Source organism: Bolinopsis microptera, chromosome 12, assembly GCF_026151205.1.
Source record: "Bolinopsis microptera isolate Bmic1 chromosome 12, MBARI_Bmic_1.0, whole genome shotgun sequence".
Classification (NCBI taxonomy): domain Eukaryota; kingdom Metazoa; phylum Ctenophora; class Tentaculata; order Lobata; family Bolinopsidae; genus Bolinopsis; species Bolinopsis microptera.
Window position 1 is genome coordinate 4681232 of NC_087083.1, and position 103301 is coordinate 4784532.

At 38.3% G+C, this 103301-nt stretch overlaps 5 protein-coding genes across 8 annotated transcripts; 2 read left to right on the forward strand and 3 right to left on the reverse strand.

Annotated features, from left to right (window-relative positions):
* The first annotated feature begins 7093 nt into the window (after positions 1–7093).
* On the forward strand, positions 7094–96703 carry LOC134824109 (proprotein convertase subtilisin/kexin type 5-like). Its single transcript, XM_063835835.1, has 36 exons — positions 7094–7119; positions 74809–74949; positions 75251–75354; positions 77242–77347; positions 77487–77577; positions 77702–77815; positions 77974–78076; positions 78415–78526; positions 79110–79190; positions 79318–79496; positions 79855–79981; positions 81591–81713; positions 82000–82131; positions 82436–82551; positions 82793–82928; positions 83147–83278; positions 83442–83525; positions 87362–87421; positions 87605–87697; positions 87890–87949; positions 88137–88268; positions 88445–88555; positions 88831–88947; positions 89188–89319; positions 89455–89515; positions 89799–89952; positions 90607–90694; positions 92121–92376; positions 93500–93582; positions 93805–93912; positions 94122–94246; positions 94448–94517; positions 94710–94832; positions 95003–95091; positions 95396–95487; positions 95943–96703. The coding sequence occupies exons 2-36, from the start codon at positions 74832–74834 to the stop codon at positions 96106–96108; spliced, it is 3978 nt and encodes a 1325-aa protein (XP_063691905.1). The 5' UTR covers positions 7094–7119; positions 74809–74831; the 3' UTR covers positions 96109–96703.
* Positions 21853–24243, reverse strand: LOC134824529 (uncharacterized). The gene has a single exon (XM_063836436.1). The coding sequence runs from the start codon at positions 24241–24243 to the stop codon at positions 21853–21855; it is 2391 nt and encodes a 796-aa protein (XP_063692506.1).
* LOC134824531 (uncharacterized) lies at positions 55773–57176 on the reverse strand. The gene has a single exon (XM_063836438.1). The coding sequence runs from the start codon at positions 57174–57176 to the stop codon at positions 55773–55775; it is 1404 nt and encodes a 467-aa protein (XP_063692508.1).
* On the forward strand, positions 58150–62631 carry LOC134824036 (annexin A7-like). 4 transcript variants are annotated; one of them, XM_063835712.1, is made up of 9 exons: positions 58157–58257; positions 59052–59085; positions 59371–59435; positions 59776–59898; positions 60306–60332; positions 61012–61210; positions 61431–61571; positions 61769–61909; positions 62040–62631. In XM_063835712.1, the coding sequence occupies exons 1-9, from the start codon at positions 58255–58257 to the stop codon at positions 62120–62122; spliced, it is 816 nt and encodes a 271-aa protein (XP_063691782.1). In that variant the 5' UTR covers positions 58157–58254; the 3' UTR covers positions 62123–62631. The 4 variants fall into 4 exon arrangements, with proteins under 4 accessions (XP_063691783.1, XP_063691782.1, XP_063691784.1 ...); XM_063835710.1 differs by lacking the exon at positions 58157–58257 and adding an exon at positions 58577–58723; XM_063835713.1 differs by lacking the exon at positions 59776–59898 and having other exon boundaries at positions 58150–58257.
* A 95-nt stretch (positions 96704–96798) lies between the features above and the next one.
* On the reverse strand, positions 96799–100892 carry LOC134824110 (uncharacterized). The gene is made up of 7 exons (XM_063835837.1): positions 100720–100892; positions 100080–100184; positions 99628–99804; positions 99011–99176; positions 98674–98797; positions 98436–98546; positions 96799–98260 (listed from the first exon to the last, which is right to left on the reverse strand). The coding sequence occupies exons 1-7, from the start codon at positions 100838–100840 to the stop codon at positions 98228–98230; spliced, it is 837 nt and encodes a 278-aa protein (XP_063691907.1). The 5' UTR covers positions 100841–100892; the 3' UTR covers positions 96799–98227.
* Positions 100893–103301: the final 2409 nt, after the last annotated feature.

Below are 103301 nucleotides of genomic sequence, written 5' to 3' on the forward strand. Positions count from 1 at the left end.
GACCACCCAGGCCGGGATGATCACGCGCTAGTTGACATGAGATCTGATTCTCCCGGGAAAATTGGGCGAGATGACCGGTGTCCTGTCAGAGGTCACGGATACAAGGATACAAAAATATAAATATTTTATTGTACAATTACAATAGTCGTATAAACTTGACAAATTCGCCTACCATCACGTGACCCTCGTCAACGAGCAAGTGAAAAATGTGTTCACAGCATTTATATTATACGGTAACTACACCATAGATTGACAAGCTAAGCGTACAGAAAAACGTCCAACTCCGGACTATCATAAAACTCCGGTATAATAGCGTTTTTGACGGAGCAATTTAATGGCCTGGAGTAGGAAACTTTGTTGACCGGAATAAATTGATCCGAAAGGCGAAAGATACATATGAGAGGCCATCATAAGATGGTACCAAAATATCTCTGGGCAATTCCACCGTGACGGACACCACGATTATGCCATTTTTAAAAGTTCAAACGAATGTTGTGCTCAGGATGTTGCTTCTTTATCAGCTTAAACTATTTATTAGTCCACATTTAACCTTTCTATAGGTTGTGTGAAAATTTCAGACCCCTACCATTATTACTTTCTGAGATAGCACCCCTGTGACGGACACGACTTAAATATGACACTTTTTTTGGGTGTCTACTCAGAAGGTACCCGAATCTATCTCAAAACGTTATCTATTATCTCTAATTTGGACATGCAGTGATAGAAAAAGGTTTAGGGATTTCTGAGATACCATTTTTTTGGAGATTGCTCAGTTTTTGTTTGCGTGGCGCCATTTTCAAATTGTGACGGACGTGACTGTGACGGACACACGTTTTTTTTTCAATTTCTCCAAATCTTCTATTTGACACTTTTATCTTGTTCAGTGACCTTGATTCTGTATTTATGCCAATTTTTAGGCCGCTAGTACTTCCACGAGGTCTGCAATAGCCAAAATCGTCCATTTTGGGCATACGCTAGGGTATCAATCTAGGGGCAGCAATTATTTCTCTACTTGAACAAATTTATAACTCTGGTAAAACATTCATCTCTGTTCAACACATCACACTGTTGAGACCATCTCCCAAAAGTTTCATTACTTTAGTGTTTAAAATGTGGAAGATATTGAATTTTTACTTCAAAAATATGCGAAAATAGGGTAAAGTCCATTTTTTGTGCCTTTTACCCCTGAAAAAGGTTAAGGCAAATAAAATGGCAAAACTCAGTAAATTCAATTATTGAATTGCATATGATGTTATTTGATAGTCTAGTCAACATAGTCAAACCTTATTTGACTTAAATTTGTCCTGGTTTTAGTCAAAATAATGGAAATATGGATAAAAATGGCTAAAAGTGAGCCGTACGCCCATATATGGGCATATACAAAATTATACACAACTCAGTCATTTTCTGTCCAATTTTCGATTTGACAACACCGTTTTGTTAAGGACGGTATCAGCTTTAACAAAACTGCATTTAAAGTCTGTTAAAAGATCTTTTGGAGCATTTTCAAAAAAATGTGACGGACGCGACAAGTTGGGACCCCCCTTCCAAAATTTTTTTCTTAAAAGATACAAGCCTGATAATTTTTACGGTACTCCCTTACCTTCAGAAGAGATAGGTTACAGTGGTTTTTTGAATATAAATAGCACTATGTGGCTCTGAAAAAACCTTTTTTGCTTAATTTTGTGACGGACGCGACACCATCTTTGTGGAAATTTTTTAGAAAAAGTATTTGAGTAACGGTTTTGAAACTTTGCATAGCTCTCATTCTTATGCCTATGCTTAAGTGTATGGAATTTCATAGAGAAATATTGCTGCATACCCAAACTATGGCCCTTTGAAAATTTGAATGATTTTTGTCATTTCCGAGTAGTGTTCCTTTGAATGAGAAAAATCAAAAGTAAATGCAATATGAAATAAAAATCTTTTGTTGACCTGTAAGGTTAAGAGTCTAATGAACATATTTTAACCAAAATTAGGTGCCTATCTTAACATTTTTCATTTTCACCAAGTGGAACCTTACCGTGGAATTGCCCCTCTGTGAAAAGTCCTTTTTACTTTTTTAAGCGTCAAAAGTCGGTGCACTTACTTTATCCATCGAAAAAAGGCATCCCCTGGTGGCTCGTAAAGTATCGATTTTAGCTGTCTAGTAGCCATCTTCTGTGCTCTCTGGCAGTCTAAGAAGAAACATTATATACGACTCTATACAAATAATCTTATTATAAAACAGGATCATACATAGTTAATAGAACTCCATTAAGAAAACATCTTAACTACGTAATCTGTGCCTAGTACAACAGTTTCCAACACTTCCTACAGCTAGCAATATCCCTTATTTCATTTAAATCACTCAAATTTCTAAGTTCTAAGTTTCTATATTTAAGGTCATCAACAAGCATATTTGATATAAGTTTGTATTAGGTCTACCAACACGCCCTTTAAATTTACCACTACTATTTAACACAAATTTCTCTTTGTGATGAAAAAGTTTAAAGAAGCTTTACAACTTAACTCAAACTAATGCTTCTGTCTGTCTGCTGAATTTGAGTTTATTTCTAAATGATTCGCAGCTTTCGGTAGCTCCATGTTCAGCCCACCATGCCTGAAAAAATTTGGTTCACAATAACTTTGGTTCCCATAAATATTATGGTTACCATAATATAAGTCACAAATTTTGTTAATTTCAAGTCAACAACAATATTAGTCGTATTTTTAAGACCATTTTTCCATATCATTTAATTTTTTTAAATTTATTCAGCTAGCTTTTTTGACTCAAATATTTTCGATCTGGGAAATTATTTAAAGACGAGTCAACATTACATACATCAATTACATAGCATCACATACATTTACCTATAACACGCAGTAGCGACTTGTATAAATTTAACGATACTTAAATTCGTTAAATCATATATCATGTATATGCTCTGCTGAAATTTTAGTCTCCTTTAAAATAAGTCCGCCCATGAAATTTAGTTTACAACAATTTTAGGCAATTGTTTGACTTAATTTATGGTATAATAGATTTTTCGTTCCTGAGGAAAGGGAATTTCGGCGGATATAGTAACACCATAAAACAGAGGCACATATTAGGTGCGATGGGTGCGGGATCGCACAATTTACCGTTTTCTGCACATTTCCGCATAATTTATTGTTTTCCACACACTTCCGCGCATTTTGTAATTTTCTGCATATTTCCGCATAATCTAGCATTTTCCGCGTAATTTCGCATAATTTTGAAATTTTCGCGTTAAGATTTTCGAGTGTAAAAACCAAAATATGTTAAAAGTCGGGCCCTTTTAGGACCGTGACTCAGGCCCTTTTAGGACCGTGACTCAGGCCCTTTCGGGACCGTGACCCAGGCCCTTTTGGAACTCATACCTAGGCCACGTGACGCAGTTACCACGTGACCCAGGCCCTTTCGGGACCCTGACCCAGGCCCTTTCGGGACCCTGACCCAGGCCCTTTCGGGACCGTGACCCAGGCCCTTTTGGAACTCATACCTAGGCCACGTGACCCAGTTACCACGTGACCCAGGCCCTTTCGGGACCCTGACCCAGGCCCTTTTGGAACTCATGCCTAGGCCACGTGACCCGGTTACCACGTGACCCAGGCCCTTTCGGTACCATGACCCAGGCCCTTTCGGGACCGTGACCCAGGCCCTTTCGGGACCGTGACCCAGGCCGTTATGGAACCCTAGTCGTTACCGTACTTCGATCATACCTGCAGCCCTTTTTATCGGGTAATGAGCTCTATTCGTTGTAGCGTTGGTTTTATAGTGGGCTTAATGGATCTTGGATCAAATGGTTTACAAGTACTGACGATCGTGTCACATATTTGCGATCACGCATGGGATCTGATCGACTCTATCAAGACTTCAAGAGGCGTCTTCAAATAACTGTCTCCTGATCTCTACCAGATCAAGTCACTGTTCTCAGATAACTAAATCTCAATATAGGTTCAATCATGGTCTTAGTAAAGAACTACACCCTCAGTAACACATAAACAGACCTATTTTTGATAAGAGCGGCGGTTATACGTTTAGAATTTCCAAAGTCCTTCAGAAAATGCAAAAGAAAACCGCACAATTCTCGCACAAATTTCGAAAAAATCGTCGCACATTTGCCGCATAATTGGTAAAAATTTACCGCACCTTACCGCACATTTCACCTTTATAGTCGGGTGCGGTACCGCATAATTTCGATTTTTTTACCGCACCTAATATGTGCCTCTGCCATAAAATATTGGTTTATGTAAATTGAGTTTACGTTGTTTATCAATGATTCGAGGGCACTGCAACGAGAATTAGAACAATTAATCAAAAATTACTGCCTAAACATTTAATGAGCAAAACCTAACGAGCTTAACCTCTGTCACTCTTTTTCGGAGATTCAATATCATTTGACACAACTCTATGGATTAACTATATGATTTTTTAAAATAGGAAAACTAATCTGGTTGTATCCTAGCAGAACTGATTATTATATACGTTAAGAACAGTGTCAGCTGGAATATTCAAGTAAGGTCATTTGTGTGCTTTCTTTTACAACAGAAACAAGGAATTGAGGAGTGTTATAAAGTTGTTGTACTCTATAAGTGTATATTCACCTACAAGCATAACTGCTTGGCGTGATGAGGTACATCTTTGATTGGTCGAAGGTCTTTCAACAACACAGCATCATCACTTTCATAGTAGTCCCCGGCTTATGACGGGTTCATAGCGGTATTAAACATGTTTTTCTGGGCCCAAACATTCTACGCTCCTACTATGCTATTACTGGTCTCTTGACTAACTCCCAATCATCTGTCCATATGGTATTGTTTACTAAACTGACAAGGGTAATCATAACATAACATTGTGCTCACAGTGTCACTCCATTCCTGAAAAAAGCCCATTTTCTTCCAATAAGACAACAAATAGAGTATAAGATTGCTCTAACCGTGTTCAAATGTGTCAACAACGTAGCTCCAAATTATATCACCAAATGCATCAACATTAAGAGTCAACCTGTACGTGTACTACGGACTGAACAAGACTATTTCCTCCTAAATGTTCCTACTGTTTCAAATTATAGTAAAACTGAGAGAAGCTTTAGTTACTGTGGACCCTTTGTTTGAATCAGCTTCCTTAGCAATTGAGAACATTAACCGATATCGTCTTGTTTAAAAAGAGAATAAATACGCATCTCTTTGAAAAAGCATTCATATAAGTAGCATATAATAACTTTCTCATAAAACCCAAACTTCATAAAAATAAGTTCTAATGTACATATTCATGAGTCGCTTTAGATGGCTTGAACTGAATCTTTACTTAGCTGTCATTAGTTTAGTGCTCAGTGTCAACAAGAATTGTCATTATATTTTCCCTGTGATAATATTCAATTTCAAGTCAATATATCATAGTTATTGAATGCCTATATATATCCTGAAGTTAGGACTATGATTTGACCTGCCCATCCCCTAATTTTGGAAGTTTATATGCTCCTATCGTGAAAATGAGGTTAATTGAATGAAGGCTTTCATGTTATTCTGTATTATCACGTCATCTTACATCACATTATCAGGTCCAGTTTATCCATAATTAAGACACCAATTGAATAATGAATGTGAATTTGTTTAGGTAGAGAATAAAATTTAGGTCGAAAATTTTGATCCTTCCCCCCCCCCCCCCCCGCCCCCCTCTGGCCTTATTTCATTAAATCCATAACACCTGATCTTGAAGTTACTCACAAGGCGAGGAACATCCTAGCCTGTCCAGCATCTGGGAGGTCTACACAGGAAACAGTAGCTCATTTAGCTCTAGGTCACCAGGCTGTGACAGTAGTCTTGATGTCCATTGTCCAACCAGTTCTGCGATTTACAGGTAACATCTAGGTAAAGAATAAGATTAAGTTGAATGTGCTTATGATGGGACCCCGGAGGGCAAGATCAGGTTATAATAATATAACACCTTGAATTTTTAATGTACTATATACTATAATATCTGAAAGAATCTCTTCGAATATTTTTCTGTGACAAGTGGATCTTGAATCTTTGAATAGAGTTGGTGGTTACTGTCTGGTGACATTACACACTCACTTAATCTTCCTCTTGGTCCAAGGGATGTTTTAAGAAGGGCATTAATAACTTCCCTTACTGACATACTTACAACAAAATAGCTGCATTGCTTTGGACTTGTCAGTAGAATGCCTGAAGATCGGTTACCCAACTGTCTACTTGAATGACAACCCAAAAATAGGAAGAGATCAAGAGGCAGGTCTATAGGAAGAGCTTAAATGTAGTAGAAATGTTACCTACCCTCCGAAGATGTATAAGTAAAGTAATAAAACAGCTCGCGCAGACTAATCTTTTTGGATGGAGATCTCGCTAGAGTAACATGTTACTTGGTTCAATCCAATAACATATAAAATGAAAGAGTTTAAGAGTCCAAAATAGGAATTTAACAAAAATATATATTAAATTCATTCACTGCAACAATCACTCCATAAAATCATGTAGGAGTATTGATAAGATTGAGTTCCAGATCACCTATATATTGCTGTGGATACTAAAATCCTGACACCTCTATAACCCCTAAAAGAAACTATACATGTCATGGGTAATGGATATCATTAGTAGGTAGTTATTGCAAACAGAGTGCTACCAAGTGCCACGTCTTATGATTTTCTAGAAATCAGAAACAAAAAGTAAAACTCTAATCAAAATGCTGAGCAGGATGAAGCAAAGACTTGAAGAAGAACTAAGAGACAACCAGAATGGCTTCAGACCTGGCTGCTCTACAACTTCGCACATTCTTGTTCTGTGAAGAATTATATAGGGTCTAAAGGCCATGAGTGTGAAGGCCACTATGGTGTTTATAGATTTTTAATAAAGCCTTTGACAGTGTACATAAAGGTTTGCTTATTAAGACCAGCCATGACTTATGTTGATAGCCTACGAGCTGACACGGGTCTCAACGACACTGGAGAAATGGGCGGACTTATGGCGGATAGAGTTTTATGGAGACAGCGCATCAATACTCGGACGCTGAAGCCGCCTTAAGTCAAGTAAGTCAGAGTTATTAAGATACCTAAAGCAAATTTTTAATACTTTCAACACTACTATATAACAAATAATTTGAGGATGTAGACCGAGCCTTCGAGCCGCAATCAATGTCTGAGTAAAAGAATGATCACTGGGGGATGATGCGAAGGTGTCCAAAGGGATGTTGCTGCCGGCGATGATGCTCCAACTGAAGATGAGTAGATTATGAAATTCCACATCACAACACATACCAACATCCTCTCATAAAATGCCCCTCCCTAAAAGCTCCTGACATTGATTGCTGGCTTCTGGCTGGTCTCTTCCTTAAATTATTTGTTGTGTGTAAAGTGTAAACTTTATTTAACTAAACTACATGTATCTTTGTGTCAGTGGTCTATTGGATAGTCATTATATAATACAAGTTTCTTACCCAAATTCAAACAGATTTTGATATATATTTACCTTTCATAACTTGTATTATTGTATGACCATAACCAAATTATTTGATTGTTGTGGCTTATTTTACTCTAAATCCCTTTGTGGCAAGCTCGTCGACTACAATTTATATTTACTCTACCAGCTTTTCACAATGTCTCCTTACCTAGGAATCCCACAATTCCCTTTACCCAACCCTAGCCCACCCTCTAACCCATAAAGAAATTCCAAACAATACATATGCTTCATCAAACCATTAAATCCAATCAACAACATCCACCACTTCACCTACCCAACCATCCACCCTTAAAGCAACTTATTGTTTTATCATGTTTCAATCGAAATCAATTCTTCTTTATGGTATATCTAATGAAAAAACTAGTTACTAAATAGTTCTAAGTAATCAATGTTCCCTTTTTCCATTATAAATCAGACGTCCACCCATGATCTACTCATTTCAGGTGCAGCTTATTCGCCGGTGGTGGCAGCCCAGAGGGCACTCAGCACATCCCCCTGATCAATCCACAGTCATGAACAGAACTGCAACACCACCACTCGAAACCAGACGCTCGCCCAGAAACAACTCTCCTGCAGCATCTGCTAAGGCTAAGGCTACCTCACCTCATTCCCCTAAAGTGTCTAATCCTCTTCGCAGGAAGAGCCCCCTCACAAGCAAGGCCAATCAGAAGAACCCTGCAGCCAGCATCTCAGGACGACGAAGATCAAACAGCCTGCCAACTAAGTCAGCTGATAAGCAGGTCACTGTTTCCTCACCGGGACTATCAACATTACAGCCACCTACATCTCTTACCCTAAAAATTAGTCCTAGCCTCATAATAGACCCTGGCAGCCTAAGGGGTAGTCCTCACAGCCCTATGAGTCCTATGTACAAACCGTTCCCACCCTTCCATACTGAACAGGGACAAAAGGATTTCGCGGCGATTTTGGCCAAAAATCGCGATACCGCGAAATACATTTCGCGGTATATTAAACTATACATAAAATTTGTCGCGGAGAATGGGAAATTTCGCGGTTTCGTACATGCCGCGAAATCCTTTTGTCCCTGATACTGAAGAAGAAGAAAAAGATCAGCCAAGTCCGAAGCAACGTGCCATTAAAGGTAACTGTCCCTGTCGAGCAAGCTCTGAGGGCAAAGAATGGCTTCTCAAATGTTGCAGGTGCTCTCAGCATTGGCACGCCTCTTGCAGTAACCTTAAGGGAGCAAACCAGATTGGTCAGATTGATCTTGATGCCATCCTTCAGTACTGGGAATGTCCATGGTGCTTCACGTCAATCCATTCCAAGCCAAACAGCAGCACCTCAGCTAAATTGGATGAAGCTCTCAAGTCTAGTGTTGACTACAGTAAGAACATCCAAGCTGTATCTGATGCCATCTCAAGTGCTGTATCTTACAGCATGCCTACCGTGGAGATTTCATCGTTGGAAGCAAGACTTTCGCAACTGAGTGGAGAGATCCACTCCTTCCAGAAATCTAGGAATCATTCCACCTCTGCCTATGCTGCAGCAGTTATACAAGAGAGTAAACCATCAGTAGCTCTCCCTAAATGTGTAAGGGTGCCGTTAAAGGACTACCAAGTAGACATCTTGGATGAAGAACTGCTTGACGAGGTATCCAGATTTCTCACTGAGTGCAAAGAATCTGGTAAGTTTAACCAGATGAATGGAAGGTCAGTGCTCAAATACGGCGAAAGCTACACTTATTCCGGAGACTCAAATCCCCCGTCCTCACCAGCCATCCCACCAGTATTATCAGCAGCCATTGATAGAGTCACTTCTCAGTGTAAACTCACGCACAAGCCTAACTCTGTACTTATAAACTACTTCCCTCCAAGTGGTACAGAGGTAAGTATGTTACCCTTCCACTGTGACGACGAGCCAGAGATTCTTGCTGGCTCTGATATAGCAACAATTTCCATAGGAGAAGTTAGAAAAATAAGTTGTATGCCCATCCATGAAGGACAATCACCTACAAAAAATACAGAAATGTCCCTAGAATCGAACTCAGTCTACACCATGACACGTTTCTCACAGGCATGGTTCAAACACGGGATTAAACCCACCCAACAGACTCCGGTAAACCCGTCTATGGGCCGGTATTCCATTACCCTTAGAGCAATTGACAAAAAATTTAGGAGAAGCACCATCATACTTGGAGATTCGAACACCAAAACAATAAAGTTTGGTAGTGGTGCTGGAACAATGGGTCAATCATTCCCGGGTGAAAGAGTTAAGGCAAGCAAAGTTAGTTTGATTGACCCTTGTCACTGTATCGGATACAGCAACGCTGTTCTTGTTTGTGGTACAAATGACCTCCGAGCAGACAGCCTTAGAGGAGAAAATTCAATCCATCAGCTGGTTGACATTCTCCACATGAAAATCCAACAGATAAAAAAGCTCTCCCCTAGGATCAAAGTTTTTGTAGCAGCAGTCCTTCCAACCAGGCTACCTCAAATGAACGAGAATATCATGACCTTCAATCGGCTTGTTGGAGAAATGTTGAATGCCAACTTTAACCAGAGTGTGTGGCACCTTGGAGTTGGACACTTTTTAGATAGCAAGGGACTCCTTGCCACCAACCTGACCAGAGGTGGTGATGATATTCACTTAGGAGTTTATGGTATTACCAAATTTGTGAGGTGTGTGAAGCATTGGGTGTATGTGAGAGAGAGGCAAGAACGGACAAGACGTGGAAAACACAACCAGTCAGTGGGGTCTAATAACCCCACTTAGTAAAAATGATTATGAAAATTATTAAAGATGTGTGTGAGCCATGCAGTAGATCTATTAATATCGGACAACCTTTACTAGAGTGTGAAAACTGTAATAATGCCATTCATACGAAGTGTTTCAAATCAGCTAAATATTCATGCAAAAATGGACTATGGATGTGCTGCGAGTGTGCCAGTTCTGCAGAAGAACGGTACTGCCCATTTCCATCTGATGAGGAATCTATTGATTCTGATAGATTCTATGATAATAGAAACCAGGAGGATGCCTTAATTGCATCATATGCCCATGTACTTGAAAGTTGCCGTCGCTACTCTAAACTCGAGTTCTTAAATGCAATCAAGCAGCTCAATTCCTCAAAAAAATCTATGTTATCAACTTTATTCTACAATATAGATGGAAACGCATCTAACTTTGATAGCTTCCTAATTGAACTCAAAAGTATAGGGCACTCGTTTGATATGATTGGTCTTGCTGAAACCAATACTGATCCTGCACAGCAGGGTCTGTACCAAATTCCAGCATACACAGGATTCTATCAAGAAACATTGGCAGGTAAGAAAAAAGGCACCGGTGTTGCACTCTATGTATCTGACCATTTAAACACTGTGGTCTTAGAAAATGTATCACACTGTACTACAAATATTGAGAGTCTCTTTGTTGAAACCACAGATAACGCAGGCTGCAAAATTGTTCATGGAGTCATCTACCGACCCCCTAATGGCTGCTTTGATAGCTTTTGTGAAACCCTTGAATTACTTGCAAAGCAGCTAAATGGGAAAACTGTCAATTTGTTGGGAGACTTTAACTCAAACATACTTAATATATCTACCAGTTCCCAGCTCTTTGAGGATACTTTATACAGAAATGGCTTTTACCCGACTATCTCCATTGCAACACATTTTCGTCAAAACTGTAAAAGTTCCTGCATCGATAACATTTTAACAAATAAAATTGAGAATATAGTCTTATCAGGTGTTATTGAAGAACGGCTTGGTGAGCATGCCCCTATATTTACCTTCACTTCAGTAGAGACCCCTCGCAATACAGAGCCTCAGAAACATGTCCGCTATTATGATTACTCAAGTTCCAAATTAAAAAGCTTTGTATCTGAACTTGAGGTGAGGGTAAACCAGCTCACTCCTTCAACAAAATTTGATGAGTTCACGGCATGTTTTGACCAGACACTTGACAAACACTGCAAACTGGAGGTACCAAAAGTGACAAAAAGAACTCCCAAACTTAACCCATGGATTACAGACAGTATCATCCAGTCTGTAGAAAGAAAGCATGAACTGCGTAAGGAGTGGTCTGACACCGTTACTAATAAGAACCCTGGTGGTAATTTCTTGCTCTACCAAGTATTTAGTGATTATCGTAGGATGCTCAAAGCTATCATTAAAGCTGCCAAACGTTGGCATTACTGTAACGAAATCGTAAACAACTGTGAAAACAGCAAGAAAACCTGGCAAATTATTAACGAACTCAGGGGCAAAAAGAAGAGGCAAACCAAGCCCCCATTTATCATTGATAACCAAAGAATAGTTGATAGAAGAGCAATTGCTAATGGATTCAATGCTTGGTTTGTCTCTATTGCACCAAAGCTGAATGAGACACTGCATAATCTATCTGATGGCCTGCCTATATTACCCATGAAAACTTTCTATGACTTCCTGAACCCAAGAAATGAAAAAAATATTAGGCTAGAAGATTGCTCCTCGAACGAAATATTGAAAATCATAAGCGAGTTCGAAAATGGTAAAGCCAGTGACATTCCCATAAGTGTAGTAAAAAAGTCATCTCATGTAATTGCACCTGTATTATCGAATTACTTCAATATCCTTATGACCAAAGGTATATTTCCTGATGTCCTGAAAACTGGTAAAATAACACCTGTATATAAGAAAGGTAACCCAGAAGAAATTGAGAACTACCGTCCTATCTCCACACTGTCCGTCTTCGGTAAGATCTTTGAAAAGCTCATATATTCTAGAATATACGGATTTGTTAGCTCCCAGGGAGTTATATCGAAGACGCAGTTTGGATTTAGGAAATCTCACTCTACATCTCATGCAGTCAATTACTCTGTAAATTTGATTACGAAATCTCTTAAACTTAAGAATCATGTTTTAGGAATATTCATTGACCTAAGCAAAGCTTTTGACACTATCGATCTGGACATCCTAAACAAGCCCATATCTGATTCTGAACTTACTTCCGCAATCAAAAAGCTCAAAAAGGGTAAAAGTTGCTCAAATGACTTGATCTCAAACGAGATGCTTCAGAGCCTAACTCCGCTTTGTTTCCAAGTCATCCTCAAAACATTCAACCACTCTCTGGTCTCAGGCTACTATCCATGGCATACCAGTATTATCACTCCTATCTATAAATCAGGCAACCCCTTCAGCCCAGACAATTACAGAGCAATAGCAGTTGGCAGTTGTATGGGTAAGCTGTTCTCTAGCATCTTACTTGAACGTCTGTTACACTTCAAAAAGCTCTACTGTCCTGACCCAAAAGAACAGCTTGGATTTTCGAAAGGTGCCCAAACTAACGATCACGTTTTCACCCTCAAGACAGTAATTGACAAATACACAAAAGCTAAAAAGGCTCGTCTTTATGCATGCTTTGTTGATCTAAGAAAGGCCTTTGACACTGTATGTAGGGACCTCCTTCTGCACAAAATTACATGCCTTGGAATAACCGGTAACTTCTTCAACTGCCTAAGTGATATGTACAAAAACTCTATTGCCCATATAAAAATTTCCAAACTCTTGTCGCCTAAAATTGATATTGGCAAAGGAACGGAGCAAGGACACCCCCTATCACCAGACCTCTTTAAAATCTACATTAATGACTTTTCATCTCTCCTGAAATCTGTTGGTGACTATCCAGTTCTTGCTGACGTTCTGATATCACATCTGCTGTGGGCTGACGATCTTGTCCTTCTTGCTCTAAGTCCCGAGGCCTTGCAAGTCAATATCAACATTCTATTTGATTTCTGTAACTCCATGGGCCTTGAAGTAAATATTAAGAAAACTAAGATTGTAATATTCAGCCCTCCCAAACGAAAGCAGTCCTATGAAACATTCACACTGGGAGGTCAGCCCATCCAGCACACCGATAAATACTGCTATCTTGGCATAATATTCCACAGAAATGGATCGTTTACAGCAGCAAATACTGAGCTGAGGGCCAAGGCTCTCCGTGCTCTCTATGGCCTCAAAGGCAAAATAGTTAAGGATGCCCTCTCACACCGTGCCCTTAATATTCTATTTGACTCCTTAATAAAACCAATCCTGCTTTATGGCTGTCAAGTCTTATGCCCCCACTCAAAAACCATGAGATACCTTTCAAAAATAGATGACAAAGCCAACCCCCAGCATACCTTGAAGTACATTGCACAAGACCACTATGAAAAATTCCACCTAAAGTTTATCAAGTGGTCTTTGTCTGTACATTCAAAAGCATCAAATATAGGTTGCTGGGGCGAAAGCGGGCGCCACCCTCTATTCTTTGAAGCCTGCAAACTTGCAATAGATTACTATAGTCGCCTTGAAAACACTGAAAACGAACTACTCTGTGCTGCATTTCACGAACAAATCATGTTGGGATTTCCTTGGTATACCAACATCTCAAAGCTTCTCACCAAATACAACTTCACCCCCTCATCTTCCTCAAAATCTAAGCTCTCCACCCAAATCAGTCATAACATGAGGGAAGAATTCGTGAATACCTGGAAAGCTGCCAAGGCCTCCTCGCCAAAACTAGAATTCTATAACTTAATTAAACATGATTTCGAACCAGAGGCATACCTACGAATTATCAAAATACCGGATGTTCGAAAAAGTCTGACAAGGTTTCGTATCAGCTGCCACAACCTCTACATCGAAAGGGGCAGATATGAAACCCCCCTTGTACCAAGAGAAGAACGTTGGTGCACCTACTGCTTTTTCAGCAAAGGGCTAAAGCCTATTGAGGACGAAAGTCACGTATTGATTGACTGTTTGCTCTACTCCTCAGTTAGGGAAAAATTCAATTTCCATCCCCTAAACATTACTGACCTAGTCGGTTTGCTCTCCAACAAAACTCTAGATCCTACCACACTCACTGCCACAGCAAGAGCAATCCATTCAATTCTCTCTGTGAACGAAAATTATACAGCCTATTATAAGAGCCCAGATTTCCACTCAAATACTGGCAAGTGCATAATGCTATAGGACCTTAAAATAAGATTGAACCATACAAACTCGATTTATCTATTTTTCTAAAACTAGCATTATATAACATTTCTAAATTATCCCTACACACTTGTAAATAATTAGAATTGTGTAACTTAAATTATTTCAGAATTACAACTATTGTGTACTCAATAAAGTAATTATCACTTTTGTATCCTTGTTTCCTTGTATCCTTGTATCCTATCGACCATTCAACACTTCTTATAAAACTAGAGGGATGTGGAGTGAGAGGAGTTGCAAATAACCTCATTAAAAGCTACTTGACAAACAGGCAACAATACACCGAAGTTGTAGGAGAAAAATCAGATACCCTATCTATTCAATTTGGTGTCCCACAGGGTTCAATTCTTGGACCTCTCCTATTTCTTCTTTATATGAACGACATCACAAACAGTTCTAAACTAGGATCATTTGTTACCTTTGCTGATGATACCAATATATTTGTTGTCGGAAAAACAAAACGTGAGGCATATGAACGAGGAAATGAGCTTTTGTCATCATTAAAGTCTTATATGAGAGCGAATAAGTTACATATAAACATGTCTAAGTGCTGCTACATACACTTCAAACCCACCATGGCAGGTTCTAAGTTAGAGACTTTATCACATCCTGAAGTTGTATTAACTATAGACAACTTTCCAATCAAAAAGGTTTCATCCGCAAAATTTCTGGGTGTTATAATTGACGAGAACCTATCATGGGAAGATCACATCAAAGCACTTAAGCGAACTCTAAATCATTCCACATCCACTTTATGTAGACTTCGCTGCTCCCTTCCAGAATTTCTACACCAACAATTATATTATACTCTGTTCGAATCACATCTTTCCTACTGTATATCTGTATGGGGTGGGGCAGCGAAACAACGTATAAGCTCATTATTTACTGCTCAGAAGTACTGTCTCAGAGTACTATTTGGTGACAGGCTGGCGTACCTTGATAAGTTTAAGACTTGTGCACGTACTAGGCCTATAGGACACCAGAAACTTGACAAAAAAAATTTCATAAAAGAGCACACCAAACCGATATTTAAGCATAATAATATTCTAGCTATACAAAATCTCTATACATACCACAGTTACCTCGAGCTCTACAAGATAATGAAATTCCGTGCTCCAATATCCTTACATGAAGGTTACACGTGTTCCTCGAGGAAACCCTGCCTTCTAATCTGTCAGGCAGACCCACCTGACAATCACAACACTAGATCAACCAAAATTTTTAACATTTTAACCCCAAAATTCAGAATGACTGACTTTACTACTAGTGTAATGTGCTTGCGAGGTAAGCTAAAACGTGCGCTATTAACGAATCAACATAATCACGCCCTGCTTGATTGGACTGTCAAAGATTTTGACTGCGCAAATCTTATTTCCCAAACATTATAACTGGCTGGTCACACGCATCTCAATTAAAATTACCCTAGGCTACTGTTTTCCAAGTCTTGTCCTGTGAGTAAAGTATGTGTGAGAAAGTTTTAATAAAATTATTGTATATTTACTTTTGAATTTTAAAAATCTAATTTGAGAATGAAGTTTAAAGAAATTTTAATTAGCACTGTATAGTTTAAGATATTTATAGCTTATTATAACCATTGATACAAAGGCCATAATCTTTCGCCAGCTCTCCAATATCCACCTTGAAAGCTTGAAGCTGCATTTTATATCCTTGAACTACACAATATAAACCAAAGAATGTTTTAGTGTAGACTTTTTGTCACAACAAGACTGCAACCTATAATAACAACTATAAACAGAACCCCTAATGTCTGCTTACAATTTTTCTTCTAGTCCTAATCTGAGCCTTGTCTCTATAAACTTAACTGAACTAGCGTTTCGGTGTGTGCAAAAGCTTCCAGGCACGCGCATTCCTTGCCCCGTTAGTTACCTGTCCTTCCAAAACCAAACTAGCAGTCAAGGACAAAAAGTCATACACCAAATGGGCATTATATTTTATGAATTGTTTTACATCTTTTTATTCTGTAAAAATGTGCTAAAATTAAATTTCTTGTTTCATTGAAAATTTCTTGTTTCATTGAAATGGGGTCTTCGAAGTCCTGGTAGGATCGGGATTCGGGAGTACTGCAAAGAGACACCTCATACTTGTTCATCATCGTGATTGACTATATCATGACAGTGGCTATAGATGATGACTCAGACTCTGGGTTCACTCTTAAGCTTGCACAGGGTGTAGATGGATTTGTGCTGAAAATATCGCATATGTCAAATTCTCAGATGATGGTGCCCTTATCACTGATATAATTGAATGGGGCAAAACTACTCCTGGACAGGCTATAGGAAGCAGCAAAAAGTGTGGGGTTAGTCTTGAACAACTCTAAAACAAATCTCATGACTCTAAACACTACAGAGGAAAGTAGACTTTAAAGCTGTTCTGGAAACCAGCTGGAAAACGTACCTTGGGGGCATAGATATCAACAACTGAGAGAGACTTTAGAGAGACTTTTCAAGAGCAACTATGAAGATCCAAGAGCGTAGGATGCAACTAGCTTTGCCATATACACTGGCACCTTGAACTAGTTGCTAAGTGTGGGGTACTTAATATATAATAATATAATGAACCTAACCATGGTGTGCTGAGCAGGGGAAGAACAGTCATAACTTATGTTGATAGCCTAAGGGCTGATACGGGTTTGAGTAACACTGGAGAAATCACGGGACTTATGGAGGATAGAAATCTATCGAGACAGTGCATCAATACTCGGACGCTGAAGCCTAAATTAAGAGAAGTTTAAAAGTTCACAATCATAATTATTATTTAAAATTGCCTCTAATAGCTACTGATAATCAGCTTGATAGTCGTCTTCCAGCCAGTTTATCAGAAATAAATAAAATGCAGAACCTAACAAAAGGACTAAAATAACTCCAAGATATATTTCATGAAAATTACTAAATTTGCATTGGCGCTCGATTCCAAAGAATTTTTGTTAATGATGCGTTGACAAAATGCGCGGCGCGCAAAAATTATCATTTGAAATTGTTTGTTGTTCAAACATATTTCATAAAATAATCTGTAATATATAGTTCTAATAGTGTATAAAAAAGAATAATCTCAAAATATAACACTAAACAGAGCAAAAACGAGGATCGCGCAAAAATTATATCTATTTTGACAATTTCCGCGATTTTAAATAGGAACCATTTAAATATATGTAAACAAAATACGCAAACCATTAAAATCTTGATCCATAAATTTTTAATTGTAAAGTCCCCGGTCAATAGTTTGCAAAAATAATTTTATATACGAAAATATAAAGAATTTCAAAATTTATGGATCAATAAATTAACGGTTTGCGTATTTTGTTAATTATACTATATGTATAAACATGGTTCCTGTTTAAAATCCCGGAAATTGTCAAAATAGATATGATTTTTGCGCGATCTTCGTTTTTGCTCTGTTTAGTGTTATATTTTGAGATTATTCTTTTTTATACACTATTAGAACTATATTTTACAAATTATTTTATGAAATATGTTGAACAACAAACAATTTCAAATGATAATTTTTGCGCGCCGCGCATTTTGTCAACGCATCATTAACAAAAATTCTTTGGAATCGAGCGCCAATGCAAATTTAGTAATTTTCATGAAATATATCTTGGAGTTATTTTAGTCCTTTTGTTAGGTTCTGCATTTTATTTATTTCTGATAAACTGGCTGGAAGACGACTATCAAGCTGATTATCAGTAGCTATTAGAGGCAATTTTAAATAATAATTATGATTGTGAACTTTTAAACTTCTCTTAATTTAGGCTTCAGCGTCCGAGTATTGATGCACTGTCTCGATAGATTTCTATCCTCCATAAGTCCCGTGATTTCTCCAGTGTTACTCAAACCCGTATCAGCCCTTAGGCTATCAACATAAGTTATGACTGTTCTTCCCCTGCTCAGCACACCATGGTTAGGTTCATTATATTATTATATATTAAGTACCCCACACTTAGCAACTAGTTCAAGGTGCCAGTGTATATGGCAAAGCTAGTTGCATCCTACGCTCTTGGATCTTCATAGTTGCTCTTGAAAAGTCTCTCTAAAGTCTCTCTCAGTTGTTGATATCTATGCCCCCAAGGTACGTTTTCCAGCTGGTTTCCAGAACAGCTTTAAAGTCTACTTTCCTCTGTAGTGTTTAGAGTCATGAGATTTGTTTTAGAGTTGTTCAAGACTAACCCCACACTTTTTGCTGCTTCCTATAGCCTGTCCAGGAGTAGTTTTGCCCCATTCAATTATATCAGTGATAAGGGCAACATCATCTGAGAATTTGACATATATGCGATATTTTCAGCACAAATCCATCTACACCCTGTGCAGGCTTAAGAGTGAACCCAGAGTCTGAGTCATCATCTATAGCCACTCTCATGATATAGTCAATCACGATGATGAACAAGTATGAGGTGTCTCTTTGCAGTACTCCCGAATCCTGATCCTACCAGGACTTCGAAGACCCCTGTAATACCATCTGCAGTTGTGATTACTTGAGCCACTGTGTTTGTGTAGATCAATCGCACTATGTATTCTGGTATACCATTTGCTTTAAGTATCTTAATAAGCAAACCTTTATGTACACTGTCAAAGGCTTTATTAAAATCTATAAACATCATAGTGGCCTTCACACTCTTTAGACCCTATATAATTCTTCACAGAACAAGAATGTGCGAAGTTGTAGAGCAACCAGGTCTGAAGCCATTCTGGTTGTCTCTTAGTTTTTCTTCAAGTCTTTGCTTCATCCTGCTCAGCATTTTGATTAGAGTTTTACTTTTTGTTTCTGATTTCTAGAAAATCATAAGACGTGGCACTTGGTAGCACTCTGTTTGCAATAACTACCTACTAATGATATCCATTACCCATGACATGTATAGTTTCTTTTAGGGGTTATAGAGGTGTCAGGATTTTAGCATCCACAGCAATATAGGTGATCTGGAACTCAATCTTATCAATACTCCTACATGATTTTATGGAGTGATTGTTGCAGTGAATGAATTTAATATATATTTGTGTTAAATTCCTATTTTGGACTCTTAAACTCTTTAATTTTATATGTTATTGGATTGAACCAAGTAACATGTTACTCTAGCGAGATCTCCATCCAAAAAGATTAGTCTGCGCGAGCTGTTTTATTACTTTACTTATACATCTTCGGAGGGTAGGTAACATTTCTACTACATTTAAGCTCTTCCTATAGACCTGCCTCTTGATCTCTTCCTATTTTTGGGTTGTCATTCAAGTATTATAACCTGATCTTGCCCTCCGGGGTCCCATCATAAGCACATTCAACTTAATCTTATTCTTATTTCATTTCATTATTTCATTTCATTTACCTAGATGTTACCTGTAAATCGCAGAACTGGTTGGACAATGGACATCAAGACTACTGTCACAGCCTGGTGACCTAGAGCTAAATGAGCTACTGTTTCCTGTGTAGACCTCCCAGATGCTGGACAGGCTAGGATGTTCCTCGCCTTGTGAGTAACTTCAAGATCAGGTGTTATGGATTTAATGAAATAAGGCCAGAGGGGGGGGGGGGGGGGGGAAGGATAAAAATTTTCGACCTTAACTTTATTCTCTAAACAAATTCACATTCATTATTCAATTGGTGTCTTAATTATGGATATACTGGACCTGATAATGTGATGTAAGATGACGTGATAATACGGAATAACATGAAAGCCTTCATTCAATTAACCTCATTTTCACGATAGGAGCATATAAACTTCCAAAATTAGGGGATGGGCAGGTCAAATCAAACAGACTTTAAAAAGTCTAATCATAGTCCTTCAGGATATATATAGGCATATATATAGGCATTCAATAACTATGATATATTGACTTGAAATTGAATATTATCACAGGGAAAATATAATGACAATTCTTGTTGACACTGAGCACTAAACTAATGACAGCTAAGTAAAGATTCAGTTCAAGCCATCTAAAGCGACTCATGAATATGTACATTAGAACTTATTTTTATGAAGTTTGGGTTTTATGAGAAAGTTATTATATGCTACTTATATGAATGCTTTTTCAAAGAGATGCGTATTTATTCTCTTTTTAAACAAGACGATATCGGTTAATGTTCTCAATTGCTAAGGAAGCTGATTCCAAACAAAGGGTCCACAGTAACTAAAGCTTCTCTCAGTTTTACTATAATTTGAAACAGTAGGAACATTTAGGAGGAAATAGTCTTGTTCAGTCCGTAGTACACGTACAGGTTGACTCTTAATGTTGATGCATTTGGTGATATAATTTGGAGCTACGTTGTTGACACATTTGAACACGGTTAGAGCAATCTTATACTCTATTTGTTGTCTTATTGGAAGAAAATGGGCTTTTTTCAGGAATGGAGTGACACTGTGAGCACAATGTTATGTTATGATTACCCTTGTCAGTTTTAGTTTACAATGATATTTCAATTCCTTGTTTCTGTTGTAAAAGAAAGCACACAAATGACCTTACTTGAATATTCCAGCTGACACTGTTCTTAACGTATATAATAATCAGTTCTGCTAGGATACAACCAGATTAGTTTTCCTATTTTAAAAAATCATATAGTTAATCCATAGAGTTGTGTCAAATGATATTGAATCTCCGAAAAAGAGTGACAGAGGTTAAGCTCGTTAGGTTTTGCTCATTAAATGTTTAGGCAGTAATTTTTGATTAATTGTTCTAATTCTCGTTGCAGTGCCCTCGAATCATTGATAAACAACGTAAACTCAATTTACATAAACCAATATTTTCTGGTGTTACTATATCCGCCGAAATTCCCTTTCCTCAGGAACGAAAAATCTATTATACCATAAATTAAGTCAAACAATTGCCTAAAATTGTTGTAAACTAAATTTCATGGGAGGACTTATTTTAAAGGAGACTAAAATTTCAGCAGAGCATATAGGGGTCCGGACTCTAGGGCGTAAGACTCTAGGGCGTAAGACTCTAGGGCGGCGCCCTACAAAACAGGACTCTACGGCGTGAAAATATCTAAAGCGTGAAAAAAACAGGACTATAGGGCGTGAAATATAATTTTTATATTTTCGATCAAAATGAATCTAATTTCATTTTTAATAAGGATGTCCGTTGTCACAGGTTCACAGGGAGTATTTATCTCGACCTAAGATACAGCCAATGAAATGTAACACTGACTGAGCATAACGAAAGCGGATTAAACTTATTTCAAAACAATACTGTACTATTATAGTATGCATATTTGATATTATATAGAGTCCCGGTCCCAGAGAAAATACTACAATATAATCAAGGTACGATGTTGGATACCTGAGGTCTATATCTTTCGATAGCAACTCCATCTATGTATCTGCTTAGCTTCCATCACTGATCCTGGTACTTGAGATTCCAGGTGTGGCTTTAAACAATGTTTTAAGGGCCCAACACTCAGCTCACTCAGTTGATGGTAGAACAGTGGGTCTTTGTGCGATGTTATAGCAGGGACTCCACTTCTTGTTTTCTCTTGCTAACCAGATTGCATAGGAACATCTGAGAGCAACCAAAGCTGCCTCTTGGAACACTGCTTTCTTTACTCTCTTTGTAACACCAAAGTAGTTTAGTAGGGCTGGTAAGGTATGATGCCAGAAGCCTCTACACCCAACCTCTACCGTAAAAAGCTGAGCTTTCCACCCACTGCCATGCAGCCCAGGAATAAGCTCTCTGTTGTAACGTGCTTGTTTACGTTCTACTTGGTCACTAAAGTTACTCTCGTCACCAACTGTCAACTCTACTAATATGACCACCTTTCCTTTATCAGACCAGACTACAATATCGGGACGTTCTGCAGTTCCGTAGATGTGCTGGGGGAACTGTGCTGGGAGGTCATCTTCGTCCCAGATAATCTGCCAATCTTGGTCTTTCTCAAAAGGGCTCTCTCTTTTCATCTTCGTCTTCGGTTTTTGGTAACAGCTGCTAGATGACTTGAAGCCTGTCCAGTCCTGAACTTCAAGTTTAAAATCTTTGTTGTTGAACTTCTCGATTTGATCCAGTAGGGATTTCGCAATGACCCGCAGCACGTTGTCATGCCTCCAATTGTATCGTTTGTTGTTCAGCGAGAAGTTGCAAGCTACCAAAATGTGCTTGATGTTGCAGTGTCTCCATCCGCAAAGTGGACAGTGTCCTGTGTCAGCATAGTTCCACAGGCTCATGTTTGCTGGAGTATTTGCAACGTCATGGGTTGCATTGAGGTGGAACTTAAGAAGAGCAGGGCTCATCTTGTAGTTGTAAATAAGGTTGTTCCAACCTAGGTCTAGCTGCATGGTGTTTTCCCATGTTAAGAATTGTCCTTGAACTCCCTTGTCTATCAGTGTCAACAGGATATCCTGCTCTGAGATGTGGGATACCAGTTCTTTCAGTTTTTCCTTTTCACTGGCTACACTCCTCTTGGATCCCAAGCCCATCCTGCCTTGCACTGTTACCCCTACTAACTCTCTGAAGTAGAGATCTCTTTCTCTAGCACTCAGCTCATTAGTGTAACCCCACCGACTGCTCCCTTCTTGTTTCTTGGCCCTGTGCTCGTAGATCTCCTTAACTTTAGGATCCTTGCTGTTCTTTAGAGAGTAAACTTTGGACACCTGAAGGAACTTGTATAAGTCCGATAGTCTTTTAAGATTCAATCCAAAGCAATCCTTATTTCTGTAAAGCACACTGACAGTAATTGTCTTTGTTACACCTAGCCATTTCTTCAGATACTTCGTACATATTGCTTCAAGATCTTTGACAAAACTAACCGGGAGATTGTAGATCATCAGGTCCCAGGAGAGCTTGCTGGTTAGGAGGTTGTTGTAAATCCAGCATTTCATCACTCCATTAAGGCCTGATCCGTCCACTGCCTGAAACAGTGTAATCAGTTTGTCTTCTATCAGCTTCTTGGTATCTTTGAGGCCCAGATCCACATATATCCAATGGCCAAGAAACTTCATCGGTGTATTTCCAATAAACTGGATTTGAGCTCCATCTATGAAAATTTCAGGGTCATAGGACACATACCTTCCATCTATAACCTTCATCCCCAGGGATACGCATTTACTCGGCTTGGCTTTCATTTTCCTTGACCAAGTAAGAAATCTTTCCATCACATCTATTAGCTTCTTCATCTTTTCCAGCCTGGGAGACATCAGAGTTAGGTCGTCAGCAAAAGCACGGCTTGACGTGCTGCTAGAACTAAAAGACGGCTTGTAACCCAAGTCGCTTTGATTTTTCAGGAGATCCAATAGTAGGTTGAAAACTATTAAGAACAGTACAACCGATAGAGGGTCGCCCTGAAAAAGACCTAACATATAAAAGAACCAGTTTGTTTTCCAGTCCTTTGTCACCACTCTCACAATCAGCTCATCATAGTACTTAAACATATATTCTATGAGCCAGTTTGGGAACTTATAATGTCTTAGAGCATATATTATCAAGTTGTGGGGAACCCGGCCGTAGGCGTTCATTAGGTCCACCCAAACTGCAAAGATCTGTCGTCTATTAGATTTGGCATCCTTCAACTCTTCCATCAGAGCCTGAGTATGCTCGAGGCAACCTGGTGTCTTACGCAGGAATCCTTTCTGGATAGACGTGTCTATGTAGCTATTACTGACCATATACTCTAGCATTCTGTCCGCTAGTAATCCCATCTGCAACTTCCCACTAGTGTTTGTTTTAGTGATGTTTCTGAACTTACTAGGGTCATCTAAATCCTCAGTTTTTGCTATCAGAATGGCTTCACCTACTCGCCATTGCAGCGGGACTCTCTGGCTTTCCCATAGAGAATCCAGCAATTTGAATACTGCTTTCGCCATTCTGGGACATCTCTTATATACCAGATATGGGACTCCATTCGGACCAGGTGATGATTTATTTCTACGGCTTTTCAGCTTCGTTTGAAACTCATCCCAGTCCAATCTCTCCATCTCAAATGCAGTCTTTGGTACTGGGGCACAGTTCCACTTTAAAGACTTAGAACCGCCTGCCATAGTGATGGAGGTCACAAAGAAACTTAAACTACCAACAGCAGCAGAGAAGGGAGTATGGAAGGGAATTGATGAAGACCTGATTGTTTTGGTGAACAATGTAGCAGCAGAGGACGTGGAGTCCCGACTGGAGAAGGTAGAAAAGCTGGTATACAGCTATCTGGAAAGCAGATTCGGTGAAGAGGAAGCGAAGAAACCTCGTGTTCCCCAGAAGGAAAAGGAGAACAAGGAGACAAAAGTTATTCGCTTGGCCAAGAGAGAGGCTAAGAGAAACAAGAAAGATGCTAGGAGAAGCAATGATCAGAATATGTTGGCTCAAGCTAAGACTGAGTACCTGAGACTCGTGCGCTTACACAACAAAAGCCGTCGTAATGAGCTCAGGAAGAAGAAGAATAAGGAGAGCAAAAAGGAACAGTCACAGTTTAAACAAAACCCATTTCAATTTGGAAGGAAACTGCTGGACGGGGATAAGAAGAACAAACCCCCTAATTTCTCCAAGGAAGTGGCTGACAGATTCTTTAAGAATGAGTACTGTGATAAGGAGAGAAGTGCTCTATATGTAAAGCTTAAAGGACCCACTTTAAACGTAAACAATACTGATAGCTAGTGTCTTAGAGGTGGGAAGCGTGGGAAGCTGTCAGTCACCAACATTTTATTGTTAAATTATAAAAGCTCACCAACACACCCTGTACAGTAAAGAAAGATGTTTATAATCAAAACAATAACAATAAAAACATGATCTAGTGATCTATCCCATCATTAATTCATTATCATTCGTTTCCTACTACACTATGTCCGATCTTTCGTTTACTTTAATCAGAGGAAGAACGGCCAAGAGTAAGAACGCACTGCACCTAGGATTCCGGTACTCTCCAGATGGAAAATTAAGAAAAGATGGGTCACAGTTTTGGAGATGTGTGAAGAAAGCCGGATCCTGTAAGGGGTGAATCTGGACCAAGGGTTTGAGCCTCACGGAGACACCTGCAATTCCACACAACCACGAAGCTGACTTCATAGACGCAGAAAATTAGAAAAAAACAATATTTCACGCCCTAGAGTCCTGTTTTTTTCACGCCCAAGATTTTTCACGCCCTAGAGTCCTGTTTTGTAGGGCGCCGCCCTAGAGTCTTACGCCCTAGAGTCTTACGCCCTAGAGTCCCGGACCCGAGCATATACATGATATATGATTTAACGAATTTAAGTATCGTTAAATTTATACAAGTCGCTACTGCGTGTTATAGGTAAATGTATGTGATGCTATGTAATTGATGTATGTAATGTTGACTCGTCTTTAAATAATTTCCCAGATCGAAAATATTTTAGTCAAAAAAGCTAGCTGAATAAATTAAAAAAAATTAAATGATATGGAAAAATGGTCTTAAAAATACGACTAATATTGTTGTTGACTTGAAATTAACAAAATTTGTGACTTATATTATGGTAACCATAATATTTATGGGAACCAAAGTTATTGTGAACCAAATTTTTTCAGGCATGGTGGGCTGAACATGGAGCTACCGAAAGCTGCGAATCATTTAGAAATAAACTCAAATTCAGCAGACAGACAGAAGCATTAGTTTGAGTTAAGTTGTAAAGCTTCTTTAAACTTTTTCATCACAAAGAGAAATTTGTGTTAAATAGTAGTGGTAAATTTAAAGGGCGTGTTGGTAGACCTAATACAAACTTATATCAAATATGCTTGTTGATGACCTTAAATATAGAAACTTAGAACTTAGAAATTTGAGTGATTTAAATGAAATAAGGGATATTGCTAGCTGTAGGAAGTGTTGGAAACTGTTGTACTAGGCACAGATTACGTAGTTAAGATGTTTTCTTAATGGAGTTCTATTAACTATGTATGATCCTGTTTTATAATAAGATTATTTGTATAGAGTCGTATATAATGTTTCTTCTTAGACTGCCAGAGAGCACAGAAGATGGCTACTAGACAGCTAAAATCGATACTTTACGAGCCACCAGGGGATGCCTTTTTTCGATGGATAAAGTAAGTGCACCGACTTTTGACGCTTAAAAAAGTAAAAAGGACTTTTCACAGAGATATTTTGGTACCATCTTATGATGGCCTCTCATATGTATCTTTCGCCTTTCGGATCAATTTATTCCGGTCAACAAAGTTTCCTACTCCAGGCCATTAAATTGCTCCGTCAAAAACGCTATTATACCGGAGTTTTATGATAGTCCGGAGTTGGACGTTTTTCTGTACGCTTAGCTTGTCAATCTATGGTGTAGTTACCGTATAATATAAATGCTGTGAACACATTTTTCACTTGCTCGTTGACGAGGGTCACGTGATGGTAGGCGAATTTGTCAAGTTTATACGACTATTGTAATTGTACAATAAAATATTTATATTTTTGTATCCTTGTATCCGTGACCTCTGACAGGACACCGGTCATCTCGCCCAATTTTCCCGGGAGAATCAGATCTCATGTCAACTAGCGCGTGATCATCCCGGCCTGGGTGGTCCACTTGTAATGTTGTCAAACGGGAACCTCGGCCTCGCACATCTGGTAGTGAAGTACTGATTACAGCTGCAGGTCCTCCAAATTCACGAAGTCCAATAAGTCCTTGTATGAGCCATCAGTGTAAATCACGGTACTTTTCTAATCATAATCGCTTAGCTTGGCATCATTCAATGGACATTTGTTGTTCAAAAGAAGAAGAGTCAAAAATGAGAGTGAACGGTGACTGCTTATTGCATAAGCTCTTAAATCTGCTAACCGTACATAGCTCACGCAGCTGTCTACAGTTGCTGGGCTCGTTCCGGGTCAGAAATTTAAAGTTTACTGCGGCGTGGGGCTACATCGTCGTTCTGCTGTCGTGTACATTTAAGAATGTGGTGTGGAAAGAGTTCTGACTTTTCCTGGAGTAAAGATATATGTCGGCCGTCTTTGTCACGGAGAAGTCTTTAAAGCTTTAAAGCTCTGAGCTTGACCTATTAAAAGACAAAAGATACATTTGCACGTCACGAGTAATGTGACCTACTGAAAAAAAATCGGGCAATTTGAAAACTTATTCAAGTTCACACATGCACAATCAACCCCTCATTGGTGTGATCCTCTGATCCGGGAAATCGAGATGTCCTCTCACAAACAACAGTTATTAGTAACAAGCATAACACGATTTTCCAATCTATTAACGAAGTTTGAGCATTTAGGGTCAAAGCAGAGACTTGGGTCGATGTGAATCGGCTTAAAAATAACAAATTTGGGGTATCTTTATTTTACATCTTGGTCGAGACCTGTCACCAGCAATATGATTTCATGTTGCCTTATTCAGGCGGGCGAAACTCACGTTACATGCGATCTGATCATCTGACTCTCACGATCGAGATCGGTAGCTTTAACTCACCAGCTCCAACACGGTTTTTTAGACTTTTTTCGGTTTTTCGAGCTGCCCTTCTCCCCTGAGGCCACGATGAAAAACATACAATATATTATATCTTTATTCTTTATATGTTACATGCATTCCCCTGCAGTAGTGAAAAGTAAATTGTTTGTTTTATTTCAGTGTCGACAGCTCAAACTATGGTGGTATCTTATCGCTACAATGCTGCTAACTAGACTCTTGGATGAAGTTAAGTTGTTTTAGTCAGATGATCTACTTTTTGGCGTTTCCTACTGCCCTAGTTATAGTAGTTCAAGGTTTAACTGTAAATATGGTGTTAAGTAAGTTTCAATACTTCCCTGCCACCTTTTCAGACATTGCAGAGATGTGTGACCGCACAATTCTCAAACCGAAGAATCAAAAGGAGTTATTGATTTATCGGTATATAAAGTATGTATGCTTTATCAAACAAAGCCACTAGGTAAGCAAATTCAAATATTTTGACAGTTCATACTGCGGTTATACATTGCAGCCAATGCGCAGCAAACAAGAGCTTGCCACGAGCTTGCCACTGCTATAAGCATTCGTATTCGTAGCTTGTTTGAATCTCAAATTTATTCGAATTATCATAAGTAGCCGGAAGCCCGTCCTGCGGACGGAGTTCTTCAGCACAAAATCGATTCTCAAACATTTTAAATCTACCCTTTCTCATTTCTACTTCTTTTCCTTTCACAATTTTCATGTTTTTAAAAAACTTCTTACCCCTATCCATGTCACCTATGATTCATGCATTTCTAGCTTCTCGGACAGTGCTGTCTTTTCCCTCATTGGCAAATCCTGAAAGTTTTATGAAAAATATAGATCAGAGTTATGTTTGTTCTGCATTTCAGGTATTCGTGACACAGTTTACGTGTGATGACGTGGGCATCTCTCAACACACTTTGCAGCATGAGCGACGGTGCCCTGGCGGGATATCTGGAAATGTAGCCTTGAGCTCAGTTTATTTTTCTCCGTCACCTCACCCGGGGGAGGGGGGGGAGCCAATGACTTTGGGTACTTTGGGGACAAGTGCAGAATTTCGCCAGCAATTTAACCTTCAGTCCCTATGATTTTCGTCCCCATTGGTGCTCAAAAGTCTCCATCAGTAGTCATTGCCCCCCCCCCCCCCCCCCCTCATCCTGTGTCGGCTGTATGCAATTCTGATTGTACCACGGTTAAAAAATGCCAGTTAAATGTACCAACTCTCGTTTTATTTATTGTACCGACTCTCGCTCTTCGACCACGCTTTTCGTCTACTTGGCGTAGGGCGCGGTAAGATTTCATGTAATCACGCACACACGTATCGCGCGCGATGTAGAAATAAGTGCACATGGTCTTGTGGGTTCAAATGACCCCCGTAATCCATGTGGTGGGGCAGGAGGGTCAAGCACTGTTTTTTCTGAAATGAACCTCCTGATCCATGTGGTGGGGCAGGAGGGTCAAGCACTGTTTCTGAAATGAACCTCCTGATCCATGCGGTGGGGCAGGAGGGTCAAGCAATGTTCTTTTCAGGTTGACCCTCCTGCGCCATTAGTTTTAAAAAATTCTATCATTCAGATCTCGAAATATATGCCTGCGTTCCGCTAGAAACCGCCAATTTGAAATATTTACTTGTGTTTGAAGTCATATCTCAAGTTTGGCACATAGAAATTCGCCCAAACTTGCTCAGATTATCTGTCTAATAGCCATGTAACTATCTGGAAAGTTTTAAAAAATTCTATCATTTAGATCTCGAAATATGTGCCTGCGTTCCGCTAGAAACCGCCAATTTGAAATATTTACTTGTGTTTGAAGTCATATCTCAAGTTTGGCACATAGAAATTCGCCCAAACTTGCTCAGATTATCTGTCTTATAGCCATGTAACTATCTGGAAAGTTTTTAAAAATTCTATCATTCAGATCTCGAAATATATGCCTCCGTTCCGCTAGAAACCGCCAATTTGAAATATTTACTTGTGTTTGAAGTCATATCTCAAGTTTGGCACATATAAATTCGCCCAAACTCGCTCAGATTATCCGTCTTATAGCCCTGTAACTACCTGGAAAGTTTAAAGAAATTCTATCATTCAGATCTTGAGATAATCGACTTTCGTCAAATATTGTACCAAAACCGCCACTTTGAGATGTTTTCGTGTGTTTGAAGTCATATCTCAAGTTTGGCACATAGAAATTCGCCCAAACTTGCTCAGATTATCTGTCTTATAGCCATGTAACTATCTGGAAAGTTTTAAAAAATTCTATCATTCAGATCTCGAAATATATGCCTGCGTTCTGCTAGAAACCGCCAATTTGAAATATTTACTTGTGTTTGAAGTCATATCTCAAGTTTGGCACATAAAAATTCGCCCAAACTTGCTCAGATTATCCGTCTTATAGCCATGTAACTATCTGGAAAGTTTTAAAAATTCTATCATTTAGATCTCGAAATATATGCCTGCGTTCCGCTAGAAACCGCCAATTTGAAATATTTACTTGTGTTTGAAGTCATATCTCAAGTTTGGCACATAGAAATTCGCCCAAACTCGCTCAGATTATCCGTCTTATAGCCCTGTAACTATCTGGAAAGTTTAAAGAAATTCTATCATTCAGATCTCGAGATAATCGACTTTCGTCAAATATTGTACCAAAACCGCCACTTTGAGATGTTTTCGTGTGTTTGAAGTCATATCTCAAGTTTGGCACATAGAAATTCGCCCAAACTTGCTCAGATTATCCGTCTTATAGCCATGTAACTATCTGGAAAGTTTTAAAAAATTCTATCATTCAGATCTCGAAATATATGCCTGCGTTCCGCTAGAAACCGCCAATTTGAAATATTTACTTGTGTTTGAAGTCATATCTCAAGTTTGGCACATAGAAATTCGCCCAAACTCGCTCAGATTATCCGTCTTATAGCCCTGTAACTATCTGGAAAGTTTAAAGAAATTCTATCATTCAGATCTCGAGATAATCGACTTTCGTCAAATATTGTACCAAAACCGCCACTTTGAGATGTTTTCGTGTGTTTGAAGTCATATCTCAAGTTTGGCACATAGAAATTCGCCCAAACTTGCTCAGATTATCTGTCTTATAGCCATGTAACTATCAGGAAAGTTTTAAAAATTCTATCATTCAGATCTCGAAATATATGCCTGCGTTCCGCTAGAAACCGCCAAAATTTGAAATATTTACTTGTGTTTGAAGTCATATCTCAAGTTTGGCACATAGAAATTCGCCCAAACTTGCTCAGATTATCCGTCTTATAGCCCTGTAACTATCTGGAAAGTTTAAAGAAATTCTATCATTCAGATCTCGAGATAATCGACTTTCGTCAAATATTGTACCATGGTACAGTTTGGTACAGAAAGTCCAACTCTAATTAGGTATTTGTTTACATAAATTCCACGTTTTTATCAATAATCTAGCATGGTCCAAAACTGTTAAAGTTGTCATTATGCCACTCATTATCGAACCTGCTTTGGGCATCTAGAAGAGATCGGTTTAGCCTTGATTTGATTGAGTTACAGGATGTGTTCACAAAGTCAGGTTTATTCTGTGGATTATAGTCCTTGAATTGATTCCAAAGCCAAGAAGATTTATAAATAAAGTTATGGCTTGGCTTTGGTGGTATTAGACGGTCATCCCTCAGTCCAGACATGTTAAGTAAAGAGTAGAGAGATATGGGTACCCTATATTTCACTATTTTAAAAGTTCAGTTATAGTACGAAGTTTGTAAAGATTATGAACAGTAAGGAGTTTATGACTGTTAAATAAGGGTTATATAATCTTCAGAATAATTTTCATTTAGTTTGGATGCAATCGACTGAAAATATTTATTGAATTCATTAGCAATCATCCTACGATTTATTATTTTTTGATCGTTAAGGATAAAACATGGCTTTATTTCACGCCTGGATTTTCCACGAATAGTGTTTATGATTTCCCACGTTTTCTTACTATCACCAGAGCAGTCAGTTAATTTACCTGCATAATGATTCTTCTTGACACGGTCAATAAGTACCTTGAGATGCTTCCTGTAATCCTTATATTCAAGGTATCTTTTTGCTATACTCATACAAGCTATATTCATACAAGTGAGGCATTACGACCAGGGTCCTCACGGATACCCTGTCTTGGAGGTCGAGCCAATGCCCTGTGTTCGGTAATTGTGTCTACTGATATAGCCTTCATACTTTCCCTACTAACAGTCACTGTAACCCTATCACTCGGAAGGCCCCACGGCTCCTACATGGACGCACGGCCGGGAGCCCATGTAGGGATAAAAGTGACCGCAAGAAATCCATCACATCAGTCACAGATCCAAAGCTGGGAGAGAAAAAAAGGCGGAAAAAAAAAGGGGAAAAAAGAAAGAAAGGAAGAAAGGAAGGACTGAAAGAGGAAGCTTGAAACGAAAAGTTTTGAAACGAAAAGTTTTATTTTACATTCCTTTAATCATAAATAAAATAATCTAGCTTAAACCACGAATTAGTTAGCTAGAAGTAAACTTAAGGAAATATTTTTGGTGATTGTATATAATTATTTAAAAAACTTTATTTGGTTGTTAGTATTTTTATTATGGTAAGTGGTTGAATTTAGTGAGACAAGGTCAGTTTCTCTATTATCTTAGAAAAATTTCTACTTTACAGTAGGCAATGCTGAGTGGCAGGAATGAGGGACCAAAACGCTTGGGGCTAACAATGGCCCATTTACAAACCACTTCAGACATGGCAATGATGTCATTTATGCTTAATTCGTCTGAAACTGACCCTACTGCACTTCTAACATTCTATAAAAATCTCTTCTAAAATAGGTATAAAAATGCATAACACAAAACACACAAATAAAATGTTTATAATCCTTATATATAATAAATTTCTATAGAACTTTTAGATTTCTATAAAACTAATAAACCTATATAATATATATAATATTCATTTTGCACCCAGAGAAAGATGTGATCACAGAGGTAGTTTCGATATTATGTTCATGACAAGGTATGGGGCTGCTGCAAGCTATATTTTGCTAAGATATTACCGCTTTTTCAAGCTTAAGTAATCTAGGCAAGGTCAATTTTAAAGTTTTTCAATGAAACAAGAAATTTTCAATGAAACAAGAAATTTTCAATGAAACAAGAAATTTAATTTTTAGCACATTTTACAGAGTAAAGAGATGTAAAACAATTTATAAAAATATAATGCTCATTTGGTGTATGACTTATTGTCCTTGACTGTTAGTTTGATTTTGAAGGGACAGGCAACTAACGGGGCAGGGAATGTGCGTGCCTGAAAGCTTTTGCACACACCAAAACGCTAGTTCAGTTGAGTTTTTAGAGACAGGGCTCATATGAGGATCAGAAGAAAATTGTTAGCAGACGTTAGGGGTTCTGTTTGTGTTTGTTACTATGGGTTACAGTCTTGTTGTGACAGAAAGTCTACACTATATATATGCCTAAGTTTAAATTGTGTAGTTTGAGGATATAAGATGCAACTTTAAGATGGATATTGGAGAGCTGTTGAAAAATTATGGTCGTTGTATCAATGGTTATAATAAGCAAATATAAATATCTTAAACTATACAGTGCTAATTAAAAATTTCTTTATACTGCATTATCAAATTAAATGTTAAAAATTCAAAAATATACATTCATTTTATTTTATTAAAGACTTTCTCACACATACTTTACTCACAGAACAAGACTTGGAAAACACTAGACTAGGGGAATTTCGCTGACATGTGTGTGACCAGCAAGTAGTGATCTTTCGAAGACAATATTGTTGCAGTCAAAATCTTTGATTGTCCAATCAAGCGGGGCGTGGCTGTGTTGATTATTTAATAGTGCACGTTTAAGCTTTCCCCGCAAACACATCACACTCATGGTAAAGTCATCTATTCTAATTTTTGGAGTAATCATGTTAAAAATTTTGGTTGATCTTGTATTATGGTTATCAGGTGGGTCAGCCCACCTGAACGCTGTTTAAGGCTAAGTTCCAGTCATTTGGTTCTCCTTCCTTTTGAGTGTGAGTGATGGTGATTCTTAAGGATGATTTGAGGTGATTGGGCTTATAACAGGTGAATGTAGTTAGCATGAGATTTTGTCGTACTGTATTCCATATTGTCCCTGCTCTGTATATGTAGCTGTCTGATGGTTTAGGTGTGAGAATGAGTGTCTCTTTGCCAAGTTTGCCAGATGTTTCAAAGAGGGAGTATAGTGATATAGGGGTTCTATATTTCAAGACCTTGAAGATGTCATTAACACAATGGTAGAAGTACAGATTATGCACATTCATGATTTCATGAGTGTTGAAGAGAGGTTTTGTATGCTCCTTTCTGTAGAATTCCTTGCCCAGGATTTGCTCCCCATAGGGTCTGCATCGTGCACTAGTTTTAAATTTATCCAAGTATGCTTCTTTATCTCCAAACATTATGCGGGCACACATTTTCTGTGCTTTGAACAGAGGTTCAAGTTTTTTGTTAGATGCCCCTCCCCAGACAGTTATACCATATGCAAGATAGCTTTCAAACAGAGTGTGATATAGGTCTTTATGGAGTGATGTGGGAATGTTATCTTTAATTCTATTTAGCATGCCACAGCAGCTGGCTAGTTTTTTTTGCTAATTTCCTTCTATGTGCGTTCCAGTTTAGGTCTTCATCGATTGTTAGACCTAAGAATTTAGTTTCATGTACTCTCTCCAAGGGTATGCCATTGATATTGATTTCTTGATCAGAGGGTGTATCTTCATCATTGTTGGATCGAGAGTTTGAGAATTCAAGGTAACAGCTCTTGCCAGTGTTTATGTGAAGTTTATTGGCAAGCATGTAGCGGTGTACGGAATTTAGGACATCATTGGCTTTTTTGTATGCTAGGTTTTTACTTTTTGCAGCGACGAAGATATTTGTGTCATCAGCAAATAGAACAAATTTAGAGTTCTTTTCAGAGTTTGTAAGATCGTTTATGTAAATTAGGAACAGAAGGGGCCCTAAGCAGCTCCCTTGTGGCACTCCAAAAGGCACAGGTAGAGTATCAGATATTTCATTGAGCACACCAACATATTGTTTACGGTCGGAAAGATAACTTTCCAGGAGTTTGTGTGCCCGTCCTCTGATCCCGTATGTGTTTAATTTTTTGAGAAGTATTGAGTGATCTATTGTATCAAATGCTTTACTTAGGTCGATAAAGATTCCTAAAACATGATTACCGGCTTTGAGTGACTGCTGAATGTGGTGAATAGAGTAGTTGAGTGCATGTGATGTTGAATGACCCTTTCGGAACCCAAACTGGCTATCGTGCAGTATTCCCTGACTCGAGAGAAAACCATAAAGCCGTGAGTAGATAACCTTTTCAAAAACTTTACCGAAAATTGGGAGAGTGGAAATTGGACGATAATTTTGTAAGTGTTCTTCGTTATCTTTTTTGTAGATGGGGCTAATTTTACCTATCTTAAGGATGGCAGGAAAGCATCCTGTTGACATAAGGTTGTTGTATTGTATGGAAAGCACTGGGCTGAGAATGTGTGAGGCCTTTTTAATAACACTGATGGGGAAATCACTAGCTTTGCCATTTTGTAGCTCAGAAATGATATGAGATATTTCACTCTCAGTGCAGTCTGTTAAGTACATTGAATTTGGGTTAGTTTTTGGTAAAAATTCAACAAATGAAGGAAGTGGCTCAATTTTCATTTCCCCATCAACTTGTTCATTCAATTTTGACGCTATTGAGGCAAAGTACTCATTAAATTTGTAAGCTAGTTATCTACTTTTAGACTTTCTTTGAAGTTGAGGGTTATTCTGTAAATTTTATTAATGGTGCTGGTCGAGAGTTTGATCAAACTTACGTCCTCATCGCTGAGTTTATCCATGCAATCGGGTTGCGAGATGAACTTGGAGGCAAGATTGAAGCTACCATTTCCGTCAATGTGTAAGCAGTGGACACTTGCTTCCCGGTTCGAAGTTTATTTGCATTTAATTAAGGGTTTGGACAATGGAAACGAGCGTGATAATAAAGGGTAACAAAATTAAACTATGAAACAACACAATGAATAATTCGACAACCTCTACTTTAAATCCTAATTAACCAGACTCGTATCGCCCATAAACGCCCAGCGATCTAGTGCTGCAACATAAAACACGGATAGCACGGTCAACTCGCCTTGACCGTGCCTAATCTAGGTGCCCTGAAACAACCACTGTCGATTCTAAACCTCTAACGACACGTTCCATCCGGGCTCACCAGGCCCCAACCATAACTGGTCCTGGTCCCTTACACTAGTCCGGTATCAACCATGACCCTCTATCGAATAGGGTGAGAATGCAAACAAGGGGTATAATAAAGGTGCCCAAGGTACTTAACAGAACAATGAATAATCGAATATTTGCTCAACCAACGCTTAGTCACTTAGACTCATATTGCCTCAAATCCTATGCAACAAATTCCTAATTGCTCCGATTCATACTGCCTCAAATATTACGCAACCTACTTCCTGCCGTTAATCCTGCCCTTAACTTAGCTTTACCTATCTGAGTCAACCATTGCTGACTCTCGCTCTGCCAGAGCCCAGTGTTGTCAAGACATCCCCTGGTGTCGGACCAACCATTGTTGACCCCGGCCACAACCAAGCCTGATAATAGTAACTACGTAATGCTCCACTATTCTACGGCCGCCAATCTTATACTTACCACTATAACCATCTACCTAACTAAACGACCTAACCTTAACAGGTTCTAGCTACAGAACCTGCCCGGTATCAAAATGACCCCCCTCTCGATCGGGTAAACTGGCACTGAGCTATCTCCAAAAACTAACCCTATTTTCCTCCCGGGCTCTGATAGTCTAAACAATCTACCATTTCCCGGGAATTTGCAAACTGTCCTGTCGATAGCCACAACATAGTACCACTAGTATTCTGTAAACACTCCATAATTCAACCTCGTACTGACCCAAACATATGTTAAACTGACCTCTCTGCACTTAAACTGCAATAACTGCCGTATACTAATATATGCCCAAAATACTACCGTCACATACTGGACCCCACGACCGCCTTATTATAATTACTACACTACCTACATAGCACACAACATTACCCTGAATTTATCTCAATTAATCACTGCTTACACAACTATACAAAATCTGATCTTTCTTAGAACCCTACTATACTGGTACAATAATTTAATGGGAAATCTCAAATAATCACTGCTTACACAACTATACAAAATCTGATCTTTCTTAGAACCCTACTATACTGGTGCAATAATTTAATGGGAAATCTCGTAAAAATCTTGCCCGATCACAGCTCACCCTTCCAAAATTTAATCTTTTTCAGAACCCTATCATACTGCTGGCACACTAACTGAATGAAAAATCTCGTAAAAATCTAGCCCGAAAACTTTACTATACTGGTATAATAAAACACACTCTCGTCTTAACCCGAAATATCAAGGATAGCATTTAAAGCCCCTCTTATAATAATTTAATAGAGTTTCACTAAACTTAACAGCTTACTTCATCTGTCTATATTGTCCTTCGGCTCTTATTATCTCCGTTTAGTTCTCCGTTCCGAACATCCTCAGCGCTGGATTCGGTCCCGGGTTTCCGTTCGTTGTCCGACCCATGTTTCCCGGCTCTCTATCTCTATCCAGAATCCAAGATGATGTACAGCGTCTGATCTATAGATTTTGTGACTCATCCTGACTCTGTATCTCCTTCCAGCCTATCCGCATTCTCCCGTAACTCGTCCCCGACCACTCTCTGTTTCCATTTATCAGCTCTCGTCTCCGATCCGTCTATGTCTCCATTTATCAGCTCACGCCTCCGACTCGTCTGTGTCTCCATTTATCAGCTCTCTGTGTCTTCATTTATCATCTCTCGTCTCCGACCACTCTGTGTCTCCATTTATCAGCTCTCTGTGTCTCCATTTATCAGCTCTCGTCTCTGATCACTCTGTGTCTCCATTTATCAGCCTTCGTCTCCGACCCGTCTATGTCTCCATTTATCAGCTCTCGTCCCCGACCACTCTGTGTCTCCATTTCTCAGCTCTCGTCTCCGACCCGTCAATGTCTCCATTTATCAGCTCACGCCTCCGACTCGTCTGTGTCTCCGTTTATCAGCTCTCGTCTCCGATCCCTCTGTGTCTTCATTTATCAGCTCTCCTCTCCGACCGTACTGTGTCTTCATTTATCAGCTCTCGTCTCCGACCGTACTGTGTCTTCATTTATCAGTACTTGTCTCCTTACTGTGTCTTCATTTATCAGATCTCTTCTCCGACCCCTCTGTGTCTCCATTTATCAGTACTTGTCTCCGACCATACTGTGTCTCCATTTATCAGCTCTCCTCTCCGACCGTACTGTGTCTTCATTTATCAGCTGTCGTCTCCGACCGTACTGTGTCTTCATTTATCAGTACTTGTCTCCTTACTGTGTCTTCATTTATCAGATCTCTTCTCCGGCCCCTCTGTGTCTCCATTTATCAGTACTTGTCTCCGACCATACTGTGTCTCCATTTATCAGCTCTCCTCTCCGACCGTACTGTGTCTTCATTTATCAGCTCTCGTCTCCGACCGTACTGTGTCTTCATTTATCAGTACCTGTCTCCTTACTGTGTCTTCATTTATCAGATCTCGTCTCCGACTCGTCTGTATTTCCATTTATCAGCTCTCTGTGTCTCCATTTATCAGCTCTCTGTCTTCGATCGTACTGTGTCTCCACAAAATGATAAACTGATTACACACCTCACCATATCTCTCCTTTGGTATCATCACAGTATCAATACTAGACTCTGTGTCAAGAGAATCATGTGATTTTTTCTGCACTTGACACTCACTGAGACGCAATTGAATTGTTGTACCTTCTGGTTCTTTCACCAAGCTCCAGACGTTGATGTCTTCCTTCCTTACAGAATTTTCTTTCCATCCAGGTCCAATTACACTTGCTCTCTGCCACACATCGTTGGTATGATCTGCTGAGTTATACCTAATGACATCCTCACTCTTTAAAGTCTAATACCTTATTCCTCTTGACTACAACATCTACCCAGTCTTGATTCTCATCAGACGAGAAGCACTCTGAAATTCATCAGGCTCACTTGTGTCTCTATTTTCATCACCGACACTTTCTGACTTCACTTATTCACTACTGATCTCTACATTACCAGATTCTTCTATTGAAGTTTCAGTTTCACTCGAAACTTCCACTCCTTCTGCTGATGGTTCATTGCTTACTTCCTCTGATTCATTCGGACAGAATTCATCTTCACTGTCACTATCACTATCAACAATCTCCTCTTTCCTTACACTCTCTTCCCTACCAGTTTGTTCAATGGTATATTTCTCTGATTTCATATTTTCCCATAACATGATATCTGCCACATGATGACCTGATTTGGTCACTTTCAGTTGTTGCCGTACTCCGCCAATCATAATCTGATCATTCTCTATGTCTATTTTCTAATGATACCCCCCGTTGCTTCATGCTACATCTAGAAAACAAAAATGGTAATTCTCCTGGAACCACAAATATTTCTAACATGAAATCTCTGTTACACAACTTGACGGATCACAACTTTGATAGATTCAACCGCGCGTCCGTCTCCAAAACGAAAACTCAAGTTTCTCTCGACTTCGCTGACCTTTTTCTTCAACTCTTTAGGCATTGACTCTAAGAATGTGTTCAACTTCAACCAAACATCACCACACATATTACTGGTTGTCCCAGTGTCAATCAACACCTTGTTCAATGTCTCATTGACTAAAAGCACTGTCTCACAGTAGTCATCGTCAATTTTGTTTGATTCTTTACCATTCCTGCACGACTGATACATACACACTGAGCCCGAATCCTTCTTTCGAACATCATTAACATTGGGATTATGTTGACAATCTGCCCAGAAATGCTTATTCGAATCACAAATTGACCATCTTGCTACATCGCCTGTTTTGTGACTGATAGCATTTAACTCATCTTTGTAGTCTGAGTTATTCCTTTCTTTTGAATTGAGCTGTTTGTCTCTTTCCCATGGTCTGCTGTAATTTCTAGATCTCCCTCTGCCATTGGAGTAATTGTTATAACCGCCAGAAGAGAACGATTTCCTTCCTCCTTGTCCTCGATTATTGTATCCTTGATAGAATGTATATTCTCCATTATCACCACTGATGTCAGTATCCTTTTTCATCAAACTGACCCCTATGGTAATGCACATCCGATCCAGGTTTTACCTTAATCTTCACTGTGTCTAACTCCATTCTGGATCTACGACAGAAAACAGCGTCACCGAAACACCTCTTCAAACATTCCTCAATTGCTTTACTTGTCAACTCTTGAGTCCCCATTGCCGCTTTGATCAATATCTGTTGATCTTTGGTCAGGTTGGCCAACATACCATCATGATAAATTTCTTTCTTGTCATTAAACCACTCTCCGATCCGGTTCAATCGTCTCTTAAATTCAGCGATATATTCTGTCATTTGCATTTGTTCCGGTCTAACAAACTTTTCTAGATCATCAATACCTAGAAATATACTCTGAGTATATATAAATATACTCTAAGCGTGTTACAAAATCTCTTGCCTTGAAATCCTGGATTCTCAAGACATACACTGCAGCCTGCTTAGCAGCTGCTATCGAAGTTCCCAACTCCCAGATGCCGACTTCACGTTTCCACTTCAAGTAATCCATCCCCTCTGTCGACAAAGGTGGTTGGTCTCCTCCCATGCCTTATCAGTTCTTCTACCTGCTACCAATGATAAATTTCTTTCGTCCATAGCTTTCTGTACAAGAGGATCTTGCCCTCTTTGAAGACCTCCTCGGCCACCGTGTCCTTGCGTACAATCCATTGCAATATGACCCTGTCTCCCGCATCCATAACAAGTAGGGGGCTTTCTACATTCCTTTGCGAAATGTCCATGCTGTCCACAGGTGTAACAAGCACCGATGTCTCTTCTCGGCCGGTTCTCTTCCATCACTCGGTTTATCAGTGATAAAACTTTTTTGAAGGTGCATCAATTATTGGACCATGTTTGTGTTTTTTGATACAGCCTATTTATCACTCCCTCATCCATCTCTATAATGTCTATATCCTCTTCGATTTGGAACAAAAGTTCCTCCTCATTCTTCCCTGGTTTAGGGCTACGACTCGCCAGGATCCCATCCAACTTAACTGTCCTCTTTAGCGTGGCCTCAAAATCTTGCACTCGTGACTTGATTAACTCCATCCCGATTTCATCCTTTAATACCCCAGCTGTAAATACATCTAGCCTGATGGTCTTCTTGATCTCCTCCTCCTCCGGTGCATATGCTGCATCCGCCATGTCAGTGACTCTAGCTGCAAAATCCGAAATTGTCTCTTCCTCTTTCTGACGCATCTCAAGAAGTCTCTTCCTGCACCCGCCTTTGAATGCACATCACATAGCACCTCTGTCCTCCTCTCTAAACTCGCCTCTACATTTCTCTTCTCGTTCCGGGTTAATCGTAGAGTCTCCACTCTCCTCTGTGCCTTGGGGTCCAAGTACGTCATGATCATGTCCACCAAGTCTTCATCCAAGATGTCCGCAGCTTTGGCAAATATTTTAAACCCGCTCAGGAAGGTTCTAGAGCTGTCTTGCCCCAGCACGAACATCCGAGGTTTCATTAATGGGTATTTCTTACCCGCTGCTCTGTTCGCTTCTCTGATTCTCCTCTTTTCGGTCTCCTTCTCCTGCCTAGCTTCTAGCTTACCCTCTCTGAATCCATCTCTTCTTAGCTGTGCTCCCTGCTGCCTCAATTCATCATATTGAGTCCTTAACTCTTCGTTTGCTAGCTCAGCCTCCTGCCGCGCTCTCATCATTACCTCATTAGCTATCTTTATCTCGGCCAATTCCTCTCTCAGTGTCGCTTCCTTGACTCAAATTATTTGTTATATAGTAGTGTTGAAAGTATTAAAATGAAATACAAACACTGTCTCTCTCTTCAACAGTTCCTCTCTCGGTGCCGCTTCCTTGACTCAAATTATTTGTTATATAGTAGTGTTGAAAGTATTAAAATGAAATACAAACACTGTCTCTCTCTTCAACAGTTCCTCTCTCAGTGCCGCTTCCTTGACTCAAATTACTTGTTATATAGTAGTGTTGAAAGTATTAAAATAAAATACAAACACTGTCTCTCTCTTCAACAGTTCCTCTCTCAGTGCCGCTTCCTTGACTCAAATTATTTGTTATATAGTAGTGTTGAAAGTATTAAAATAAAATACAAACACTGTCTCTCTCTTCAACAGTTCCTCTCTCGGTGCCGCTTCCTTGACTCAAATTATTTGTTATATAGTAGTGCTGAAAGTATTAAAATAAAATACAAACACTGTCTCTCTCTTCAACACTGTACTACTTACGATGCAAATATTATCCCGCTCTTTAACAGTGTACGAATTAAAATGTAATAATTAAAATACCAAGTGTACAGGTCAAATGTAATAATTAAAGCTCTCGCTTATCAACTCTCTATTGCTCGGTTTTTACTCTAATTGATAAATCAGTGTCTCACACCGTCACTCCATGACATAATCTCAGTCAGTTCCTCATATTCAAATATTCGGACAGTCAATTCAACACTCTCTTCACAGAAAAGTAGTCCTAGTTTCTTTCATCATAGAAAATACCATGCCTCGGCACCCCTCAAATTTCAAAACCCCTTCAAAACGTTTCAAGTTTTCAAATAAATACACCGCTCTAATTCCCTACAAGTGACGTCACCACTCTTCGAATAACCTCTCCTCAACCTCCAATGCTAGCATCACCCGGGTCTTATTTATATAATATCTCTTCCTCTATCTCTTCCTCTATCTCTTCCTCTAACTCTTCCTCTATCTCTTCCTCTATCTCTTTCATGATATCACAATACGTAGCGCTACTAAAAGAAAACAAGTCTGACACACTACAGAACGGTTCAGCAGGCAGCCACTCCCACTGAGGCTCTGGTGGCTGAAAGTATGTCAAGTCTGCCGTCTTAAAACTTAAAATAAGACCCGGTTATCCATGAATCAACTCATCAAAACACTCTCTCGAACCAATCCCTCAACGGACGGACATATACTCCTCAAAATAACCCCTCCTAACCTGTGCCTCTCCGGAATCTAACCCCCTGTCCCCTCCATGATGAAAGAAACCCCAAAAATACCATTTAAACTCTTACACTTCACCGAGCATTCCTTTACAGCTTTACTGCTCTTGCACTGCACTAGTCTAACAACGGTAACTGACAACACTGTATAATATTACGTCTACGTACATATTTACAAATACTCCTAACCTCTGTCGACTCACTCTCACACACTGAATAGTCTCCATTACCTTAATTAAAATACAAAACAAACTATCCTATAATAAAATAGGATCCTACCGTTCGCGCCATTTGTAAGCAGTGGACACTTGCTTCCCGGTTCGAAGTTTATTTGCATTTAATTAAGGGTTTGGACAATGGAAACGAGCGTGATAATAAAGGGTAACAAAATTAAACTATGAAACAACACAATGAATAATTCGACAACCTCTACTTCAAATCCTAATTAACCAGACTCGTATCGCCCATAAACGCCCAGCGATCTAGTGCTGCAACATAAAACACGGATAGCACGGTCAACTCGCCTTGACCGTGCCTAATCTAGGTGCCCTGAAACAACCACTGTCGATTCTAAACCTCTAACGACACGTTCCATCCGGGCTCACCAGGCCCCAACCATAACTGGTCCTGGTCCCTTACACTAGTCCGGTATCAACCATGACCCTCTATCGAATAGGGTGAGAATGCAAACAAGGGGTATAATAAAGGTGCCCAAGGTACTTAACAGAACAATGAATAATCGAATATTTGCTCAACCAACGCTTAGTCACTTAGACTCATATTGCCTCAAATCCTATGCAACAAATTCCTAATTGCTCCGATTCATACTGCCTCAAATATTACGCAACCTACTTCCTGCCGTTAATCCTGCCCTTAACTTAGCTTTACCTATCTGAGTCAACCATTGCTGACTCTCGCTCTGCCAGAGCCCAGTGTTGTCAAGACATCCCCTGGTGTCGGACCAACCATTGTTGACCCCGGCCACAACCAAGCCTGATAATAGTAACTACGTAATGCTCCACTATTCTACGGCCGCCAATCTTATACTTACCACTATAACCATCTACCTAACTAAACGACCTAACCTTAACAGGTTCTAGCTACAGAACCTGCCCGGTATCAAAATGACCCCCCTCTCGATCGGGTAAACTGGCACTGAGCTATCTCCAAAAACTAACCCTATTTTCCTCCCGGGCTCTGATAGTCTAAACAATCTACCATTTCCCGGGAATTTGCAAACTGTCCTGTCGATAGCCACAACATAGTACCACTAGTATTCTGTAAACACTCCATAATTCAACCTCGTACTGACCCAAACATATGTTAAACTGACCTCTCTGCACTTAAACTGCAATAACTGCCGTATACTAATATATGCCCAAAATACTACCGTCACATACTGGACCCCACGACCGCCTTATTATAATTACTACACTACCTACATAGCACACAACATTACCCTGAATTTATCTCAATTAATCACTGCTTACAAATGCTGACTAGATTTCCACTGAGGTTTTGAAATCTGTCCCTTGGAACTTTCCCTAGGGGGCAGGAATGGAGCATATGATTCTCATCTTCGATGATTAGCTGGTTGGTGTTCAACTCGCAATAGTTACAGGTCCTTTCATCAAGTGGAGTTTTGTCGTACCTCCCCTTTTCAATTCTAAGGTGATGAGAACTGGACCGAATCTGTGTGGTTGCCCTTCTGTCCTGGAAAGACCTAGCGTGGTTTAGATATGGCTCCCATCCAAATTCTTTTTTGACTTCACTGTAGAATGATAGCTTTCTAGAATCTTTCACAAGAGAACCCCAGGAATCACGGAATAGTTTTCGCAGGTTCTCTGTCATCAATTCAGGGCTGCAGGAGTCCACGAGGAAGGTTGCGTTGAGCAACGATGATGAATTCCTGTCAGGAAGGTCGATGTTGTTGAATGACTTGATAACTGATTCGATGCCTACAAACCATGTGACAATTTGAGGTTAATCTGCTCAGTTTTAATTCAATAAAGTGAGACAGTAACACTAGTGGATGATAGAAACATAAACTTCAAACGAGGAATACAAATCAAGTCAGACAAAGCCTCCTGGAGTTTCTGCCATCCTGTAAATGGTATATAAGATTAACATCAGTCCTTTTTTAGTTTTTCTTTCTGTTTCTTTACGGTATCCGGCTTTATTAGGCGATCTTCACGGATACCAGAACATGTAGCAGGAGAACTTATTCGTTAGGCGTTGGCAGCTGTTTAGAAATGCTTAACTTCTTCTGTAGATCTTTATAAATCTTCTTTCTTCTGTGTATAAATGGCCATATGTGAATGATGATTAAATGAGATGGGTGTGATATGAGGATAGATTATGCAATCCTCTCAACTAACTTAAAAGCCAGTGGTAATGAACCAAAACAAACAAATCAATACCAGCTCCACAAAGAGTTATGCAGGCTAAAAGGCTGCCTCATAAAGGAGGACTTCAGAGGGAGGTTAAACAGGTGTCTCAACTGACTAATATATATCCCCTTTTCATTTTTTTTTTTTTTTTTTTTTTTTTTTTTTTTTTTTTTTTTTTTTCAGTTATCCTAAACACAGTTCAGGTTACTGACCGGGACTTCGGATTTTTATATTATCATTTTACAACAACCCAGGGGAACCAGGCTATTGGCCGGGACTTCGGTCTTTAAATTATTATTATTTTTTTTTTTTTTTTTTTTTTTTTTTTTTTTTTTGTAAACATTTTTATAAACATAGCAAAACTAGTCAAATAACTTAGTTTGCACTTTAAAAATCCCATGAAACTCACACGCACTGATTTTAAAAACTAATCTGCAAAAGTAAAAAATAAAGATTCTGACTCAAAACAAAAATGACATTAAAATGTATGAAAAAGCTAAAAATATAAACGATAAATCCATAAATAAAAAATAAATTCGATGTTCACTCTTTAAAAATACTAGTCCCTCTCAAAACACATACGCAGACTTTGAGAACTAGGCCCTCTCTTAGTCAAAACATCAGCAGGCATCGTCCTTGAGGGCATAAAGTTAACCGTTATTTCACCCTTCTCAACCATTTCCCTTAGTGATGCCATGGTAACTATCAGTCTTTTTTCAATGGGGTCCTTTGTCTTCTGTACAAGCTCTAGAAGTCCTTTATTGTCAATAAAACAGTCTATGGTCACATTTAAAGAATCTCCCAGTATTTGTTGTAGTGTTTGCTGAATAAAAATGGTGTGATCAGCCGCTTTCAGGAGTGCAAGGCTTTCAGCGGCTAAAGTACTGTAACAGACTCTGTCCAACTTTACAGATTTCCAACAGACAGGGTTTTTGACTCTACCATCTTTATCCGAAATAAGTATCAGATACCCACACTGACTACCATTGTTACTAAGATTTCCAAACGATGCATCACTGTATGTAAGTAGTCTTACTCCATTCTTTATGTTAGGCAGTTCTCTGAAGGTCAGTGGGGCATCTTCATCAGTTTTAAGCTTTTTGACTATCTTGTTGTGAAGCATTATGTCTGAGACGTTGGGATCTTTCAGATTATTGCTCAACTGACAAGCATCAAACGAAATATCTGGTCTGGTTTGGACAGATAACCAGATAAGTTGTCCAACACCTGATCTGTACTGTACATACTCTTCGTGAGTCAGAGCATGTGTTTTCTGGCTTCTTCTGTTACTTGATAGTCCTATGGTCTTTAAAGCACTGATATAATCTGACTGTCCAACAGTGATTTCATATGAGATTGGATCTTGTTCCACCTCAAGTCCAAGATATGTGAATCGCGATGCTTCCTGTGACTTAATCTCAAATCCATGCAGCACATCTTTGTGAATATTAGACTCAAAACCTTTGGTCCCTGCATAGATGAAGTCATCTACATGTACAGTCATTATTCCTGCAAGATCTTCTTTGTCAACTCTTGAAAAGAACAGAGCATCATCATATAAACATTTCCTTAAACCAGCTTGTTCACTGTGGTCTTTTACATTTCTGTACCACATCTTTGCAGCATCTGACAGTCCATAAACACATTTGTTCAGCTTCCACAGTATTCCTGGTTTATAGCATTCCTTTGGAGGGGTAAGATAAACTAGTCGCTCAATTGGTTTACCTTGTAGAAATGCTGAGGTTATATCAAGAGAATGAATAGGCCACTTCATTGATGCTGCTACTGTGAATAGAAGTCTTAGAGATTCTTTTCGACAAGTAGGACTGACTCTTTCGGTACTATCAAGAGGAATTTCCTCAAAACCTCGAGCTACCAAACGGGCCTTTTTCTTATGACCATTGTCATTTGTGACCCACCTTGTCGAAATGGGGACAAACTGATCATCTACTTCGTGAGCCTCAACCTCTTCATACACATTGTTTTGCTTCCATTTTTCGATTTCGTCAGTCTTCTGTGACTTATAGGGGTCAGTGTTTAACACTTCGATACTGACCTTCTTCTTCTCATACTTTGACTTAGCTTTGCAGAACTTCTGCTCCTTTGTAGACATTGATTCCTCTACATTAGTTTCGTTGCTTTGTGGTATATTATCTGTGCTTACAGTATTATTATCATCCTCTTCAGCAGGAGCAATATCGAAAGCGTTCAACAGAACATCATTTTTCAGCATTTGAGTTGCATTGTAAAATTCTTCAACAGTGGGATTAGGCTCATCTGGTGGATCGGTCCCACTTACTTCGGAAACATCTTTTGAGTACAGTTCATTTACATTGACAACATGAATCCGGTGGCATCGAACAATATACCCACCATGTCTTACAACTACAACTTTCTTGTCCACACCTATAACTGTTCCTGGTCCTCGCCATCGCTTATCATCATTTCTTTTGTAGTATACCATATCACCCGACTGTATCTCATCAGTGTACACTTCTCTAGTTTTTGATCTAATGGCTCGTCTGATCATCTCACTAGCTTCGCTTTCCATCATTCTTTTTCGAGCACTGTAGATGGCAGAGATGTTCTTGGCAACAGTTTCACTTGGACTCTCATCTTCAACAATCGTTGGACTAGCATAGGGATCATCAATAGAAGTGAGAGATGGATTTTTGCCAAAGATTAACTGATATGGCGAGAAACCATTTACATTTGCCAAAGTGTTCTTGGCATGACAGGCCCATGCTAAAGCAACTTCAACTGAGCATTTAGTATCTTCCATGATCTTTATCATACTGTTAGACAAAAGGGCATGGTGCCGTTCTACAAGGGCATTGCTCCAAGGTGCTTCAGCTCCAGTAGTGATGATATGAACGTTGAATTTCTCACAGAGGTCAACAAAACTTTTGTTAACATATTCCCCTCCATTGTCACTCATGAACTTCTTCGGTGGTCCAAAAGTGTTGATCCAGTGTGTAAAGACACTTTCCACAATGGTTTCCTTGTCTTTTGACCTGATAACTTTTGCAGCAGAGAATCTGGTTTTATGGTCAATCATGTGCTGGATGTAAATGTTTTTATTCTTGTCGTACACCTTAATATCCATGGCAACGGTATCATTGAAGTCTTTGGCTAAAGGCATACAGACTACTGGACGATTATTCGGTCGCTTGTATCTCTTGCACACATCACAGTTAGACGATACTGTGTCAATCTCTCGAGCAATTTCCTTGGTAAGCTGTCCTGCTGTTCTTAAGAGTGACTTTAACTTTTCAGGTGGGGGATGGGCGAATTGCTTATGTAGCTTAATCGCTATCTTTCTTTTGTCAGTACTTTCCATGGTCAGGTTTACAATTTCCTCTCCTGATTTACATAAGCAGACTTTTTGATGGATAGTATTCTTGCTCAGAGGGATGCTACAGTGTCCTGATTCATTGAAGATGATTTTCTGCTTTACACCAAAAGCCTTCACTGTGTCATCTCCAAAGTCCAATACCATTCTAGCATCTTTCATTGACTGTTTGCTAATCAGTAATGGAATCTGATCATCAACAACTTGTGCCACAATGTTCACCTGTTTGTCACATACAACGGCTGGGAATGTGCAGCATGTCCTTGACTTTGATGGTGCATTATCTCCAAATTTAAACGATACATGTTTCTCTTCATAGCACACCTTAATGAAATCTTCTGGAGACAGCGACTGAAGATAGACTTTCAACCATTCCTTTCCACAAACCGTTTTGTTGCATCCACTGTCAAGAACTGCTAACCCAAAGTTGTCACTGGTAAATTGGTCCATAACATTTGAGTTCTCTTCTTGGGCAGGAGCATTCATAAAGAGATTTACATTCTCACTCGTTACCTGATTTCCACTTTTGTTTATTCTGCGGCGTTCTGGACAATCTCTAGAAAAGTGGTAAATCGACTTGCAAACATTACAAGTAAAATGCCGCCCATATTTGTCTGTTGGGTTCATTTTTCTGTCACTTCTGACACCCGCAGCTACCTGATGTTGACTTTCCTGCTGTTGATTCTGTTGTCGGTATCCTCTGGCTCCTCTACCATTTCCTCTTCTAAAGCCATATCCCCGGTATCCTCTTCCCGAATAGCCACTTCTTCCTTGGCTGTAATATGCATGCTGCTCCATTTCCTGAGCATTCAGTACTTCATTTTCATTTTCGTATTCATCATACATATTAAACTGATTTTCAATACAGGAGTTACCAGTATAAAATGTAGAGTCTTCTTTAACTACACCAATCATTCTCTGGTGTGAACTTTCTGGATCTTTCATAGTTGTGATCTTCTTTATCGTTTCTTTCATGTTAGTGTATGTTAAGTCGCCACACATAGTAATGGCAACAGAATACTTGTAATCACTAACATTACAACTTCTAAGTAATTCATACGCTAGAACAGGTTGTGGAAGCTTAATATCATGCTCTTCCATTCGTTTTACAACTTTTTCGAATGACGAAATAAACTCCTTGACATCTTGGCTTCCTTCCGGACTTAACTTTCTGAACATGTCATAAGTCTTGAACTTTTCCTTAGCCAAATCTTCAAGATAAATTCCATCAAGGACCTCCAGGAGGCAGTCTAATCCCAATGTCTTTACTTCAGCACCTTCTACTGTGTCTGTTCTGCCATTTTGTAATACTTCAAGTGGAACTTCCACTGCGTCAGACTTAGCCTTCTGAGGTAACATAAAAACAATACATCCTGCTTGACGCTTTTCTTCGATCAATGTGGTTGCCGACCACAATTTCACTTCTTTCTTGAACAAAAGATAAGAATCTCCTAACTTAGGGATAGGTGGTCCACTACTGTTCACTTGATTTTCCGACATTTCCTGCTATCACTTTTAATTCAATAAAGTGAGACAGTAACACTAGTGGATGATAGAAACATAAACTTCAAACGAGGAATACAAATCAAGTCAGACAAAGCCTCCTGGAGTTTCTGCCATCCTGTAAATGGTATATAAGATTAACACTCAGTCATTGCAGCTTTGACATGTTGTGTTGAGGGAAGGCTCATAACTCTTTTGAAGTATTTAGTACTCGGTTTCAACATCTCAATTATAATTGGGTATGAGCCAGTTTCTCCCCAGGCTGTAGCATTGACTGCCCTTCTGTTAATACCAAGAAGGTATTTGAGGTGACGTAGGTGCACTTGCTCCAGTTGCTGTTTTGCGATGTGGGAGACTGCATGATCAAGGTTGTGAAACTTGCTGAAGCAAGAGAGGACCTTACTGACGGTGGGTAGAACTGGGGCCATACTTGACAACCGTATAGTAGAATAGGCTTGACAAGGGTGTCAAATAGTTTGTTAAGGCATTATGCGTCAATGTATCTCCGGTCTATGGTGCTTCTCAAGCTAAAGTAAGCTCCGAGTCCCTTACGGTAGAGAGAGAGTTAGTTGCCTGCCGAAATTTCCCTGTGCTGCTTATAATGATACCAAGATAGCAGTAGCTGTACTGGAGTAGCTGTACTGGAGACCATCTCTATATCTCTGTCATGAATGGAAGGACGCCAGTTTGGAATGTCTGGTCCTTTACCGTTGAAGACCATGAATTTGGTTTTGGAGATGTTGATTTCTAGACCCCATTCGATACAGTAGTCCCCAATGATCGAAAGCAATTTTTGGAGTGATTCAGGATCTAGGGCGAGGATTACTAGATCATCAGCCCACGCTAGGTGAGTCATTGATACATGTTTCGTATCCAAATATCAGAGATATTGGGCGGCGCGCGCTTCGCGCGCGAAAAGTGGCATGCAACGTATGTCAAGTGAGTCACTGAGATACCAGCGTGAGTTGGGCAGTTCACAACGGCTTCATTGAGGAGGTCAGAAAGCTTTTTAAAGTAGACTTTGAAAAACTCGGGGCTGAGTGGATGTCCTTGTTCAGTCCCTTTGTATGTAATGATTTTTTCAAGAATGCGTTTTTTTTTTCAGATCGTTCAAATTTAAATAAAAATAATTTAGAATTGACCAAAGATGAGTTTTTAGAATGTATTTATTTTCTTATTGATAAATCTTTTATTAATTTTAATGGTTGTATTTATAGACAAGTCATTGGGATACCTACAGGGACGAGTGCTGCTCCTAATATTATGGCTAATATTTACTTACATGTTTACTTACCTGAAAACCCCAGGCTTTAATGTTGTTAAACAACATAAACAACCGAATAGAGATTAGGCGGAATGACAGGCTGAGCGCGGCCCAGTAAATGTTTACGAGCACGAGTATTTTACATATTTATATGAAAATAATTTAAAGAATAAATTAGCTAAACTGCAGAATATTTTTAGATATCAAGACGGTTTATTAGTTTTAATAACGATGATGGTCTTTTTGAAGAATTTATTCCTGAAATTTATCCTCCTGAGATGGTTGTCAGTAAAACCAATATTTGATATTTCTGTTCGCAAAACTCATTTTCTTGTAGCGCGATGCACTACTGGGTCGCGCGCGCATCAAATAATGCTTCTCGCAACCACTTCGGTAGATCGGCGAGATGCACCACTGACTACTGTGCCTCACCGAGCTGCGAAGGATTGACATCGTGAATTGACTCATTTTCTAGATTAATAACTATTAGTATTTGGATGGATTACTGAGGGGCACTGTGTTAAGGTGATTTAAGTGGGTCCCAATCCCCACCGACCATTTTTCTTTGTGTCATGACTATGTATCTGAATACTTGCTGAATATATACTTGCTTCATCATTTCCTTTTTATAACAACCAAGGTGTTTTTATATTATTGACTAAGCGACTATGTTGCTCTAACCAGAGCCTTTTCGCTTGCAGTAGCGCGTTCTCAGTTCACAGTTGTGAAACAAGCGCGTCACGCAGTACTTGACATACGTCGCGTTGCATGCCACTTTTCACGCGCGAAGCGCGCGCCGCCGAAACATTAAAATTGATCTTTTGATGTTTGACAAATTGCATTAATGCAGGGTTCAGGGTTGCGGAATAAACGCATCAATAGAAATCTCAAATCTGCAGACTATGATGAATGCAGCACTAATATAAAACTTGTTTTGTGTTTGCAGATGTATGAAGCGCCCATGAACGCAGCTACGCTTAGCTGCAGTAAGCAGTTTCGCTAATTCGCAGCAGGGTAAATGAAAAATGGTAATTGGCGCAAAACTCTTCAGCATACACAGTGAGCAGGTCCCGCGCGCATGGCCCGGCATCGTTCGCCGATCCACGTTCGCGTGTTTGGTGTCTGTTGACATACGTTGCATGCCACTTTTCGCGCGAAAATATCTCTGATATTTGGATACGATACATGTATCAAGGTGTTTGGTGACGTAGTCGAGTAAAGATGTCGCGGCGACACGTACGTTAGAGTGTTACTAATATAAAGTGATCAGTCACGCGACATTGTTCTTTTATTTTAGTTGATCTGGATTTTGTAAAAAGTCGATTCATTTACTTATATTTATATTTTCCACTTTTAAATATTTATCGTTGCTCGCATGGTTCACATTACTTACCTGAGGACCCCAGGCTATTATGTTCATTAACATAATAGCCGAATAAAGATTTGGCGGAATGACAGGCTGAGCGCGGCCCAGTAACACATTACCTGAGGACCTGAGGACCTGAGGACCTGAGGACCTGAGGACCCCAGGCTTTAATGTGGATAAACAACGAATAGAGATTTCAGATTAGGCGGAATGACAGGCTGAGCGCGGCTCAGTAAGGTTCACATAGCCATGTGTCTACGCGCACTGCTACTGCAAGCGAAAGGGCTCTGGTTAGACTTAAAGCAACTCGCATGGTACATGATCTTTATTTTCACTTAATCATTCATCATTGCACGGCCCGGACTGACATTTGACATCACATCACTTTTTGTTTTGTTTCATTTCATCTATATTCATCTATTCATCTATAATCATCTATTGTATTCGACTCGTCTGATTGCCGCACGGGAATTTGAAACTGTATACATTTATTAGAGTATTAGATATCACCGCAGCCTTGAGGGCGGTACTAAATATTGCACGCGCGTGCGCGTGCAATATTTTATATCTCCACGAGGGCGCCAGCCCGAGTGCCGAGGCGGAGATATATATACGATAGTTCCGCCCTCATGGCGAGGAATGATATCGTGTATATCCATGAGCGGGCGCTTTACAGTTTTCAACAATCATAGCAAATAGAAGTAAAAGATTTCGAACTAAAGCTGCAAATTTAATAGAAAATCATGCTTTAGCCTTTGGTGTAAGATGCAGAACAGGGCAACAATACTGATTATATAACACAATAGAAGAATTGAAATCCCACGTACCTTAATGGTATTACACACCAACCATATTAATGAACAATCAACGGGATGTTAATCATTAACATAGATTAAAAATTGTGTATCTCCGTCAATCCATACTACGAGTAACACAGAATTCCTGTTACCATGACAACACGTCAGATGTACAATGAGAGTTAATCAGTACACAGTGTGTAGGGCCGGTCAAACAATAAATTCAGCTTTAACTATCAAAGAGAGTGCTCGCCATAACTTTAACAACTGTGTAACTATAAACTGAATGCAATCTGTTATAGTTACCAAGAGAGCTCATGATAACGAAGCACGAAGGGACATTGAATATATATATATCAATCACAACCGCTTTCTTTTATTGTGTAGAAGTCCAGCCATGAAATATCTATACTATAATTTAAACTTGACGAAATTTCCCCGGCAACGGGGACATAGAAGAAAAACACCGAAAATCGACCTCAAAATGACCCTCTGGTGAAATCAAACCCAGCTCGCAAATGGAGTTGAAACCTCGCCATTTTTAGCAGGGTTGTAGAAAAAGGATAGGAATAGGCTATAGCATTCTTAGAATTTTGATTTAGGCTTTAGATTTTTTATAATTAACGTCGGAAGTGAGGTAAAATAACCGTTAGAATAATGTCGTTATTTTAGCAAAGGTTTACTGCGCTGTTGCGTAGCAACGTTAAAATGCACGTGCGCGAGCAAGGACATCTTAACTACGCGCGTTGTTATGCTGTATGCTACGTCATAGCTTCAAAACTAGCTCACATTTACGCTCACGCTATGACTTATATTCATAACTTTGGTTGTGATTGGTATTTTTTGATGCGGTAAAAAGTATCGTTTTGGGAATCCGAATACTAACAACGCTGTCGCCATTGTTAAATAAATTCCATTATGTCTACTGTATAACAGAGCTGTATGATGAAGAGAAATTAAAACATAACTGATTTTTAAAATTTCCTCGAACAAAGCTTTCGACTAGCGGGTTTCTAGTATATATATATTACGTTGAGTAAAAGATCAAATTCATAACATCAATATTGAATATTAGTGGTAGACGGTATAGTTTCAAAACAAAAAACAGGGCAAAATTTCTTTCGGGAACACAATAGAATTACACGTAAAATTCCGGCCTAAAATTTTAAGAATTATTACTCGAAATACTAATAGCTTGAGCAATTATGGAAATGGAAATCAGTTGAAATAAACAATGGAGCGTGTATGGTGTATACTGTATAAACATCAACTCTAGACTTAAAGTCGCCACTAATTGTTGCAACCATGGTAACACGTCACGTGTTCAATGTCAGCCAATCATATTGCACTGCGTGGTATAGGGACTGAGGCCGATAAGTGATATAGTACATTCCTTGAGCCGTGGGAACCATTAAGATGTAGTGGCAGTGACATTAATATGGTGTACGTGTCTTGTAATAGATACAGTTTAATAGTTTAGGCCCCAAAAATTTGTTTGAAAGTGAAAGTGCTCCGGGCTGTATTGTTACTTGTCACGTTAAGTGTCGTCTGCTGATCGCGTGCTGTATTTTAAGCGGGCTACCGGCTGGACGCGCACTGTGTCTTGTTAGTGTTACATCGGGCTGCGAGAGGTCAGAAGACAAAATATAGCCCGCTGGTGGATATAAAATATTGCTGAATTGCTGGACATGCTAACATGAACAGTAACAAATGCAAAATCTGCAAACTATGAACTATAAATATAATGTATAAAAGTATAAGATTCCTATTTACTGGATCAAAATCAATAACTAAAACCTACAACCATTATATACCAGATACCTGTTACCATGGGCAATATATTTATTTTTGGGCGAGCGAATTAGTAAGAGCCGTAATTATAACTAAATTATGTGTTGAGTAATAATATAATAACTATATAAGTTATTTGGGTAACACGACTCCTGTCCGAAAGCGACATCTGTCCGAAAGCGACATCTGTCCGAATCAGGGTACCAGAAAAAAACGACATCTGTCCGAAATTGTGACCTGATTTCAATACGACACATTTCCAATTAGAGACATGATCTAAACTGTTACTTGCTAAATTGTATACGTAACATGTCCAATTTGAGATATGATCTGAGCCATAGTTTACTACCACAGTTTATTTTAATTTGATGTCGATAAATTGGACAATAGTTTCAATGTTATTTAAATGTTATAAATTAATTCAATATAATACAATATCACAGAATCAAATCTAAAGCATAGTCAAATTTCCGATAGCTTTAAGGAAATCCATAGGGTTGCTGTAGTTGTCGTAATCATCTACAATTCTCTGAAGTTGTCGATCATAACGGATCCATTTGGGTGCACGTGGCTCAGGTAGTTCCCGCCCGTCTCTTTTGGTTTTCTTCACGTCTGTAAGGGCTTGTTCTGCTTTAAGGCAATCAAGGAACTTCCAAATTGTGGGCTTCGAGCAGGACAGCATTGAATGGAATCCGTGATGCCAACCTTCTGCGATGTTGGATGAGCGAGGAATCCTCATCTGTGCAGCTTCGTGTTGATTCCACATGTGGGGAGCGAAGTTAGGATTGGTGGTTGATGTCCCGATCCAAGTGTTTTCGTAGTATGAAGCAAACTCAGCCATGTCTATAGGAAGGAGGGGCTTCAGGTGTCTCCAGATTCGAGGGACGTCAGTCTCCGGTACGTAGGCAATAGCTCCAGTCATCGCGAAGAAATCCCGAACAGGAGAGTTTGGAGTCAGGTACTCCTCCCAGATGTTGGTCTGCTTAACATGCTTCAGGAGGGCTTTCTTGTAGTGGAAGTTACATCCTCGTCTGGTAGTGGAGGGCCACACGGAAGCAACTGCGTTGTGAATGGCGAGCTCGTAGTCCATGAGGATGGATTGTGGTTGGTATCCCCCAGAAGCCCAGGTGTCTATCTCCTCGAACAGGTTGCGGTAGAGGGTCGTCGTTTTTCCAGGAAGGAGTCCATAGAAGAGGGGGAGGTGCCAGCCGTCAGGGAAGAGGCCATGGACTGTGAAGAGCTGATGGAAGAGATTAGGTGCGGATTTGAAGGTACCGTCGACTACCCAATGCTCCGCGTCCACCATATGATCTGCGTTCTTAGGAGTCCCCCAAAGGAAAGATCGACGAGTCCGTTCGTCCCATCCAGAGTCCCAGAGCATCATTGGTTCGTTGTCGGTAGAGAGGATGTAGTTTGCAGGAATGGAGAGCGTTTCCAGATCTCTCGGGTTAGAAGGGTGTCTGTTAGCTGCTTTTCTGCTTCTCTGTACCATTCTGTTGAGGGATGACAGCTGGCAGCCAAGCTTTGCTCTAGATTCGTAACCCAATCCACCGACTGCTTCAGATACGAGGTATTTCGTCGGTTGATCTCCACCAGAAGCCTTTCTTTTCAAGTTCTGTTTGCTGACGTGGACGGTCGTTTCAGCATGGTGGACAGGGTGAGTGTGGTCAGGAGTAGGAGTGATCAGTTGTCTGTCCACGGTACGGATGCGGGCTCTGCAACCCTTTCGGAATTCCGAACATTTCCAGTAGGAGGTGTCGTTACTTCGCTTGTCGAAGACGTATCTGAAGCCATTTAGGATAGGGTTCTCCGAGCCTTGTTTGCGTCCAGGGATAAACTGAAGATTGGTTGCCATTGTGGATTGCGATAAGTGATCTCCATACTGCTGTCCTATATGTACTCATGTCCTGTGATGTGATCGACAGCTTGTTAGGGTACGGCTAGCACGATCCTGTTCTCAACTAGTCAATCACGTATCGATGGATCAGATCTTAAGGGATCACATCAGCTTTAGAACGTCACGAGATTACCTGTGAGCTTGTGAAATGCGAATGTGAACCGAAATTACAATATGATCCGAAATTCGGACAGATGTCGCCAAAAACGACTCCTGTCCGAAAGCGACATCTGTCCGAAATCCCTAATTCAGCTTTCGGACAGATGTCGCTTTCGGACAGGAGTCGCCCAATCGTTATTTGTTTTGTTTTGATATTGTTTTGAATATTTGTTATATGTGTGTTATATTATAACACACACATAACAAATATTCAAAACAATATCAAAACAAAACAAATCTTTTTGGGCCAAATTAGCGGGGCAGGACTATATGTTATAAAACATAGAAGCAGTGTCGGTCTGCCGGGGTTATTTATTAAGCGGGAAAAAACTAACAGCGGTAGCCGGGAGTATCACTATCAGTATCAGAATCTATCCCGCCCGCCCGGCTGATTATTCTAACCCGGAGGTGTTTATAACGACCTGCAATATCCCAATATCCCATATCCCATAATGGGACCAAATACCAAACATCACAAACCAGCAGCTGCACACACATGGCACACAGCCGGTCCCTGTTAAACCCGGCCCAGTAAATATATATCCCAAATCATATCATTAGTACAGAATCAAAGCTATTATACCAAACATAGTAATAACTCTATAAAACATTAAACACTCAGCTATCACATTTATGTGTATAGCAATTGGTATATATTTGATATAACGACACCTATAATGACTGTGACCTCATTCAATTACACGCACACGCACACACTGCACACGCTACAGAGTATTGCTGTATATAAGTGTATAATATATAGCGCGCTGTAATAGGATATCGATTCATTACTTCGCCTCTTTCTTTGCTGCTGTGTGTTTGTTTCAGCGTCGAGTTGAATTTGTTCTTTAGTTTCTGTGTACACTTCTAGATATCGATGGTAAGTTGTGTATTGCAAGCTTAGACTGATAAACTCGTTAGCGTATTATTGTAGGGAGGTGTATAATAAAATTGAGAGTATACATTGAGAGTATACATTGAAGCATGCCAGAATGTATAGTACTTGCAATACACACGCATTGAGCATTCAACATTGTTGTGTTACACCGAGATCATGTTATAGAAATTCAATCAACTCTTTTGTTTTCACCGAATGATTATTTAAATATTCACACCGCACAGGCCCATGTTGATTCGATAATATGGCCAGGACTATAATTATGTACACTGAATAACATAATTATATGTACTGAGTCGTTGTATCCGCTAGCTGTAGCACTTCCTTTCTTTCACCGCGTTAACAAACTCTGAAATAGTAGATTTTCAGTATACATTGTAATAACTTTATACTATACATTTTGATAACGTGTTAGTGTATACTATACACTGTACAATCTAAATTCATGGTGAGTCTACGTTCGTTGATATGTACTTTATAGGCTTCGTGTACAATCATCATGTATTGGCAAATGAAGTCGCTCGTTCGCAGCAATTAATGTGTATTGTATATCATGGTATCTGCTTCTTGAAGTACATCAGTTTATACATTGTAGTTAGAGGCTCACGATGCTTCATACTGCTGCAGCAATATTAGCAATATTAGCAATATTAGGTGTACACCTCGGACTTGTCAGCCTGTAATTAACACGTTAATTTGTGAACTATGAGGTTAAATCAGACATTGATATTGTGAGTATCATTTAACCTGAAAGTAACATTCCTCAAATTCCGCAGAGTTACCCTCCAGGACAACCAGGATACCCGCCAGGTATTTACTGTTCTATATTAGATCATTAGTTTTTATTGGTTCTAAAACAGATTAAGTTACATCGGTTACTATTTATTAGGCGTATTTAATTCCATGGAAACCGAGGAGCAATAAGATTCTTATTCCTTGTAGATTATATATAGTAAATATGTATAGTATATACATTCCTGATGGGACCGGTAAATTTCTTGAAACCCTAGTGTGTTTATCCCAATTCCTCTTTCTGTTTTGTTTAACTGATACAATGTTATACTCTAATGCAGGAAACTAACTCTAGCTTTACAGGTCAGCCCGGATACCCGCCCGCGGGACAGCCTGGATATCCTCCACAAGCCGGCTATCCACCACAGGTAACAGCTTATAGACAATTCTTATAAACAGCTGCAGGTAACAGCTTATAAACAATTCTTATAAACGCTGCAGGTTATATTATCTTTATTAACAAATTGTAATTGTATCAACTGATCGCAAATGTGTTTCCTAACGCTTTTGAATGATAAATTAAAATTATTTATCCAATATACTGAATCAATGATTTCATCAATTTTAAATTTTTGCGTGATGTAATTTTGTTCGTTCGAATCATTTTAAATTGCTGAATAACGTATGTTCGTCTCACATTAGAGAAGCAACACAGATAGAATTATAAATATGTGGTCGTCTGTAGGCTGAAATATGATAAGTTTTCAGCAGCGCTACCCGGCCCCTGCCGGTTTTAACCCGGCCCCTGCCGGTTTTAACCCTGCCCCTGCCGGTTTTAACCGGGCCCCAGCCGGTTTTAACCCCCAGGCTGGCTATGGATACCCTCAACAGGTAGGTTACAGGTGATTCTGTGTGCTGATTCGAGGTGATTTGTGTTTTTCAACCTGTGATTTGGGTTTGTATTGATTTATCTATGAGCATCAATATGGAGTGATTGGAGGTTTTGTGTGGTATATATTAAATCTACTTTAGTGTGGTAGCAAGGTTTGTGGTGATTGGTTGAACTGTGTTTTATATTAGAGCCTGTTTTATTTCAATTTCAGTCTACTCTTAGTCTTCCTAAATCAAGAGGCAAGGTATCATTAAACTGTATTATGGTTTGGCAGAATCTATAACCAATAAGTCAACAAATGGTTTGACTGGTTTGACGAATGAGCATTTATAAAAACAATAAAATTAGCCCCACGTTAATTCACATAGCAGTAGATTTATTTTCCTGAAGATTTTATTCGTCTCAGGGTCCTCCAGGCGCCTACCCACCCCAAGTAAGGATCTCATCGTTATTTCGTGTGTTACTTTATTTATTTTGTGTTTGTTAAGCTGATGATATTACTGCTCTACAGGTAATAAATATGTTTTTGGTTTGACTTTACGATTGTTTTTATTAATAAAGTTGCAACAAAGTCTTCGTATTATGTAGCCTGGGTTTGGACAAGCTTTCGCCCACTTAGAATATTTCCATCACAAATCACGATAAATAATACTCAATAAATGTAATAGATTTGTAGTGTTGCAATTAGTTTATATTTAATCGACTGAGCTTAGTGCTATAATAAGCCTATAATGTTGAGGTAAATTAATAGATTTCGTGAACGTGTAAATGTCGTTATTTTTGTGTGTTATATCTTTTTGCTGACTATAATAAATAATAAGCTTTAATTTTTTCAACCCTTGACAGATGTTGACTCGTATTAGCAGCATAAGGGTGTTTGTTGAGTAATTTATTGAAGTAATGGTTCCTGATATTTTACATTTCTCCGAAACAAGATGTCCATTAAAAATAGCTGTGTCCCAACCTATCGGGGAAATATCTGTTTCAGCATCCAACAATCGCACGGAGACCTGATTTTAGGTTAATTTGACTTCATATTTACGAGAAATGTTTCAAAAATGGATAAAACAGTTTTAGGATAATTTTAGATAACAATATTCTATTGATTTCAGGGGGCACCAGGTGCATACCCCCCTGGATCAGCGTACCCCGCCCAACCAGGCTACCCTCCCGCCGCCGGAGGTTACCCACCCCAAGCTGGGGGTTACCCCCCTCAAGCGGGTTACCCACCCCAGGCAGGGTACCCGCCTCAGGCTGGTGGGTTTCCCCCTCGTCCCGCTAACCCTTATGCTGCTGCTGGACCTACTACTGGTGAGTCTTTAGTTTTATCTGTTGTAGCGCAAATTCGGAGCGACAGAAATAGTGTTCCTTGAAACAATATATTGTACTTTTCAAGCTTAAATAAATTTAGAGATGATTCATTAACTTAACAATTTAAACTATCATTCTCTACATTCCTTTCGTTTTATTTTGACATGTTTCACATACACATTATAACATCAGTCTAACCTCTCTCTCTCTCTCCTGCCAGGAGCAGCGGGACATGACGGAGCCCGCCCCCAGGCCGGATACGCACCCCGACCCGGCTTCCCACAAGCAGGCTACCCTCAACAAGCTGGTTATGCACCTCGTGCACCTCAGATGGCAGTCCCTCATGGTGGTATGAGTCATGGTATGTTTTACTAGAGCTTGTGTTTATTATCACCTCCTTCAAGGTGCAATTGCAATATAGTAACTACTAATGGTAATCACTTGACCCAAAGCAAACTTGTATATTTGTTAATATCATGCTCTCATATTCTGGAGCCTTCATAACAATATGGCAAGCTAAGCTGGTTACTTGGTTTATACCACTGTGTCATCTACCAGGTCAAGGTGGGTATAGAGCTGCACCCCACGGAGCTGTTCCTGCTGGGTACATGGGCTACGCTGGGGGAGGCGTCAAGATGGGCAAGAAGGGCAAGATGAAGAAAGTGAAGGGAATGAAAGTTGGCAAGAAACCCAAGATGAGTAAGTATTTGAGAGTTCAGTTGATTTTGTAAATGTTTTAGTATGTAAAATTATGAAGAGGGTGTTTTTCCGGAAAAGTATATAGTAAGTAACCATAATCAATAATTATTAATTACCGCCTCATTAACAGAGAAGTTCAAGAACAAGGGACACGGTGGTGGCGGTTCCTCCTCCTCCTCCAGCAGCTCCTCTTCTTCAGGCAGTTCCTCCTAGTCACGTGACATGCTCAACAAGGATTATTGATCGGGTTTGAGGGGATGTACACTCGGAAGCGAGACTGTGCGCGTTCCTGGAGTAGAAACGTTTGCGGAGGAAGAGACAGTTGTAGATCCTTTTGGCGCCATCTTTATCAATTGTTTATGTAATTGTGATGCACTTTCGATCATGCCTTCAAAATTGAAATATTTTAGTAGCTTATTCAATATTCATTCAATATCAAATTTATTTACTGACTCTTAAGCAATGATTTTTAGTGTTCATAATATATTGGGTTGACATTTTTAGAAATCTAATTAATGATCGTAAACTTAGGCGATAAGATATTATGACAGTTACAGGCGTAAGAAATTTTTCAAGCCATGATGTTTATGGAGTTCAAATTATTCAAACCATTAATGTTAATATTTACATTTTTAAATCGGTGACAACTAGTGTATATGTTTTTAACGTGATTGCAAATTTTCATTTTGTAGCATACAGGCAAAGTATGCGTCTTAAAGCTATCATGGGCGTAATTTTTGAGTTCGAATAATAATAATTTAACATCTAGAACCTTTTATCAGACTATTTACCAGTACAATATCCTAGTTTCAGAAAAATTCAGGCGAGTTTTGTAATACTATCAATTAATATTACAATATGCTAATAGTAATATGGCGTGGTCTCGATCATTAAAATTTTACATATTGTTATTGTCATCAGGGTCGGCTGTCCAAAAATTATCTCACACGAAACTCAGAAACTGGCCAATAATTTTGGACCTATTCCTCGACGTTTGATAATTACTTTGAACTCCCAAGTTGTACCCCTCTTAGTCTTATATTAAGTTGAGTTTGCCACCTGCAAATCCAATGATCATGACAAGTTATATTTATAACATTGTGAATAGTATGAAAAATATTAAATCGCATGTCATACGTTGTGCACGCCTTTAAACTTAAAAGCTATAAGAATTATCCCTTACAATCTGAATCATGTCAATGTGTATTTACGATTCTTGCTTTTCCGGTGTTCATTCTCAAGTTTGTAACTATTTTCAGGCATCGCACAAATCGAAATAAATTTAAATAGAAAAAATGCATGGCCAATCACCGAAAATAATATTAACTTATTAAATTTAATGGCGCGGCGGTACTGCCACTGGACCAATCTAAATAAATGTTTATGTAGGACGTAGGTACATTTATGTAATTGTAAAAATTTGACAGTGGACGAAAATATAAAATTTAAAAGCATGAGCATTCCGTCTTTGTTTATGACTATGAGGGTAACATTTACCGGTAGAACTAGAAGTAGCACTAATTAGATTTATAAATATAATTCAAGGAAACTGGTCCGGTGCACTTGTACTCAAATAGACTATATTTGACACCATTTTGGAAGTAGACATGTCAGTTGTACGGAGCATGAGCCCTATTTAAAGAAACGGGCCACAAGGTGGGCCACACAGTTTATTATGTTAATGATTATGTTGCATTTTTATTTTAGCTCGAATCTTTTTTACCGTAACAATCGAACTTCCGATATCTGAAATTTTAGTGTTATTTTATTTTTATTTACTCGGAAAGTCAGGCCCTTCTGATTCTGAAGCTGAACAATTGAAAATTGTCGCCTCACTGCTACACGTCATGATAGAATTAGAACTAGAAGATATCTTCTCTGCTCATAACACATAACATTAACTCATTTTAACATATGTGGTGTCATAACAATAACAATAACAAAAATAATATCTGTATCACTATCATGAGTATCAATATCATGAGACTTTTGCAGCAGAGGACCTTTTACTCTTTTAGATCTCGTAGGAATCCTGGGATTAGAAGTTGTTATCGACACAGAGACCTTCTTTATCTCACATTGCGACCTATTATCCAAATGAAGGAGTTTCTGTCAGACCAGGCAACGTTTATATAATTCCAATAGTAACTACCTTAGTCGGTAATATTATGGGGGGTCTAAGTAATGGTCCTTTTCGGGCCAAAGAACCATATTTATAACAGTCCATATTTTTACCACCCATAATTTAACCCCTGAGTCAAATTTTGATGTTCCTTTTGGTATATCAGTCATAATGTTTCATTCACGTCCTAGAAGTGTTATTGTTTGCTAAATTGAAGCTAGTTCTGGTTCAAAAAGTCCGATTTGTCTACTATTCCCCCCATCCTTTCAATTTGAGGGGTTAACTAGGAACAATTTCAATTTAAATTTCAGATCAGCAACATTAGATGAATAATACAAGTTCAGCAGCAGCCGTTTCGTTGCAGTGTACAATTCGTGAGCTGTACAGGCTAAAACATATACTTATAAATATATTGGGGAGCTTGTGAATATTTACACGATGCAACTGACAACTGAATTTTAATCACCAGATTTCGATAGCAGTTGCAGACGTCAGCCCCACATTCTATTCTAAAATAACGCTCCATGTGTAGCAGAACAATTATATGTACTTTAACACCTGATAGGGATCGGATATCTAACGAAAAAATATTGAATTTGATGTGAAAGCGGCAATTTGGTTATAATTGCGAAAAAAAATTGATCAATAATTTCGATTTGAGGAAAAGAAAGGAAAGTCGCAGTTAAAAGTGTGGGGGTCAAATTTGGATCTTTTCGGGCCAAAGAACCATATTTATAACAGTCCATATTTTTAACTCCCATTACTCTCCCCCTATAACATTACCGACTAAGGTAACCTCAATGACATATATACCCCTAGCCTTTTTTTATTTGACATCGCTCAGGTCGCTGATTATTCTGCAAATATCTTTATCTTCTTCATGGAACATTCCCTTGTGGACCTAAGTAAGAGTAAGACAAGAGCTGTTCTGGTTCATTTGATTTTTGTGGAAGCGAGGATTCGGATTCTGATATAAGTCATGTCATCACTTGCGAAGCAGGGTTTCGTCGACTGTCGTCCCCAATTGCAACATATTGTCATTTCCCTCAAATAATTGTTATTACGATACACTCATACAGCTCATTTAAGATGTTGGGCCAATTTCAATACTAAGCACATCGATGAAATGCTGTCATGTGAACATTATGACTGTAATCACACATCACACATGTAATATGTATGATAATCACACATCACACATGTATGATAATCACACATGTATGATAATGCCCAAGACCTAGAAATGATATTATCAGTTTCTAATGTTGATACGATTAATTATTTGGAGGTTTTGCCTCCTTATCACTTATTTTGTTACTAACAATGTTAGCTCAGAGAAAATACTGTGTGAAATTTTGTTTAAACCGTAATGGGAACAGAAAACAAACAATTCAAGTTAATTTAAAACTAAAATGACCTAACCTCCTCTAAATATAACTATAATTAAGCTTTAAAATTACTCTATAATTAATAAAGGTTTGCTCTGAAATTACAGCCACGAAATTAGTTTCGTCAACACTAGCTGGCAATTAATGAACAGTGTTATCAAAGCACATTAATGAATTAAGGAATGAGGCCCAGTGGTGTGCGTGAACCTAAAAATATCGTGTTTCCTGCTTTTTCAAAAACCACCGTTTGCTGCCCGTTTCTTCGCTTGTAAATGGTGCTGTCCAAATTGTACATATTCGACAACTTTCATCCGTTGATTAGGTTGTCTCTGAAGGTTGCAGTTCTTTCTCTACCCATATTTATTATTGGTAAGGAAAATTTTGATTGTTCTACTCCGCCATAGTTTATGAATGTGGCATTAACTTTAAGTATTATTAATTCATCGAGAAGTCGTATTGACAAATAATATTTTATCCATACACTATATCGGAACAGACGAAATTCTTTTTAAACAATTTCATTTATTATAGAAGATTAAAAAAAGCTTGGTGACAATTCTAATTTTAAGTCTGGCAGAATAATTAACAGAAGCCTTGTGACTTATAGTAAATTGCAGTACATACAGTCTAGTCAACCCAGGGGGCAGGAATATTTTTTGACAAGTCTTGCAGTTTTATGTTTTAGGCTTAATTGTACCCGAAATTTGTGATCGTGATTCATAAATTCTTATTGCACCATGCTGTTCATTACAAAATTAATTATGCATTGTAGTATAAAGTTTACCTAGCATGTAGTAATGTAACAGTCAGATTATCATTAATTATGCCGGATTTAAACATTTTGTGATTAAAATCTTATTATTTATTCATCAGTTGGGATCATGAAATTCAAGGCCCCCGGACGAACAAAAAAGAACAAGTCCAAATCAAACGAAGAAGCAGTTGCAGCAGCACTAGCCGAACCCGCACCAGAAGAGGTCTCACCCCCAGCTGAGGAAAGTGAGAGTTGAACAGGATGCTGTACCTGCAGAGACATCTGTGGAAGAAGCAGTGCCTGATCAGGGAGCTGTAGGAGACACGATCGAGGAGGAATCAGAGGGGCAGATTAGTATTACTGAGGCTTCCACTGAAGATAGAGGTTTAAAAGAATTGGTATTCGCAAAACGTTTTTATTTGTTTTTTTGTGGATTTTATTTATTTTTTCGGTTTAACTCTGGAAGCAATCGTTATTTTTAATAAAAATTCCAGATTTAAATACAAATTCCAATCAGTTGAATCAGAGGCTACACCAGAAGTAGCAGAACCATCTGCACCTGAAGAGACTCCAGAAGCAACCTCTCCTGCTATTGAACCCTCTCCTGTTATCGAACCCTCTCCAGTACCGATCTCCCCGGTTCCTACTGTCGAGGTTATTATTTGTCATATTTTTTTTTTAAAGTCCGCTATTTTTTACTATTTCTTGTTTCACGAGAAAAATAAATTACTATTGGCTAGTACAACTACTGCAGACACACAAATCTAACTACCGAACATCCCAGATTACTGACGTCGACTGCAATGAAGAAGATGAATTTGAGGAACCCCAAGAAGAGGAGGTTAGTGTGGAACTATCAGCAGTCCCTGCTCTCTTCGGTATCTTAAAGAAAGGTCCCTATATGGTCCCCAATGCTTCGCCTAAAACGACGAAGACGTTGAGGAAGCAGAAGTGGGCGTCTCAGTTTTGCAGGATTGACCCAGCTTTGTTCCAGATATTTTGCTGTGATAAGGACAGAGGTAAATATTATTTGTACTTTTTTAATCTTGGCTAAAATATGATTTGTATATTTGCAATACAATCGCTGAAAAGTAAATGTGAAAAACCCTTGGTCTTGTCAATACAGATGATTGTAGGACGGAAATTGATTCCTTAGCTACAATTTTTGGAAACGCGAACTTTTTTATTGTTTTGATCGAACTTTTATACAAATAAAGATAAATGTGACATTCAAATTGCTAACAGAAATATTAAATATAGTAACTATCAGGTAAGCTGTACGAGACTCAGGCTCCAGTCGAAACTGACGGAAAGTGCATGTTTTTCCACTTCAGTCAGTCCACGACAGTATCAGAGGGAATAGAAGAGGATGCTAAAGCTAAAGAATTTACGTTCAAAGTAAGTATACTCGCGGATACACTACACCTTCTTTTAAACATTGTACCATACTATCCGAAGTAAAATTTGTGAAAGAAACCTTCGATCTGACCATCTCCGAGTCCAGCTGCAACTAAGCAGATATGCAGATATATGAACTGAAAGCATTGGAACCCAATACGTCAAATAACATGTATAGTTAATATTACTGGCTAGCGTCACAGTTTTTATTAACACTGAATCGGCTGAACCTGAAAAAGCTCTAAATCTTTGTTAGATTACTGGATTGAACGGCGGAGCGGAGAACTCGTTGACGATGAGTACTTCTACTGTTGAGGAAAGAGAAAAGTGGTGTAAGACTATCCGGAGATCTGTCAACAGGATCCACATTGACCAAGGTAGAGTTTTAGCACTGCCTTGCTTAATGCTTTTTTCACTGTTGATACTAGACTCTAGAGGAACCATCGAAGCAATATAACTTACTAAAGTCTCATCCCAGCTTCCTGGGACTGAAGTTTAACTAATAAGAACTGGTCAACCGAAGGGTTTTAAAAGTCCAATACCTCAGATCGATTGGGAGACCATACGAAGTTACGAAAGATGTTGACGGGGCAGGAAGCAGAGATCAGTATTCTAGAGGAGGAGCTGGAGAAGATGGCTGTTGTGGCGGGAGAATGTTCTGGAAGAGCTTGCATTGCCGAGGAGAAACTGAGACTCGTGGAGAAAGAGCTGTCTGTATCTCAGGGTATGTTGTAACAAATATTTTTTAGTTTTTGAAAACTCCTGGATCAAACTTTCGTCAAATGTGAAAATGTGCCTTCGAGTTCGAGTGTTCACATTAATGTCTGTTCAGAATTATGTGCGTTCAAGTAATGCCCGGTCAAATTACGTCCGCGTCCTATAAGTATATGGAGGCAAAAGTTCCCCAATTCTTATTGACTCTTTCTTTCACTTCTAGGTAAGCTTGGGGCAGCGAACGAGGAAGTAGACTCCCTCCGCAAGCAGCTCTCTATTATGGAGGAACGGACTCAGAACCTGAATATCCTGGCTGACGATGTTAACGGAGTTAGTGCTGAGGAGGTAAGATTTTAATCGAATTTTCAGAATGACCATGACGATAAATGCTATTAAGTATAGATTGGATATTTTATAAGTTTCAGAGAATTTTGTATGCTGCAAACGAAAATGTCAGACCGAATATATTGTTAATTTGTACCACATTAACCTCTTCTATTTCCATTTGCTACCTCTAATTGTTATCATTGTCTTAACCAAATCAAAACTAAATTCTAGATTAGTTACAAATACAATTACCTTCAGGTGGAAGCGGCTCGTGAAATGATGCAATCTCAGAGGGCTGAAAGGTTGAAAGCGATCCAGCTTGAAATTGGTGGTGATGAGGTAAATCGTAGCATTGGGTCAGATACACTATATATATGGTGGTGAAACCAAACTAAATATTATACAATCCAGCTTCCTGGCAATGTTCATAATTTCCATATTCCAATCATTATAAAAACATCAAAAACCAACAACTTTTCAGGACTACCTGGAAAACTACAAAAAGTACCTGAACCTCAAACGAGATGCAGTGCTCCAGAAGCACGGCAGTCAGTACTCTGTTAATAATCTGGGTATTGGACAACCCAAGGTTTCTCCTTCTACTGTCAACGCACCGCTCTCTATGAACTGAGGGGGCTATTTAAAATGACTTTAAAATGAAGTGCTGTGACGTATTTTGGAGTGAATTTCTATTCAGAATGAGGAGTTACGTGCCGATTCGTTGAAAGGTGATGATCAAAGCTGATTGTCAATGTTGGACAAATTTTAATCAAGACAGTAAATTCGTATCGGTGGAGTGCAGAAAAGATAAACAGTCAAAAAATTTCTCCTTTAGCTGGGCGAGCCTCGAAGTGATAAACTTTATAAGTACAAACTTACCATTACTTCTGGTGTATAAATTACACATTTTCAAGTTGTATGTTTTGTTACAGTTTGAATCGTCTTTGATTCTGAATTAGTTAAAACTTTTCCTGGAAAATGTTGATATTTTTTGGTATTTTCGTATATTTATCATTAATTTGTTTTTATAATCCTTGATTTTAAAAAATTTTTGATTTTTCACCCCAAATTTATTATTTATTGGGCCAGCAAAAGAAATCGAAATCGTGAATTTCCTACAAATTAGGACGCAGTGAAACTATATAATATGTAAAATGTAAATGTGTGACGACTGACAAGCTTTTCAGATCAGCTTCGACTGATGAAAATACTAAAATAAAACTCGTGACGGCAATGTCCGGTTAGCTTAAAGGTTTTATATCTCTTACCCGAAACGTGATGTCCAGGACTCCAGGACTTGTGACCCATACTGCATGGGGACACCATTAATTGAAAACACCAGGTTGATCACATCACCTGATTCTTTAGCAGGCAAAGTTCTGATAAGAAAATAATATGAGCTTTCGACTTTTGGGTAACTGCGGGTGCGAAGTTATCAGGAACATACTATTACTGGAAAATGGTTAGAAATTAGAATCGGGTGTATCACTGTATCAGTGTATCATATTCCATATAATGAATTTATGCATGTATAATAAAACAATATTATGTAAGTTGTACCAGGAAGGATAATGAAACATCTGAATGTGATATTGGTTATACGTTGTTACTCATGCGAAGATTTGCAGTTTTTGTTGTTATATTACAAGGCTGAGCGTATTCGTTCTACTCTGCACCATCAAATAATATTTCATTTTGATTCATGACTTGATAAAAAGCGGCATGGTTATTAATTAATAACGATCGAATCATTTATAAAGAAAATGTTATAAAAGGATTAAAGTTGGCCGTTGGCCATGAAACGTTTCATTTAAAATTAAAGCTCTTAGCTCCATCGATTTCATAACAGCCACCTCAGCTGAGTTCAGCTATAATATTATGCTCATCATATGACACTGCGAGGTAATTCGGTTTAGATTGGTGACCTCTTCTACTCAAATTGCGAGAGACGAGAGTATACAACTTTTGACTTTTGAATTGTGTTTTCATTATTATTATTTTTTCATTATATTTCTGTAGTCTCTTAGATCACCGTCACGCGATTGTACATCACGGGACTCGACAAGAGATAAAAGCAGATAAAACTTGCGTAGATTGCGTAGATTCTCGGTACATAAGCAACATTTGACAGAGCATCTTGTGGAGTGAGTTATGTGCCCAGTCTTGGCGAACTCGGCATGAATGTGCTTGCTGTACGGCAGTGTTAAACAAGGAACTCAAACCGAGGGGTTCCGTTCAGGCCCTTTACACTTTGTTTCTGTCTGGTTCTAATATACCGTAACATACTGATCTGACTTTAATATAAGTATAACTATAACTCAAATTTTTTCCGTTCAATTTTAGATTTTGAAGACTCGAGGGCCATTGCTTTTGATAAAGCTAAATGGAGTTCATTCGAAAAAATTTAGTTGTATCTTTTCGAGGATCTTTTATCTTTGAGGCAGCTTCCAATAAAATTCTTAGGATTGCTCATGTTTCAGATATTTTGAACTTTGATATGGTTTTTAACGGCATAATGATATAACATGCCCGCATACTAAAGTACTAACTCTAGTCTTTGTTTGGTCACCCTTTGGAGGCCAAAGTTTTAGATTTTTAAGTGTACTGCTTTTATACTCTCATAGAATTGTAGAATTACAGAAAATACCATTAGTACTTCCAACCAGTCGAAACGGATTTTGTAAGTTAAAACATCGGTTTCAAGCTCTCTCCGCACTTTCAACGCGGAGTAGAACTACAAGAGACTGTTACGACTCTCTTAATTCACTCGGATCCAACAACACGCTAGATATACGATGGATTGCAGCACACATCGGATTGTGGGGGAACGAAAAAGCAGATGAGCTGGCCAAGCTTGGCACCATCAGTGAATCCACTTTGAAGTGTCCAATTCCACAATCCTACATCAAGCGTCAAATCGACACCAAAGTCAACAGACTGAATCAGGAAACTTGGTCAACTGACGGTCCCAGACACACCAAACTGACACTCGGCCACAAGCATGCCAAAATCATCAAAAACCTCAACACTACACTCAGCAATAACAGACAAGATTACAGAACTGCAGTTCACCTCATCACGGGTCACTGCGGCCTAAATAAACACCTCCACACCATTTGCAAATCAAACACCAGTGCTTGTCCTATGTGCGGGGACGGAGAGAGAACTGTCTCACACTTCCTTGGACAGTGTCCGGCTATTGCCCAAATTAGAGGTCAATATTTCCAGGACTACTACCTCTCTGTCAATGACATATTCGACAACCAACACATCACCACAATTGTCAATTTCACAAACCGCACCAAACGCTTAATTGTGCCGGAAGAACTGGATCAGACCGGGGTGACTTAAAGTATTATCTCATATGCTGTCTCGTCTCGTTTTACTTTTCCAAACCCAGCTGGCATTTAAGCGTATCATTTTGACTCATATAACATCCTACACCACCCTCCACCAATCACTCTGATCTCACCGGCAACCTTCCCCAAGGTTGCCACACCCCAGAGGTAGGCAGAGCATCTCAATGCTATCCTCTCGTGGGCTATCATGGCCCAGCCTCTCTAAAAAATAAAAATAATAAAAAAATAAAATAAAATAAAAAAAAATAAATAAAAAAAATCGGTTTTATTCTTTCTTTACCGTTTGTACGTGAGTCTGTCATACTGTGAAACTGTGGGTGACTTCATGGTCACATGGTCACATGCCTATCTAGGGTATTTGCTTATCAGGTGGGTCATCACATGCCCTCCATGATGGTTAAATAACATTCCTTCGATACTTGCTATCAGTATCACAGTTCACCTGGCTGTACGTGACACAAACAGCTGCAGAATCGTAGATGGTACGCCATTTTATTGTAATTTAATTCAACTTCCTTATTGGAGCTTGATGATTTTATTGTACTGTTATACCTTACAAATTGCATTTGTTAATGTATTATGATTTTACCCGAATGGTACATTAACCAATACCTTGACCTGCTCTGATATTTCCAGAATAGTGTTTCACAGGGTCTCAAGTTTCATTCCCTTATACCGTGATAAGAACATGCGACTAGCTGTGACGTATTGTCGTATTATCTGGTATTCTGTTTCTTATCTTTATCTCGTTAAAATGGGACTGCTTGGGCAGGCTTATTGCATTTAGTGTATCTGTTCTTCCGTCTTCACAGCTATTATGCGTTCGAAAATAAGTGGGGAGCTTTGTTGGCAAATTCAAAATTTCGTGCGATTCTTCGATTAAAACGTTTGCTACATTGTTTGACTTGGTTATCATTTTCAAATACGTACACTTCCTATATATCAAGTATTTTAACTATTTTCTTCACACAGCTAACAAAACACCAACAGAAAAAGGTTCGCATTCCCATCACAATGCTGGCAAGCATAACCGTTGCCCTTATATTCACAACACTATTTACCCCCTATACTATTATATCCCCTTTATTGTTTTCCAGGCATTAAGACTCATCGAAAGTAGTTCAGCAGGTATATTTAAGTTTAAAACATTCTAATTCAATGTTAAAGATGACAGGAATAAGAAATAGTTATGTGGAGGTTTTTAAGAAATTTGCGCAAAATACGCGCCAGCATGTTATACGAAATTAGGTAAAAAACCCAAAATCGCCATATTCAGGTGCCTTAAAAACCATGTTAAAGTTGAGTTAGAAATCTGAAACTTTGCAGGGCGTCTAGACCTTGTCCAAATCGACTGTAAAAAAAATTTCATGTTTCAGGAGTATCGGGAAATGGGTTTTCTGGAACCCCTGTTTTACAACAGATTGTCGTGAAGCATATATAATATATATAGACGCTTTTGGCAGTCAATTGTAGCCTACATTTAAGTGTCAGTTGATTCAAAAGTATAAAAGATACAGTCATTTCGAACCACAGGTTTTAAAGATAATTGTTTATACTTTAGTTTACATTATATCGAAAAATAATTTATCGTCATCATCATCACTTGATGACGTCATCAATTTAAGTGTTTTTTAAACTTGATTTTTGACAAAATAACAATTTTTTAAATCGATTTAACACCATTAAGGAGTAATTTTATTCAAGAACTGAGGACATTTTCATCTTAGATAATTGTTCAAGTATTCTGAAAATCTACCGGAAAAGTTTCCTACCTTACTCCTTCAGATATTCGCTATTGAAGTTAGTGCTTTTTTGAAGAATAATTTTATAAAAACACAAAAGTTGTGAATTAGTATTCTCTGGTGTTGGACCATCCCTTGGGTTGCGGAGCTCAATTTTGCTTCTTAAAGGTCTAAATTGTGTTATAGGCTAGTTTTAAAGTTGAAAATATAAAAGTTGCACACGTGGGGACACGCCCAAATTGATTTAAAATAGCTAAAATCACTGAAAATCGTTATTTTCAGGATTTTTATCAACTTTGGAGTCCCGTTGTGATTCAAGTTCTTTTTGAAATCTTCTGAAACTTTGCATGCTTATCAGACTATATATTAAATACCACTATGCAAAAATTTACGGTGATTCAATATTGTTTGCGCACGCAACGTCCGCTCAAAGTTTGCACGTGCGAAAGGTGAGAATTTTGCTCATTCGTGATTTCGAATATATTCTGCTTTCCCACGATATTTAAATGGCATTATATATGAATTAAATGCCAACTTGAATGAGTAAAAAGTGCCATATTCAGTCGGTTATCGACAGATATACCTACCTAAACACAAGGAAATGTTTTCAAAAGTAAAATTTCGAAATCGTTGAAATTACCTCCTTATTAATGAAGTTTTGACTGTGTAAAAATTATCCTGACATTATAATCAAAAAGAGATGATATTTGACCAAAACCCATAATCATGGGTAGAGTGAACCGCTGCCAGTGTCTCTCTTTTCCAAACAAAAGGAAATGATATTAATTTGAGGAACCGTCCGCAAACGCAAATTGATACCGAGAAAGAAATCGGTCGCTCACTTTTCCCATTCATTCACGGCTTACGAATTGTAATAAAGCTTATTGAATGGGAAAAGCGAGCGACCGATTTCATTCTCGGTATCAATTTGCATTTGCGGACGGTTCCTCAAATTAATATCATTTCCTTTTGTTTGGAAAAGAGAGACACTGGCAGCGGTTCACTCTACCCATGATTATGGGTTTTGGTCAAATTTGATTAACAGTAATAGTGTAAAATAAAGGTAATACACTAGTCACACAACTACCTTCTCATAGTTAGAGTTAGTGATCAGAAACATGAAAGTAGCACTCCTGCTCAGTCTAGCGCTGACTGGTAGTTTTGTACAGTCGTACAATCTGTGGGATCAACTTGAGAACATATTTGATGACTATGATATGATCAAAAATGGAACAGGTATTTGGTTTGAATCACATTTTGTAAGATTTGGATTGATCAGGAATAGTGTTTGGGTTTTTATTTCAATGATTCAGAACATATCTATCATCAGTTTGAACTCTTTTCAAATTCAATTTGTGACCAATTCTCAGTAGTAACCACCAGTGACCACCAGTGACCACTAGTGACCACTAGTGACCGCTAGTGACCACCAGTGACCACTACTCAGTAGTGACTATTGAACACTAGTGACCACTACTAACCAACAGTGAACTCAAGTAAAGTGACACCATATTTCATCGTATCTATTTAATTTCAGTTTGGGATGTAGAGAAACAAAAGTACCAGTGTGATTCAGGTTACTTCGGTAAAGATGGGTTTCCTCCTTGTACTATCTGTGACTCTGGAACTTTCTGCGATATGGTATATATTTAACAAATTTAAGATATATTTAACAAATTTAACATATATCTAACAAATTTAACATATATTTAACATATTTAACGTAAAACACGTAACGTAACGTAAAACATCAGACCTCTCACCCTCTCAAACTGCTCCAGAAAATTACTGTCAATGATTACCCTAAAACGTATCCAAGGCAAGCTAGATCAGTACACCGGTCCTACACAAAGTGCTTACAAGAGAGGTAGAAGTTGTGGCGATATAATTTGGTCTCAACGTATGCTAACCTCAGTGGTACTTAGAAAGCATTGGAGCTACCACAGAATGAGTATAGACATGTCAAGTGCCTTTGACACCATCAGCAGAGAAACAGTACTCAATGTTCTTGAAGATGCTGGCTGTACTAGTGATGAAATTAGGATGGTACGGCTCCTACTATCAAACACAGTGTTGAAAGTAAAAGTCAATAATACTGTATCAATTGAGTTCCAAAGCACAACTGGAGCATTTCAAGGAGATGCACTATCAGGTAATCTATTTACTGTTGTTGAAGCCGCTGCACTTATTCACCTCAGATCTGTACTCTCCTAAGTATCATCAACACCTTACCCAGTGAATCATCCAATCCCTAATCCTCCTATCTCAGAAGAATTCATGCCACTCGAAACAGGATACTCTGATGATATTGACTTTAATAACACTGAACTTGCTCCACTCAAAGAAATGCTTCCTATCGCTAAAGATATATTCCAGCAGTGGGACCTTCATATCAATTCTTCCAAGACTGAATTTGTCCATTTTTATTTAGCAGATCCTAAACCCACTGTTAAACGCAAGGTGATTGTTGGAAAAGTGTATAGAGGTGATGAAGAGTGGCGCTCTAACAAAACTTTAGGATCGTTGATGTGCACTGTTAAGGACATCAAGAATCGAATATTCCTTGGTAATGTTGCCTTTAGGAAATTTCAGAAAGTTTGGATGAAGAGCAAGATTTCAGTCCAAAGGAAGATCAAAATCTACGAGGCACAAGTAGTCTCTATTCTACTCTACAACTGCAACTCCTGGGCTGCACCACTAGCTTCGTTGAATGAACTTGATATTGCTCATCGCAAACACCTCCGAAGAATCCTCAACATCAGATGGCCTACTGGGGTTATTTCTAATGAGGCACTCTATGCTCGTTGTTATGTCACTCCCTTGTCTGTGAGAGTCTCTAAGTTTCGATGGAGAATGTTAGGACATATCTTAAGAGGACAGGAAGACTCACCAGCATACACCTCTATGTTATTTGCTATAAATTCTGATATTTTTATGGAAGGGAGACGGGGTAGACCATGTTTAAACTTATTAGATGTTATTAGAAAAGACTTGACTAGTAGAAATCTTGATATTAGACTTAAGAATTTGACTGATTTCGAAGACCTTAGATTTTTAGCTTTAGATAGGGAGGAGTGGAAGAAGTTAGAAGATGGTTGATGTTTTTGTTTTCTTTTTTATGCGTTTTGATATCTATAAGGTGCCTAGGATGCTCTTTTAAAGAGATATTTCGTACTTTGAAAGATTTACTACTATTTAACGTAATATGTTTAACATATTTAACATATATTTACGAGATTGTTACTTGCTTTTCTTAGAGTTTGATGCTTGAACAGATGGGATAAGTACGTTAATGCTCTGAAAAGCATTTTAAGACCTTTTTCATCAAAGTTAAACGTAAACTAAAGTTTATGATTTTAATTAGCCAGCGTTATATCTCTACACTTATTGTCAGCTTATGACAAAAGATACTACAGTGAAGTTTTGACTTTTATTTATTTATTTTAAGGATAGATTATACTTGGACGTTGTTTTTAAACATCCCTAGTTTAGAACTTTTAATTAATAATAATAACATGTTATTTTCAGCGTGGGTGTACGGAATGTACACCGTGTCCAGCGGGAGAATATGCCGACAAGAAGGGAAACTATCAATGTTTCAAATGTCAAACTGGATATTACTCTGATAAAGAGGGTAAAATCATGAATTCTGATTTGTATAGATTGTAAAAAGCATAATACTCTTTCACAGGTTTGCAAAGATAAGCGAATTTGGAATTCACTGCCCTTACAGCTCTGTGCCATTTTAAGTCAAGTTTGATATTTCTCTTCAGGTGAAGCCCATTGTTCAAAGTGTCCCGGAGGTACCTTTTCCAGAAGGACAGGTTCTAAAAGTTGTGACGAGTGTCCCGCCGGAGAATTCAGGTTTTATTCTTCGATCCTTTAAGCGGGATTAATTTTATTCATGTTGCATTAACTTTAAGTGCCATTTCCCCCTATGTTTTATAATCGGATTTTCAGCTATGATTATGATAACACAAACTTTCAGCGACTACGCGGAGGCGTCTTCTGGCTGTGGGAAATGCCCGACTGGGACCTACAATCCTAAACCTGGTCAAGCTGAGGAGACGTCGTGTCTGCTCTGTCCTGCAGGACAGTACCAGTAAGTCTGATTTATGGAAATTATAACACTAACTCTTAAAATGTGCCCTGCTGAATCTATCGAAATTCCCTCTAAGAACTTAAATCGGGTCATTGAAATCTGTTATCAGGGGATCAATCACCAGGTCCTAAACTCTTCAAATAATAAAAACTATGCAGGGACTCAGTCGGTGAAACGGACTGTAACGCATGTCCTGAGGGGCGTTACGGCGACGAAGAGGGGCTCGGAGAATGTCACAACTGTACTGCTGGACACTTCCAGGTTAATTGTTGGGCATCTTACTTGAAATCTGGTTTGGTATCACGCTTGTTTTGCTCTGATCCGGTTTAGTGTTTGGCATATCATCCCGGCAGATTGCTCTGACTGCTGGTCTAATTAGTCCGGATATGAAAAGGCGATCCCTTATCAGTGCTAGTGATTAGATTCACCAAAAAAAATGGATTTCACAAAAAAAGTGTAGATGATTCAAAAAAAAATCGTAAATTTTCCTGAAAGATGATAATTGGTCAAGACTAACTTGCCTAAGAGGAAACAGAATGTGTTCAGCTAATTAACATGTCGCCTACTGGCTACTTGTTGTTGTAAGCACTTCTCCTCAGGATGAGACAGGACAAACGGTATGTCAGGAATGCCCGATTGGTCAGTACACTGATTCAGAAGGATCTAAAGCCTGTTCGTCATGTGACGAGGGTCACTTTGCTGACACTACCGGTGAGAGACAGCTAGTTTACATGATAATTAGCTAGATGAGATTTGTATTTATTTGTTAGGGAGCGTGATGATATTAGGGAGCGATAAAGGATGATGGTAATACATTTTAGTGATGCTTCGTGATATTAAAACTATCTGAGTATCTAGAAGGAAACATAATGTACCTGATCAGGTATAAAAGCTACTGATCAGTGATCAGTAGCTTTTATAAGATGGAGATCATCCACATCATCATCACAGATCCTCATCACAGATCATCATCACAGATCATCATCACAGATCATCATCACAGATCATCACCACATATCATCATCACAGATCATCATCACAGATCATTACCACAGATCATCATCACAGATCATCAACACAGATCATCAACGTCACCAGTCACTACTGAGCTTAAATTAGAAATGACATTTGATAGCAACTCTTATAAGCTACTCAGCTACATTCTAGCTACTCAGCTACATAAAATGGTAATTAGATCCTTATGCAGGGACCACCCGTATTTACATTCAGTATACGAGATCATGGGGACAGGTTCTATAGAAAAAAAGAGATCCTAATCTTATTTTACATCCAGGAACCATTGAGTGCAAATCATGTCCGGCTGGAGAGCATCAGAAGGACACTGGTGCAAGCTCTTGTGATGCCTGTGAAATCGGTACGAATGATTCTCTTTATTTTCTCAAGAACTTTTTTTCGTATCGCTCTTTGCTCAGCTCAAATTAATATAACTCTGGAAGAAGTTTATTTCTCAGAATCAATTAAATTATGATGGGACTTCACAGGGGAATATCAAGACAAGACGGGTCAAGCCAGGTGTTACCAATGCAATCAAGGAACTTACCAGAACGAAACAGGACAAGCTAGTTGTGTGGAGTGTGCCCAGGGGACAGCTCAATCTGATGCCGGACAAGCTAAATGCACTGACTGTGGCCCTGGACAGTTTGGTGATCAATCTGGGCAGGTACAAATTACAATCACGGCACTTTTTTGTTTTGTTTTTTATCGACATCTCGCGGTTTCTTGCGGTTGATCAGACCACTTACGCTCTAGAAAAAGTCACTTTTTACGGTAATTGAAGAATGTGCTTACCATTTAACAACCATTTATTTGGAGCCTGTCTGGATTGGTCAGTGACTGTTCTTTAACAAGTATACAGTTTAGTTTTACAATCAACCATTGAAAACTATTAAAGTAGTTTTAAAGTAACTACTTTAAGATTATTAGCAATTACCTAGTATCTAATAGTTTCCAGCTCAAGAAGTTCTCCACTATTTTGGATTACATTAAACCAAAAACCAATTTACAGTCTCTCCTCTCAGCTGTACTGTGGAAACTGTGAAGCAGGTACCTTCTCTGACGGAACCCAAAACACAGGATGTACCAACTGTGCTGCCGGAACTGCTAACAACAATACTGCAGCTAGCTCGTGTTCTCTGTGTGAACCAGGTTTGTTTTATCAGCCACTCTTGTGCTACCAACAATACTGCAGCTAGCTCTTGTTCTTTGTGTGAACCAGGTTTGTTTTATCAGCCACTCTTGTGCTAACAACAATACTGCAGCCAGCTCTTGTTCTTTGTGTGAACCAGGTTTGTTTTATCAGCCACTCTTGTGCTACCAACAATACTGCAGCCAGCTCTTGTTCTTTGTGTGAACCAGGTTTGTTTTATCAGCCACTCTTGTGCTACCAATAATACTGCAGCCAGCTCTTGTTCTTTGTGTGAACCAGGTTTGTTTTATCAGCCACTCTTGTGCTACCAACAATACTGCAGCCAGCTCGTGTTCTCTGTGTGAACCAGGTTTGTTTTATCAGCCACTCTTGTGCTACCAACAATACTGCAGCCAGCTCGTGTTCTCTGTGTGAACCAGGTTTGTTTTATCAGCCACTCTTGTGCTACCAACAATACTGCAGCCAGCTCTTGTTCTCTGTGTGAACCAGGTTTGTTTTATCAGCCACTCTTGTGCTACCAACAATACTGCAGCCAGCTCTTGTTCTTTGTGTGAACCAGGTTTGTTTTATCAGCCACTCTTGTGCTACCAACAATACTGCAGCCAGCTCTTGTTCTTTGTGTGAACCAGGTTTGTTTTATCAGCCACTCTTGTGCTACCAACAATACTGCAGCCAGCTCTTGTTCTTTGTGTGAACCAGGTTTGTTTTATCAGCCACTCTTGTGCTAACAACAATACTACAGCCAGCTCTTGTTCTCTGTGTGAACCAGGTTTGTTTTATCAGCCACTCTTGTGCTACCAACAATACTGCAGCCAGCTCTTGTTCTTTGTGTGAACCAGGTTTGTTTTATCAGCCACTCTTGTGCTACCAACAATACTGCAGCCAGCTCTTGTTCTTTGTGTGAACCAGGTTTGTTTTATCAGCCACTCTTGTGCTACCAATAATACTGCAGCCAGATCTTGTTCTTTGTGTGAACCAGGTTTGTTTTCATCAGCCACTCTTGTGCTACCAACAATACTGCAGCCAGCTCTTGTTCTTTGTGTGAACCAGGTTTGTTTTATCAGCCACTCTTGTGCTACCAATAATACTGCAGCCAGATCTTGTTCTTTGTGTGAACCAGGTTTGTTTTCATCAGCCACTCTTGTGCTACCAACAATACTGCAGCCAGCTCTTGTTCTTTGTGTGAACCAGGTTTGTTTTATCAGCCACTCTTGTGCTACCAATAATACTGCAGCCAGATCTTGTTCTTTGTGTGAACCAGGTTTGTTTTATCAGCCACTCTTGTGCTACCAATAATACTGCAGCCAGCTCTTGTTCTTTGTGTGAACCAGGTTTGTTTTATCAGCCACTCTTGTGCTACCAACAATACTGCAGCCAGCTCGTGTTCTCTGTGTGAACCAGGTTTGTTTTCATCAGCCACTCTTGCTGTTGGGCGTTATCGCTGGTTATGTAATTTCCAAAGGTCATTTAACCGTAGACGTAGGAAAACATGCAAAATATGCAAGATATGCAAGCTATATGCAAAATATGCAAAATATGGACATCAGCCAAGAAAGATATTAGTATCAGTGGGGCCTCTGTTCCTACCTGATAACACTTTCTTATCAGGTGCCCACGCTAGTGATACCGGGTCCAAAGTTTGTGATTTATGCTACGCTGGCGAGTACGCAGCTGAGAGTGGAACTGTCAACTGTAGTCCCTGTGACACTGGCCACTTCTCGAATTCTTCAGGTAATTTATCGGTAAAATTTGCAAAAGCACTGTAGAAAAATATGCGAAAATATGCAATAACATTATAGAAAAATATGCGAAAATATGCAATAACATTGTATGTCTATTCTAGCAGTACAGGAGTAAGATTTCATGATTCACTTGATTGTGATTGTGAAACTCCTGAAGATAGGGAAGATAGGGAAGATTAAAAGTTAGATTAAAACTCCGTATCAAACTATACAATTATTCCGAAACTAAGCCCAAAGTGTGTGGTACTCTTTAGCTACAACCCCCTCTTTTTCAGGCAGTTTATCCTGTTACAGCTGCACTCCGGGACACTATGCTGACACCGTCAACTCTACTTCATGCGCGTCTTGTGAGTCAGGATACGTTGCCCAGTACCCCGCTGCTGATATTTGTGATGCCTGTAATGCTGGTAAGTGCTTGTGATTCCTGTAATAGTGGTAGTGCTTGTGATGCCTGTGATAGTGGTAGTACTTGTGATGCCTGTAATGGTGGTAAGTGCTTGTGATCCTAATTGAGTTTATTGCGAAAAGCGGTAGGAACCTGTTGTATCCAATGCCATTATGCCTGCATTTATAGTACAGCCATAAACCAAACCTGATAGTAAGCTTGCCTTGCGTCTTGTCACTATGACTAAGTTAGATTAATAACAACAATATGTTGTTCAAGATAAACAACATATTTCCTTTCTAATTTATCCATTCATAATACTTCAGGAACCTTCAGCAACGACAAAGCTACTAACTGTGTAGCTTGTCCTAGAGGAAAGTATAACGATCTGCCCCACCAAGCAGTTTGTAAGGATTGTGCGGCTGGCTCTTTTGCTAATATGGTACGTTAAAGTTGCGATGTAGGGGTTTCAGGGAGAAACTTTTTAAACTTTTTACTGTGTGGCTTTCTTAATTTCTTCGCTAAATTTTCGATTGCGTTTGTTAGTATAAGGTAACAAACGTTATTCGTACACTTCTATAGATCTATAGTGAATCACAAAATATAAACTTGTGTTTCAAAAAATAAGGTATCAGCGAGTAAGGTCTTCAATACATTAGTGTAATAACATAACAAATATTCAGACTGGACTGAAAATCTGTTACCCGTGCTCGGCGGGGACCTACCAGGACGAGGAGAAAGCGAAGGAGTGTAAAGCCTGTAGCCCAGGAAGTTCCCAAGCAGATGAGGGGAAAAAGTCTTGTGATAGCTGTGATTTTGGTTTGTAATTGAGTAATTGGTTTGTAATTTGTTTATACCGGTTCAAAACTTTTGCGTGATCAGCAACTCGTGGTTTCTTTAATTGTAATTCAGTTAGTTTACCAACCACAAAATTAAAAAACACATTTCCATGGCAATAAAAATTGTTGAGGTCAAACTTTCAACGAAGATCCTAGATCACTCAGAACTTGGAATATTAACAGCTGAAAACACCACAGGACACGCCCAGAGCAAGTCAGCACAAAAGGAATGTGATGCTTGTGAAGTGGGACACTTCGCTAACGTAACTAGGTTAGAGGTTTGTTACGCTTGTGATGCAGGAAGCTTTGGAGCTTCACCTGGACTGTCAGGTAATTTAATCTGTCGTTTAACTGAAATGTTAATTTAAGTAAAAAGTATATTCAAACTTTGAATAGTATCATTTGCATGATTTTTGTTGAAACAGTAACAAAATGAAATTGAGAAAATATTGAATTTAGCAGATATTTTATGCATTACGTTTATCTTATGCAGAGTGTACGCTGTGCGAAAAAGGAACTTACAATCCTGACGAAGCTCAAGCTTCTTGCTTAGACTGTGATGCTGGTACACAAGGAGGTAAATTAAAATTAAATTAAATAAATTGAAATAATTTAAAAAAAGCAAATTATGAATAAAATTTGGCTGTTTCACTGAGTATATTATTATGTATATAAATAATTTGACCAAAACCCATAATCATGGGTAGAGTGAACCGCTGCCAGTGTCTCTGATCTTTTCCAAACAAAAGGAAATGATATTAATTTGAGGAACCGTCCGCAAATGCAAATTGATACCGAGAATGAAATCGGTCGCTCGCTTTTCCCATTCAATAAGCTTTATTACAATTCGTAAGCCGTGAATGAATGGGAAAAGCGAGCGACCGATTTCATTATCGGTATCAATTTGCATTTGCGGACGGTTCCTCAAATTAATATCATTTCCTTTTGTTTGGAAAAGATCAGAGACACTGGCAGCGGTTCACTCTACCCATGATTATGGGTTTTGGTCAAATATCATCTCTTTTTGATTATAATGTCAGGATAATTTACAAAGTCGAAACTTCATTAATAAGGAGGTAATTTCAACGATTTCGAAATTTTACCTTTGAAAACGTTTCCTTGTGTTTAGGTAGGTATATCTGTCGATAACAGACTGAATATGGCACTTTTTATTCATTCAAGTTGGCATTTAATTCATATATAATGCCATTTAAATATCGTGGGAAAGCAGAATATATTCGATATCACGAATGAGCAAAATTCTCACCTTTCGCACGTACAAACTTTGAGCGGACGTTGCGTGCGCATACAATATTGAATCGCCGTAAAATTTTGCATAGTGGTATTTAATATATAGTTTAATAAGCATGCAAAGTTTCAGAAGATTTCAACAAGAACTTGAATCACAACGGGACTCCAAAGTTGATAAAAATCGTGAAAATAACAATTTTCAGTGATATAAGCTATTTTAAATCAATTTGGGCGTGTCCCCACGTGTGCAACTTTTCGATTTTTAACTTTAAAACTAGTCTATAACACAATTTAGACCTTTAGGAAGCAAAATTGAGCTCCACAACCCAAGGGATGGTCCAACACCAGAGAATACTAATTCACAACTTTTGTGTTTTTATAAAATTATTCTTCAAAAAAGCACTAACTTCAATAGCGAATATCTTTATGAAGGAGTAAGGTAGGAAACTTTTCCGGTAGATTTTCAGAATGCTTGAACAATTATCTAAGATGAAAATGTCCTCAGATTTTGAATAAAATTACTTTTTAATGGTGTAATATCGATTTGAAAAGTTGTTACTTTGTCAAAAATCAAGTTTTAAAAACACTTAAATTGATGACGTCATCAAGTGATGATGATGACGATAAATTATTTTTCAATATAGTGTAAACTAAAGTATAAACAATTATCTTTAAAACCTGTGGTTCGAAATGACTGTATCTTTTATACTTTTGAATCTACGGACACTTAAATGTAGGCTACAATTTACTGCAAAAGCGTCTATACATATATACATCACAATGCTGGCAAGCATAACCGTTGCCCTTATATTCACAACACTATGTACCCCCTATACTATTATATCCCCTTTATTGTTTTCCAGGCATTAAGACTCATCGAAAGTAGTTCAGCAGGTATATTTAAGTTCAAAACATTCTAATTCAATGTTAAAGATGACAGGAATAAGAAATAGTTATGTGGAGGTTTTTAGGAAATTTTCGCAAAATACGCGCCAGCATGTTATACGAAATTAGGTAAAAAACCCAAAATCGCCATATTCAGGTGCCTTAAAAACCATGTTAGTTAGAGTTAGAGATCTGAAACTTTGCAGAGCGTCTAGACCTTGTCCAAATCGACTGTAAAAAAAATTTCATGTTGCAGGAGTATCGGGAAGTGGGTTTTCTGGAACCCCTGTTTTACAACAGATTGTCGTGAAGCTATATATATATATATATATATGTATAGACGCTTTTGCAGTAAATTGTAGCCTACATTTAAGTGTCCGTAGATTCAAAAGTATAAAAGATACAGTCATTTCGAACCACAGGTTTTAAAGATAATTGTTTTTACTTTAGTTTACATTATATCGAAAAATAATTTATCGTCATCATCATCACTTGATGACGTCATCAATTTAAGTGTTTTTAAAACTTGATTTTTGACAAAATAACAACTTTTCAAATCGATTTTAAAGCATTAAGGAGTATTTTTATTCAAAATCTGAGGACATTTTCACCTTAGATAATTGTTCAAGCATTCTGAAAATCTACCGGAAAGTTTTCCTACCTTGCTCCTTCATAAAGATATTCGCTATTGAAGTTTGTGCTTTTTTGAAGAATAATTTTATAAAAACACAAAAGTTGTGAATTAGTATTCTCTGGTGTTGGGCCATCCCTTGGGTTGTGGAGCTCAATTTTGCTTCCTAAAGGTCTAAATTGTGTTATAGGCTAGTTTTAAAGTTGAAAATCGAAAAGTTGCACACGTGGGGACACGCCCAAATTCATTTAAAATAGCTAAAATCACTAAAAATTGTTATTTTCACGATTTTTACCAACTTTGGAGTCCCGTTGTGATCCAAGTTCTTTTTGAAATCTTCTGAAACTTTTCATGCTTATCAAACTATATATTAAATAACACTATGCAAAAATTTATGGTGATTCAATATTTTATGCGCACGCAACGTCCGCTCAAAGTTTGCACGTGCGAAAGGTGAGAATTTTGCTCATTCGTGATTTCGAATATATTCTGCTTTCCCACGATATTAAAATGGCATTATATATGAATTTAATGCCAACTTGAATGAGTAAAAAGTGCTATATTCAGTCTGTTATTGACAGATATGCCTACCTAAACACAAGGAAACGTTTTCAAAGGTAAAATTTCGAAATCGTTGAAATTACCTCCTTATTAAGTTTCGACTGTGTAAATTATCCTGACATTATAATCAAAAAGAGATGATATTTGACCAAAACCCATAATCATGGGTAGAGTGAACCGCTGCCAGTGTCTCTCTTTTCCAAACAAAAGAAAATGATATTAATTTGAGGAACCGTCCGCAAATGCAAATTGATACCGAGAATGAAATCGGTCGCTCGCTTTTCCCATTCATTCACGGCTTACGTATTGTAATAAAGCTTATTGAATGGGAAAAGCGAGCGACCGATTTCATTCTCGGTATCAATTTGCATTTGCGGACGGTTCCTCAAATTAATATCATTTTCTTTTGTTTGGAAAAGAGAGACACTGGCAGCGGTTCACTCTACCCATGATTATGGGTTTTGGTCAAATATTATATACTATACTTCACGACAATCTGTTGTAAAACAGGGGTTCCAGAAAACCCACTTCCCGATACTCCTGCAACATGAAATTTTTTTTACAGTCGATTTGGACAAGGTCTAGACGCTCTGCAAAGTTTCAGATCTCTAACTCAATTTTAACATGGTTTTTAAGGCACCTGAATATGGCGATTTTGGGTTTTTTACCTAATTTCGTATAACATGCTGGCGCGTATTTTGCGCAAATTTCTTAAAAACCTCCACATAACTATTTCTTATTCCTGTCATCTTTAACATTGAATTAGAATGTTTTGAACTTAAATATACCTGCTGAACTACTTTCGATGAGTCTTAATGCCTGGAAAACAATAAAGGGGATATAATAGTATAGGGGGTACATAGTGAACTGTGAATATAAGGGCAACGGTTATGCTTGCCAGCATTGTGATTACGTTTTAAATAGCGCTAATCTTCATTGAATTTATTTCCAAGTTTTTCACAACCCTGATATTTTACGAGCCAAGAAATTTATTTCTATTGATTTTTGGAGCTGAAGATATTTTAGTTTTTACCGCATTGGCTTTTCACCGCAATTACGCCTACTCCTATTTAATATATTTTCAGAAAACAAAGGAATGCTAAAATGTGACAACTGTACGCCGGGATATTTCCAAGACCTACCAAGTAAATCAGTGTTTTAACAAAATATTTTACTTCATAATTTTTTGATGTGCAATTATGGGGAAGAGTTTATTGAACAAGAATGAGCACTTGTTAACGAAGCTGTTACTGCTCTAGCCACTCAATTTGTAAATTAATCTATTCATTGGTTAATTTAATGATATATAACAAATCTTATCTTTACAGAACAAACTGAGTGTAAGCCGTGTAGTAAGGGACATTTCAACAATGAAGATAAGGCGACCGAGTGTCAATCATGTAAAGCAGGCACATACGACAGTAAGTACAGTGGTCACAGTGGTCACAGTGGTCACAGTGGTCACAGTGGTCACAGTGGTCACAGTGGTCACAGTGGTCACAGTGGTCACAGTGGTCACAGAGAAACAAATTTTAAGTTCTATAAAAAATAAATGATACCATCATTATTATAAGAATTATCAAACATAGTATTATAACATTTTGAAATTGCAGACGGAGTTGCTGCAACGGAATGTTTAGAATGCCCAACTGGTCATTTCAGCAACGTGGAAGGTAAACAGCACAATTAATTTTAAAACAAATCATGCTTTAGGACATAACTAATTAGTAATTAACGACTACTTTATCACTAGACACGAATAAGATGAATTCCACTTCTATCGTTGTACAAGTCACAAGACAGCTACTTTTAGTCATTTAACCGGCACCATATCTCACCACTAATTCCCACCTACTACAGCGGCCGCTACCTGCAAGTCATGCAGTGCGGGTTTGTACCAAAATGAAACTGGTCAGCAAACATGCAAAGACTGTCCTGTGGGACACTTTTCTGATAGCAACGGAGCCGCAGAATGTCAATCCTGTGCTGAAGGTAACTTTCCTCTGATAAATTTCAAAAAGTCAGAACAACCATAATTATTTGCTTTTCCTGTGATTCAATTGTAACAAAGTTACAGTTTTGATGAGGAATCAAACTGTTATAATACTCATCTCTATGTCCAACAACATAACCCCTCCCTCCCGTATCACATGTACCCCCCTCCTCAGGTCAGTTCCAGCCAAGTGAAGGTATGACAGAGTGTTATAACTGTGCTAAGGGGAGGTACATCAACGAAACAGGCTCTACAGCCTGCAAGAAGTGCCCTACTGGCACCCATGGTATGATTACAAAATGTTTATTTTTGTGAAATTAACACAATTATCTGATCAAAATAATGCTTCTCTTAGTGCAGATGATAAAGTTACAGATTTTATCACACAACTTACAAGTTACATATCAAAGCTGCCTTTATGTTTTACGCTAGATCTGGATATCTATTAATCTATTACTTATTCAGTTATCATTAATAAATTGATAAATTGATTGACTTATTCATTGATTGACTTATTAATTTATTGACTTATTAATTTATTGACTTATTAATCTCACCTAGCTCCCAAATCTGGAATGGCTAACTGTGATGATTGTCCCCCGGGAACGTTCGACGATGATCAAACTGGGTCAATAAACTGTGCTAGCTGTGCTAAGGGACACTACAATGACAAGCCAAGTAGGTGTTGTTGTTGTGTAGTTTGGGATAGAAGGGTAGAATGTTCATTGTTCATCCATCAGTAAGCCATGTTATGCCTATGGTCTTATATGCTTGAAATTATTGAAACCATTAACCATCTCAATAGGATTATTCCCACTGTGCGATTTTAGTATGATCAAGGGGATCCGAATTATAAATACCTTGATTAAGATAATTCATCACGTGTCAACTCAGAGATTTATTGTCTCGCTTTCCCAGGACAAACAGAATGCAAGGAATGCTTAGCAGGAACATTTGCTAATGCCACAGGACAGGCCAACTGTTACGAATGTGAGCTGGGAACTGCTACTGACAAAACCGGCCAAGAGGATTGTCCAGCTTGTGACCCAGGTATTTAGTGATTGATCACGTGCCATTGATTGAGTATGTATTGGAATTCGAAATAGAGCCATAGCTATGCCAGAAAATATTACGTAAGCCTAAAATTTACAGCATAATGTAAATTTAAGATTCATCTAATTGCAGGTTATTTCGCCGGTACTAAAGCGTCCACAGTTTGTTCTGAGTGTGACACTGGCAGCTACAGGTTTGGTAACTAGTTCTATTTATTTTTCTCCTAATAATATTTTCTCCTAATGTAAACAGAATCTAGAGCTTATTATTTGTTTGCGACTGTATCGTCATACATCAACATGATGCTTTAAAGGGTAATATTGCGAAGGGATACAATCCCCATTTACAATTAATCACCCACATATCTTCACTGTTTGATTAAATTGTTCTTACAACATTTAGTTAAAGTTTCAACTGCCAAACTTTAAAACTAACAATTAAATGATTAATAATAATTAATTGATTAAATTATTCAGTGCTGAGAGTGGTAGTCCTACCTGCACTCCCTGCTCCCCGGGTTCCTCCAACGATAAGAAAGCTCAGAAGGAGTGTCAGGAGTGTGCGGGTGGTGCCCATTCTAGTGATCCTGGCGCTGTGAACTGTGACCTGTGCCTTGCTGGAACTTTCTCTGTTAGTGTATTTTAGTTACTTATTTATTTAGTTATTTATTTATTTAGTCATTACTTAGTTAGAGTTGTGACGTGCAGATTGCTGGGAGTTTCGCTGTTTACCTAATAATAATTTTAATTTGTAAAGTTCGTAGATTCCTCTACAGGGTCATCGAATAGTTCGACCGCCCTTGTTTTACAGTAAACTACATTGTAGATGTTCTGAAGGAGTATCATAAGATTCTTGATCTTTTGGCACAGGCACCCCTCCTCATTTAACCCTCAATCAAGTTTCCTATCATTCGGCTGAGTCGACCGAGGAGATCGCATAGATCCAATGAATCCTTAGCTACTCCCTAGACTGGGTGATACTGGGATTCGAACCCTTAACCTTCTGTACAGAAGGCGGAAGCTCTAACCACTTGGCCACCCACCTATTAGTTATTTTGTTAATTAATTATGAGCTATTTGAATAGTTAAATATGATTTACTGTAATACTCTGTTTGTTATAATATACATGATTTAGTTAATAAGCTAAGTAGTCGTTTGTTCGTCAGAGACTTGATGTTTAGAGATTATTAATAAGTTAACAGTGATAGTAGTGTTGAGCAAAATACTCTTGCTCAACTTCTTAAATTCCTCTGCTTATCATTGATAACGTATCTCCCAATGCAGGCTGAAGGAGCTCAGGATTGCACAAACTGTCCTAAAGGAAAAGTCAACACGAAATCCGGAGAATCACAGTGCTACAACTGTTCCCATGGTAAATAACACAATACAAATGGTCGTTAATTCTGAATCCTACTTTCAAAGAAATAATTTTGTATTTGAAGAGGCGTTTCCTGGAAGAGGTGTTCCTCAATCATTTGAGTGCACTAGAGTAAGTCAAACAACTCTTGTCAGTAGTCAGGCCAGTTTAAGGCGTGGCATGTTTAACAAATGATGGCTCAGACAATTTCTATGGTAAGACCATTAGTTTAACACTTTTCAATCCATCGTAAGTCAGTCAGACTACCCTGACTGAATAGTAGTTAAGTTATTTCCATATGGAACGTTGCTCGCAGCCAGGAATTTATTATTAAACCGATTGATGGTGATCATGTAGACATGAACACGACGTACCTCGAGGCGACCCGTTTGAGACTCGACTAGTTTAGGCTTTTTACGTCCATCCACAAGGGAGTATCACCTATAGCAGATTAAAATAATGTTAATAACTATATTTATAAATATATAATATATTAACATTATTTTAATCTGCTAGGTGATACTCCCTTGTGGAATCGTGGATGGCCGTAAAAGATACAAAAAGATACGTCGTTTTAATGTCTATACAAGATCACTATCAATCTTAACACTAGTTTATCTTCGGCGACTGTGGCTGAGTACAATCATCACTAACTTAACCATTTCGTATAAAACGTCAGCTAGCGCTAATCATGTTTATCAGACTGACTTAAGTCAGCGTATATGATTTACTAATTGGTAGACCAACATCTTTAAGTTTAATATCTAAGTGCCTGTCAAGGTGAACCCCCCGATATTATCCTCACTGCAAGTGTTAGTTTAACAGAGAATCTGGGAGAGGCGCTGGGAGAGGCGCTGTTCAGACTAACCTTGTGTCTGAATAAAATTTAATTATCATTCAAGGGCGACTGTTGAAGTAGTTACAGTTATATAACGTCCCATATCGAATTAGACAATATAGAATCCCAGTATGCATACTGAGACTGCAGACTATTTGGTTAAACTTTAAAGATGTCAACAAGCTCTCCATTTTAACATTTTTTTGTTTTTAATGACATGTATGTTAGGCCTTAGGCCTAGGCAATCACAAAACTCTCAAGTTTTCGCGATAGAATATGACTTATTTTCCTGGAGCAACATTATAGCTGATAAACATGAAACTACTAGCACAAACTAGGCAAACGTCGAATTGTCATTGTGAGGTTTGCTATGACCGGTTGTAGAATTATGCCGATAAATTTAATCGTTTGCATAAATCAGTAAGCATAAACACTAGACAGCCATTTAATAGACCACGGTAACGTCGTTGTTCGTTAAAAATTACCTAAGATTTATTGATACGGATTGTTCAATTAATAGCCGGTTTGGTAGCTATAAATTCATCAAATTGTGAAAATACAGGTTACTTCTAAGTTATGACTACTAATTCACAACACCTCCAGGATTATTTAACGACCAAGAAGGACAGACCGCGTGTGAAGACTGTCCGTCCGGACTCGACACCGAGTACCCTGGAGCCACATCCGAGGACCTCTGTACCTTCCATTACTGTCTGGCCGGATACTCGGGGGAACCCTGGAACTGTGAACCTTGCCAACCAGGGAGTTACTCTGCTAAGGGTAACATGACCACGTGTGATAGGTGTGATTACGGGGAGTACCAGGCTCAGGCACGGAGTACTGAGTGTGATAGTTGCACGTGAGTAAAGTGTTCAGTATTTACAGTATCTACAGTTGGATCTATTTTATCTGACCGGATATTGCGTGAACGTCCGTTCAAATAATGTCCGATAAGGTAGATACAATTTTATATAATGTAATGGTCAGTAAGTAGGGATCACAAGTGTTATAAGTTACGGGGTTATATTGTGTAGCATGTTTATTTGGTAGACTCCCATACCGAAGCTGCATGGCACACCTCGCTATTAGTCCTAAGAGTTACCTTTTAGGGCTAGGAGGGGTGATGTTTTCAACTGTGATTGGAAAATATCATGGATAAAGGAGTATATAATTTGGGAAACACGTTCGTGAGATGTTTAATCAATATTCACTTTCTGTTGCTTATTTCTCTGCTGATAAAATTATTGCAGGCGCTTCTTCGACCGTCTCCATACCGATAAAGTTCCTTGATTAGCTTAATCCTTCGGTTATAGTAACCACCCAGTTTCAATTGTATAATAAGTAGAGTATGAGACACACTTTGATACCAAATAAGTTGTTGTAATTCCCAAAAATTCTCAAAGAAAGTTTGAACTTTAACCCTAATACTTTAGTGCTACCCAAGTTCTCATTAAAAACAATCACGCTGCAATACCTGACCGTGGTGGCAGCTTTTTTTTGGAAACTGACTCAACCCCAACTATTCAACCCTTAGACGGTCGTTACATATACTGAAAGTATTCTTAGCTCCCACACCGTCTATTTAGTGATATACTATCCAGCAACTACTGCTTCATCCGACAAGACACCCTCCATTTCCGTCTATTCATAGCCTAGATGGGACAACCCTATAGCGATAAAAGTGGGACGAAATTAGAAGTCGTTAATTAGAGCTAATTAGAGCCGTCAAAAAAGCACACGGGGACCATGTTAACTTGTTAAGTAGACTGTGGCTGCCAATTATAATAAGGGTGGGGAGCGGTGTTTAACGTGCCCGGACTTGTTTAAACCTGCTTGCGGGTATGAGTTAGTTTGTCTCGGTCTGGGATAAGAGTTTTATAGACGCCGTTTATTTATGCCCTTATAAGGTAATGGGAATGGAGGGGGGTAATGATGGATTATAGAATTTAATATGTGTTGGTGATGAGGAAATATATTTTTAGGTACCCTCAAACAACTTACGGGAGAGGATCTAAGGAGGCTAGTGACTGTGAAGGGCCCGGTTTGGCTTTTACCCTTAACAAAGGTATATACCGCTGAATATTTTTCTTTGGTAATGTTTACGTCAGAAAGTGCGTTATTTACAGATTAAATATGTGAATGTTATTTATTCCCAAAGCAAAGTAGCGTTTCTCTTGAATATAAAAGGCTTTTAGTTTTAAATGTTTTTAAAGCACGACCATGCTTAATGCTTATAACTCCAAGTATCTAATAATATTCTTTAATTTTGTATGATTATTTACTGCAGCCACCAAGAAAAACGTCATCGATAGTAAGCCTACAGGCTTTAAAAAAGTGGTCAAAGTTGAAAACCAAAAGGGAGAATGGATATTTTACCCAGAGGAAAATTATCAAGGTTGGTACAAAATAAATCATTTCATTATATAGATAGTGTAAACATGCAGATTGCAGAAATACTAAGACCTCAAAAAGACTAATAAGACAAAAAACTAATGATTATCTTCGTTCTGGATCCTTTGATAGCAATAACAGCAATGATAATTAAATGAGCTGCTGTTTTGGTAGTGAATGAAGCTCTTTTAAAGAATATTTCACTTTCACCAGGTGATGCAGTGACTGTTCTCGAGGGAGAAAGTTTCACTAAAGGTGACGGTGGCAACAAGACTGAGCAGGTCTTAGCAGCCAAGTCTTACTACGCTGTATTCCCCAACGTCTTTTGTTATCTACAGGTAATTAATTAATTAATTAAACAGGCTTAAATTAATCAATTAATTAAATAAGCTCCTGAAACGTTAGATTATCTTCAGACTGGAGTGTAAAATTCGCAAAGATTTGTTAGATGTAGGAGTAAACAACTCAATCCTGGATATAGTGTAATAACTAATAAGACCTTTTTCATCTTGTGATTTGATTTTGTAATTATAATTTAGGATTACGCTCATGAGTACAAAGGTAGTCGGTCGAGGGATATGCTTGGAAACGAGTGTAAAAACTCCACAGGTATTGAAACAAACAAATAAAACATGTTTTTAACTATTTTAATCTAAAACACCCATCATCAATCACTCAAAACGATCTTTTCCAATTATTCCTCAAAACATTCCTTGAAATGTTCCAAAAACCCCTAAACTCTTCCCCTCTAAAAACCCCCACTAAAAACACCTGTCGCTATCAAAAACCCTCACTGTTCAGGCGCTGGGGTTTGTTTCGCTGATGATGACTCTGAAGCTCCAAATTGCTACATTGCTGATGGTAAACTGTCACCTTGCGGTATCCCTAAATGTATCTGGGACTACGAGTGTTACTCTCAAAACGGTAATAAGTAGTATTTTCACTGATTATTTGTTATACAAATATTAAATAGTATGTTTCCAAACTACCCTGAAGACAGTCAGAGGTTAATAATTATGATATTTTATTCTAACAAACACTTTTACCCTATAATGGAGGATCGAATTAATTAATTGTGATATCTTCTCTTTTAGGGGTCAATTACAGAGGAGACGAAACTACAATAAACGCAACAAAATCGTCCTATATGATTTTTACGAAGCATTTTAACTGTACTTGCCAGGTAAGGATTTAATTTGTGGGTCATGATGTTGCAAGGAGAGTTTGTCCTAAAGTTAATATGAACCTTGCAAACACAGGTTTAAATTTATTTTCCAAGTTCTCTGTTTTTGGACACCAACTTTATCATGGACTTTAGATATAAACTAGAAGTAGCAAGAGTGTAATTATATAAGCTTTAATACACAGTTTACAATAATTTGCGATATTTGATATGATCTAGAATAAATGTAACATTTAATTAATATTAATTGATAATAGCATTTTTTAATTAATGATATCTCGATCTTATTGAAATAAATTTGCAGTCATGGAACGATGACTTCCCGACTAAGCATCCTGGTACTCATCCACGAGATCCGGGGATGGAAAAATATGGACTTCGAAGTGTTTACTGCAGGTTTATTTATAAAATATTTTCTTTGATCATGTATTTACTACCTTCGTGATTATTTTTATGTTCTAATTTGAGATATTTGAATACTATAAAATTCCAAAAGCAAAGTTGGTGGTCGAAATTTAGTTATTTCAATAGCCCTCTGTAAAAATTTATATTTTTTTAACTTCCATAAGTTAAAATTTATTTTTATTTTAGGAATCGATACCCAAACAAAATATTTTTTAACTTTGAGTTTTAACTTTAAGTTTAAACTATTTATATTTTAGGAATCCTGACCCCACCAAGATATTTTCTTTGGTCACGTGATCATGATCATTTCCATATTCTAATTTAAGATATTTGAGTACTATAACAATTCCAAAAGCTAAGTAGGAGGTCGAAATTTAAATATTTTAACAGCTTCCTCTAAACACTTTTATTTTTTAACTTTAAGTTAAAAACTATCTTTATTTTAGGAATCCAGACCCCACCAAATACTCGAAGCCATGGTGTTACGTAGGTGTCGGTCAGAAACATGATGATTGTGAAACTTTCGCTAAAACGACCCCAAGTGAAGTATGCCCGTATACGAAGAAATGCACAACAGAAAAATACTATACTCAAGCTGAAGGCAGAATCTGAGAGGATTATAAAATTGTTTAATCGAGGTATTCTTCATTCGAACCTGACAGTATTTTTGAATTTTTTGAGCGACCTCACCCAGTTCCTCGGCTCAAATGTTTTTTGTTATTTATATAACTATATATATATGCATGTTTTGTTTTAAAAATATAATTTTTGTTTTGAAATTTGAATATTGATTTTTGTAAATTTGTAATACCAAACGATGATAATTGAATTTTAATAAGAAAAATATTTTAATGGTTTATTCAAATATCAATTCTAAGATTATTAAAATGGAATAGATAAGTCAAATACGTGCTCATGCAACTATCCTACGATATAAACTATATAAACTATATATATACAAAACTATATAAACTATCGGAGGGCCCATGCTTGTACAGGAGTTACATCTGCACTCGATATCTGTGTTTTGGTGAACCACGAGTCATTAATGATTACATAAATTTTAAGTATTTTGCATAGTAAACTAGCTTGCAAATCCACACTTTCTCTCAAGGTATATTTTGTAGCTTATTCCATTGTGTAATTTGTATGTAATTGATTGATTTAAAAGATTTTAATTGAAAAAATATAAATATAACTATAGTATCACCTTACCAGCAAAATTAGGGTTTAAAGACGGAAGGAAAAATATTGGACGAAAACTCTTTTAAACGAAAAGTATGAGAACTTATGTTTTTTTAACACATAAATGCTGTCTGGATGATTGTCGATAAGGTGAAAGGCTCCCATTTCTCACGGAAAAATAATTATAATTTATTTTTATCTACGAACTAACTGATATACACCATATATAAAAAGCTGTCTTTAAATTGCACGTGATGGTGGTATTTGTGAATTGCTACGGGAATTACAACGGTTCTGAACGGTTCAATGACTCATTAAAGAAGTTTATGTAAGATCACATCAAGTTTTCTTTTTCCGATGGTTGAACAAGATCATCCATGTTAGATACTATCACATTTTTTGTCACGCGCAATCTGGTTAAAAACTTTTCGCACAACTCTTGTGTTATAAAAGTGAAATAGCATGTAAAAAGTGTGTTAAGTAGTAAAACTGTAGGACAATCACCAAAAAAAGATTATCCAATAACATATAATTTTTTTGAACTTTCGATTTTGTGTTATCACAATAACCTCCAAAATTTACATAATTTACACAAATTTTACTATTTCACTGTAAAATATCTTAAAAAACAAGTTACTAATACTATACTACAAATAATTTAAGACAATTCAACAAACAAATATTGCGCTATCTGTAAACATGCAACTATCATATCTTTTACTGAATCTTTTACTGAATGTTTAAGCCGTCAGTTCATTATCACGTAACACTCATAATTCAACCATAATTAAAAATCATCCATACATGAACGAGAATAACAGAAACTAAGTTAATTATTCCAATTCCCCTGTGCTCTTATAGCTCAAATTTACAAAAAATGTTTTAAAATGAGTTCAGAACAAGTGCTATCACGATAAATCGACTAAGGGCAATGATTACTAAATTATGACAATATAATCATAATTACAGTTTTATGCCCTCTAAGAGCACATCCGCCTCCTGATTTCTGGAGAAAGTGAAAAACTTTCATATTCCAACAGGTTTCAGCGGGATTGATAGAAAGTTTCTCGGCCAAAAAGTTTCTCGGCTAAAAAGTTTCTCGGCTAAAAAGTTTCTCGGCTACTGATATTTAATTTATTACAAATACGTGCGGGGTTACAGCTGTTTGTCCGAATGTCCGGCAAATTTGACACAACATACAAAAAAGTAATAAATAATGAAAAAGTCTAAATAAAATTCGTCGTTTGGATTTACTCGATGGTAAATGTTTGGCGTGTTACAGTTACTCCTGTCACGTGACGCTTGGCTGCCGAACAAGATGTTCAGCCGGCTCTGTTTACGTTGCCTGCGAGGGGAGGCGATATAGTTCTGTGTCCTCGGACGTGTGGCCCTAATTCAACGATGCAAAATCAGCTTTTAGACTTGATTGAGACGAAGTGGTGAGGCAGGCGGCGTATCTCTGAGGCGGAAGTATCCCTATGGAACTGGATTGTTGATTCAGTTGTAGAATAAGAGAACTAGACAGGATTGCAGTCAGGGTCTTATCCTAACGACATCCACATTTCGTTGCTATCAGGTTCTGATGGGGGGTACAATTCATGGAACCTTGTATTTGTAGTATTTGTAGTATTTGTAGTATTTGTAGTATTTGTAGTATTTGCAGTTGCAAAATGTTAATGATTATAAAGAAGAAAAGTATCGTTTATCAATCATGAGCATAAAATGTATAACTCAAAATGTGATGATCTGCATACCTGAACTTCTTTTCTCCTGAGATCTTTTTCGAAAAACATGGATCTGAACTCCACTGGAACACAACAACTCGGTACGTGTGTCTCTCCGGGCCTTTTTACACCCAGGTGAGCCTGTAAGGATTGAATATTTGTTAGGGTTTGGAATGCAGAATTATTGTCTATAATAAGAAGCACGTTTTTAAGTTTAACGAGTGGAATGGTCGGTGAAGTGCTGAAACTTCCGTTTTTGGAAACAAACCTGCACTATAGTGTGACTGTTGGCTTCTTTTGAATGTCCAACGGAGCTACATGAGCCCACGCACTGGCGAACGTTTACGATTTCAGGGTGCATCCCTTTTGGAAAATCCATCCAAAGTTCTTCTCTGAAAAATGTCACTGGTGAAACTTCCAAAAGCTATAAATACCGCGTAAATGTTTAATTGCCCCACGATATGTTTATTTTGCTGTGCAAGCGGTAAAAATACACATCATGTGCCAATAAATTATTGAATGTGATGTTTTCAGGTTTTATTAATATTACACGCAATGTTTATTAACAACAAAGTGTAAATAACAGATTCCAATCCACAACTTACAGATGACACGGCGAATGGGCAACATCGTCAGGATCGACCATATTTGAAGTCACATCCCGTTTCACTCGGCTACTATCGTCAATATCATCTCCCAGAAACATTTGCAGGTCTACAACCTCGTGAGAGTTATCTCCATAAGCAACTAACATTGGAGTCGTACTGTCATCTGAAATTAAATCAGATTAATTACGAGGATTGATGAAGACGTGGGGTAGTTTAAGACGACTCTGTGAAGAAGTCCTTGGATTAGCCTGTACTAGATTATATCATGACTTATGGGCTTATGATGGGTTGGGCATATGCATATTACAGTATCCTTGGAGCTGCGGTCAGTTTCAACTTTCAGGGACACCATGGAATGTGCCTGTAATCTGTAAAGTATCACATATCCAAATAGTACCGTATAATTAAAACAAAGACTACGTAAGCGGTAAGTACCGTCTAGATTGAGTTAAGCCCCGGTCTAAGTGAGCCCGGTTATCGATATCAATTAGCTTCAGGTCAACCATGTCTTTTCAGGAAGATTTCTGTTTTCTTTCATATTATAATGAATCACATACTGGTTAGAAAAATTGTTTTGACAAAAGTCAGTTACGTTTTCTAAGAAAAATACTTACGTATGTCGAGGTTGTTTCTTGTAACAATAAGATCTAATCCACGAGAAAGCCCGTAAACAACATCTCTGTTGAGAGATATGACCTGAATCATTCCATCTTGAAGATTTTGTTCTGTCCGGAGTTCGGTCAGGTGACTTCTGTTTCGATAATGCACAGACGGGACGTCCAGTGTAGAATCTGTGTGGATGGTTGTAATAATGTCATTGCATGGTTGTTTTAATTGCTAGGTAAAGGTTAGATTGAAGTTAAATTTGTTAGATTGAAGTCAAATTCGTTAACAGCTAAAAGTATAAGTTTCACAGAAAATTTCATACAATCTCTGCGATCACTTTAATCATAATGCTCAGATCAACGGAATTATAACTTAATTATAACTTCAAGTTAAAATAAACAGCGTACAAATAAGAGCGGTAAGTTACCAATAATATTAAACTGAAGTTAAAATAACTTACCAAGAACTCGAATAAGAAGCTCGCATCTGTCAACCGTGGGACTGAGCATGGCAGAGAGATTGCTAAACCTAATTGAAAATCTATTTCTCCTGGACACGTACGCACCTGTAAAGTTACTTTAGTGAGTGATGACAGTTGGTACAGAAATGAACATGTAAAATCGAAGGTTAATAATTTCGCACTACAAGTACGAATAAGTGGAACAAGAAATACTTTCGCTTTTGGGTGTGGAATGCGGTCATCGTGATGACAGTATCACAGAAAATACGTAAACTGTATTTGTATCCACTAGAAATCAAACGATCATGCGAGAGCTGTGACGTTAATCCCTAAAATTAAATGAGTCTACGAGGATGGTCACTACGTGATGGCTATGTCTCAGATCAAGATGCAGCATATCGCGTGATCCAAATAATTTGTAATTCACTGTATGCAGCTTCATAAGTGTCTATAAGTGTTGTCTGAGGTTAAGCGATCTTCAAATAATACGAGCAACAAAGTATGGCGTGATCAGAATTATCACTTTGACAAAAACAAATATCAAAGCTTTAAAGAATTAAACGTTTTTGAAAATATATTTGAAAATTGTTGATGATAATACATAATATTCCATCGACAAAACAGTTGTTCCTTTTATTACCTGACGTAGAGGAAGCGTAGAGTTCAGAGGGTAAACTGTTGCTAATCGTAGGGAGGGAATTCTGGTTTTGGGGAGTGGCCAGGACCACTGCGGTACACCAAACTATCGTTAAACCGATCATCTTTCTTGTGACTTTAAAACTAGTATACCTATATCAAATAAACAGCTGTAAAGCCCTGGTATGGTAGCCAATAGTAGTAATCAAACTGAGAACTGAAGTAAATATGACAGGGTAATAACATATCAACATTACCCTGAGATAATGACGCAATATCTTTCAGAAAATAAAGGCGTAGGGAAGGAATTAAGAAATTCGGGATCAGGCACGCAACTCGGGGAGAGTGAGGAATGTGACCCGCCCGGCCGCGGCCGGTCTGCATTGCATTCCGATAGTGTGTCGGTCAGGGAACTGATGATATATATCTTGCAGCTGGGAGTGGAGACCGAGAAGTTTCTAGCACGCGTAGTATAATAAGGTCAGCTGTTTTAAACATCCATGGGGAGTCTTGCTTGTAGTGGGATTGTGGGATTGTGGGAATCATGGCCGGGGTGTTAAGAGGTCGGCGCGTGAGGTTTGGGTATGTGAGGGTGTTTCCTTTTTGATGTTTCTCCAGAAATTTCAGTTAGATTCATTGCTTAGGGCTAGAAACTTATTGAGATGTAACACCGAAGAAATACCGTACGATTTTGCGCGACATTTTGAAAGTAACAATTTGAAAACTTTCGGTGCTTCCCGATACCTTTCAGGAGTTTTTGTGTTCCCAAGCTCTTAAAAACTAAAAACAGCGTGATAAGTAAACTCTTTTTAAGCATATTTCTGACAAATTTAAATTATCACGTGATCAAATACATGGAAATATGGAGCCAGTACTAAGGCAAAACCAGTATCAATCCCAATCAAAGTAATTCGTGCAGCCCAATTTGACACCTAATGAACAAAAGGCCATTCTTTGAATAATTTGAAGGGACCTCGAAAATGTACAAATACCTTGTCAGCTCTATGACTATGATACATAAATTACTTTGCGAGGTTTACTGTTGCTTGATGACTTGGTTACAAATATGGCCATCAAAATATTACTTATTACAATCGAGTTATGACAGTACAAGCCAACTAACATCAAAACAGCCATTACAGAACGCGAAATTTCTGAAATAAACGAAAGAAAAGTTCTACAACAGTCCCCCTCCCAACATTTTAACTAAACACATCGACCAGGCAAACACGAAAAAACAAATACCTGGACACAGGACTAAAAATAGTTGTAAGGTAGCAACAATCACCTGAACAGTTTATTATTTATAACCGTTTTGTGGAGCAGGGTGGACGGAGAACAGTGACGCATGACTCAGTGCTTCTGACGCTCGTGTTGCAGCCGCAATTATTCTATTTTTTCGGTTAAATATAAACTAAATGGACACATTAGGAAAATGCTAGAGTTCAAGGGTATATTCTGTGACGTATATTTTACGTCTTTGAGTGCCAATTAAGCTGGGAACAAAATATGAGAATCATGGTGGAAGGAATGGCAGAAGTGTTTAAGATGAAGACAAGCAAATTGGCCAATTGATACTTTTAGACTGAGCAATATATGTTGGGCTAGTTAGAGCTTATTATAATAGACCATAGGAAATCTTCCGATTCTCGAACTTTCTAATTTTATTTTCTGGTTTAAAATAGTGATGAACATTCGTCGGAAGCTGATGGTTGAGCATGGCGACAAAAATGAAAACGAAGATCATTAGCGAATCACTAGCTATGTACACAATCTGGAAGGAGCAACTGGCGAAGGTATGACGCAATCAACAGCATTGCAAATTTTATTACAATGCTACTAATCCTGGTAAGGAAACTTAAAAGAAAGCACTTTGATTGAATGACCGAAATGTGCCACTGGTTTGGAAATAACGCAATCCCCAAATTCCTTTTTGGAATGTTTTCCGCTGTGTGCGATACCCGAGCCAAGATGAAAACTATTTTCACTTGATCTGAATACTTCTGGTTACGTTTGATGGTGACATTTTTAACATTTGGGTAAGCAAAGAACGTTAGTTTAATGCTCTTAAGTTAGTTCAGGGCAGGTGAACGTCTTTTACTTAACACCTTTCAGCTCGTAGAATTACTATTTTTATCAATGATTATGATGACTGATCGCACGTTGTAATATTTAAGATGTGATTATAATATCCTGTATGAAACCAGACATAATTATTTAAGTTTGGTATGTGACAAAACGGTGATATACTATCTAAATTGTAGATTTAGGCCCTTATAAGGGTATTTTAATAAAAATGCTAACAACGAGTTTTACGAAGCTGGCTCTTAAAACGGATTTTGAAATACCGCACCCACCCCGTAGCTTGGCCCGGTTTCAATAAACTGTTATTATCGTTAATTATTATCTTAAAAGTAGGGATGAGAGCGTGATGTATCACTATATTTGTGTCTGGGTTTAGTACGTTTCAGCCTCCGCCCAAAATTTAAATATGCTTACTTGGAATTTCGGTACCAAGTGGGGTTATAGATACCAGTTGCAGTGCGACAAATTGTGGTAATTATAGTAATACCATTAATTTCTGAT

What these genes read in the sequence shown, in the direction of transcription:
- LOC134824531 (XM_063836438.1), bottom strand. Translation starts at nt 57,176, where the DNA reads ATGGCAACCAATCTTCAGTTTATCCCTGGACGCAAACAAGGCTCGGAG.
- LOC134824036 (XM_063835712.1), top strand. An exon ending in TCATGGTGGTATGAGTCATG is followed by an intron (nt 61,572 to 61,768) that starts GTATGTTTTACT and finishes GTCATCTACCAG; the next exon opens with GTCAAGGTGGGTATAGAGCT. An exon ending in TGGCAAGAAACCCAAGATGA is followed by an intron (nt 61,910 to 62,039) that starts GTAAGTATTTGA and finishes CCTCATTAACAG; the next exon opens with AGAAGTTCAAGAACAAGGGA.
- LOC134824110 (XM_063835837.1), bottom strand. Translation starts at nt 100,840, where the DNA reads ATGATCGGTTTAACGATAGTTTGGTGTACCGCAGTGGTCCTGGCCACT. An exon ending in CTACGCTTCCTCTACGTCAG is followed by an intron (nt 100,185 to 100,719) that starts GTAATAAAAGGA and finishes GTAACTTTACAG; the next exon opens with GTGCGTACGTGTCCAGGAGA. An exon ending in TCAGGAGAAAAGAAGTTCAG is followed by an intron (nt 98,261 to 98,435) that starts GTATGCAGATCA and finishes ACCCCCCATCAG; the next exon opens with AACCTGATAGCAACGAAATG.
- LOC134824529 (XM_063836436.1), bottom strand. Translation starts at nt 24,243, where the DNA reads ATGGCGAAAGCAGTATTCAAATTGCTGGATTCTCTATGGGAAAGCCAG.
- LOC134824109 (XM_063835835.1), top strand. Translation starts at nt 74,832, where the DNA reads ATGAAAGTAGCACTCCTGCTCAGTCTAGCGCTGACTGGTAGTTTTGTA. An exon ending in ATATTACTCTGATAAAGAGG is followed by an intron (nt 77,348 to 77,486) that starts GTAAAATCATGA and finishes ATTTCTCTTCAG; the next exon opens with GTGAAGCCCATTGTTCAAAG. An exon ending in CGAGTGTTACTCTCAAAACG is followed by an intron (nt 94,833 to 95,002) that starts GTAATAAGTAGT and finishes CTTCTCTTTTAG; the next exon opens with GGGTCAATTACAGAGGAGAC.